Source organism: Marmota marmota, unplaced genomic scaffold (assembly GCF_001458135.2).
Source record: "Marmota marmota marmota unplaced genomic scaffold, marMar, whole genome shotgun sequence".
Lineage (NCBI taxonomy): Eukaryota > Metazoa > Chordata > Mammalia > Rodentia > Sciuridae > Marmota > Marmota marmota.
The window spans coordinates 20395136-20538982 of record NW_026000026.1 but is presented as its reverse complement, the minus strand read 5'-3'; the positions used below and the strand labels follow the sequence as shown (position 1 = coordinate 20538982).

The following is a 143847-nucleotide window of genomic DNA, read 5'->3' as shown; positions in this document are numbered from 1 at the left end:
GCCCTGGGGTGTGGACAGTGACCCCTCCCGACTCTGGCCTCGAATCCTCTGAGCAGAGCTTGAGCCTCTTCCCTGGTGAAGAACTGGGGTGGGAGCCCCCAGGAGAGCCTTTCTGGGGTGGGGTGGCCCGCAGCAGGGCCACTCACAGGACCCTGGGAGACCCGTGGGGTACCCTCCGTGAGGCCCTTCCTGGTCAGCTTCTTTATTCCTGAAGACGCCCCGGCTGCCCTTCCAGGGCGGTGGGATCCAGGGACCTGCCTGATCACATAGCCCCTGGGAGGTCCCCGCTGCCCCAGGGCCCCACAGCAGAGTTTGCACCAGCAGGACCCTGTCCAGGGTCTTCGAGGCTCTTAGGAGCCCCCCTCTGCCAGCCCCCAATGTCCCAGCCCCCTCTTGGATCCTGCCAAGTCTACCCAGGGACCTGGGACTGTTGAGAGCCAAGGGCCCCCCTCCACCAATTCCCTCACCATTCCAGATCAGGGGGACACCCACCCTGGTGAGTTGTAAATATTTCTATTGGGCCCACCACCCCACCCCCACCCCGGGAACTGGCTCAAACCTCTGGCCGCCCCTCAGCTATGGTCGGGGTGTGGAAGAGGCCCAGGGCTTGCCTAGGGGTGAGTGGGTCGCTCTGTACACATGATCCAGTCTGTGACTACCAGCCACCTGAATAAAGCTGTTTAAAACAAATCCAGGCAGCAGCGTCTTCCTGGGAGATTGTCAGATGGAGCAGGGAGGTGACAGACAGCCAGTCCCCACCCAAGCAGCATCTGGCTCTGCTCTGTCCCCATGCAAGCAGGGCCTGGCTTCTTCACAGAGCATAGGAGCTGGCGGGGGCTGGAGGAGAGTTCCAAGGGGAACCCACACTTGTCCAGCTCCAATCCAATTACCCGACACTCGGATTATTATTTGATTCTGAGATACGCATCCAGGAGAGAGCACACAGCATGTTTACACTGTTTTGTGAATAATTATAAAGAAAACACACACGTAGCCACCACTTGTCAAACATATCCCACCAGCCCCTTGTTTCTTCCCAATCATTTCCCCTCCTTCTCAGAGGCAAACACAATACTGACTTTTTTTGTTTTGTTTTTTGGTCCTGAGGGTTGAACCCAGGGGCACTTAACTCTGAGCCACATCCCCAGCCCCTTCTAGTTTGTATTCTGAGTCAGGGCCTCACTAAGTTGCTTAGGGCCCCTCTAAGTTCTGAGGCTGGCTTTGAACTTAGCTCCTGAATCAGCCTACACTATTGACTTAATCACCATCCCAGTATTCTTTTTATAGGTTTAATACCTATGTGTATGTCACTTTAAACAAAATATTTTCTGATTTGTTCATTTTGCCAACTTACTTGTCTGCCCTGCGGTTGACAGGAGTGTGGAGTGTGTGCGCTGGTTGGCCCATTACCACACACACTCTGGCCCATGAGTCCTGTGTCTTGGTGCAAGCCCTGTGCGTCACCACAGCAACCTCCATTGCACCCTGAGTTTTCAGATGAGGACACCGAGGTTCAGAATGGACGGGGGGATGGATGGAGACGCAAGCACACGGCTGGGGACAGGCAGGGCACTGGGCCTGTTGCAGAACACAGATGTCCCAGGGCTGTCTGGCTACTCCTCAGGCCAGTAGCTAGCCTTTATCCAACAAATAGGGTCCCTTCCAGAAATGTCCAAGAGCAAAGCTGGCCCTGGCAGGCCCCGGTTCCTCTGAGAGGGCCTGGGGGGACCTGGCTTGTCTGGAGTGACAACAGCTGTCACCCAGCCCCAGACCGACTCTGCTCCAGGTGAAGGGCTTTCTACCGGAAATGCCAAGATTACCAGGATCCCATCAGAGCTGCCCGTGTCCCCTCTCCAGCCCCTTTCTCCCCTGGAAGGATTTTTTTGCTCCCCTGGGAAGGTGGACCCGGCAGGGTAAAGGGCTGGGTTAGAACCCCGCCCCTGCCCCCCTTGCCGCAGGGCCTCAAGCAGCGCTCCTAACCCCTCTGGGCCTCAGTTCCCTTTCTTGTCGGCTCCCAGGGAAATAAATGCAAGTCCAAATCCAACTGAGCTCACACAGAGCAGCAGGGCTGGGATCACAAAGGCAGTGAGTGCAGGTGAGGACGTGGAGGAGCTGGATCCTTCACCCGCTGCTGGTGGAGACTTGACCCAGCGGCTGCAGACAACCTCAGACAGGTCCTGGGGGTGTCAATCGCAGGGGACTGAAGACAGACTCTGCACAAACCCTGTGAAGGAATATTCAAGCAGCATTATCACGACAGCCCGGGATGGGAAGAACACAAATGTCGGGGCATTGAGAAGTGGCCAAATAAAACATGCTCCATCCAGACAGTGGAGTATTATTTGGCAATAAAAAGAAGAGGTATTCTGAGCCACACTCCATCACAGATGGACCTTGAGAGCATCGTGCTGGATGAAAGCAACCAGACACAAAAGCCGCCATACATGGAGTCATACGAAATGCCCAGAATAGAAAAATCCATAGAGAGGAAAGTCAGGTGGGGGGCATCCCGGATGGAGGCGGAGCGAAGCGCCTACTAAGGCGAACGGGTTTCCTCTGGGGGCGATGCCCGTTTCTAGAGTTGACTGTGGTGGCGGCTGCCCAATGGTGTGAATAGACTGAAAGCCATTGAGCGGATTCCCCAGATGGGCGAGCGGCAGTGGGCTGGGAATTCCATCTCAGTAAAGCTGTCACAAGACACAGGGTGCTCCTCACCGCGGCCTGTGCGCATGTGCCCACACCGGGCGCTTGGCAAACCCCGGCTCCTATGGATACTGCTGTGGTTTTATGTAAAGGCTAGAGCCACGTTGGGCTTGGCCTCAGGGTGCAACTGAAGGTGACCGCTGGCGGGTGGGGAGAGGGTAGAAAAACACAAGGGTGGGGGAGGGGGAGTTCCTGAAGGTGGTACCCAGGCCAGTCCCGAAGGGTCAGGAAAACCTCTGCGCACCGCCAGGGCAGCTGCAGGCCTCTGTCCCCTTGTGCCCCAGCATAAGAATAACCTGGGGAGGACCAGGGGTATGGCTCAGGGGTAGAGGCTCACCCAGCTGCCTAAGGCCCTGGGCTCAAGCCCTAACACTGCAAAACCTGAGGGCCCAGGCGGAGTGGCATGTGCCCATAGTCCCAGCTACTTGGGAAGCATGAGCCTGGGAATTCAGGGCCAGCCTGGGCAACTTAGTGGGGTCCATCCCACAAAGAAAAGAAGAACCCGGGGGCTGGAGTTGTGGCTCAGCGGCAGAGCGCTTGTCTAGCATAGGAGAGGCCCTGGGTTGGGTCCTCAGCACCACATAAAAATCAATAAGTAAAATAAAGGTATTGTGTCCAATTACAACTAAAAAATAAATATTAAAAAAAATAAATAAAGAATAGCCTGAGGCAGGGTGGACTTGCTGTAAAATTCAGTGTTCAGAGCCCCTCTTGGCCTTCAGACTTCCACTTCTATAGACAGCTTGTGACCCCGAGGTAATGATACATCTTGATGACGGCTCCCCATGTTTGTGTGTTTTGTGGTGTTGGGAATTGACTCCTGGGCTTTGTGCAAACTAAGCAAGCACTTTGACACTGAGCTACATCCCCAACCCTTCACATGGGTTTTTAATGGCGGTAGATCATCCCATCAAAGAGGCAAAGCAAGATTTAGCCAGTCCCCAAATGATGAACACTTGGGTTGTTTCCAATTGTGTGCTCTTATAAATAATGTTGCAATGAACTTCCTAGATGATCAATCTTTGCACATACCTGCAAATGCATTTGTAAGATAAATATTATCTAGAAGTTAGAATTTCTGGGTCAAAGGGTTTGTGCATTCTTAATTTTGGCAAATTACTTTCCATGGAAGTTGGACCAATTTACACGCCCACAAACAGTGTGCAAAAATGTGTACCTGGTCCTCCCCCCTCCCCCCCACCTCGACTGCCCCAGAGTCAAGTGTTTTGATCCTGGGTCATCTTCTGAGTAAGCTGTCATCTTACAGTGGTTTTGATTTGCAGGCTTCATTTTTACCCTTTTCCTCCCTTCCCCTCCCTCTCTCCCTCCCTCCCTCCTTTCTCTCCCCTCTCCTTCCTTCCTCCCATTTTCTCTCTTGTGCTGGGGGTGCCCTGGCTATGCTAAGCCTGTGCTCTACCCCTGACCACACCCCCAGCTCCTGTTCTTATGAGACTGGATTTTTTTTTCTTTCCTGCTGGGAATCAATCCCAGGGCCTCAGACATACTTCGAAAGGCTCTGTCCCTGAGCTACATCCCCAGGCCTGCATTTAAAAACAAATTTTTTAAAAGAACCATTTGTACTTCTTTTTCTGGGAACTGACAGCTCAGAATCTTTGTTTCTTTTTCTATTTGCTTGTTGGCTGGCATCTTATTGATTTGGGGCAACTCTGTGAGATGAATTTCAAACATTTGTCTGTCCTTTTTTTTTTTTTGATTTTAACTTGGCTTTTGGTATTTTTTTTCCCAAGTAAAATATTTCTTATTGTTAAGTACTCTATACCTATTTATCTTTTATCATTTCTGAGTTATCTTTCACTTACATAAATGTAAATTTGACCTTTGGGAATTTAAATTATATTATGGTATGACATAGGGTCCTGATTAATTTTGTCTAGGTTTTTAATTTTTTCTATATCATCCCAGTTTCATTTATATTTTTCCCACTGATTTGAAACCCCACCATTATCATACCCCAAACTCCTACCAGAGTTTGGACTGACTGCTTTTCAAAACTTTTTTCTGCTTCCTTCATCTCATCCAAGAGTCAGCACCATACTGTTTTAATTACTACAGTTTTGCAACAAATTTCAATGTATTCTAAGTCCTTCTGTTTAAATTTTGTTTCCAGAATTTGCCTGCATTCCTCCTCACTTTTCTATGTGAACTAAAATCATCTTAAGTAGTTAAAAAAATCCAACAGTTATATTAGTTAGGATTACATTAACTTCATAAATTAACACAGCAAAAACTTGCATATTCGTGGTTTATGTCTCAACATTCCCCTCCCTGGTGGGTCCTCTCACTTTAAGATTTCTCTTTGTGGGCTGGGGTTGTGGCTCAGCAGTAGAGCGCTCGCTTTGCACGTGGGAGACCCTGAGTTCAATCCTCAGAACCACATACAAAAATAAACAAGTGAAATAAAGGTGTTGTGTCCAACTACAACTAAAAAAATAATAATATAAAAAATTAAAAATATTAAAAAAAGATATCTCTTTGTGTGTTTCTTCCAAGAGTATTTTAGGAATAATATGGATGTTTGGATGAAGAGAAGGATGTACAACTGCATAGATGTGTGATAGACATGTGGTTTGGTATAGTGTGTTTGCGAAATAAAAATATGTTAATTGTAGAATCAAGGTGGTAGTTTTATGGGTGTTCTCTGTACCATTATTTCAACTTTATGTTTTATGTTTTAATAATGAGCTTTTGAGGGAAGAGAGAACATTTAGAAGTTTTCTTCCATGCTGAGTGCAGTAGCATATGCCTGTAGTCCCAACTACTGGGGAGGCGGAGGCTTGAGACCCTTTGAGCCCAAGAATTGGAGACCAACCTGGGCAACATAGTAGGGCCTCATCAGAGATAAGTCAGGGAAAGAAATTTTCTTTCTTGAAATTTTTCTTGTTGTTGTCACTGTTGGCTGATGTTCTGTCTTCTAACAGGTTGTTGTTTATATAAATGTGAAGGCATTTGGTTTCTGTATTTTAGTTTTTTTTTTTGTGTGTGTGTGTATGTGTGTGCTAAGGATTGAACTCAGGGCTTCTTGCATGCTAAGCAATGCTCTACCATAGTTTTTGTATTTTAATTTTTGTATGCAGCTACTTTCTTGAGTTTTTATTGTTTGTAATAGATTTTTTTGTTGTTGTTGTTTTTTTGCTAGATTGCCCCCACCTACATCCCAGTCAGGTAAATGATATCTGCAACAAGATTAGCTTCCTCATTTCTTCATGATCTATATACTTTTTATTCCTTTCTCTTGTCTAATTGCATTGGCCAGTAGCGCCAAAACAATATTAAATGACAGAACTGCTAGAGGACATATTTATCTTGCTTTTAATGTTAGTGTGAATGCTTCCTTTCTTTCCAACGCTGGCTTTGAATATGTCTGGAGTCTCCTGTGAATGTTTTAGGAGACTCAAACCTTATTGACGAGGTTCCCAAACACTTCAATGTGAAAGTCCATTTTAAGTTGGCACATCCAATCCAGGTCCCAGGACTATGCCTACACCCCTACCCTAGTCCTCTGCCCAAGGGGGGAAAATTTTGGAGTGATGTTAAGTGCCTTGCATTAGTCACCTTTAGGTACAACTCTGGAAGCTAATGGGTACAATATTTAGAGCATAGGCTTTGGTGTCTGACAGATATAGGTGCAAATCCCAGCTCTGCCACCTCTGAGGTATGTGACATTAGATTCACCCTCTTTCCCTAAACCTCAAAGTTTCCTTTGAGACTTTCCCAGGACACTGTGAGCAGCATCTGTCATAGTGAGGTTGCTCTCTCTCATTTACCAGCATGGGGTGGGGAATCTGCACTGCTAGTGAGCTCCCTAACCTTCTAAGTTCCCAGATTGTTGGATACCCCCTGTGCACACCCAATTGTTTGAAAAGCCAGACCCAAGCTGAGAGCTGTGGTCGTTTCTGAGAAGTGGGAGAGAGGAGATACCTCCTCAGTGGCTGACTATTTGCAAAGGGCAAGTATCACATCTGTACCTTGAAACACATAAATGTTTAGAGAAAACCAATCAGGAAACAAAAGTAAATAGAATGGGGGAAATGAGAGAAAGCCAAGGTGGGCAGGAATCCTAGTATGTGCGCCATCTGTCATCTGAGTCCCCTTGACAACGTCTGTACCTCCCGAGCTGAGAAGCACTCTCCTTCTGAAGGAAGCCCTTGCTGACCTGCTGAGGCAGACCCTGGAGCCCTGTCTGCCCACCCTCCTCCAGCCTCCTCCACCCTCTTCCCACCCCCACTTTTTTTTTTTCCTGCTTCCTTTAGTCTTGATTTAGCTTAGGTTTCTGCATTCCTATCAGACCCCTTGCTTCAGAAAAGACTTGCCTGTCTCAGCGTGTGACTTTTGATTAGTCGAAGCCAGGGGTTCTCAACATGAAGTTCAAGGGCTCCGTGGATGCACTGCATGAGGTTTACAAACTTGGATGTGGGGGGAAGAAAACCCTACATTTTAATTTTCACTAAGCTTTAGCATTTCTTTCTCCTTGAATGTAAGGAACAAGCCACAGTAGCATTAACTTTCTTACCAATAAAATCACAAATATTCTTCGTATCATAAAACAGTTGGTTGCAGGCACCTCAGAACATTGTTTATGCTCATTGCTGCTTTGAAATTATGGTTGTTTTAGATCGGCTGTTAGATTCTATTATTTATTGCCTTAATAAAGAAACACATTTATTCTTGTATTGTACTTTAAAAATATATATTTTGAAAACTGTATTTCAGTATAATTGGTCTCCTTTGTAGTACGCTTCTTTTGTTTTACTTATTTATTTAATTTTAATTTTTTATTTTTTCTGGGCTGGGGATCAAACCTGGGACCCTCGTACAAGCTAGGAAAGTGCTCCACCGCGGAGCCACACCCCCACCCTTGTTTTTTCTCATGTGGTTACAATGATTCTGAGAAGCTTCCCACAGCTTCGCCATTGGCCAGAGGGGTGGCACAGAAGAGGCTGAGGCACCTGACCTAAGCCGATCCTGACAGTTCCACTGTCCTAGCCAAGGACGGCTTAGCAATCGTCATGTGATCTGGTGATGGCCAATGAGGCGTGAACCCTGCTGGGGGAAGGGGAGTCCCTCCTGGAAAGTTCCTTGACTGTTAAAAAGAGACTCTCTTGGTGTCTGAGCAAGGGAGGTCTGGGAATTTCTTCCGCCACTGGGCTTCCATGAGGAGAGCCGTGATCCTTGTAGATGGCAGGGATGACCAACAGGAAAAGCCTGGGACTCTGAGGATGCCGTTGAGCTGGTGGCTGAGCCAGACTCAGAGCCACCCTCCCTTCAGATTCATGCTGTGACCAACACATCTCTTAAAATCCAGGCCATGGTGTCCGTTGTCTGTCACATGCAGCCAAGAGCACCCTTTTGTTGGCTGCAGCCATCTTGGTTGTAAGTGCCTTTGGCTGGCCAGGGGACTCTGGCGTGCATTCCAAACCCTTTTGGGCAAACAAAGCCATGAAGATGGTTGCCTGGGTGCTTAGGCCAGCTGCTGACGCCTGGACTGTTTCTTAACTGTCGTTTGATGTAGTCATTGGTTCTGGGAAGGCCCGGTACATGCAGGTGCCGCAGCCCAACTTTGTCTAGCTCGGCATACAAACCCCTTCCACGTGCGTGCCTTGGGGTGCAGGACCCTCCTGTCTGGTTGCCACACAAGACACGCTTCTGTCTGTGTCCCTCTCTCTTTTTCTGTTTCCCTTTTTTGTACTGGGGTTGAACCCAGGAGTGCTTTACCACTGAGCCATGTCCCCATCCTTTTTTTTTTCTTTAAATTTTGAGACAGGTTCTTGCTAAATTGCCAAGAGTCTCGCTAAGTTCCTGGGGCTGGCCTGTTGTAGGGACAAACAAGGCAAGGCACCGAGGACAGCAGGAAACAGTTTTATTTGGCTGAAGCCAGACTCAGAGGGCACAGCTTTTGCTGTAATCAATCAATCCCCTGAACCCCGAGTTCAGGCAGTTTCAGAGTTTTAAACCCAGCATGTAGCGGGAGGGGCTCAGAAGTTCCCAGTCTGCAGAAGTTCACATAAAAGCAGCTTTTTCTTTCCCTGTTCTGGGCAAGTTAACCCTTCAAGGACAACACCTGAGTAGGGAGAGCTGCTTCTCCCCTTTCTTTCCTCCCCCTGCCAGCTGTTACCATGGAGCCCAGTTGGTAACTTCTCTTAAAAATGTAGACATCTCTGTGAAGCCCAGCTCAAGGCCAGAGGCCTTACACATTTCTACAAACTACTATACTGGACACATGTTTGTGAAAACCTAGTAAGGGGGTGGCCCGCACCTGGAGTGCTGATTTCTTCCCAACCAGTGGCCACGTAAAACAGGGCAACACGAAAATAGGAAGTTCATCTACATTGAACTCTTGTAGAGACTCTTTTGCTGACAGTCCTAAAATCAGCCATGGTGGAGATTTCTGGAGAAGCCCAGTTAAGACTTTTCTGTGGAGAAAGGGGGTGCCACTTCAGGCCTGGAGCCTGCGTTGGCCTCCCCAGTCGCTAGGTTGTAGGCGGGTGCCACCACACCTGACTCCTTAAGCCTTGAATAATTTGCAGTTCTGGATTTCTGTGCCTCTCATTCTGGTCTGTCAACATCTTCTGCCCTCAGTGGCCCTGGTGTTTCCAAACACCCCCAGGCTACTTTTGTCCCCTCCCGTTTTCCGCAGTTGGTCCTAGATATCTCTGGGCGACATGGAGGAACAAGCAGGCTCCTCCTTCTGTTATCTGGGTCGCTCAGGTCCTCTTTTCTCAAGGCTGGGCATGGCCAGGTCCTTCCACTAGGCTCGAGGGACTCAGTCTCCAGGCCTCCACCCCTAACCTGGTGTCCATCTGGGTCAGTGGTTCTGAACTGTAGCACACAGTAGAATCTTGCTAATGGTTGTTACCAGTAGCTTGTTAAAACCCAGACTTCTGGGCCTGACTGCAGAGTTCCTGACTCAGTAGACCTAGAGTGGGGCCCAGTAAGCTGTGTTTCTAACAAATCCCCACACGATCTGCTGCTGGTCTTGACCACGACAGTTTGAGAATCGCTGTTCTAGGGCCCTATGAAAACACAGTTCCCCAAAATGACATTGATACTCAAGGTGAGCAGAGGAGAGCTATCACCTCCCTCCACAGAGACAGCATGTTGCCATTGCCAGACCCCAAGTTGCAAACTGCTTACTGCACTGTTCAGCTCTATCTCCACCCAGACTCTAAAACCCGTTTCAGACACATGGCTCCTGAACTGTCTCACTAGCCTAAAACTGGGAGGTATTGCTTATCGTGTGCTTACTGTGTGCCAAGTGCTTTAATGAGTTATGTCATTTAATCCCTCCAAGTACTTTTGAAATAGGCAATGATCACTTTCTGGAGAAAAAGAAGATAAAAACTCACCAAGCTCATCCTGTCGGTAAATAATTTAAGAAACCAAAGATTTGCTTCTGCACTATAGAACTCCATAATTAAGAACAGTCCTGGGGCTGGGGATGTGGCTCAGCGGTAGAGCGCTCACCTAGCATGTGTGAGACCCTGGGTTCGATCCTCAGCACCACATAAAAATAAATGAGTGAAATAGAGGTATTGTGTCCAACTTAAAAAAAAAAAAAGGAACAGTCCTGCTCAATAGCATCTATCAATCAGTTGCCCTTTGGGGCTCAAGACTAATTTGTCTACTTGTGCCTCATCTAGCTCATTTCTTTCTCTGGCCCACAAGGTCATTCCAAGATTTTTGTCAAATGCTAAGGTTTCTTGAGCCAGCCCCCCTTATCTCCTTCATCTGTCACTCAGCCCTTCCACTGCCCTCACCCCTGACCCCCAGCAGAAGGAGGCAAGACTTGCTAAGTTGCATTTGGAGCCACACAAATTTGGTATCTGAAAGTGTTAACTGTGGGCATTTTAATAGAGACCATTTTCTAAGCTTTATCTACATAAATGTTCCAATTTAATATGCAAATAGACTGCAGATGATTTAGGGTGTGCTGGGCCTTTATTGTTCTGGTTGCAGTTCTGTTGATTTAGCCCTTAGCTTTGTGGTTAATAATTTAGTAAGCAACCTTATTTTTTCATGTCCTTGAGTCCTCATGCCTCATCTTTTTCCACATTAAGGGACTTGGTCCTGCATGAAGTTTTGGTTTAATGAACAATCAATCCTTGAATAAATGTAACTGCAAAAGAACTCCATCCAAATTTTAGGGAAGGCTTTTTGTTGTTACCATTAGATTTGCATTTTTTTTAAGTTAATTGTTTTATTTGTTCCAATTAGTTATACATGATAATAGAATGCATTTTGACATATTGTACACAAATGAAGCACAATTTCTTTTTTTTTTAAAGAGAGAGAGGAGAGAGAGAGAGAGAATTTTTAGTATTTATTTTTTAGTTATTGGCGGACATAACATCTTTGTATGTGGTGCTGAGGATCAAACTCGGGCCGCACGCATGGCAGGCGAGTGCGCTACCGCTTGAGCCACATCCCCAGCCCCGAAGCACAATTTCTTAGGGAAGGCTTTGAGTTCAAGAATTTTACCTTCTTGGGGCTGGGTATGTGGCTCAAGCGGTGGCGCGCTCACCTGGCATGCACGGGGCTCTGGGTTCGATCCTTAGCACCACATACAAATAAAAAGAGTAAAGATGTTGTGTCAACCGAAAACTGAAGGATAAATATAAAAGAAAAAAAAAATTTTACCTTCTTGGTGGGATTTTTGCTTTTATCATAAATACATTGACTATCTTTGGGCTGGGGATGTGGCTCAAGCGGTAGGGTGCTCGCCTGGCATGCGTGCGGCCCAGGTTTGATCCTCAGCACCACATACAAACAAAGATGTTGTGTCCGCCGAAAACTAAAAAATAAATATTAAAATTCTCTCTCTCTCCCTCTCTCTCTCTCTCTTTAAAAAAATACATTGACTATCTTTATCCCCATGGGTGCTTATTGCATTATATTCTACTTTTTAATCTTTTTGTGCTGCTTTCTGAGTAAATGACTCAGGAATATCTTTCAATTCACCAATTGTCTCTTCAACTGTGTCGTCTGAAGACTTCCAACTATTTGAATTTGCTTCAATTATTATTTTTTTTCAGGATTTATCATCATTTCCTTTTCATATGAACAGTTAATTATTTTGTTGGCTATCTTTCTTAGTGTCCATTTTCTTCATGTGCTCAAGCATTTGGGTTTGCAGGCCTATTTTGAGGAGAAATATTTTTGTCCTTTTTCTTCCTCTGCCTTGCCTTGAACCCAGTCCCTCAGGACCCCGGTCCCTCACCAGGCTTACTCTTGGCAGTTCAAGATTCCTATGGAGTCAGGGCAGCTTGGCTCAGGAGCCAATTACCGGACCTGCATCTGCTCCTTCTAGTTACCTAAAATGTGCTTTCAAGCCACAAGTCGGGTACTAGACTTCCAGCTCCAAAGGACTTGTTTGGCCCCTGCTTACTCCACAGGTCTTGAATCCCTGGTCACTGGTGCCTGTTTCCAGATGGTGATCAGCCTGAGTTTACAACCTCTATTTATCTTTGGATTTCTATTTTCTTTTTGTGGCAAAGGAAAGTTTATCTTGTTTATGAGGATGAGCTCCTTTAAATTTAAAAGATAAAAAGTATCTGTTACTATAGTATATAAACAGAGGTCATTTTCTCCATTAATTCACAAACCTCTGTTATTTATTTATTCATTTATTTATTTTTACAGCTCTGGGGATTGAACCCAGGGCCTCATGCATGGTAGGCATGTGCATCTATGACTGAGCTACATCTCCAGCCCTTTTCTTTTTTAATTTTTCCTTTGAGACAGGGTCTGCTAAGTTGCCCAGTCTGACCTTGAACTTGCTATCCTCCTGCTTCAGCCTCCTGAGTAGCTGGGATAATAGGCACGAGCCACTGCACCTGGCTTTTTACTTTTTTTTTTTTTTAATATCCATTTAATTGAAGTATGAATAAAATCACCAATTGAGGTGCATTATTCAAATCATTCAATAAGCTTTGATAAATATCTATAGTCATGTAACCACCATTACAGCCAAGGAAAGAATGTTTTCTTTGCTTCTCAGAACATTCCTTGCTCCCTTCGCAAATAATCTCCTTCTCCAGCTCCAGCCCTAGATAACCACTGATCTACTCTCGATATATTAGTTTGCTTTTCCTAGAATTTCATAGAAATGCAGCCTTACAGGATGTATTCTTTTGTGTGTGGCTTCTTTCACTGAGCACAGTGATTCCGAGCCTCACTCACGTCTTGTGTATACCAACATGTGTTCCTTTTTGAGCAGTATTCTCTTGTGCAGATTCGTCACAATTCTTCTATTGATGGATGTTTGAATTGTTTCCAGTGAGAGGATGCTATGCATCAATCTGCTGAGAACATTTGCATACGAGTCTTTGTGTGGGCCTGCCTTCTCCTGGGTGAATACCTCAGTGTGGGAGTGCTGGGTGGATGGCCAGTGTATGTCTAACTTCCCAGGAAACTTCCAAACTGCTTTCGCAGCGGCTGCACCAGTTTATGTTCTTATCTGCAATGGAGGAGAGTTCCGGAGAGAAGCAGAGCTTACTTTCAAAGCATGAACTCAATGCCATTTTGACTGGAGGTGACTGTGAAAACACTTTGGAATAGAATGCCAGGAATGGTAATGAAGGTTCTTTAGGGCACAGACTCCAAGCGACCTGTTTCCTGCTGCAGCCCCAAGGCCTAGCCCAGGGCCTGGCACCCCAATGAGCCAGCCCATGAACAAGAGGTTTGTCTCTCACAGACATTAGGAGCTTTTAAAGTGCTGGGTCAAAGTTGGGGCCGACTGCATCTCTTCTAATCAAAGGAAGTTTTATGGCCCTTTTTGTCCTTGATCCCCAAAGTTCACAGGATGCTTTGCTTTGAGCCAGTTGGCGTTTCTGCCTGTTATCACAGTCTCTACTGGGTCTGAGTTTCAGCAGCAGGGAGGAGCCACAGTCGAGAGAAGAGCACACAACTTCTCTTTGAGGCTGCTTGCCTGAGGTTGCAAATTATTTTAGTGGGTCCATCATGGCGGAACTTGTGCACCTGCCACATCTAGTGCAAGGGAAACCAGAAGATGTGGCCTTCGTTCTGACCAGGCAGGTGCCTAACTGGCATAAGTACCAGGGTTCTTTTGCTTTGAAGAAGCGGAGAGTAGATACCTCCTGTACCACCTTGAACGGGACTGTGTCTTAAATGGCTCAGAGCTCCCTGAACTCAGTATGCCATGTTACCCAGAAAATGTTCATTCCTCAGCTCGGGGAGAACCCTTTCAGCTCGAAGCACCACAGAACGTCAGGCTGATGGGAACAGGAGGTGTCTCAGTCAGCACCTCCTGTCCCTGCCCCTGACCACTGAGGCGGCCACCCTGACTCCTTCCCCAAGGTCATCTGCACCGGCCACAGGGGCCAAGACAGTTGAAGGATGGAGCATTCAAAGAAGGGGTAATGTTCTTCAGAGGAGCTGCGGGTGGGTGCATACCCCTGGCCTCCCTGGGACGCTAGTGGCTACCCTCTGGATGATCTGTCTCAGGAAGATCTGCTGGGTTCTGTAATGGAGGTGGATGCAGAGAGCTGGGCCCACTGGCTGCCCACAATTCATCAAGCTGAACCTTGGTCTCCAGGAAACTTAGCAGCTACCAGGTATAGGATACGGCCCAGAGCTACATAATCAATACGGTTGCCACTAGTCACACACACCTATTTAAATTTAAATTAATAAAACAAAATATTCATTCCCCAGTTATACAAGCTGTATTTCAAGGGCTCAATGGACACATCTGGCTAGTGACCACCATATTGGATAGCTCAGGTCTAGAACATTCCAATGACTGAAGAAAGTTCTATTGGACAGCACTGCCCCCAGAGGAAAGCCAGCTCAAGTCTCGTTAACAGCAGTAGAAAACCGAGAAAGGGACAGGCCATGGGGCCTACATGCACAGTGTTAGGTGGACCCATCTGGGCCACCACGTCCCATGGACCCAATACTCTGTGAAGGGAGCCAACACGGAGAGGAAAGCATGCAGGCCAAGGGACCAGGATGCACAGGGGACACGGAATATGCCTATGTCCTGTTACAAGGGTGTCTCAGTGTGGCTTCCTGCAGAAACCGACCCTGGGGTAGAGATTTGAAGGCAAGTAGTTTGTTTGGGGGGTAACCCCAGGAGGCACCAGGGGAGTGACTCAGGTAGGGGTGTGGTCAAGCAGGTATGCCACTGTGTGCGGGTGAAGCTCCATACTACGGGGGACTCTGGGAAATAGTAGGGAACATGCGACTTGGGCTGGGGGTGCAGCACAGTGGTTGATCGCTTGCCGAGCATGCACATCCCAGCCCCCCAAAAAAGTCTAGGAATGTGGCTTAGTGGCTGAGTACTTGCCCAGTACGCAGGAGTCCCTGAGTTCCATTCCAGCCTGAAAAAACAAAATCAGTAAAAAACAAAACAATGAAAACAGAAGGCATGCGGCCCGAAGTCACCCTGCGGAGAGAGCCAGAGTTTATAGCTAGAGCCCGTAGACTTCAGCTTCCGTCTGTCACTGCTGAGGGCTGCTCCTGCTTAATCCACCAGGACTTCGGGTGTGCCGAGTGTGCAGGTACAGACAGAAGACCTGCCTCACCTGTAGAAGGTTACCAGGCAACAAAAACATATTAAAATAAACTAAAAAAAAAAGTTACCAGGCAACAAAGTAACACGAGGCAGCTGGCACCTGGGTGAGCATGCTGAAGCAGGAAGCCCCGAGGGATGTGCCGGGGCACTCAGTCCCTTCAGTGACAAAGAATGAAGACCAACACACCCCATCTGCTGCTTTATTACACCCCAACACCCCCACCCCCCTCTGCACAGCTCTCCCACTGGCCTCTTTCTCATTCCTCAGACTCATGATGCTCTCTCCTACAGCAGGACCTTTGCACATGATGTGCTGGATGTCTGAATTTCTCTTCTACTCCTTCCCTTCCCCCTTCATCTAGTTAAATTCTTTTATCAAATGTACCATCCTCTAGACGGGCTTCTCCAAGGGACACCTCATCTCCACCCCAGAACAAGATCAAGTCCCTTCTCCATGTCCTGTAAGTGTGTCACTGTGTGTTTGGGGCTGATGAATGCTCTCTTCCTCATCAGACCATGAGGAAGGGATCTGGCTGGTGTAACACACAGTAGGTGTTCAGGAAATGTCTGTTGAGTGGATAAATGAATAAAAGAATGAATTCTACTCTGATAAATGGAGGGCCCCCAATGGCCAGAGAGAAAATTTACCAGCTAAAGAGCCTAGGAAGAGGAGGAGGCGGCTAATTAGCAATTCATTAGGATCCATTTTCACTGTCTATAGTCAATGCTAATCACTTGTTTGTTTAAAATAGGAAGTTCTGAACTCATTAAACCCATTAGTAAATGAAAATGTTTCTGGGGAAGTCTGGCCTCCCACACTGGACTGTGATCTCAGGGACGGCACCCCTCTTTGGTAGATTTGCCGGGAGTGAGCAAAGCTGTTGCTCACCAGCTGGAAATACCCTGGGCTGGGACCCCAGTGTCCCTCAGCAGGAACTTAGGAACCTGCCCCTCAGACCTTAGGAACCTGCCCCTCCGGCTCTCTGTGCTCAGTTTCTGCTCCTGTAAAATGGACAAAATATTCAATGTCATGGCTGGTCGCAAAGGTCAGAGAGAACTGTGCAGCCAGTATGACCAGCTCAGACCTTGTGGCATCCTCCCTGACAGCCCTAATTTGAGACTAGCTGCCCGGCAGGCCTGACAGTAGTCTGTCCACTCCTTGATCTCTAGCTCATTAGTCGGGCGGCCCCTCTCGCCCCCTGAGCAGCCCACATTTGGGGGGCACACTCAGGCCAGGCTGTGCTCACACTTGCCTGGAAGCTGCTCCTTCATTGGGAAGACAGCGAGGCAGCGAGGCAGCCACGATCGCCCAAGGCTTGGCGCCCGCCCAGGCCTGGCCCCCTCCATGCCCAGCCCCTTCTGGGAAGCTGTGTCGGAAATGGTCCCTTTCCCATGCTGTGCACCCCGGGGTGGGTCTTCCCTCCCCCAGGGCTCCCAGGGACCTGACGCTGCAGGAACAGAACAGCTGTCTTCATCTGAGTGACAAACACTGACCTCAGGGCACAGTTCTTTGCATGTGGTAAACCATGGGTAGCCATTTTATGGGGGTGAGCGTCTGTTATTGCCCCCACTCACAGGTGAGAAAACTGACTTGTCAGAGGTCACAGAGCCGGTAAGTGTGGCAAATGGAAGAACCAGGTCCCAAGTCCTGTCTAACTAGAGCCCTGAAGAAGACACCCCAGGACAGCTGCCCCCGGTGAGTCCACCACCGACTCCCGGGCTCCCAGGGAGCGCCCGGCCCACTGTCCTCCCTCCCGAGCCTCGCCCTGCTCCTCCTCCTCGTCACCTCAACACGGGGAACCTGTTCCTCCCACTGTGCCCTCTGCCCACAGGGGTCCCTCCCTTTATGCCTGATGGGCAAAGGCTGCAGTGCGAGTTCCAGGGCCTCTCCTCCACGAGGCCTCCAGAGTTCTTCCACTTCGACCTCTGGGCTTTCCTTGTGTCTCTGCACATCACCGTGGGGCTGACTCCTCCAGGGCAGCCAGCCCCGGAGGCCAGCTCTGTCCGTCAGGCTCTCAGAGTGCCATGAAGGCACCGTTTTTTACTCTCATTTCATCAAGGCTCAGAGGGGTGGAGACACTTGTTCAAAGTCACACAGCAGGGGCAGGGTTCAGAGTCCTCATTCCAGGCTGCTGCCCATCCTCCTCCCAGTGCAGACTGCCATTGCTGCCTTCTCATCTTCTTTGGTTCTTCTCTGGGTCCTGGGAGGCAATATTTATCTCTTTTGGTCTCAGGGCCTGGCTCATAGGAAGCCTCAAAAAAAAAGGCTTGTCGGGATGAAGTTTCCTATGAGCGGAGTGTGGGTCCTGTTCAGTGAACCCTGATGTAATACTCGGTCAGGTGATGTTGGCAGCTGCAGGTTCGAATCCCACCTCTGCTCTTAATGTCGTGGGTCACTCAGGGGATGCGCAGCCCTGTGTGAAGTCAACTAGAGACAGAGGCATGCCGTGTCCCTGTCCAAGGTGCTGACGATGCAGGCGCGCGTACACCTCCTGCGACCAGAGCGGGGACAGAGGACAGCACGCAGGCCCTAGAGAGCCCAGAGCCCTGCCTTCAGCCTGGGCAGTCAGGGAGCCTCCAAGGCCTGACGTGCCTCCCTCGGGCTCAGATGAGCCAGCGTGGGTGGGAGATCATCTTCCTGCATGCCCACAGGGGCCTTGGTGGCTGCCTGTGTCGCAGGGCACACCCCACCCCCCACCCCTAGAGGCATCCTCTCCAAGACCCCTTTGCTTGTTTAGATCACATATTGTCCCCCAATCCTCAGCCCTCGTTCCTCTTGAGAAATGCAAAGGCCCCTGCCACCAAATGTGAGTTTGAAAAGAATTAGACTCAAATGCTCCTATTCTAATGATAAAATATTTCCTAAGTTACACGTGTATATGGAAAAAAGTCGAGCTTATAAAGGGGACTCTGTGAAAAGACTTCTCACTGTTGATCGGCTCTCCTCCTGGAGGCTGCCACCAGGGGTCCCAAGATTCCCCCCAGGGCCTCCCCTCCAGGGAAACAGCAGCACCTGTCTGCCCACCTTCTCCTCTGGGTCTTGGAGCCCCTCTCCAGGTCGACCCTGTTCTTTGGAAAGGCTGCACGGTTCACTACACCCGTCTAGGGAGCCCTTCCTTAGCCAGTTTTCTCTGGATGGACTTTGAGGTTGTCTGCAATCTTTTTTTTTTATTAATGCAAACAATGTATCACAAGCACCTTATTCATCATCTTGTACAAGGGCAAGTAAATCCCTAAAAGCAGGACTGCTGAGTCCATGTATGTGCATTTAAAACTCTGATAGCTTTCACTGTTTTATTCTTTAAAAGTGCAGTGCAGCAATTTGTTATATGGACGAACCAAACACCATTAAACAGCCCACCCCCGTCCTCCCCACCCCCGTCTTTCCCTTTCCTCTTAATTTTATACTTATGTTTAGAAAATAGTTCCCAGCAACATTTCCTGGCTTTTGATACAATGGCTCCTCAGTACAGCTCAGTGGGATTTCTGGGTTGGAGGGGGAAGAGGAGGGCCATGTCCATCTCTCCTAGATGGATGGTTAAATGCCAGGGTTGGGTTAGTTCCTAAATTTGGCTTCCAGTCTTTGAGATATTAATATAAGGCATTAAGCCTAATGCCCGACACACACAGGACATGCAACATTTGTGTTTTTGTAAATTAAGAACAGGGTCACAGCAAACAGCCTATACGTGTGCTTCTTTGTGTGCATGTGTGAATCCAATTTGGAGTCCAATTGGCCTCCAAAGAGTGTGTGCCATTACACACCTGCCAACACTATTAGCCAACCCCAGATCTTTCAGGAGTCCAAACTTTTCACCTAGCAGACAGGACCACCAAGGCTCCCCGGCAGTGCCCAGGGTCATCTGTGAGCCATGGTACAGTTTGATTCCTATTTTTGGCTCCTCTGGCCTCCTCCGGGGCCCTGGGGCAGGGTTCAGGGTGGAATGAGAGCTTCGGGGTGGGGTTGTGAAGATGGCACCAATGGGGGTGNGGAAGCCCATGTCTTGATTACTAAAATGTCCATCCTACATATTTTTTATGTTTCATTATCATGGTTTTCTTTTTTTGTTGTAAATGGATCTTTTGTTTTATTTCAAGAAAAAACGCCTGACGCTTCTCCACTACTTCTTCTCCCGTCCCCTCCCCCATCTTTTCCCTTGGAAACGGGCCCCAGAGATTCTGAAAGGTGCTCTCCTGACTTCTGAGCCGCCTGTGTGGGAGGGAGCTGGGGACGTGAGGGTCCGATTGAGGGAGCAGGTGGAGACCCAGGAGCTGTTGTGCACAAAGAATGGCAAATGACATAAGGAGGGAAGAGGGAAGGGGGTGGTGGCAGCAGCTATTTTTTTCCCCCAGGGCTTTTTAACCCTTCCCTGCCGCAGCGCGGGCAGCCTGGATGCTGCTGCTGCCAGAGACATTTTCATAAATGGCTGGTGCTGGACGCTTTGGGGCGAGGAGGGCCGGCTCCTGCCTCGTCCTTTGCAGACAGGTTTTGTACTCTGGGCAAAACTGTCGGAAAAGGTAGAACAGCTCCTAATCTAGGAGATGATTCCTGTGGGAAATCAGGCTGCTTTCCAAGCGTAATTTGAAAAGCCGCTGCCTCCAAACTTCAGTGGCGGCGGGGTGGGGGCGGGGCGCGGAGAAGAATGCCATTTATAAAGCAATCAGCGCCCCGACAGCGGCCGCCATCACTCAGAATTATTTTCCGAAATTTGGCCTCTGTTCCTTACTCTGGAGGAAAAGGCAATACCGGCACTTGGCTTCCAATCAAGCCCGATGCCGAGGACTGGGGCGAGCCACACAAAGGGAGAGGGACCCTGCTTTGTTCATCACAGCTGGAGCTGCTCAAAATCCTTTCCAGGGCTCCTGCACGCTCAGGATGGAGCTGGAGGAAGCCTCATCAGAGGTTCCATTCATCTCACTTCTTACTTCTAAACTTTAAAGCACATATTTATGTGCCTCAAGTTGCTCATGAACCACGGCATGTCAAACAGTTTGGGGTTGATGGAAGAGGAACATTTTCTCGTCCTGGGACTTTCGGAAACACAATTTCATGGCCAGTCTCTCTTCCGTCCAATTTCTCCCGTTGGCTGCCACGAGATGAATATTCCTAAAATGCTGCTTTCAGTACATTACTCACCTGTTCAGGAACCTTCCAAGGCTACTTCTCGATCCCTTAAGGCTGGGGCATCAGACTGGCATTCAAGGACTCCCTCCAAATGTGGCCTCAGCTCCTGAAACCCCAATCACACTCTCCCAGACTGCCAGGCCATACATGTCACAGGTCACAGATGTGGGGTGGGGAATGCCTGATGACTTCCCTCTTCCCACGCTGGCATCTCTTTTCCTGGTAACCAAATTCATCCCTTCCTGTTGGGGAAGCCACACCATCCTGACTTTCTCCACAGGTAACCATGTGGACAACTGACCCCCTGCCTCCAGGCCTGTCCCTGAGGAAGCTGGTGAGTGACAGTCCCGGGGAGGAGGGAAGCAAGCCCTTGTCCTATATTCATGAGGCCTTTGAGCTAAGAATGATTTTTACATTTTTAAAAAAGGTTGCAAAAAAGTCAAAGGTGACCCAGAGACCTGGGACAGAGGAGCCTAACTGAGTTCACTACTGGCCCCTTATGGGGCTGTTGGCCCGCTCATGTTACAGATGGACGATGTTTGATCTGGGGCTGGGCAAAGGAATGGCTGAGCTGATAAAAACAAATCCTAGGATTTTAGCTGGGCTCTCAGAAGGAGGCACACACTCTCCTAGTTGTTTTTATTTATTGATCTATTTTTGTGGTACTGGGGGTTGACCCCAGAGACGCTTTACTACTAAACTACCTCCCAGCCCTGTTTATTTTTTGAGATAAAGGTCTTGCTAAGTTGCCCTGGCTGGCCTCACACTTTTCATTCCCATGCGTCAGCTTCCCAAGTAGCTGGGATGACAGGTGTATGGGCTGCCCCTGGCCCCCACTGTGTTGAATAGGACAGAATATAAGCTGGAACTGCTGTTGGTGGCCATCCTTGACACCTGAAGGAGAGAGCTGCTAGACAATGAAGGAGCACCTGGAAAAGTGGAATCAAGACAGGCTGAAGGGGGCAGAGCCAGCTGGCCTTTGGTTCTATGAGCAAGACATTTCTTTTGCTCCAGCCAGTTTGGGTTGAGTCTCCCATCACCTACGGGAGGACAAGTAGGGATACCAGCAGCTGCAGTGCAAGCCTTTGAGCATATTTATTTTCCCTGGCTGGACACTTTCAGTCTCTGACTGCCGAAAAGTCTACCTTTTAGGCTTCCACCTCCTCCTAGAAGATTTCTGGGGCTCCCTTTAGTTCTGGGGTTGTTCATGCTGAAAGATAACCATAAACTCACTCAGCTAAACTGTCTGGAAGGGCATCCTTAATAAAGCCATGGACTATGGGCTAGGAAGCCGGTGGAGAGGGTGGTGGGAGCCCCAGGCACCCGGATGGATGCTCTATGAACGTTACGGCCTTTCTGTCTCCGGATGTAGCTGCCCAAAGAGGCAGAGGCAGCAGGTCCCCTTCAGAGATGAGGAAAATGAAGCTCGGGAATAAGATGACTGGGGCTGGGGTTGTGGTCAGTGGTAGGGCACTTGCCTTGCATGTATGAGGCACTGGGTTTGATCCTGGGCACCACATATAAATAAATAAAAAAAGGTATTGTATCCATCTATAATAAAAAAAATATTACAAAAAAGAAGATGACTTGCCCAAGGTTACACTGTGACTCAGAGGTACTCAGAAATCAAATCCAGTTCTGATGAATTCCCGACTCCTCCCTGGATCCGGCTCTACACTTTCCAGAATCCTCCACGCGTCCTCCTCTGCCTGCAGATTTCAAGGTCTTTCAGGTTCTGCCTGTTCCTACCCAAAGTCCAGCCACAGCTGTGCTGGTGCCCCCTGAAGGGAAGGAGAAGCCCTCACTGCCCCCACAATTTGCAACAGAGGGGAAGGGTCACTTGGTGATGTCCATGTTAACAAGGACTCTACTCTGAGTCAGCTGGACAGGTTCAAAATTAAAGTTGCCTGAATATAATAATAACAGAAGAGGTGCTCTAATTAGTTTTTTTTTTTTTTTTTTTTTTAATCAAGAGCAACAATCTGCCTGCATGAATCAGAAAGCAGCTCAGCTCAGGATATCTTCACTCTTTGAAGAAGAGTGGGATTTTGGAAGACCATGGCAAACCCTCCTACGCTCATGATCTCCCAGAGAGCTTTCCCAGGCAGGGCCCAGGTTTATCCAGATGTGCCTGCACATATGCCCCTGCCTCTGAGAACCACTGTGGCCTGCCACTCCCCGCCACTCTGGAAAGGTAGGCCACTTAAATCTTGCAGGGAGCAGCTATGTGGTGATCGTTTTCTCATCTGCCATTAGAGATTGAGTTAGCTTATTGCTTTGTGTCCCCGGTGGAGTTAGGAGCAGCGCTGAATCCTTTTATGATCCCATCAATTAGAGGGCACTTCTCTTCCTTTCCCAGAGGAAGTCATCCCTGAACTTTAAAGCTGCGACAGAGCTGCACGGCAGTGAGCACTTGTGGGGCTCTTAACATGGGGTCTCTTGAGGGGGGTCACGGTGAAGTCTCTGGAATTGCAAATACAACTGTGAGGTCAGCTAAGAAGTCCCAGCAGATGAGATGGTGCCTGGAGGATGCAGTGTCCTCCAGGGGGTGACGGGGAAGGAGCGGGAGCGTGTTTCTAGGAACTAGGTCCTCAGATTTCATCAGATGCCTGGAGGGGCCCAGACCCAAAAGATTGAGAGCACCACCTGCGGCCCAATCCCTCTACTTTTCCAGCTGGATAACTGAAGCCCAGAGAGGAGGAAACCTCCTGGTTGCTGCCACCTCCCCCTGAGATGGATATGTCACTGCCCTGGTAGGGGAGATGGAAAGCAAATCAGAGCTCCTCTCCAGAAGTGGCTGGGGACCCTGACTCCATGGTGTGCCCATGCCAATCACCTTTTGGGTTTCTGTAGAGCTTGGGGAATTACCTATGTCACTCACGCAAGTCATCTAACTGGTGCATCCCACGCATCTGGTGAGGGAATGCTCATCACCCTTGGGGTCTTCCAACGTGCACACGCCCGTGTGGGGGGGAGATTTTTTATTTCTTTTTTGAGGTACTAGGGCCTGAACCCGGGGCCTCGCACATGCTAGGGAAGTGCTCTACTTCTGAGTTACATTCCCAGCCCTGTTGGGATCTCAATTTACTTAATCTGTAAAATCCCTCAGTTAGGGAAAAAAAAAATCCAGTATTTATCTTCTTAGCCTTTTCTAATAAACAGGAGCTCCAGGTTACCTCACGGTTGAGGAACGAAAGGAAGAAACCAGAACTACGGAAAGAAACGAGATGTTCCAGACCTCCTGATGGCAGTGAGGAAGGCCAGCGCTGGAGGACTAGTCCAGAAAACAAGCCAAGAGGACAACATCAAACCCAGGCAGGAGTCTTGCTCTCCTCCCAACTTACAGGAAACACAGGGGACAGGAAGAGCCCGGCAAAGGACCCTGCCACGCAGTCAGTGAATCCAGATGCGGGGAAAGCTTGGGACAGCTGACCTTGTGTCCTCGCCAGAAAACTTACAAGGAGGAGGAAACAGAAGTGGAGGGGACCAGAGAGCTCTACTAAGGGACACATTGAGAACTGGATGTACAGAACTTATTTTAATCCAGATTCAAATGTGCCGGGAAATTTAGACACTGAGTGAGGAATACTTGACAATATTAAAGAAGTGCTCTTAATTTTTTTATGATAATGGTATTGTGGTTATACATTTCGAAAAGTCTAGACAGCTGGGATTTGCTTGAAAATAACTGAGGGTGTCATGGTGGTGGGTAATTGGGCCGCGATAGATGGAGCAGGACTGGCCATGAGCTGGTAACCAGTGAAGACGCCCGTGGGCGTCTGTCTGTGTACTATCATCCACAGTAAAAAATTAAGTAATGAATCTCTCACTTAACACGCACAGAACTGTCCTGAGTGGTGGCCTTGGGGAGGGAGGGAGGGGACCTTTCTACTGTTTGGCTTTGCACTGCTTGGACTTGACCCCATGGCTCTGTATTAGCCACCCAAGAATATGAACTCTTACCACCCCCCAAAAAAAGCCCCACCCAACTTAAATAGCGAACTTCAAAGAGAGCTCTTGATCACCCTTTCATCCAAGAAATGCCTTTATTTCATTTTCTTCCAAAGAACAGTTTAGGTCCAGCAAACGAGTTCCTTCTCATCATTTGAGGAGGGTGGTGTGTGCAGACGGAGGGGACCCATCCGTGGCAGGGCTGTACTCAGAAGGTCTTAGATGTGTGATCCTGAATGTGGCTCTCGGGGGCTCAGAGGACACGTGCAGTACACTTCAGTGCCAGTGTCCTTAAGTATTTAGGTGTGTGTGTGTGTGGGGGCGGGGACCGGGAGGCAGATGGGGCCACGGAGGCGGTAGGCTGCGGTGCTGCCCTTAGGGCTGCCCAACAGTGTCATCTGAAAACCTGATGTGGGGAACATGAACAACAGCCAGCCACTTTCCTTCAATCCAATTTTTAGGCAGTTATGATCGATCAACTTACAAATCGACTGGCTGTCCACTCCACCTTCATGGCCTTCTCTGCGGCCACCATGGTCGCCTCCAGCAGGGGTGGGTTGGCCCACCTTCTGGCTGGCAGCAGGTCACTGCAGCTCCCGGAGCAGCTGCAGCACGTTGCTGGCGTAGGGGCTCTGCTGCTCAGAGGCCATGCCCAGCAGCACAGGGCGCAGGCTGGTGTGGGGGGGTGTGAACTGCAGAGGGCAGTGGAGCTGGTTCAGGAGGAGCCAGGTGGAGTCCGGGTCCACTTTCATCAGGTGCAGGAAGACGCTGTGGGGAGAGGCAGGAGTGAGGGTGAGTCTGGGAGGGAGCCCGCATGGTGGAGTAGGGTGCTGCCTTCACCCCAGCAGCTGTTCACTGAGCTGAGAACTCGATCATAACAAATGCTCCAACAGCACAAGGAACCCACTTTAGTTCCTAAGACAGGGACATCAGATGGTCCCAAAGCCCAACAGGAATCAAAGTAAACAGTTTCATATCCACTGACACAGAGTAAAATAGTAATTAGGCCGAGCAGACAATGTTGACACTCAACAAGCTCTTGGCAAAGACACGGGCTGAGTTTTGGAGTCTAAAGCTGGCATTTTGAAATGAAGAAAAATGACAGGGCCCACCCCTCATTACAAGCCCTCAAGGGCTCGGGCACGATGGGGGACCACAGAGGAAGCACGTGAGTCAGACCCAGATGGGCTCCTGTCCTAGCCTCTGGTCTTTGTCTCTAGGGTCTTGCTGCTCAGTTGTACAGATGGACCCTCTCTGGCCATGAAGAGTCCTGGATTCTTGGTGGTTCCGACACACGCTTGGGCTCCCTGGAGAGGAGCCCACAGCAATTAGATTCAAAAGATCATGCAGTGCTCCACAGGCTGGCAAAGGGTCCTTTATTTTCCAGGGACAGGACCAGCTGAGGCCTGCCCGTGACTTAGAACAGTGTCCAAGGATGAGATTACAAGGTTACGTGGCCCTTGCCTCTTATCTGGTCAACTCCTACTTCTGAACCATCAGTTGAACCCAGGCCACTATGGCGGGCAGTCCTCATACACCTGGCCGTCAGGCTCCCACAGCAGCTTGGAGTCTGGTTGGTCAATCCCAGGAAGGATAAGGCCCTCCCTGCTGGCCTGCTGCCTTAGCTCGTGCATCCCCTGCTAGTGGGACTGCTGTCCTACTCTGTCCAGGTGGCTGCCCCTTCCCATACATGCTAGCGGCTTGTCTATGACCATTTCCCTTCCTCACAGTGTAAGCTCCTCAAGGGCAAGGGCCTTGGCCATTTTGCTTGCTGCTATTCCTGGCCACCTGGCATGGCCCATGATAAGCATTCAGTAAACATTCAATGATTAAATAGGCCCTCATTTTCATGTGACTTTGGCTTATTTGGTGGCTCACTAATGACTTAAGGTGACATCCTTCTCTGGAATATTTACATCCCGTGAAAGGATATGAAGGAGAAATTAGTTGCTTATCATCAGGAAAGGTATAAGGGGCCAGGCATGGTGGTGCACACCTGTGATCCCAGTGACTCAGGAGGCTGAGGCAGGAGGATCACAAGTTCAAGACCAGCCTGGGCAACTTAGTGAGGCCCTATCTCAAAATAAACAATAAAAAGGGTGGGGTGTAAGTCAGTGGTAAAGCTCCCCTGGGTTCAACCCCCAGTACTATGCAATAATCTATACTTATAGATATATATAAAAGTAAGAAATATTAACAGGGTTCATGCTGTGACATCACTAGCTACGGAGGTGCAGGAAATCACACTTGTCTTGGACTTGGTATCCTCATTTCTTCAAGGTTTCGATGAAGTAGGAAACAGAGATCAAGTCCTAACACGCGAACCCCCCTCACCACTAAAGCTACACTCGGCCCTCTGCACCCGTGCATTCAATCAACCGTGGATTGAAACTACTTGGGAAAAAACACGGTGTCCATGCTGAACAGGTACGGCCTTTCTTCCTTGTCACCATTCCCTAAATGATAGAGTATAGAACTATTCACACAGCACTCACATGGTGCTAGGTGTTGTGAGTCATCAGGAGATGATGTAAGGTAAGGGAGAGAATGTGTGCGGGATTTATGCAGACACTGTGCCACTTTATACAAGGGTCTTGGCATTCTTAGATTTTGGTAAATGTGGCAGGTCCTGGAGCCAACCCCCACGCATACTAAGGGACAACTGTACATAGTACCATTTGATGGATGGTATTTTACTTCCCCCTCCCCATTTATTCTTTTTTTTTTTTTTTAATATTTATTTATTTATTTTTCGGTGGACACAACATCTTTGTTTGTATGTGGTGCTGAGGATCGAACCCGGGCCGCACGCATGCCAGGTGAGCGCGCTACCACTTGAGCCACATCCCCAGCCCCCCCATTTATTCTTGACAGTTACTCTTGGGAGCCCCTAGCATCCTTTTTGAGCATCAAATCAGGAATTAAATGCTGGTCAGCCAAAAGTAAATTTCTGGTTCTAAATTTTATTAATCTGAAAAACCTGTGCCCTTAGGGGATTCGGGTCTTATGAAGCCAGCTTTGCTTCCACCCCTGGGCCTGACAGACAGACGTGAAGGAGGTTACTAAGGGAGGCACGCAGGGAGGCGAGGGGGCACTTCAAACACTTCCCGGGCCTGTTCTGTGCCCCAACAATCTTAGTTTCCTGTGCTTAGGATAATCGTGTGTTTATAACCTGCACACTGTTTGCTGGAGAAGTGATTAGAATATTCTAATTCATTGTTTCCACTTCACCGCAGAAAGGAGATGGGGCCTGCGTGGGAGACAATTTTTGTTTAAAAACAAAAATATCTTTGATAATTAGAGTGGCAAGGGAAATGATGAAAAAAACGCACCCCAAACAAGAGGCAGATTTCTGTTTACACGTGACACAGTAGACGGTTTTCCCTGGTGCCAAAGACTGTTAGAATGCTAATGCTTTCATTTGATTTTTTTTTCCCCTTCAAGAACTGGAACCCCTTCTCCAGCTCTGGGTGGCACCCCCGCTTCCAGGACTGTTTGTATCTGGGCAACACCCAGCAACGCAGCGGCAACAGTGGCAGTGGCAACGCCCGGTGCCACTGCCCAGTTCAGTCATGGTGCCCTCTGACTCATGTGGCATGAAAAGGTGGCAATGTTCACTTTCTGAGCCCTTTTTAAAATGTTAAATGGGATGTTGTATTCTTTGGCAGAAAAGGAAATGGCAAGAAGCCTCTCTCTGCCCTGAGATCTCCAAATAAAATGCTAACAGGAAGCAAAGAAAAAATGTGTGCCAAGTTCACCTTTTTTATTCCTTAAGAGCCCAACTCTTGGAAGAATTGTTTTGGGTCTCATTTCTTTGCTCCAGAACGGCAGGCAACAACTCAAGCTCCTTCCCCCACCTCTGAGGCTTGGAGCAGATTACTTAGCCTTCTGAACCGGCTTCTTCTTCTTCCGAAGGAGGATGGCCACACCCGGCCCACCCTCCCCACAGGTTTATTCTGAGGCTCTGAGGAGAAGTGCGGGGAAACACTTTGAAGTGTATAATGAAAACACCATTCTTTCCAGAGAGAGAGAGAAGACTGTGTGTGTGTCTAAGGAATAATTATCACTACCAACTACAGCAGCACTGCCACGCCACGGGTACCTCTCAGACACTCTGAAAAGGGCAAAGCATTTGTCTTTTGTCTCACTCATAACCCCACCAGGCTGCCTTGGTGGGGGTCCTGATTCTTAGCCAATGGGGTTCTAACTTCACCTATTATTTTCAGGAAGAAACAAATGCAGAACTCTCAGCCCTCCACATGCCTGAGGTGGGGCGCAAACACCGTGCCATGCAGGCAGATGGCTGGCAGGCGCAGCTGCGCTCTTGCTGGGTGAGAGGCGCGTGGCCTGCTGAACTCTAAACACCAACAAATTCTGAACCAGGACCCTGTTTGGCTTTAACTCCTGGGAGCTGAGCCTGAGGACCAAGAGGTCTGGTCTGAGCACTCAGAAGCCAGGCTTTGTCCCAAACTTGGCTCCCATTTTGTTCTGAGGCCAGTTCCTGGCCAGCCTGAGCTGGGAAGAGGGGACTCTCAGAGTGAAGAGCCCAAAGCAAAAGCTGAAGTCCTGGGAGGCCAGTTCTACATAATTGAAAGTCAGAAGACAAAGGCAGGACCTCTGCTTTGAAGTGACTGGGGTAATGACCTGGGAACTGTTCCAATATGTCTCGAGATGTGGCAGAGATGTCTGTTGAACATGCCCAAATGACCAGTTCCATCTTTTTTCAAAGCCAAAGAGAAACACTTTTAAAAAATATATGTACACTATTTAACTGATGAACAAAAATTTCTTTCTCCTTCCCCCAGGCCCAAATGATTGGCTCTGGGGAGCATAGTTATCAAGAGATTACCCGGTCCCCTGAGCACAGGGAGGCGCTCAGCTGAGCCTCATGCCTCCATGTGTCCCGAGGCCAGTGATTATCTCTCAATAACCTGTAGGGCCGTGTAGCTTAAATGATAACTTGACTTTAAAAAATTTAGAACTCACCGTTAGGCAGTTTCTAAGCAACCTCTGTTTCCATGGCAAAGAAGCCTGGTGTTTATACTGATTTTTCACTTAAAATGCGGTTTTATTGAATTTTACTTCATGCAGGCAGCCATTTCCCTGCACTTCAGCCCCGTCTACAATTGACGGGTATCAGTAAGTACCTAATAAACTCCAGATGCCCAAACAACAGAAGCTGCTCATTCCTTCAGGATGGTATTGGGGTGCTCGGAGGGAACAAGCTGGGATGAGGGGCCTGGGGAGGTGGGGAATGTGCTCCTGGAATCCACAGCTGGGTTTGGGTCTTATCTCTTCATGGTTCATCAAATATTTACTAGCACCTGGTCCAGCCCAGGCTCTATGCCAGGGCTTAAGATACAAAGATGGATAGACAGAGGTTCTGGTCTCACAGACCTGTCTGGCTGGGAAGGCAGACGAACCACAGAGGCCCATGTCGCAATATGGCGAGGGCCATCCTAGGAAGCATGTGGGTGGGGCCAGGGAAGGATTCCTGAGGAGGGACAGGGCTCCCCTGTAAAGAGAGGTGTGGATTAGACCACTGCTAAGGTGCTTTCCAGCTCTGAGGGTCCACAGCAGTTCTCCATCATGAGTGCTGGGTTGTACCCCTTCCCACAACATGGCGACACCAAACAGAAATCCCCTTGCTGCAGAAGCACATAGTACAAAGTGTGTCCTCACCATTTCTGTCTAGACAACATCTGCTCAAAAGAAACTCTAGAAAATCACCAGCCAATCAAGGCCCAGCAAGGCTAAATAAACTGTAACTGAAATGTGGGGCTTCCGGCTCTCCCGGGCAGCAGGCTATTCTTTCTCTGTCAATTACTTGCTTGAGGGGTCCGATGTTCCTTGTCTCTTTCTGGATTTATAAAATGCTCTCATGAGCTGTCAGGGTAAATGCCAGTGGTAAAGAACTTGCAGCTCTGTGATCTGTTTATTTATTTATTTGGGGCTTCTAAAGAAGTTACTTAGGGCTGTCTCCTTAGGAACCTGACACAGGCTATCTCTATACCGGCACAAGTAAGTGTGATCAGGAAAGAAACCCACTTGTCGGGAAGCAGGCAAGGCCACAGTGTTACTCGAGCGCGCCTGTCATTCCTGTGCTGGTGGAACAGCCTCCACGCCCTCTTTCTCTGGCCACCTCTTCTCCCATTACTCTGTGCACCCGATGCTGCAAATGAGGCTCTGTGTTGCTATTTAAACAAATGGATGCTCAGGGTGCCGACGTGTCCTAGCCAGCAAGTGGTGGGGCTATGTTTCCACACTCAGTAATTTACTCTAATGGGTCTCGGTTCATTGGTTAACCAGTATTTCAAGCCTGTCCTTTCTTGCTATTCAATTTAGCTATCTTCCCCTGCACGGAGGTCGTTTTTTTGTTTCTAAATGTTGGAAATGGAGGATTATGACTGGAAGCAACGATTTACTTTCCAAATAAATACTACCAATTACCTCTGCAGCTATACATACTCTTTAGACTTAACTATATTTACGTGTTCAAAATCATTCATCTATCGATCTAACTCCAACACGCATACTCACAGAGACCCATATTAAAAATATTTAAATGCAACAAGGACAGGATTTAAAACCACAAACACCAATAGAAGTGTATGATGCTAATTGTGCCCTGAAAGTACCACAAGACAAAGTGTCATAAATGCAGTGGAATGACTCCACTGCCTTGTGCATATTTAAAAGGATATGGCACTGAGAGGCCCAATCTGTTACAGACAATTGACTAAGCCAGAGCCTAGAAGGGTTTAAATCCCACTGGGCTGGATTTAAAAGCAGCCCCTTCCATCTGGTCAGCTCCCCAACCTCCAGGCTTCCCAGCCTGACCCCATGGTGCTGCTGCTGCTGGGCACTGATTTCAAAGCAGCCTCCTGTGCTGACAGACCCGGGCTTGGCACTGGCTGGCTGCGCTCAGGCCACAGTGGCTTCCTGGCCTCCCTGCACACACGGGCGTCCGGGTAGCAGCTCACATATTTTGCCCCCTCCTCTCAGAAACATTTTCCTATCAGCTGGGTTTTGGCGCAAAGTCTTAAGATGCCTTAAGACTTAAGGGCTCTTGGAAGCGCCCTTCTGTATTTACTGCAAGGATGCTGAGGACATTAGTCACAATGGCGCCCTGTGCTCTTCCCAGATGACCATGGAGGCATTTTCTTAAGGTTCAGTAACAAGGACAGCTGTGCTGCTTACTGAGCTTTCTTTTTCTAAGCTCTTCTGCCAGTGTTCACAGGAAGTTGCAAAAGAGATGACATTTCTACCCTCGCTGTCTGTTAGGGATTGCAGAGCCACTTCCAGTTCTGCATTTTACACATCCACCTTGACTCTGGCTTCACCTTGCTTTTGCTCTTCTTGTTTTTCCTTTTAAAAAAGTCCTTTGCTTGTTTCCTTTTTTCTTTACTGCACACATTTAGTTTATAAGATGCCCCAAAGTCATTTTCGGAATTAAGGAGAAAGTTTAAATAATGATTAACAACTACTATTATTGACTTTTCACTCTGTGGCATTATTTCTTGTGTTGAAAAATGAATATACATGACTTTACTGAACCTTATAATAATTGTATTAGATAGAAAACAATAGGTAGGATTACTTCAGTCTTGTAGATGAGAAAGCTGATACTTGGAGTGAACACCAATGTGAGGCCAGCTCAAACTTGGTATTCATCTCTGAAATCTTCAACTCTCAGCACAGTGCTTGGCTCAAAATAAGAGATCCAATAAAAATGGTCTGTCTTGAGCACCTAAGAGGCGGCAGTGACTGCGCAGGCTGTATTTACTGTATGTCTGGCATGCAGCTCAGTGCTAGAGCGCGTGTCTCACACCCTGGGTTCAACCTCAGCACCTCCCACCAATCTTTGAAATAAATGCCCACATAGTAAGATACTTGGGCCATTTCCCTGGCTACTTTGCTTGGTACTGAGATTATCACATTCATGACAGCCTCTTAGGTGTTCAAGACAGACGACAGACGGGCAAAATGGCTACCCTGTGGTCTGCCCAGGCTTTTGATAACTGCAATCCACTTTGCGAAGGCAGCGCAGCTGGTAGGCAAGATCTGCCATCAAGGGCATCCTGTTCCTGACCCAGCACTGCATGTACATCTGCAAATACACCCCACTGGGCGGTCGATTATCAGTCACATGACAACCCGAGGAAGCAGGGACAGGACTGGTAGCATCTGATTGAAGCAGCACCGAGGTCCCTGCCTTCAGATCTGAAACCCAGCAACCCACTTTGTTTGTAATCTGCATGGCAGATGTCTCTTCTCTCTGACACCATGAAATCAGGCCTATATATGCACAGGGAACAGCCTCAGATCTGAGTGTATTTTTAGAACAATGCGCCTTGAAGAGAAAAGCAGGAAGGCCTGTCAAAAGATGGATAATAGGAAAGCCAACTACTTGGGTCTGGATTTGTCAACTATTAATCAAGTGTCAAAAGGAAAAATATTAGAAGTGCCCTCATTTCCATGCTGGGTGCAATCTGAAGGGGAAACAGTTCTGTAGCCCAACCTCAAACAAACTGCCCACACCATTTAAGGGAATAAGCCACTCATTCCAAGCTCGGCTGAGCTAACGGATCACCTCTGTGGCTCCTGATCTATTCAAATATAATAGGCCTATGTGTGGGTGAAGACAGGAGCTGGGTTCTGACGGGGATGAAATGGACGAGCCTGTGCCAGTCTGTGTTTGTCCAGGGTTTGAAGGCACCGCTGGTTCTTTGATGGGCGGGGATCCTACTGTTAGAAAGAGAGCAGGGAAGTCAGTCAGTAAATGAACCTTCCAACCTGTCCCACTCTTGCGCAGAGGGGGTGGTAAGACGTGGCACAATTAACATGAAAAAGACCTTTCTGAGTGAAAACTCCTGCTCAGGTTTCAGTTAAGACTCAGAAGGCGGGCTGGGGATGTGGCTCAAGCGGTAGCGCGCTCGCCTGGCATGTGTGCGGCCTGGGTTCGATCCTCAGCACCACATCCAAACAAAGATGTTGTGTCTGCCGAAAACTAAAAAATAAATACTAAAATTCTTTCTCTCTTAAAAAAAAAAAAAAAAAGACTCAGAAGGCTGGCAAGTGACGCTGCATTCAGGTGGGTGTGTGTGGAATCTACACATAACACGAATTTGATAAATTTATACATATAGCCCGCCCTGTGTGCGCCTGCATGCAAGTACCTTAGAACACAGGCACAGTGAGGCACAGGCTTCGTTCTCTGTTGTCGGTGTCTAAAACAGTGCCTGGAACATACAGCCTCCTCAGTGATACGCAGAATAAGTGAGCACTGAGGGACTTTCCTGGACAGGTCAAAGCACGTGTCCCACACGGAGACCCTATGAAGCGGATGCTACTGTCACCCCCCATCTACAGAGGAAGGAAATGAAATGCAAGGAGACTAAGCCATTCCTTCAAAGGCTGGTAAGATCTGAACCTAGGTCTGTCCAACTCCAAGACTGCTGCCTTTGCTCTCATACACAGTGGCTGGGCAGAGGAAGCAGAGAAGGCAATGCCCCTCCTCCAACACATGGAGGACTACAGCAGCACAGCACCCAGTACCCGCCTGGCCAGCTGGTGCACCTTCTGGCCAGGCGGGTACTGGGCGCTGTGCTGTTGGTGCCCTGCATCCCTAGCTGGGCTCTGGGGTTGGCAGGTGGGAGTAGAACTTGGTAGAGACCAAGCAGTCAAAAGGTTTTGTTCCTCGATCATGAATGTGCTGGGCAGGGACTGAATCTTTTTAAAAATAGGTACTGCCTAGTTTTGTTTCCTTGTAGTCCAGGGTGAGGCTTACTAGATGATGTAAGACCTCACTGCAAGACAGGGAGTTTCAGAGGCTGGCCCAAGGAGTATGGTTCTAATGGAGTTGAGCCTGGCTGAGTGCATGTACTTGCTTAAAAGAAAAACAGAAATTTGGGGTATATTCTTTCATCTCAAATTCCTTTCATGTATGGAAGGGAACAGTTCCCTGGTCAGAAAAGGCACAGAACTGTGGAGACCCACTGCATGCTGGGACATATCCTGAAGGCTTCTGGGGACACCTGGGAATTAAAATCAGTTAAGTATGCCTCTGCACTGGGCTGCGAAGAGGGTGTGTCTGATCCCACTGGTTATTTGTAATGCAATGCTTACCCTTAGGGACTCTGCCTTATTTACAGCTCCCGGTATACTGACCCCTCCTCCCACACCCTAAATATGATTTGCTCGTTATCCATTGAAGTTATTTAACCGGATGAACTTTGGGGAGCTGGTTGTTTTTTGTTTTTATGTTTGGCATCTCCAGTTAACAGTGACACCTGGTGGTAACAAGCAGCAAGGGTATACCCCGCCCCCCACCTCCCCCAAGTTCCAAGATTTATGCCCCCTCCTTACAAGGCACATTCACTAGATAAAAGCATTAAACTAGAATGGCATCTCTGTTCTTAGCGTTTACAGCCTTGGTTATATCAACCACCCCCTGATCAATTTCCATTTCCAGAGTTTACAGCCTGGACTAAAAGCCTGCCACAAAGGCTATATTTAATATGACAAATTAAAAAAGCAAACACAGGCTTGGTCATTCTTTGAAGCCAGGAAAAGCAAACAAGAGGAAGGAGAAACATGGCTGTAATGCATACATCAAGAATTTCCGTGCAGCGGCCAAGTCTGCCTCCACTCCAACATGATGACGGCCTCAGGTCCTAACCCCACCTGCCAGAGGGGCCCAAAGACCACAGTGCTCATCCACCTCCTTGCAGAAGGCAGGAGGCCTCTGAGCAGCACCTGCTCCCACAGGTTCCCTCAGCCTCCGGCAGACAGAGGAGCCGGCTGGGGACTGCACCAGCTCAGAGGGAGCCAGTCATCTCTGGACAGCACTTTGACTGGTTCTTCTCAATACTAAGTGGAGGCTTGGTTTTTTGTAAACCCCAACAACAGGGCTCCCTGCACACAACAGTTCTCTCTTCTTCCAAAAGAGTGGGTGCATATGTCACTGGCGATGTGTAGAGAATACGGAGGAGGGGCAAGAGTAAAGATAGGGGACCGGCACAGAGGCTTCTGTGGTTGTTCAGCTGAGGGGTGATGGTGCCTGGCCCACACTGTGCTTGGAGAAGGAGAGAAGCAGTTTTAAGTGACTTTGCAAGAAGGTAGACAGGCTTCACTCGTGCTAATGTATGTGGAGTGTGAAGGAAAAAGAACTAAGGATAAACTGGCTGGATGGTGGGGACCCCACCTTGCTCAGAGACGCGGCTCATCAGTACCAGCGGGTGTGATTGTCCCCGCACTAATGAGCCCACCATCACCCTCTCTCAGGCAGTAATTCAGCTCACAGACACCAAGTTTCCTATTGTCTCAGGATTCTTCTCCCATTTAGAGAGCTTATTAATTTCTGAATCAAGATGCCAAATCAGCTCTTGATCAAGGACAATACTGATTTTTCCCCTGACTTCAAAATAAGTTTGCAGGCGATGTGTGTGAAGCAATCAAGCCTGCTTCTTCCTCCCCTGCTGCAGAGGGAGGGCCTGAATGGAATGCTGGGGAGCAAGCAGAGCGAGCGCTGCAGTGGTGCCCGGGCTGCTCTCTCCTCCCCAGAGGCGCCAGACGCCACCGAGGGACTCAGCACAGTCTGATCCTGAACCTAACTGCGTTCAGCAGCGGCAAAGAAAATCAGAAATGAAAAAAGAATGAATAATGAATATTAGTTTGTTTAATGGCTCTAAACTTGAAAGATGGGATGTGGTGGGTATAGGAAAGCAGGATGGGCCAGGGAGGTGAGATCAGAGCTGTGTGACTCTTGGTCTTAACAGGCAGCCAAGAAAATTTACTTCACGATAAATTCATTCATCACAGCATTATCAGCTTTGGGGCACTGCCAGAGAAGACTGTGCTAACCCCAAGTCGGTTCTTTAAGGAATAGGGATGCCAGGGATAGGAAGCTCCTTGGGATGCACCCCTGTGCTCCAGAAACTATCACTGGTTCTGGGTCTACGTGATGTGATAGAAAAGGAACAGGAAAAAAAAAAAAAAAGGCTACTGGAGAAATCAATAGCAAAAATTGCAAAGACAATAAATCAATTCAAAAAGATATTCCCGTCACTCCCAGGGAGTACCAAGTTTATGAGGGAGCAAGACGGTTCTCCCCATTCCAGCCAGAGAAGCCTATAAGGGAATGGGATGACTCCCAACTCCTCCCCAAGCAAGGGTTCTCAGGGCACTGTCCCCGGGAGCCCAGGAAGGAGGAGGGACTCTGCTCAGGGACATGAAGCTGGCAGGCCAGATAGTCCAGGCCCAGCAGGCACCAGGGGATACCTCTAAAACACTGCTGCTCCTAAATGAAAGAAGAACTGGGGAAAGGAGGCCAGAATGCACTGACTCTCAAGTCTGGGGATGCTCTCAAGCTGCTGTGCTCAGAGTTTCAGCTTAGGAGAAAAATCTCTTAGTACTCACGGAAGTGGAAATTCTACTAGCTCTTCTATTAGAGGTAACACAGCCCTTCTCTAATAAGAATGGTCAAAACTCTTAGAAATCAGAATCATGTCATCTCAGAATTAGACAAGGCCTGTGCAGTTGTCATTGCTATTGTTTGGGTCTCAGATTCCTGTTAGAACCAGATGGGTGGTGTGGACTGTAGAAACAGCACCCGTGTGCTGCTGGCACACACAGCCAATCCTGCATGCAATTTCCCATCATCCTAGATCCTTGTGGGGCCTGGGAATGGCAGATCAGTAACCTGGAGCTTTTACTTTGAACTGGAGAGAGCTGAGGCATGGACAGGTGCCAGGACCACAGGGTCACCAGGAACAGGGCCTAGAGGTGAATCAGCCTCTAACCAGGAAGGGGGCAGAGCCCCTCCACCACATGGTGGTTCTGCTTTTTGCCCCTTTGAAATTGATGCTGACACTGCAGCAGAGGAAAAGATTACTTGCAAAGAGAAAGGCATCTAGTAAAAATACCATTTTTAGGGTTGGCACAGCTAAAGAAATCATCTTAACCTGGCAAGGAGAGGGAGAAAAGAGCAGAGATGCCTCAACTCTGCTTGCCATTAGCAAATCATCTATAATTTAGAACAAACGTAAAGAGATGCGGGTGATCAAGCAGACGTACCTCCTGGCAGCCTCTTGTAATTTCACGGGCTGTTTGGTGCTGAGGTAAATCAAGCAGGCATCAGCCACTTTATTCAGGTCACCCTCACCTGCAGAGAGGAAAAACAAAACAAAGCATCGACCCTCAGACTTCATTTGGGACAAGCAGCAACCAATGGCTGTCGGGGGGGAGATGGGCACAGGGAGGCAAGGCTCCCTGAGCTCTATATTCCACCCTGTGAATCAGGAAGGCATCAAGGTAAACAGACCGATGAGGCTAAAGTGAGACTGAAGTGGGCACACATGAGGGGAGGCGAGGGAGCATGGCAGGACCAGGCAGAGCATGGGGGGCTGTGGTGGGGAGGTGTCGGGGGGTGTGGGTTGCGGGACACAACACTGCAGTTCTGTGTCCCAGTGACATGTGTTGGTACCTACCTAGGTCCAGTCTCTGGCAGAGGGGGCCCAGGCCCTGTAAGACAGCCAGCTGCAGTTTGAAGGCCAGCGTGTGTGAGTAAACTGGTCCAGCCCTGGCACTGATGGGCGCCTGGGTGACTAAGGAGCCAGTCAGCTTTGGCAAGACATCTTTGCAGAACCGGCTCCGTAGAAAATCACCACACTTGCCTCCCAGTGTCTGTAAAACCTGCAGAAACAGTCCCCAGTCTACTGACTGAAATCGCCACAGCAGCAAGGGGGCTAAAGAATGCCTGGTAATTCAATTCCATCTAGGTCTCTACTTGGGGAAAAAAATAGAATTACTGCTGTTAATTCCTTGCCCATGGTTTGTAATTTTGACAGTTATGAATTTGGAGGTCTTTGCTCCCAAGGCATGGCTGCTTCTACCCATAAATACAGATTACATGGAGAATAATTCAGAGGAATCTTGGGTTGGATGAATAATATGATTAATACCTTGATTTTTCCTCCCTTTCTGTTTAAAAAAAAGAGAGAGAGCTTAAAGCAATTCACGTAGATCATCTCTGGAATCTTTCTAACATCCCTTGAGAAAAGACTTGTGCTTTTAACTCTAGCTAGCTGAGCAGACACAAACACAGAGGCTCGGCTGCTGCCACAGGAAGGCATTGGGAGGGGAGAACCAGGCTGAGGTCCCTGGCTGAGCCAGGGCCAGCTCTGTGGCTGGAGTCGACTCTGCGTTCCTTCTGTTTGGCTACACAATCTCTTATGTACATCACCCTCGTTCTATCTTTCACAACAGGCGGTTTCTTTGCATGTCTCATTTTAAACTTTCTCTAGCAGAACATATTGAAACGTTTTGCCCTGCTGCACAAGGCTGAGTATACAGGAGAAGAGAAATTTCTTTAAAAATTGGCAAGTAAGGCATAACCGGTGCACAGAGCGGCTGCCCACTTTGCAGAGAACATGACACTCATTGCAGGTCCCTCGGCTGGACTGCACAGGCTCTTGCCGGCCTCAGGTGTCATTAATGTGTCTGTGTGCGGAAAGCAGCCTCAGTTTCAGTGCACACAGCGTGATGGTTTTTTCATTTTTCTACACTCGCTGTCATTTCAGATAACCTATTAATTTTCATAAAGGAAAACGGTGCATTTAAATAAGATTTAGTAATACTTCCCCCTCTTTCTCCTTCCCCTTGCCCTCCCTTCCTGTCTTTCTTCCAACAGACTCTGCCGTTTCATTNGCCTCCTGCCTTCTGCAAGGAGGTGGATGAGCACTGTGGTCTTTGGGCCCCTCTGGCAGGTGGGGTTAGGACCTGAGGCCGTCATCATGTTGGAGTGGAGGCAGACTTGGCCGCTGCACGGAAATTCTTGATGTATGCATTCTGCTTTGGAAAAACATGTTAACAATTTTATGTGTTTGAATGTAAACTGGTATTTTGGTCTTACTACTTTTGCCAAGTATATTCAGTGCATTCTCAGCTTCCTTCGTATTCCCACATATTTTTTTCCTTTGTCTCGTTTTGCTCTCCTGCTTCTAATTTATGATAGCTTGCCATGGTAAATGTATCTCTGTAGGATGTCATAAGTGCTTTTTAGAACAAAGAAGGATATAAATATATAAGCTAAAATACATGTGCTCATATAAGCCAAGCTAAGTCAAGGAGAATAATACACTGCATCTACACAGGCTTTCAGCTGGTTAAAACACTCCTTCAGAGTCTCATTTTATCTCTGACAACCTTATGAGAAGGATGGGATAGGTATTCCTAGGCCCCTAAAACGGGTGGTCCTGGGCTTCACCCAAAGTGTTTCAGCTGGGCAGAAGATGCCCATGCTAGCTTCACTAGAAACCTGGAACCCATGTGTAGAGCAAGGAACATGAGCATGAACTCATGGGTCTGAGTCTGTTGCTCACTAGCTGTATGATCTTGAGACACTTCCTTAACTTCTCCGAGCCTGTTTTCTCCTCTGCCAAAAGTGGAGCCCATACACTTACCCTGACGGATCTGAGAGGAGCTCACATGTGGAGAAGTGCCAAGTTCACCACCTGGCACATGGCAGATGCTCAATAAAAAATTGATGGCCTTTTGCTTTACTAGTTCATCCTGATTCAAATTCAAAAGGAAAGTGACTTTTCTTTTCTGTCCTTTTCTTATTTTTCTACACTTTCTTCAAGGTCTGTGACATGCAACCAACAGAAAAGAGAAGAGATGCAAAGACCTTGAGGAGCTCTGGGTTGAGAACCTCCACCCCCTTGATGGACAGTGAGAACCTCAGTGCAGTACCTTGAAGGCCCTGAGCACTGCCAAAGGGCCATCATTTGTGAGTCGGTGCACCAGTGAGGGCCAGGCCCGATGAGCCAAGGGAAGGAGTTGGTTCTTTTGTGACTGCAGAACCATGACACACAAGTTCAGCACATCCAAGACCTGAAAAAAGAGACATGATTTCATTAGATGGTGAAAGTTTGAAACCAGACACCGGGCCTGAGTCACCATTTTAAGAGTAAGGTTGAGAATTATATAGAGTAACTGTTTACTGTAGGCTAGGCTGGGTACCAGGGAGACACACAGGGACAAAACAGACAGGCTTCCCTGCCTTCACAGGGTGTATGGTTAGCTGGGGAAAGACCTTAATTAGGTAACAACCAAATAAAGGGAAGATTACCAATTGTGTCAAGAAGGAAAGTAAAGGGCAGAAGGGAAGAACTAAAGCAGAGACTGCTGGGAAGGCTTCTGAGGAACAGCTCCTAAAACAAGACCTAAGAGTTGAGCAGGCATTAGTCCTGAGCAGGGTGGGTGTGTTCTACAGCTGGCACCACGAGGAAGACCCTGAGCTTGCTGTGCTTAGGAGATGAGGACAGATCCTTTGGCTCATGACTGAGGGGCTGGGCCACAAGAGGGTTACACTAAGAGTCTTTTATTTTGTACTAAGTGCAGTGGAGAGCCATCTAAGTGTTTTGAGCAGGAAAGTGACATAATATGATTCATGTTTTAAGGTCATTCTAGTTGTTGAGTGGAGAAAGGGCTTGAAGGGGACAGAGAAGTGAGGAGGAGGTTGTAGCACAAGTCCACAAAAGGGATGTTTCCATGGAATGGTGGCAGAGGCAGAAAAAAGATCTGAAATCTGTTTTGGAACTGGACGGTTTAACTTGCAGGAAGACTGCACAAAGGGGAGAGGAAGAGGTATCAAATGAAGCTACTTGGGCTCAGGTACAGCAACATGAGAGCAGCAGGTCCACGGAATGCGACAGGGGTGATGGAGGGGGAGTGAGTCGAGGGGCCGTGTGGATTCAAGTGGTGCTACTGCTGCCTGGAGAGCTAGGCTGGCAGAGAGGCCTGGGGCTAACCTAGATGCACCTGACTGTTGACGTTCCTTGAGGACGTGTTTCCTGATCTCTTACTTCTCTGAACACAGACAACCTGCAACAGTGCTGCAGGGCAGCCTTCACAGTGCACTTGAGGTGCGTGTTGAAGCACAGAGACAAGTGAAGTCCACCCTCACTAGGCCTTACTGGGAGCCTACTCTGAGACTGGAACAGAACCAAAAGAGGTCCTGCCCTTGGGATGTGACTGACAAGGAAATCAGAGAGCTCAGCAGTAGAGAGGAGAGCAAAGTACTGTAGCAGAAATGGTTTTGGTATCCTTGACTGGCTCTGAACTGAGTTCTGTCAGTAACTGGAAAAGTTAGATCATATTTTGCTAATTCAAAGATGCACACGTCCCCTCTTTGTCTGAAATGGTCTTCTCCCTGCTTTTGCTCCTTTATATAATGACTCCTCAACCTTTAGAAATGTTACCACTTTAGAGAGGCCTTCCTGGGACCATCTAGTCTAAATCAGAATGTAAGCTCTGTCTTACTCAACAGGGTTTGTTGTAGAGTAGGTTCCCAATTCACATTTGGTTAAGTTACTATTTTCTGTCATAGAACCTGCTTAATACCTTCACACCATTTCTCCTGGACTTGGAGTGTTTGTGTACTGCCCCACAACAGACAAGAAGCTTCATGAAGACAGGGATCATGCCTTTCTATATAGCCTCTGCTTGACCTGCACAAATGCTCAGTTAACCCTTAGTGATGAATGAATGACTGTACGCCCACCTCATATTAATTGTTTTATCTTCACAATCAACCAACCTGTGAAGTAGGTATCCTTGTTTCCATTTTACAAAAACACTAAAAGGCCTGAAATGGTGATTTGACTTCCTTGAGGTCACATAGCTGGTAAGAGGCAACACCAAGAGCTGAACTGAAGTATGTATGTCTGACTGCAACATTGACACCCTTAATTACAGTGTTTATACAGCTGCTACAAAGCCTCCGTGAAAGGAAGATCTGGAAGGATATTCAGGAGTTTGCTGAATGTATCAAACACCTACAATGAAGTTTTATGTGTAACACACACTGGAAAAGCACTTGCTGAATGGAATACAAGGGTGCTAAAAGGAGGTACTAGGGAAGACCAAACAAGTTCTATGAAACTCAGACTCAGGCGTTTCCTACCTGTGAGATCATCTGTGGATCAGGGTTTCCTACCTTTGCCCCCTACCCCAAGCAAGCCAATGTGCTCTCAGCACTAGAGTGAGTCACTAAGCCAGTTGTTTCTGCCCCCAGCTTGCAGGTGGGGAGGAATGTTGCTTTCCTTTGGGTGTATGATCTCTGAAATGATTCTGAAAGCAATGGCCCCCACTAGCACCTCATCCCACTGTCCTGTGATTTATTTCAAGTCTTTGCTGATGGGGTGTTTACTTGGGAAACTGCCAACAAACAAGTGTGTAATGTTACAGAAAGTGTTGGGGCTTTTCCTAGGATGAAAATAGAAACAGAAGCAGAGATAAGGGGCAGGTTTGCAAAAATGACCATTTTAAAGTATTAAAACCCTCATCCAGCATCTAGTCAGCTCAGAAAATGATACCCTTTTAAAGCAATGACTTTCTTTCCTTTGGAGATTCAATGAATCCTCATAACTTTGTGTTTTTTTTTAATGTAGGGGACTCAGTTCCCTCTCGGCATCTGAGCTGACACAGAAAGATGTGAAAATGTCATCCCTCAGATAAATTCCTCTTGATGCCTTCTCTTAGCCACCACACATGGACCAGGAGATAAGGGAAGTTCCTTACTTATCCACATAGTCACTGCCAGCCAGACTACACCTCAGTCCTGCTGCTCTGTGAATGCAGAGAAGGGGCTGCACACTGACCTTCAAGCGGATTTTCAGACTTTTATCTGACAATAAGTGAATGCAGCGCTCCATCACGTCCCTGGCTATTTGGATATGCACTGGCAGTGGCGGCTCCACATCTGGAAGGGTGTCATTCTCGTCCATCTTGGGAGGGTCTGATAACTCCTCTGGAAAAACAGCATGATTGGTGACAGTGGTTTTTGAGAGGTATCCAAATCCAGCTTGATCCTGAGCTTTACACTCAGAAATAACACTTACAGGAAAACATCTAGGAGCAAATCTTAAGGAAACCATCTGAAATTTGGGTCAAGCTGTTCAAGTCAGGATGTTTGCAATAGCATTAACTACCAGCTAAAAACTGGAAAAAACTCTTTTATGGTTTAAATGTGTCCCCTCCAAAGTTCAGGTGTTAAAATTTAATGGCCAATATGATGGTATCAAGAGGTGGGGCATGTAATAGGTAGGTAGGCCACGAGAACTCCTCTTCATGTGAACAGGATCACGCCTCTATTATAAAAGAGGCTTCCTGCAGCTCACCTGTATTTCTGTTTTTTGCCTTTGAGCACAAAGAGTTCTTCCCCTAGGGAGGATGCAAGAAGGCACCATCTTGGAAGCAGAGAGCAGCCTTTATCAGGTAACTGAGCTACCAGCACCTTGATCTTAGACTTTTCAGCCTCAGAACTATAAGAAAGTAAATTTCTCTTCTTTATAAATTTCCCAGTCTCAGGTACCATGTTCCACCAGCACACCATTCTCTGTCCACTCACAGGGGAATGGCTCTGTAAACCCCTGTTCAGCGCAACAGTGGTGAGTTACAATGTCTCTCAGATTTATGTTTATCAGGGTTTTAATGACCAGGGGAAAATGCATGGATTTTAATGACAAATGAAACATACCTTGTTAAAAAGAAAAAGGTATGATATTAAAATGTGCATGAGCACTATGGGAAGGAGCATGACAAAATATCAATAGCAGGGCTGTGAGATATTGGGTGATTTAAATTTTTTTCTATACCTTTGTTCTTCTCTAAATTTCAATTAATAAATATTTAAATAAAAACCTATGAGGCCACAGTTCTAATTTGGAGTGCTGAAGCTGGGTTTTCTCTGCCCTCTTTTTCCTTTGGTCCACCCTTGGCCTAGAGGAGTTTGCACCCATCTTTCCCACCAGCCCGAGCTCTTCCACTGCCGGTATCAAGCCTCACTCATCTTTGTACAAACTGATACCAGGACTGTTTGGTGCGAGAGTACATGGGGTTTGGCCAGAGGGGACTGATGCAAGTTTTGCTTCCACAACCTATCAGCAATTTATCTCATCCTACATTAGCTTACTCAGATAAAAGGGGAAAAGCATATATATCTCATCTACTTGTTGAGACACTTAAATGACACAATGTCACCAATTATTGCCATTCTCTCACTGCCTAAAGTACTGTGTTGCATGAGACAGGTGTAAGTTTATAAGTTAAAACAACACCAGAAAGACTGGGGTTGCATGAAATCTAGGCCAAAATCCATATCCTGAAAAATTTTCCTGTCTACCTACAGCCTCACTCACCCCTGTCCCTAAACCCCTATTACCAACGGTACTCATTTCCGCTGAGCTAAGTACTGCTCCCTTAATTTTTTCCTATTTCAGTTTCCTCTACTGGAAAAACAGAATCTTACAATAGAGGCTGTACCTTTCTCTAAGAGATGCTTAGAGAAAAAAAAAAAGATAAATGAAAATCCATTTGTAGAATGCTAGGATTTCTTGGAGGAAGGGACCTTGGATAGGTGCTTTTATGTGGTTAAAACAAAATGCTCTTGTCAAACCAGCATCAAGCCGAACATTCTTCATAATGCCAAGTATGTGATGTGCACTTGATGAATGGTAATTCTAAGAATGCTACGGCTATGCTTTTTCCCCAGAGCAGGGTTTGTTGTTTGAAATTCACCTACTGCAGAACGTTATTTGAGGGATGTGGATTTTCTGGTTTTGGAAGAGGGTTTGATTCATTCTGTCTGCTCTAGCCAGCATCCACTAGAACCGGAAGAACCTAATCGTGAACGAAGAGCTTCACTGACAATGCTTAAAATTTAAACCAGAATGGTAAATCTGGATTACAAAGGATCAAGATACCTTCCCTTCTTCAGGGCTCCTAGGTTTGGGTAAGGAGTATAGTTCACAAAAAGGATTGGCTGGATCAACAAACAAACCTGAGTAGAAAAAGCCTGTCAGATATCTTTCTAATCAGAAAACTCTGTCCTTGGGGACAGCAATGACTCAACTCTGCATTAATCATTATTTGTGGTCTGTGATGCTTTTCTGTTTAGAAGAAATTTGTTGTAGTTAGTGCATCAAACTCCTGTTATCCTGGAAGTATTGGCTTCAGTTCAACAAAATCTCACAGTTTAGATTGAAGGAGAGGGGAAGATGGAGGGGGGCTGAAAAAGGGTGGGGGGAAGAAAAGAAATCTGCTCAATTTCAACCTAACAAACTAATTTGGGACTCAGTTCAATTTAGGATAGTTCCGAGACCACCAAGCTCATTATGACTTGGCATTTTATATTTGCAGAGGAGAGTCTAATAATTTATTAATCCTTTTGTGACCCGAAGCTCCAGATTGAGTTTGTGAATAAAACAAGAGGCCAGAGCTGCTACTAGCCTGAACTCTCTTTTCTTTTATCATATAAATAGGTAAGAATCTCTTCCTAACAATAAATAAATAGATAAAGCATATGAAGAGACAATGGGCATAAGAGAAAAATGTCACGGAAAGAAGCATATAGAAACATATTCAACTTTACCTATTAATTTAGGAAAAAGCAAAATTGGTAAAAGCCAATGTTGGCTAGGTTAGGGTCAAACTAGTATCAGTCCTGCACTGCTGAAGGAAAGGTATAAATTGATACAACCTTTCTGGAAGGTAATTTGGCAAGCATTAAATAAGGTTCATATCCTTGACCCAGAAATCCCACTTCTGGGAATTTATGAAGAGATATGCAAGAAGGAAAAGATCATGTGCCCAGAATCATCCACTGCAGCTCTATTTATTACAGAGAAAGTGAAGCAACCTCAACTTCCCAAGGGGGAATGGATACTTAGCAGCAGCTATTAAAACATTAATTATGAAAACTCCATAGCAACATGGAGCACTGCATATAACTAGATGCAAAAAGTGTATGCTGCATTTAAACTACGGCTGCAGGGAGCTGAGGGCCTAGCTCGGTGGAAGAGCTTGCCTAGCATGCACCATGCCTTGGGTTCCAACCTTAGCACTGAAAACAAACCAAAACTGTGGCTGCCATCACTTATGAATAGGTTTATAATAAAACAGAATGGAAAAAGATCACACAGAAAAAGAAGAATGGCTATATTAGTATGGTGAGCTTATGAGTGATTATTTTCAAACTTTCTGGAATGACGTTTCATTATTTTTACAATAATTTGTTTCAAAGAGAAAGAACTAGTTAAGGCAAAATAAATAGTAGTTACCTTCTTCATTGTCAAAAGCTGAGACATTTCCCTCTGCCACATCCTTCTCTTTGAGGTAGTTCAGCACAAACTGTTCAATGTCCTCCGCTGTAGTGCTGTACTCAAGAGGTGCTGCTGTTTGGCATGAATGACTTCCCTCCGCCTCTAAACTTTGCTCTTGGAGTTGCCCCATATCTCCTGTGTCTGGGAACCACTGAGCTGTATGTAAATAGTATTGTAATGATTACCTTGATCATTAATAATAATAGGCACTAGTAATTTATAAGTAGAATAAACTCTTTGCCATGGCCTGCATAGCCCCCCACATCTAGGCTTCCCTGCCTGTCTCTACATCATTTTCTACCATTCCGGTTACCTGATAACTACATTCCAGTTCTTCCAATGTATCAAGCATTTTCCTCCATGAGAAACTGTGCATGTCACTGCTGTTCGAAATACTTCATTTCCCCTTTAACCTTACCTCTAATTTGAAATCACTTTTCGTCTCAGTATAATTAGAACTTGCCCAGTAAAGCCATCCCTTCACTCCTCACTGTAACTCAGATCACTTACTCAATCTCTTCCCCAGCACCATGTCTTTCCCTTCCTATCAACTCATCATGGCAGGTAACCATGTGTTTACTTTGTGTGTATTGCCTGGTATCTGACTCTCCCTTAGACACTACTCTAACATGGCTAGCATAGAGGGTGGATGCTCAAAATATATGCTGATTGAAAAAAACATACAAGATTGGAAAACATGTACAAGTGACAAAATTCTGAGTACAGGACATACTGCTCAGTAGTAAAGACAGGCTCCACAGCACCTTGAAAACGGGCAGTCTCACCTGTATTTCCATATCAACTGCCTTGGAAGGCTGGCCATTGTTCTCCAAAGCCTTCCCTTCTTCAGTGATGCTCTAATACCTCTGGTGTATTATCACAGTACCAACCTTAAACATCACTGACTCCAGGGGTTTTCATATCGTACCTTGATGTCCCAGGAATCACAACAGGGAGGACACCATTTTCCCACGTTAAAAGTGGTGGTGGTGGATCCTGGGGTCTCCATTTCTTCTTCAACCAGAGCAACTCTAATTTCATCCATTTTTTAAATATTAAGGTCCCTCAAAGGCTTAATTTCAAAAAAGACATAATACTTAATAAAATAACAAACAAAATCCCATCGCCTGAGAATCTCTGCTGTGGCCCAGGGCCTGCCTTCTGCAGACAGCAGGGAGAGACTAGGACAGCCTTTAGCACCTGCTAATCTCCTTTTTATCAAGGAGCATTTGCACAGGGCCAGAGTGACAGCAGATGGAGATGACAGGCCAAGGAGCACAGAGCAAGAACTTGAAACAAGGGCCTTCGATCCAGTATTTGGAGGTTCCTATCTAGAAGAATCAATTATGACATCTCTTCAATGGCCCATTCCCAGGTATAAATCAGATATTAAGTTCATTCAAAGGGATTGGTTCCTAAATAGTTAAAGCCTGGACCCAGCATTTACATGGCCAGGACAGGACTCGCTGCAAAGATTATTTCTAGATTCTAGGCTAGTGCCAGATGTTAAAATGTCTTGGCTCACTAATGGCTTTTAAACATACGAAAAGAAGCTCAACCTCGCTCTTAATGCAAATTAAAACTACAATAAGGTACCATTTTTCTCCTATTGGATTAGCAGAGATCAAAAGCGTGGTAATATACAGTGTGGGTGAGGGCGTGGCAAAATTGGCACTCTTTTACATCGCTGATGGAGTTTAAATTGGTACAACCTCTTAGGAGAGCAATTTGATACTCTCAATCAAAAATCTAACTGTAATATCCTTTAAACTAGCACTTCTTTCAGGAATTTACCCTACTGATATATTCACCTATAAAGATATCCGCTGCAACATATGTGTGCATGTGTGTGTGGTGGCAAAATATTAGAAACCACCAAACATCTCCTAAGAAAGGGGTGGTTAAATAAAGAATGGTGCAAGGGCTGGGATTGTGGCTCAGCGGTAGAGCACTCCCCTAGCTCGGGCGGTACCCAGGTTCGATCCTTAGCACCACATAAAAATAAAGGCATTGTGTTGTGTCCATCTACACCTAAAAAAAAAAAAAAAGAATGGTGCATCCACACAGCAGGATACAAGGCAGCCGTAAAAAGAACGAGCGGCCCTGTGTGGGTGGATGTGGCACAATCTCCAGGTTCTGGAGTATCTGTCATTAACATTTTCTCATTTTCTAAGCTATTCTGCCTTTTCCTATGATGAATAGTCAGCCCATCATTAGCTGTGGGTAGACAGTGATCTTCGGCTGGCTCTTGCCCTCTCTATGGCACCTACTGCCTTTTAGTCACCGCAGGCACTGCACGGTGTATCATCCTCAGTTTCCTAAAACATGTACTGGGTTCTTTTAAGACATTTCAGAAGTTCTGTGAGAGCACACTGCCACTTTCGTCTTCAAAGAGAGGCCAGCAGTCAGACAACTGAGGACAAATTGCAATGCTAGCACCAAATGCTACTTTGACTGGTGAGTGATGGTACCAACTCCACTACTTACTATTCAAAATTCAAGTGTATTCTTGGCTATTTCAAGACTTGCAGAAATGTTATCTCCAGTTTTGCTTGTTCTCTTACAATGTTCCAGAGCCAGTCTTGATCATCTTCATTTTCCCTTCTGCAGGGGATACCCTCCTTCCTCCACCTCAACTAAAAAAAAAAAAAAAGGCACTACACAAGATTTGACTTTCCTTCTTTAGATATGTCCAAAGACATAAAGCAATCTAAAGCAATTCAATTTTCAAGACCCAAATTGAGAAACCTCTCAGGAGGATATATTTCACAGGCCTGTTTAAACCTCAAACTGAACTGCAGTGTAGTTCCCCAAGGCAGTGAAGCTGGGGTTTATGTGGCCCCGGGAGCTGGTCCCAGTCTGCGGTTGTCCGAGCAGCTTTGCAGCCAGCCAGTCCCAAGAGGCAGCTCCATGAGGGCTGGCCTAGGTGGGCCTCATTCACAGCTGCCTCCCCAGTGATTGTTGCCATCATGTAAGACTGTGAATGACTGCAAAGTCAAGTCCAAATTCCTTCCCTTGGCCTAAGAGGCCTGGAAGAATTTGCCCTCCTTTCCAAACTGCACCTTGTACCTCTCTCTCCACAATGACCTCTTTTCTATTCTCAAATACCCCAATCCTCTTCTTTCCTCTAGGCTTCACACCTGCTGTTCCCTTTGCCTCAATATTCTTACAAATCATATAAACCTCACGACAGCCCTGTATGTACTGATGGGCTCTCCTCATCCTTCAGGTTTAGTGTCATGTCAGTTTTAGTGTCATGCCACTTTGACAGGTCCTCCCTGACCACTCCACCTAAAGCAGCCTGTCTCTGGTACTCTCCTGCATCCAGGAGCTGCTTCCTTCACAGTGCTTATCACAGTCCACAGTGAGCTTGTTTAAGGATTTGTTTATCATCCCCTTGCAGTAGCAGGACGGTGCTGAGTTTATTCATCTTGTCCATAGCTGTATTCTCATTACTTAGCCCAGTATCTGACACTTGGCAAACACTTTTTATTGTTAATAAGAGAACATTTATGCTGTACATAAATGTTCATGAATGAACGAACACTGGAAATAGCATTACCTAGGGGGCAGAGCACAGTCCCTGCCCCAGTTACTTTCCATGAGAAAGTCTCTTACATGGCCTTGGCGTTTTATCCACCAAAATGAGATCAAAGACCTTTCCACTTGCCTCAGAAGCTATCAGCAGTACTGGAATAAATATGCAGATATGCTCTCTGGATAAAAGGCACCGCAGCTCATTGTTTTTTTCCTTCAAAGACTGACTGTCCACTTGAGGGATTCTTTTTCTTGTAGTCCAAAATTTTGCCATTCTAACGGTAGCTAACATTTCCAATAGGCACCCTATAACATCTGTGGGAAGAAAACTGCAAACCAACTCACTCAAAAGGTTAAAAGGGAATTCTTAGGTCTGCTCTGACTATGCGTAGCTATAATTTATTATTTCTGTGGTACAGGTGATGAAACCCACTGAGCTACATCCCCAGCCCTTTTTATTTTTTGAGATAGGGTCTGGCTAAGTGGCTAAGGCTGGCCTCAAACTTGCAATCCTCCTGCCTCAGCTTTCTCAGTCACTGAGATTGTGGGCATGCGCCACCACACCAGCTATGTGTAGTTATTAAACAAAATTAAAAATTCAATTTCCCAGTAGTACTAGCCACGTGTGGCTAGTGGCTATTGTATCAGACAGAAAAGATATAGAGTAGTACCATCATCACAGAAAGTTTTATTGGACAGTATTGTTTTAGCCATTTGTGGACTGAATTATTCATGCTATTTCTGTTCTCCATTAGCACAGATACTGCTAACACTAAATATCAGCAGTAGCAATTTGGTGTACTGGAAAGAATACAATTGTCATAAATCCTGATTTTTATCCCTTATTAGTTGTGTGACCCTAGCTAAATAGGATCTCACTGAGCCTTGGGTTTTTTGTGAAATAAAAATGTTTATATTTAGCTTATAGGGTTTATATCCCTGGCTCAGAGCGGGAGCTCAATAATTGATAGATTATTGAAAGTATAAAAAATAAACACTGGAACCCCATCATAACATGTGGCTCTTTCAAAGAGCTGTCAAAGAGACAACCTTTCAAACATCCTTCATTGCAAAACCATAAACACTGAAACAATAAGACCAGGCAAACTAGGATATTGAGTCCTATCCCCCAAATCAGCATTAAAACGGGCTTTCAATGTACCTAATGCTGCCAGCAAGGCGTGCAGAACGCTGACAAAGGAAGCAGCTCTCTTATCGTAAAATTGGTCCAGGGTGGCCAAGACATCTTGAACCACATCTGCTACCAAAGGAAGCAGGCTAGCATCTGAGTTCCGCAGCATGACTTCCAAGACCTTTGGAGTATGAGGGTGTAGAGCTAGATGGCGCAGATTTAAAGAGATGCCATTCACCAAATAATCTGAATTTTGATTGATCAGGTGCTGCAGGGAGTCATAGCCACAAGCATGGCAAATGTCTACCATGGTACTGGTAGCTACCTGACTAATGAGCAGGGTTTGGTCTCCAGCTTTCTCCAGTACTGGATAGAGGGCTGACATCAAGAGCAAACGAAAGTCTTTTCCTAGTGCGTACGCAAACTGGCCAATCCCTTCCAACTGGATGCATATTTGCCAGATGTTGCTGTTCAAGGAGCAGATAGTGGGACCTGGCTTTGAGAAGGCTGGAGAAGACAGAACTTGGTGGGTGTGTACATTGGATGTGATGGCCTGGAGGCCTGGCTGCTTCATTAGCTCCTCTCCCTCTTCAGTTTCAATACAGGTAACCAAATACCAGTTTTCTTGGCTTGTATATTCTTCAAGTATAGATGTCACAATCCCTCTCAGTTCCTCTGGGCTCATTTCAGTATGTTTTTCATGCAGATCCTCCACCTCCAGTCCAGCAGCCCCTGTAACCAGTTCATTAAGGATCATGGCGGCTTGCTTCCGGTAAACCACAGATTCGTGGTACAGTTCCATAAAGTGATCCACAAGTAAATAAAGGTTCCCATAATAACCAAGAAGCTGACAAACCTGCCGTAAGAGCAAGAACACTCTCTCATCAGTGAAGAATCTGAAGTATCTCCTCTGGACTTGGTTCCATAGTCGCACAGATGAGGCATTTGGGGAAACATTCAGGTCTTCAGCATTCCAACGCCGCTCTTCCACAATTTTGATGTCAGCCACATCTAGTTCTAGAACTTGGATGAGTGCTTTGGCAAGGCGCTGGAGATGGGCCACAGAGTTGAGAACAAAGTTTACTTTTGGGCCCAAGAGTTTCAGATAACCAAGAAACAAGGAGAGAGTGGAGAATTTGCCCTGATCATCTTGGGAGTTCATTAGGCGAGGAAGAGATGTGGCAAGGGAATGTAAACTTTCTGACAAGATGTCAGCAAGGGCTCTGTTGCCCACTACTACTTTCTGATCTGCAAAATGTTTCAGAACTTTACTGCACTTGGATTGGACTTCAGGACTCTCATCATTTACTAGGCCCACTAAAGCCTTCAGGAGGGGACCAGCAGACTCGATCAGTGACTGACTGCACTTCAAAAGAAGGACCTCCACAAGTTCTACCAGTTCCAACCTCACCTTCCAGTGTGGGTGAACTGAAACATACTCGGTTATCTTTTTAATAAGGATTGCCAACTTGTCACCAGTATTTTTTACCCAATCTGCTTCCCTATGAACCATTAGCTCTGCAACTCTGTGCCCCACTGCAGGTTTTGCTGGGATCTTTGAGATTCTCCTGAGTTGTTCATCAGCCATAACGAAGCCCACTGTCTTGTAAAAGATCTTTAGGGAAGATACAACGATGCTGTGGCCTTGTTTAAAGTCTCCTGTAATAACTCTCGTCAGTGCAGTTGAGATTCCAGGTAAAAAAGAAGCAAACAAGTCCCCCAGCTGCTGTTGCTCAGTCTCATCCAAGGACCTTGGATGGTCTTGACAATCACATTGCAAGAGTAGAACTTGTAAACATTTTAAGGAAGCAATTTTAATTTGCTTTGATTTCTCCTGTTCTGCCAAGCCCAACAGCAAAGACACAGCAAATCCTAATCGAGGAAGAATGGAAGGCTCATAAAAAGTCAGAATGATGTCCCCATAAGCCGAGTGCATTAAGGTGCTAAGTCCCTGGATCACAGCCAATTTCAACTCCTCTGACACAGCTGCAGGTTTTTGGGAATTGGGCGAATACAGACAGGCAGAAAGTTCCGAAAAGAGTTCCTGAAGAAGCTCTTGCTCTTTCACGCATGTTGAAGAAAGGACAAATGTGAGGCACTCTACCACGCTCTGGATCAAGCTCTCCCTCTTGGGACCTGGGGTCTTCAGAGTAAATCGCAAGGGGAAGAGGACATACTGTTGAAGTTCCTGTAGGGCACTGTCGCTCACGGCTTGTAATTGTGTCTGCAGATGTTCCACATTTTCCACTGTCTGTGTCTTTGTGAGCTGAACACAAACTGGACGTAAGACACCAAAGGCCTCCTCAGGAGTATCAACAACTGCCATTGTGCGAATCTTCCTCTCACCGAGGGAACATCCTGTAGGCTGGAGGAAGGAATGATTTGACAAAGACGGTCAAGCTCAAAGCAAATATGAAGTGAACTTGTATTCATTCATTCAACAGGCATTTAAGGGAGCCTATGTGTCAGCCACTGCCCAAGACACTAGGGGAGGAAAAAAACTGAAATGAGATAGGGGCTATTTTCAGAAGCCTCCAGTCGAGTGAGGGAAGTAAATACAGTTATGAGAGTCTCTTAAGGATTAGGATAGACTTCAGCGTGGGATCCTCAGGGCGTGTGGAGGAATCATATCCCTGCAAAAGCCAGGATGGGATTCACAGAAAGATGATGCTTGAACACAACTTAGGGCAGGAATGAACAGGAACCCGTGGGCTACTCTAAGGAGTCTGGGTTTTAACTGTGATGGTGACAGAGCATTGAAAGTTTTATCTTGTTAAAGTTGAGGAATACATAGCATGCTGCCTTAATGTAAAGCTCAGTAAATTATGTACAGACCCATGGAAGCACTACCCAAAGCAATTCAGAGAATATTTCTAGCACAAAAAGTTTCCCCCAGGCCCTTGTGCATCAATTCCTATTCCCACCACAATCCTGACTTCTATGACGAGAGAGTCCTTTTGCCTGTTCTTGTCATTGAGAGGTTTTTTAGTGTGGGTGGCTTATATGATCAACTTTATGCAATGAAAAGACCCCCTGGCAGCTGGGAATACAGAATAAGGATCAGGGCTGGGTGAGACTGAAGGCAATGCAAAAACAGATGGGAGTACCTAGAGGGATGGGGAAACCAGGAGGGTACACTATCACAGAAATCCTGGGAGAAGAGATTCCTAAAAAAGGCAGGCAAAGGAGATGAGTTTATAGGTAGAAGCAGAAGCTGAGCAACTTAATACCTGAGAGTCTTTCTTTTGTTTGTGAGGAGAGATTCAAAGTCATGGACTGACCGTGAACAAGAAAGGGGATTAACACAGGGCTTGAGGAGAGAAAAGTCTCCTATTCCCTCTGGGGAAGCAGGGCTTGCTGGGAAGCTTTAATGTGTGGCTCAAGGGTATGGAGGATTGAGCTGAAGCTGTGTATAACCTGTAAGTGTGTATAACCGAAAATGTTGGCCCTGGATGGAGGTTTACAGATCATCTAGTCTGGGGGTCTTTCTCTTTTTTTCTCTGCTTGCTATGGCTTCTGAAAAGATGATGTTAAGAAAGTTGCTGCTGCCGGTCTACCCACAACTCAATAGTGCTCTTGGTCCCAGTGGCTATAGGACTTGCAGGCAGGTGGTGACTGGTGGGTGTGGGCCAAGACCTGCTCAGTGCACAGAAACCTAGAGTTGGGTTTCTTCCTCTCTCCATCAACAGGGATCTCTAGGGCACAAATAAGACTCTTTAAACCCTAGAGAGTCTGGTCCACTGAGCTCCAGGGACCCTTGTGAGGAAGGGCACTGCTGGCCTCTGTGTGGCTTCTTGAGAAGAAATCTCCTGGTCTCTGTGTCCCCGAGAAGTCAGAGAAAGGAAGAAGCTCAAATCCTCCTTATTGCAGGTTAGGAAACTGCCATGTGTGGATGCCACAAAGCTTGGTATGGGCATCAGCTCTCACACTGATGATCCAGAGGCTGCTGTGCCATCTCCCCTGCACAAGGTATCACTGGACTAATGAGTGGGAAAGGATGATAAACTGCTTAATGGGACCCAGCAGTCCAAAGTAGGAAGAGTATTTCAGCACTCCTCTAGGTGGTCAATCTTTGATTAACAGAACCACTAAAAGAGGCAGAGAAGGATTTGATTAAAAAGACCAATTAAAGAAGTTCAATTATGGGACAAATTTCTTAGAATTAAAAACATATGAGTTTCCATACCAAAAGAGTTCAACTGATGAAATAGAAGATGAAGATGGTTAATTGTTGAGACCCACTGAGTGACCTGGAAGATCCAGTAGACCTTTCATAAAACTCTGAGCAGGAATATAAAAAGCTGGGAATTGTGGGACAGATGTGGGAGAAGCAAGTGTAAATAACTGGGAATTTGGAAGGGGAAAAGGAACAGATGGAGGAGCTAAGGCAAACAAACACCTGAAACATTTCCCTTGGTTGTCAAAAGATTTATCTGGATATTGAAAAGCCTGAAGGATACACACCTAGTTGATTTCAAGTAAAATCCCCGAACTCTAAAGATGAAGAGAAAAATCATAAATATGTTCAGGAAGAAACAAATAACTTAGGAAAGAAAAAGAGACTGACTTTGAACTCTTCCTCTACAACCATGGATCCTAGAAGACAGTGGAATAGCACCTGCTGATCATAAATAAAGTGTTGTGGCCTCTAAACCCTATGAACGGCTAAGACATTCACCTGTCAAGGTGGAAGAACAACATGCAAGGATTTAGAGAAAGAATCACCCATATGTTCTACCAGAGAAGATGCCTGAGAATGGGCGCTATTCAAACAAAACAGAGATCCAAGATGGGAAGATGAGTGAAAAAGAAACAATGGTAATTTTTTTTCTTTTATCAAGGAAAAATTTTCTTCAAATAAAATGTTTAAATGGAAACTCAATACATAAAACAAACAAAATCTAAGGGTCTCTTGTCTCTGGTGTGTGGACAATAGCCTGGGGCTCTGTGTCTCTCTTATTCACTTTAAGAGTTTCATGTAGATAACTTGGGGGCCCCAAAGTGGTAGTCCAAACTATGTCCTCAGATGATATGACAAAAACTATAACAGCACTGATGAAATGGGAACACACACTGTCCATAACTGAACTCGTCTGCTTTTTCTATTATATTTCCTTTGTGATTTACGGTCCTCACTCCAACCAGGAACCTTAGAATCTCTGCTTCCTTTTACCTCCCTCTTGATCCCACCACTCCCTCCATTTCGCCACTGATGGTAATTCCACGTGTCACACTGCACTGACTGCAACAGTTTCCTCTCGGGTCCCTTGTCTCCTGTGCCTGCCCTTCTTGAACCCACATTTCAAACTGACACGAGATCTTTCTGATCACTCTTCTCCACGGTTAAAATTTTTCAACTACTTTCCCACAGCCTGATGAGTACAAACACATTTTACCACAGCTTATAGGACCCTCTACCTTTAGGCCCTGCCTATCTCACCAACTTCTTCACTCTTGATTCACCCCCTGAATGCTAAACAATAATCACATAAAATTATACAACTTCTAAAAAGATGGTGCTATTTCATATTTGTCTCCTTTCTCCTACCACTGTATGCACCTCTATTACAGTGACAGGCTGCATTACTTGTGCATGTGTCTTACCTACTTTATACCGGGGCTCTTTGAGGCAGCGGCAATTCTAAACCTAGAAGCAAGAACATGGATAGGTACCTGACAACAACTGTACAAATTCTGCTTTCGAGTAGGATATAGTACAGAGTGGCAGGTCGACACATGTTGAAGACTAACAAAGTCCAATAATTTACAAAAATATTTCTTAAAGTATTCATTACCTGAACTCATAACCTAGCAAGGGGAGAATCAACAATCAGTTGCTTTTTTTTTTTTTTTTGCCCTTGGTGCATTTACTGATCCTGGACATAGACTCAAGATTAGGGTATGGCTATCAATAAGGAAAGAGAATTCACAGTGGTCATGTGAGGCTGAACAGACATAACTACATCCTCGAGGGACCTCAAAATGCAAGGTTTCAGCAGCTGGGGACAAATAATCCAGTAGGTATTTGGGTGTTCTTCAAAGTTAAAGTGACAAAACGGGAGACAACACTTGGCTAGTATCTTCTCAAGATATTTAGCAAATTTTGAATCCACATGAAGCAGCAGGTTAAAGAACTAAGCTGAAAGCCTTGGAAGGGCAGAGCTGACTCCTGACAGTCTTTCAAGTCTAAGGAGACAGACAGCCTTTGAAGTTCTCAACTGAAGCCCTGGGAATCACCCTCTATCAACAAGGATGACAGGGTTGAGCCTTTTCAGGATTGCAGTCCCGAGTGACCCAGCTTAATCCCTTAAATTCAAGTGTTCAGCTCCCTACCTCTCTTAACCGAACAGAGAAGGGTTCCTGTCTGGTGGAAAGTAATATTTCCTAGTTCCACTAAGATTCTTTTCAATGCCTTATGCACAATAAGAATTTTTTGCATATAGACCACAGAACTGATAATCAAGAGGAAAAACAGACAATAAAAGCAGACCCTTAGGCAACCCAAATATTGGAGTTAACAGTCAAGGCCTTTAAAATAAATAAGATTAATATAGTCAAGAAAGAAAGGAACACTGCTTTTTTTTTTTCCTTTTGAAAAAAGATGTTACTTATTGCTATCTTCTTTTACTCCTGTAATATGAAGATATTAAAGATACAAGTTGTAACTAGACAATTTAAAGAATTCAAGGTATGTTTTTCTAACATGAATTCAATTGAACCCATATAATTATACTTAAAAGTTGACTACATAGTTATTAAATTCCAGGATTATAGTTTATTTAAGTAGACTTTTACTTTTAAAACATGTTTAAAATATGTGGTGGTATAAATCTCAATTATTATTATTATTTTTTTAAATAAAATATTCTCTACAAACTATTTTTTTTTTGGAACCTTTTATTTAGGTTTTATCAGGTTTGTCTTCTGCTAAACTGGACTTAGCAGAAAACATGATTGATGATTTGGAACACAGACCAATTTAAAAAAAATAAAAAACAACCTAAACTCAACCAAAGGAAAAATAATAGCAAACACAGGTGATAAAAGGCAGGGGGGATATACCAAAAGGTCCCACTGTGAGTCCCAGAAGACAGAACATAAAGCAGAAGCAATACTAAAATGTCCAAAACAAATGAAAGAGATCAACCCACAGATTCAAGAAATTCAGGGAATCCCAAGTTGAGCAATACAAACAGAGGCACACAGACACATTACAGTCAATCTGTTGAAAATCAAAAACAAAGAGTAAAATCTTAAAAGCAGAGAAACAATAAAACTGACAGCTTACTTTTCAACTGAAATGACAAAATCTAGAAATCAAAAAATACTATAAGAAAATAACCACCAACTATGAATTTATACCCTACAAAAACATTTTTTTAACTGACGGTGGTATAGCCAGGTACGGTGGTGCACACCTGTAATCCCAGTGGCTCTGGAGGCTGAGGCAGGAGAATTACAAGTTCAAAGCCAGCCTCAGCAAAAGTGAGGTGCTATGCAACTTGGTGAGACCCTGTCTCTAAATTAAAAATACAAAATAGGGCTAGGGAGGTGGCTGAGTGCCCCCGAGTTCAATCCCCGGTACCAAAAACAAAATGAAGGTATGACTGGGGACATAGCTCAATGATAGAGCACCTGTTTAGCACTTGTGAGGCTGTAGACTATCCCTCGCAGGGAGGAGGGAAGTAAAATAAAGATGTTTTTAGACAAACAAAAAACAGAGGAAATTCACTGCTATGAGAGCTACACTAAAGGAAAACATAAACTGGTAAAATGAACATAGAAGCACAGCATTGTAGGTAGGAATGAAGGAAATAAAATATGTCAATAAAAAGAATATTAACTGTATAAAGCAACAACTATTATGTCTTTTGTAGTTTAGGTGTACATAAAACTAAAATGCTAGATAATAAAAATGCACCAAATGCAGGGAAGGGGAGGGAGCTGTGTTCTAAGCATCTATATATAGTATCAGGAAATGGTAAAATCTTTTGCGTTAGAGTGTAGCATGTCAAGATGTTGAATACATGTTTAAACCTACAGGATAAACTCTAATATAACTGTAAAGGGATATCTACCTAACAAGTTCATCAGGCAGTAAAAATGGAATAAAAATTTTGATTAATCCAAAGGAAGACAAAAATGAGGAAAAAGCAAAACTGATGAGCCAAACAGAAAACAAACACTAAGAGGGCAGACAGAAGTCTAACTAGAACAGGAGCTACACTAAGTCAGTTTCTCAGCAGTTATACTATTAACATTTTGGGCTGCATAATCATCCGTTGGTGGAAGGCTGTGCTGTGTGCATTGTAGGCTACTTGGCAGCTTCCTTGGCCTTGAGCATTTGGCCATGCATATATCCACAAGATGCCAAAAGCACTCCCCCAGGGGTAACAACCAAAAATGTCTCCAGCCAGGGCCAAGTATCTTGTGGAGCCCAAATACTGCCCCTGGAAAAGAACCATTGGTAAAGTCAAAATAATTTCAAGCAAAACCCCAGCAGGACTTCCGTAACATGATTCTAAAATGTTATGGAAGTGTAAATGACCTAGAGTAGCAAAGATAATCCTGAAGAGGAAAGAAATTAGAAAATTTATACTATTTCATTTCAGAATTGACTGTAAATGTACAATAATTAGTGTGTAATTGGCATAAGGAAAGATAAATGGATTATTGGAGAATAATACAGTCCAGAAATAGAACTACATATAGAACAGAGCTCAAATCTAGGTCAACACATCTGACAAAGGTAACAATGAAATGAAGTGAGAGAAAGAAGAGTCTTTTCATTTAGAGGTGCCACATCATCCAGCTATCCATATGAAAAATACTTAGTAGTCACCAGAGCATACCTAACCTTGTATACACTATGTTTCTTCCTATACATACATGTCTATGATAAAGTTATTAATACACTAGGCATAGTAAGAAATTAGCAACAATAATCATGACACAGAACAATGATAACAATATACTAGAGTAAAAATTATGTGCGTGTGATCTCTCTTTATTAAAGAGTCAAGACTAATAATGTTTTTGGACCATGGATAGCTAGAGGTAACTGAAACCATAAAAACCAAAACTGCAGATAAGGATGACGGTGTGTGTGTGTGTATTTTTGAGTGCATTCATGCGTGTGTCTTTCTCTGTCTAGATTTCATCTCATATCAGATTTAAATGTGAAATGGAAAACAAGAAAGCTTTCCAAAGAAAACAGAGGAGAACATTTTTGTGAGCTTGCAGTAGGCAAAGATTTCTTAAACAGGATATAAAAACAGGATACAGAAAAGGAAAAAAATTGGCCAGGTGTGGTAGGGCACACCACAGGTACTCAAGAGATTGACGGGAAGATTATAAATTTAAGGCCAGACTGCAAAATTTAGTGAGATCATGTCACCAAAGAAAATATAAAAAGGGGTCTAGAGATACAGCTCAAAGATAGAGCACTAGCCTAGTATGCATGAGGCCTTGGGTTTAATCCCCAGCACTGAAAAGAATCAAAAAACTGGATAACAATAAAAATAAGAACTGTTCAGCAAAATACACCATTCTGAGTATGAAAAAGCAACCTACAAAGTCAGGAAGATGTTTGCTGTATATTTAACAAAATGCTCATATCCGAATATATAAAATATTTTAGAAATAAGCCATTAAAAAAAATAACTCAGCAGAACTATGGAGAAGGACTTGCACAGATCTATAACAGCAAAGGATATACAAATGCTAGTACACACAGAAGGCTATTCAACATCATGAGTCAGGAAAATTCAATTCAGAAGGGCTAAATTGAAAAAATAAAGGAAAAAAAAAGGAAAGGAAAATACTAGACATTAGCAAAGATATGAAGCGACTAGAACTCTCAGTACTGGTTGATGCATAAACTGGCATGATTACTTCAGGAATTCTTTTGCGGCACCTGTTAGTCTAAAGGTACATATAGGTGTGCTCTATGATCTAGCCATTCCACTCAATATACCCAACAGAAGATGAATAGTTTCTCAGAAGATGTGTTCTAGAATACACCATCACAATCACCCTTTAGGGAGGATACTCAAATGCCATCTACAGTAGAATGGATATTGTGGTATATTCTCTCAATGGAATGTTAAACAGATGAAGATTTATCACAGAGATCTTCTAAATAATGGGTTAAGGCTCAGAAATATATAAACCAGATTTCTGTAAGAAAGACAGTATAACACATTGCTACTTTCTTATAACTATAAAAGGCAATCATATAGCTTTATGGGATGGCCATGAAATCATACTTGTGTGACAATACGTCAATTACAGAAGGAACTGTCTGAAGATTTAGAGCCTTATGAGTCCTAGATTCTACTCCTATAAAGTGCAACCCTGATTATTTAAAGTGGCACTGCTGTGAAGTGTGATGTTTCTATAGCTAACATCAACAGGGTCTTCTGGCCCAAAAGTGATACTGGGATATGGCCTGCAGAACAAGCTCACTCCAGGTAAATAGAGAAAATGCTTAAGAGTTCAGATAATAACTGAAAAAGCATGAATGCGCAGTTCTAGGCTGTTCCCCCTTTCTAGTTTAATGTACCCGTGTGGTCTTGGGAAGCAGCCACTGCAGGGGTGGCAGAAGAGACCTGCAACTAGAGAGCAGGCAATCCTCTTCCCCTGCTCCCCATCTCTCGGTCTTGTCACCAGATGAGCTATGTAAGATCACAGTGTACAGGTGGTGGAGACAAATGGAACACTCTGTACAGGACAAGGTGTAATACTTTAAAGACATTTAAAGGATAGATGGTGGATCAAAGGTACATATACTATTATCACACAAGCAAGAAATGAAAAGGGTGGGGAAGAAGCGCAAAAGGAGTTTGGAAATAGAATGAACACCAACAGAGAAGCTCTCAGGAGGAAGGAGGATCCCTGCTGGAGTGGGAGGACTATATGCGTGGGGCTGGGCAGAAGGGCTGCTCAAAGCAAAAGGCCTGTCACAAGCACTGCCCAGAAGGGAGAAAACTCACAGCACCTACTGAAGAGACCACAGAGATGCTTCACCCTGGAGTGACATTCTCATGCAAGCGCATGCTGGGAGCTTTGCACTCACTGTTCCTCCCATCTCCCATGGCTTGCTCCTTGCCTCGCACAGTGCTTTGCTCAAAGGTGACTTTCGAGCGAGGCCCACCCTCTCACCTCTCCACCATGACACTCCCTATCTCCTTTCTCTGCCTTTCAAGTTTTTCTTAGTGTCACCTGTCAAACCAGATTATCCACCTGTTGGTTTCCTCTCTCCCTTCACTCAAACATAGGCTCTAGGAGGCAGCGATTCTTTGTTTGACTGGCTTGTTTATTGTTTCTGGCACAGAGCAGTTATTCAATAAATATTTGTTGGACTAGTGGCCATAACCCAAGATCTGGTTCTCTCATTTGTAGGATTTTGATGCCAGCTATGTCTGAACTGCATTCTTCAGCTACTCGCCACATTAGTCTTCTCTTGGGGTCAATTATTCCTGCAGATAACTGATCTCATCAATCAGGGGAGAACCTCAATATATTCATTTTGGAGGGCAATCACAATTCTAGATTTTGGCTGTATGGTAGCTCACTTTTAGGCTGTTTCCAGAACAGGAAACATCATGAGTTCAGAAATCTTTTGATATGATTTCTAGTCTGGACTCTTGCAGTACCTGGTCACATGATTTCCACAAATTTTGGTTCCTTCAACAAAAAATAAACTTGATAGATGATTTACAAAACTTCTAATTCCAAATGATTAGTCTATGAAAAGGAAGACTGGGTTTAGGATCTCAGAGATAGAACTTCAGACATTAGAATTGCCAACACAAGTTCTTGAGTAGGAGGAAGAGAATATATTTTTTGTTTTTGCTGAAAAAGTCCATCATATGCCAGGCATTTGCTAGGTATTTTATGTACATAAATTCTTCATCCAAGAGCTGAGAAGCCCAAGGATCAGAGAAGGTAAGAGATGTACACATGGCAAGCAGGTGTCAGTCAAGGGATTCACCTCAAGCCTGACTGAGTATAAAGACCATGTGTGTTCTTACCACTACCAGAACCTCCTGCTTGCCTGTTTTTTGTTTGTTTGTTTGTTTGTTTTTTGCGGTAGTTGGGTGGTACTGGGGATGGAAGTCAGGGGAATGCTAACACTGAGCGACATCCCCAGTCCTTTTTATTTTATTTTGAGATAGGTTCTCATTATGTTGCCCAAGCTGGCCTCAAACTTGAGATCCTCCTGCATCAGCCTCCCAAGTAGCTGGGATTCCAGTTGAGCACCATGTCACTTGGCTATTATCAGAATCAAGGAGTAACGATTAAGTACAGATTTCTGGGCTGCACACCAAATCTGCTGAATCAAAATCTCTTTTAAGGGGGGCAGGTATACTTGGGAATCTATGATTTTAAAAGTGCACAAGGTCAGTGTGATGAACATCCAGGGGCAGGAATCCTGAAAGGTGTACAGTCGACACAGGCTCTCCATTCTCAAGAACAGGCACCTGGTGATGAAAGGGGGACTTGTCCTTGTTCAGTACTCCACCTGGCAGTAGAGCTGAGTATGCTAGAGGACTATAGTCTTTGGTTATTTCCCCATCTCCCCCAACAAATGGCACATTCTTAGAGCTGCAGCTTTCTGTGCTGTTCCCCTGCCCCCGGTACAGTGTCTGCCAGGCAGTTCCCACCCACTCACTGTCTAGTAAGTAAGTAAAAGAAGTAATAGGAAGAGAAGCCCAAGGATCAGAGAAGTTAAGAGATGTGCACATGGTAAGCAGGTGTCAGACGTTAACCCTTCAGCATTCTCAGGTTTTGTTGCTTCCTACCCAGCCTTCTACCTAGAAATGTTTCTTTAGCATATACTATGTGCCATACACAGTGCTAAGCTCTTGAAGAATGAAGGGAGATGAAGGTTCACCACAGGGATTTGCCCTGCAAAGGGGAGATTTCTGCAGAACACCAAGTACACATACAAGAATGTGGAGGCTCAGCAATCACTCTCGGCTCACTTCGTACTTCATTTACTCCTGTCCTCTGAAGAATACTTATGAAACTGTGCCTTGTGATACATGAACATTACGTGCCCATCCCCTTCACAACACAAGAAGTTCTTTGGCAAGTAATATATTCTACAAAAGTAGTTTTTAACTTAGAAAATAATGTGCATTGAAATATATATGGTAAATCCCCATTCTTCAACCCCCACTTATGCCCTGGCATTAGAAATGGGCATAAACTCTCCAAGTGACTAATAAGTGCACGTGTATGTTTATTTTCTTTATTAACAGTTAAATATTTATATGAATAAAATTCTGTTTATATATATATACACATATACACATGAACACAGATATAGAGAACTTCTGCTTCTGGGGAGATAGAATAGAAACCTACCTTTTCTTAAGCTGAACCAAAAGATATAAAACAAACATAAGACAACTCTGAAAGGCAGAGGCAGGGAAGGAAACCGGTGAGGGTTCTCAGGACCCGAAGAATGACGGGGTACTAAGTAACCTGGGTTTTCTTTCTGCCTACAGATCCTCACCTTGAGCTGAAGAAGCACCAACAAGGGCAGGGACAAAAAGCCCAGCGCAACCTGTGCTCCCGAGCTAAAGGGCTGGAAAGGGCAGCCTGGCAAGACAATAAGATTTTGGACAACACTGTTCCGCTCCAGTCAAACACTAGAGGAAGTACAACGGCTGGCCCCGCTCACCCCAGCAAACGCCGACTGAGGCATCTAGACTTCCACTCCTGTGAGGGTGTGATGAGGTGCTCCCAACACGCCCTCAGGGGTGGTATCTAAGAAGGCCAAGTAGGAGGAGGAATGCCAACCCCACCAGCTCCAGAATGAGCCCTTCCCAGTCCCACATCATCCCGAACAATATACTGTTAGTTGGGCCACACAGGGAGCCTAAATTGCCATACCCACTCAGCAAGAAGGTACCTTTCTTACTCCTTACCAACGACGTGTCAGAAGAGGCCTAGTGACAAGTCAGGACCATCATCATTGCCCAGTGGTGACAAGGCGACCCCACCACAGTGTAAGTGGAGACTAAGTGGGAAGCTGAACACCCACCTCCAACCAGCAGTAACAGGGAGCTCTCCTTGGGTGCTGATGGAGGCTGAGTGAGGAACCTGGACTCTCTATTTCCATTTGGCAGTAATGAAACAGACTACCCTCCTACTGGAGAGGAAAGCTATAAGGGAATTCCAGTCAACAGAAGACTTAAATACAATCTGGAGTCTCAGAACATTATATACAAATGTCCAGGTTCTAGTGGGGAAAAAAAAAATCACCCATCATACCCAAAACAGGAAGAACTCATACTGAATGAAAAGGACAGTCTTAACAACTATCAACACTAAGATGACAAAGATGTTAGATTTGATTAACAGATTAAAGCAACCATGATTAAAATATTTCCATGAAGAATTATGAACATGCTTCAAACAAATGAAAAAATTGAAAACCTCAGCAGAAATATAAGATATAAAGAACAAAGGAAATTTTAATTGAAAATTCATTACAAAGAAAAAGCTCAAGAGAATGAGTTCAACAGTAGAGTGAAAGGGACAGAAGAATGTATCTAAGGGCTAGAAGATTGAATAACAGAATTTCCCAGATTGCTGAGTGTGGCGGCACACATCTGCAGTCCCAGCTACTTGGGGGTCTGAAGTAGGAGGGTCACAAGTTTAACGTCAGCCCGGGCAACTTATCAAGACTCTGTCTCAAAAAACACAAAGGACCACATCCCTGGATGTGGCTCAGTGGCAGACAAACACACAAATGAAATAAACAAATAAAAAACAGAAGCTCAGGGGCCAGTGGGACTATGGCAAAAGTAAGAACCTCAGAAGGGAAGGAGGAAGAAGTCAGGGTGAAGAAGTGCTTAAAACAAATAATCGTTGAAAAATCTATTTGAAATGCTAAGTGAACCCCAAATAATATAAACTTAAAGAAATTTACAAAAAGACACATCATTAGATTTCTGAAAACTAATGACAAAAAAAATCTTGAAAGCAGTCAGAGAAAAATAATATCTTGCTTACTAGGGAAAAATAATTCAAATGATAATAGATTTCTCATGAGAAACCATGTAGGTCAGAAGGAAGTTGCTTAGTAATTTTCAGGTGCTGAAAAGAAAGAGGACTGTCACTGCAGAATCCTAGGGATGGCTAAACCAGTGTGGTGGCACATGCCTGTGATCACAGCTGCACAGGGGGCGGTGGCAGGAGGACCACATGTTTGAGGTCAGTCTGGGCAATTTGGGAAGAACTTTTCTCAAAACAACAACAACAACAACAACACACACACACACACACACAGCTAAGGAAGTTCTCTGAACAGGAAATTTAGAAAAGAAAGGAATCTTGGAACATCAGGAAGGAAAATGGTAAGCAAAAATATGTGTGAATACAACAGGCTTTCCTTACATTCTTGAGTTTTCTAAATTGTATTTAACAGTTAAAGCAAAAATTATAACGATGTCTGATGCAGTTCTAAATATGTATGCATGAGATTTTAAAATTAATTATAAGTGGAGGGAAAAGAGATACAAAGGGAAGGTTTTTATACTTGACTAGAGCTGGTAAAGGCAAGTTACTAGAGACAGAAAGGGGATAAAAGATAGTGGTTAAAGGGTAAATCTAGTAAGAAGACAAAGTAAGACTAAATGGTTAAGCATAAAACAACAGCCACAAAATGTGTGAAATAACCCCACGCCACGAGAGCCTAACATACATTCAAGTGCACGTTGAACATGTACAAAGAGAGACCATATGCTCAGCCATAAAACAAACCTCAACAAATTAAAAAAAATTATACAGAATGTTCTCCAACTTCAAAGGAATCAAGGTTGGCATTACTAACAGAGAGATAACAGGAAAATCTCCTAACATCTAGAAACTAAATAATCTATGGAACAAAAAGGAAGTTTAAGGGAAACAACCAAAAATACATAGAAATGAATGAAAATGAAAATATAACATTTTATCAAAATCTGTGCAAAGAGATACAGCCAAGCTGAGAGATATATTTACAGTATTAAGTCATATATTAGAAAAAGAAAAAGGTCTCAAAACTAAACTCCAAACTTTTACCTCTCAAGAACCTAGAAAAAGAGCAAAATAAACCTAAAGCAAATAGAAGGAAGGGAATAATAAAGATCAGATCAAAAAATTAATGACATTGGGCTGGGGATGTGGCTCAAGCGGTAGCACGCTCGCCTGGCATGCGTGGGACCCGGGCTCGATCCTCAGCACCACATACAAACAAAGATGTTGTGTCCACTGATAACTAAAAAATAAATATTAAAATTCTCTCTCTCTCTCTCCCTCTCTCACTCTTTAAAAAAAATTAATGACATTAACAGAAAATAAAGAACATCAATGAAATAAAAACCTGGTTCTTTGAAAACATCAGTAAAATAGACAAACTTCTAGCAAGATTGGTAGAGAGGGGCTGTGGCTGTGGCTCAGTGGTAGCATACATGCCTGACATGTGTGAGGCACTGGGTTTGAGTCTCAGCACTGTGCATAAATAAATAAAATAAAGGTCTATCAATAACTAAAAAAAAAAATACTTAAAAAAATTGGTGGAGCGGGGAATGAGTTAGAGAGAGAGAAATAGGAATATCATAAATTACTAATATCAGTTAAACATTTAACTAAGATCAGTTAAAAATTTTCAATACGGAATACCACCAATAACTTTTTATTTTTTTGGTACAGGGGATTGAACTCAGAAGCACTCAACCATTGAGCCACATCCCCAGCTCTATTTTGTATTTTATTTAGAGACAGGGTCTCACTGTCTTGCTAAGTTGCTAAGGCTGGCTTTGAACTCACAATTCTCCTGCTTCAGCCTTCTGAGCTACTGGGATTATAGGTGTGTGGCACCACTGCAGGCCCATCAATAACTTTTAACATATATTTGACAACTTAGATTGTATTAGTCTGCTTTTTGTGAATTTTAATGAAATACCTGAGCAAGCTACTTAAAAAAAAAAAAAGAAAGGTTTATTTTGGCTCATAGTTCTGGAAGGTGCAAGGTCTAGGTGTTTCATCAAGTGACAGCCTTCTTGCTGGCAGAGTTCTTGAGGTGGCACAGGGCAAGAGGCAGGGAGTGTATATTTGTGTGTGCTCTTGTCCTCATTTTATGAAGCCACTTCAATTATGGGTCACCTCTCTAATGACCTTAAATAATCCTAATCATTTCTCAAAGGCCTCACCTCTAAATTTCACAGTCAGATTGTCTACCTTCCTAATGCCTCAGAGAGGAATTAAATTTCACATGCAACCTTGAGGAACATTCAGACCATATCTAAGCGGTATCTATTTTGTATAAACAAAATGGCTAAAACACAAACTACCAAAATCTACACATTAATTTGTCATTTAAAACTCCACGTGACAGAGGTGGCAGGAGAAAAAGAATGAATATGAAAATGAATCTCTAGGCCAGACGGTTTCATTGGCAAATTCTACCAAAAATTTAAAGAAGAATTAGCACAAATTCTGCACAATCTCTTTTAGAAAAAGAAGAGGAATAAACACTTTTCAAATCCTTTTATGAAGCTACTACTATTACAGTACCAAAATCAAAGACAATACAAACTTTTTAAACTACAGATCAATTTCCCTCATGAATACGGATGCAAAAATCCTAAACAAATTACCAAGAAATAGAATTCAGAAGTATAAATAAAAAGAATTATACACTATGACAAAGTGAGGTGTGTAAGGATTTCGGGATGCGAGACTGGCTCAAAATCTGAAAATCAACCAGTATAATCAATATTAAAAGGCTTAAGAAGAAAAGTTACATAATCATACCATCTTCATTTTCCAGACTTCTTAATGTTGATAAGTCCTAGGACTCAAGTTTTTTCTGAACTTATTTCTCCTTATGACATCCACATTTTTCTCTCTAGCCCAGAGCTCTCCCTTGCACACCAGAATCATAAACACAATTGCTTCTTAGGCCCCTATGTATACAATCGACTCTCTGTATCCATGGGTTCCACATCCATGGATTCAACCGTAGATCAAAAGCATATAAAGGAAACAAAACCCCAAACATGTAGACTTTCCCATCATTATTCCTAAAAAATACAAAATAATAACTATTTACATAGCACTTACATTGTATTAAGTACTCTAAATTACCCAGAGATGATTTAAACTATACAAGAGGACATGTGTAAGGATATATGCAAATACTGTGCTATTTTATATGAGATTTGTTATCAGAGGAGTTTGGCACCTGCCAGCGGGTGGGGGTGTCCTAGAATCAATGCCCTGAAAATACTGAGATATTGTACTTGGATAAATTTCCAGCTGGATATGTCCAAATCCAAACTCTTGCTTTTACTCCCCAAACCTGCTCTTTATGCAACTCAGTAACTGGGAGCTCCATGCTTATGGTTGCTCAGGCTAACACCCGTAGATGATTTATTAAACTCTTGTCTCTCACCGCACCCCATATCCAGCAAATCCTGTTATGTCTTCCCTAAAATATTCCCAGAATCTGTCCCTTTCTCACCACTTCTATATGGCTTGAGTCATCCTTTTACCTGGGTTATTACAACTGACGACAAACTGATGTTCCCGCCTCTCTTGTACCATGACTATTTTCTCCCTAACAGATACAATGCTCCTCCTTTGTTCCAAACTGTCCAGTAGATTCACCTTTCATTCAGAGTAACATGTAAGTCTTTTATACAAATGTTCCTATCACGTGTGGTTTACTTTTCTGGGCTCATTTCTAACAATTCTTCTGGTTCCAGCCTTACTATCCTTTCTGTTCCTCCAAAAAAAAAAAAAAAAAAAGCAAAATAACAACAACACACAAACAAACAAAACGAACAAACAACCCAACAATTAGTCTAAAAGTTGGGTTTTCCTCTGCTTGGAAGGATAGCTTTTGGCTTGTTCTCTCATTTCTTTCAGGATCTGATCAGTGAGGCCCCTTCTTACAAGCATATACAATAGACTCCTGTCTGCCCACACATATACATTCTTTATCTCCTTTACTCTCCATTTTATTCAATGCCCTTATCATTTCCTGACTCATATATTTATTTTTCTATCTTCCCCAGTAGAAAGCAAGCTTCTAAAGATATGAGTATTTTGCCTGCCTACAAGAGTGCTTGTCTGAAGCACCTAAGTCTTTAGGTGCTCAAAAATTATCTGTTGAATGAACCACTGGCTCAGGAGTGAAGAATTTGGGATCAGACATCAGATAACCTTGATTGACTCTTGGCCCTGCCATTTCCTAGCTGTGCCTAAATAACCTTGGCTAGGTTACTTATCCATGTTTTATGCTTTCTCTTATGTCAAATAGTGATAATAATCCCCACCACACAGGACTGTTGTAGGGGCTAAGTGGAAGAATTTATATAATGCACTGAATACACATAATTTGGTTTAGAAGCATGTAGTATGTGACGATGTTATTTAATATTGAAGGAAGTCTACATATGGACTCAAAAGCTGTACTTGATGATGACTACATATTGACTGTGATTTTAGGTTATTCACCTCTTTATTAACTCAAGTGCTAGAGTTAAAATGATGGCTAAGATGGAGTCTGTTCCCTCAAATCTTAGTTACAGGATCTTGGGTAGGCATGACGTCTCTGAGCCTCATTTGTTATACGGGAGAGAATATAATACCTGCTTCATAGCTTTGTTGTTAGGATTAAATGAGTTACTGTGTGAAAACAGTGTCTAGCACACAGCAACCTCTGGATGTTAGCTCCGAGTATGATGATTCTGGTCTGAAGAAGGGATATAAGCATATAAGCCAAGAACAACAATACCTAAGAAAGCACAAAAACAGAAGCAACTAGAACAATATTTCCTAAATTGGGACCAGCCCTCAACTAGGAAATTCAATGATGATTAGGAAATTTTAAAATTCTGTCTATGAAAACCTTCTACTATCCCTGTAGCAGTGGGGGTAAAAAAATTCTCTGATCTGATAACCGGAATGTAATAAGTAAAAAAAATATATATATATGGTAAGGATTTAAAATCTCCAATACTGTGTCCCCAGCGAGGTCAATGGACGCCCTGGGAGGGCAAGGGAGGGGAGGGTGCACGTAACTCCCTAGTGAAGAAACCAGTTAAGGGCAGAGGGCTCAGAGGGTGTTTGATGGGGCAGTGCGGTCACAGGCCGAACGTCAGGACTGGACATTAAGGGGTCATCTGGAAACTGAGTGGGGGCTCGCCGAGTGAGAAACAGCCAAGGCGTGGAGGCACGTGGGTGTCCTGGAAGACCCAAAGAGCAGCTTTCTGGGGGGCGGCCTGAGAGCTGGACACACACGGAGGTGCGGCCCGGGGCCTGCCACGTGAGAAATAAGCCCCCTTCCCACACCCAGGTTACGGCCTCTCGGCCTCATAGTCCTCTCACGATTCCCTTCCAAGGGCTTCCTTCTGCTGGGCTCCCTCCAGCTCCCGCCACTCTTCCCTTACCTCGTCTTCCAGTCTTTCCCTCACTCTCCCGCCTCTAGAGCCCCGCCGGAAATGACGCGCTAAGTAGCGCGCCGAACGGCGCCAGAAAGGTTCTGAGGAGCGGGAGAAAGGGCTCCGGTGAGACTCACTGCGCCGGCGTACGGGCAGGAGTGCTCAAAGCGCTTTCCGGGGGCTCGGGGAACTGCCCTCTTTCCCGCGGTCTGGCTCCTTCGAAGTGGCCTGAACAAGGCTCAGAGAGGCCGCCGCTTCCAAAGGAACGTTTTTCTACAGCTCCGGCGCTTCTCGGTGCCCGGCTACTCCGGCCCTTGCCCTTTGACCCCGTTCTCGCGGCGGGGGTGAGAGGTCGGGTGGCCATCTTGTGGCGGCGGCGCGGGCGGCTGTTACAGCGGAGGCCCATCCCCTCCCCCGCCTTGGGCCCCTGGCAGTCTGTCAGTCGGCAAGAAGTCCCGCAGTCTGTCCGGTGAGGCCCCAATCGCACGCTAGTCCCGTCACACTGGGCGGCCCAGGCCGCTCCCTGCCGGGCCTCACTGCCTCCACTATGTCCTCCTTCTCGGAGTCGGCGCTGGAGAAGAAGCTCTCGGAGCTGAGCAACTCCCAGCAGAGCGTGCAGACCCTGTCCCTGTGGCTCATCCACCACCGCAAGCACGCAGGACCCATCGTCTCCGTGTGGCACCGTGAGCTCCGCAAAGGTAGACGCCTCCTCCCACCCCGGGCCCGGCGGTGGGTGGTCCTCCGTCCCGCCCGCTCCGCAGACCCTTAGCTTCTCAATCGATCCTTGCTTTTCAGGCTGAGCCTCTGCTCGCGCTTCTGAGATTGGAGACAATGTTACCCCCATTTCTAGGAGAAGGAAACCGAGGCCTAGGAAGGTGTAAGGTACTTGTCTGAGGGACCTGGGACCAGGGCTCAGGCGCTCAGATTTCCATTTTATCAAGTGTTTTCCCTCAGGCTGCTTCTGACACTTGTGACTATTATTCTCTTGGTGGCACGGCACTGGGCACCCATACCGGCCCATCCTGCTGTGTGCCCGGTTCTGTGCTGGGTACTTGGAGTTAGAGCCAGTGGAGTCACACTGCATAGACCGAGTCCTGCACAGCCACTTAGTAACTGAGTGGTACTGAGCGATTTTCTTCATCTCCCAGTGCTTCTCTTTTTTCATCTGTAAAACAGCAAGGATAGCTGCCACTTACAAAGCCTTTATTCCATGCCAGCCACTCTACTTACACCCTCACACTCAGTCCTCAGAACCACCTTGTGAATGGGGTAACCTCATTCACCTGCCATTGATTTCAGGCCCCATTCAGGAACTGACATTCATTGGGCTCAGCCAGTTATGTGCCAGGCACCGTTTTGAACACTATATTTACAGCAGGTTGCCTCTGCCAACTGCCTTGAAGTTAAGCCTGACTTTGCCACTTACTGAACACAGCAACTTAACCTGGCTGCCCCCTAGTTAACTTATCTGCAACATGAAGGTAGCGATAACTGATAGTACTGTGTCTTTATCATGTGCCAGGTGCAGTGCTCATATCTTTACATATATTGTCATTTTTTAAAAACTCTTGGGGCCTTATGAAGTAGGAGCTTTTAGATGAGGGAAAACCTTAGGCTCAGATAAGCAAATTGTAGTGAGAAGTAAACAGGATTATCCAGATGAACATTTAGCATGATGTCAGGCACAGTGTAGCATTCAGTAAATCATGGTGATATGGACTATGGATTACTCAGCGTGAGGCATGGTGTCTTCTATTTATTTATTTATTTTTGTATCAAGGATTGAACTCAAGGGTACTTGATCACTGAGCCACATCCCTAGCCCTGTTTTTTGTATTTTATCTAGAGACAAGGTCTCGTTGAGTTGTTTAGTGCCTTGCGGTTGCTGAGGCTGGCTTTGAATTTCGATCCTCCCATCTCAGGCTCTGGGAGCCACCACATAGGCAAGGCATGGTCTTTGCCTTCAAGTTGCTTGCAGTCTGGTGGGGAAAGATGGGCACCTTCACTGCTGTTTGATACCCTGATGAATTTCGTAACAGGCGGAAGAAATGAATCTATTCTGGACACCCTATAATGCAGTGGACCCTTTGTAGTATAGGAAGTGTTCGTTACTATCTGTTTTCCAGATAGTAAAAATGAAGTGACTAAGTGGTATTTTCAAGTCTTCTGAACTGGTGAGGCTCAGACCCCAAATTCTTGGATTCTTTCAGGAGACCCAGTTCCCCAATTATGATATGATGTAGATCCCCTCTACTGTAGGTAGTAGGGAGGTAGAGCCAAGGGTCCCAGAGTCTGCTTCATGTACCCCACTGTGGCATTCAACACTCTGTTTAAAAAAAAAACTTAATTGCTAGTGGAGAATTCTATCTGAAAGGATCTCTTTGATCATATTAAAATTGTCAGAGTCCATCTCAGATGGCACTTCTCTCATGAAGCCTTCTTGATTCTTCACCTACCCTCTTTGAGTTATTGAAAAGTAACAATTTGGAGAGTGTGTTCTTTGAAGAAGCTCCATTATCCCTAATGTCAAATGATAGAGCCTTAATGTTTTAGGTAGGCCAGCATTACCCCCGTTTTATAGATAAGAAGATAGCATAGAGACTGAGTAGCTTATTCAGGGGCATATAGCTGGGATATGAGCCCAGGGCTCACTGATGTCAAAACTTGACTGTACCCAGTGTCTCAGTCTACTTGATGCATAAAGATGGTCATCTGATTCTGACCAAACCTATCATGTTTTTGTTTAGTAGAATTAATTACATTAATTAGCATTTACCTCATTCTTTTTTGGTTATGCCTTTTTCACTAGGTTGTTTTGAATAAGAAATTTGACCTGATTTTTCTGTCATGCATCGGCATTTAGCATAGGGCCTGTTAGACTGTTAAAACATAGTTTACGAGGGCTGTGGCTGTGGCTTAGTGGTAGAGTGCTTGCCTGGCACATGTGAGGCACTGGCTTTGCCCCTCAGCATCACATAAAAAATAAATAAAGTTATTGTGGCCATCTACAACTAAAAAAAAAGTTTTGGAGTTAAATCTTGGTCTCGATACCATTTTCGTGTTTTAGTAAAGTATCTAAACAGCACTAATAGGGTTTTCTGTGACAGTAGCAGTGTGTTATTTGTGCTTTCCAACAAGGTAGCCACTTGCCACATGTGGCTATTGAGCATTTAAAATGTGTGACTAAGAAACTAAAGTTTTAAATAAATACAATTGAAAATTTATTTCCCAAGCTAGCTACAAGTTGAGTGTTCAGTAGCCATGTGTGATTAGTGGCTACCATATTGGACACTGCAGAGCTATTCTTTATTGAGGTGCTTTCTTCTCTAATACACATGCTTCTTTCATGATTTGAAAATGCCCCCACACTAAAATGGAAAAGGATTCTGTGCCCTTACATTTAAATTAACTAGCCCCATAGGTTCTAGCCTACCTTGAATCTTTAAATTGGATATCTATATCTATGGTGAAGTCATCTTCCCTGAGGTGTTTGTTCACAGACTGAGTTGCCATCAAAAAATTTATGAGATTTACAAAAATTACTTTTTCTCCCTTAAATACTACTTCTATTCCTAGTGTGTTACTTTTTTTTTTTCCATTTTTTTAAGGATTTTTTTTTTTTTTTTTTTTTGGTACTGGGGGCTGAATCTAGAGGTATTTTCTCACTGAGCTACATCCTCAGCCCTTTTTATTTTTTATTTTGTGACAGGGTCTTACTAAGTTGTTGGGTCTGGTCTTGATCCTTTTGCCTCAGCCTCCCAAGTCACTAAGATTATAGACATGTGCCTCGGTTCCGAGCAGGAATTATTCTTAATTCATCCCCTTAGGCTCTGTTCCAAGTAGAACTAAAAACCTTCTTTTTTTTTTTGAGCACAGGGATTGAACTCGAGGGGCACTCAACCATTGAGCCACATCCCGAGCCCTTTTTTGTATTTTATTTAGAGACAGGGTCTCACTGAGTTGCTTAGTACCTCAACATTGTTGAGGCTGGCTTTGAACTCCTGATCCTCCTGCCTCAGCCTCCTGAGCTGCTGGGATTATAGTGCCAACATGCCCATATACTTCTCCTCTTCTTTATGGAATAGTTTGATGTACAGTCTTTTTGGATGAATAATTTTTTCTTTTTTGAAAGAGAGAGAGAATTTTAATATTTATTTTTTAGTTTTTCGGCAGACACAACATCTTTGTTTGTATGTGGTGCTGAGGATCAAACCCGGGCTGCAAGCATGCCAGGCGAGCGTGCTACCGCTTGAGCCACATCCCCAGCCCAAGGATGAATAATTTTTAAAAGTGTTTTTTTTTTATCATGCCTGAATATAGGTAAATAGGCCTTTTTCCCCGAATTACTTAAGACTTTCTTTAGACATCAAAACCAGCCAAACAACTAAAAAGTTTTGATTAGTCATTTGTTTAAACTTTGTTTACAAACTAGTTTTACCAGTTTTGGATGAGCATAACTTTTTGGTGAAAAGTTCTAATTTGTCATATTAGAAATAAATATCTGAAGTTGAGTTATCAACCAGGGTTGGGGTAAAGGGGTGTGTGTGTTGCAATGTATTATTGACTACATGTGTTTTAGTGCTCTAGAGTTCATTCTGTAGCCCCTTTACACATAGGGTGCTCATGTTGACTATTCAGGATGCTGAATGTGGATGTCTACAGTTTTATCCTAAGTAAATTGCCATTGTTAAGTTTGGAGGTGATGAAGAGTAATTGGCATTGTAGATAGCGAAAACCTTGGCTCTTGAACCTCTTGGATATCATGTTTGTAATACTGAAAAATAAGTTAGACCTTGAGTGTTCAAGTGATAGTTTACAATATGGATTCTAGCATTTTTTAAACATAAAGTATAGGGACTTTGTAAATTAGTCAAATTTGCTTTGCTGAAGATCCGTTTTACATCATATCCCCTAACTTTAATAGCATTGTGAACTCGGTAGTTTATTTACTGCAACTTCCCCGAACAAGGTTTGCTTTTTAAAAAAATAGAGGCTTTTGTCCTAGTCATACCTTTGTAACAAGAGTGGGTATTGTAACTGTTGACATTTTGGTCCTGCTTTTGAATAATAACTAGAATAGTTAAAGATAGTTGCAGGTTACCAATATTCTTATCAGTTGACCATCTAAACTGGGTTATTACCAGAAGGTTAATACAGTTCAAGATATCATATTTAATTTTATGAGCATATTAAGGCATTAGTTTAAACTACAGTGTGCTTTAAAATCTTGTTTTTAACTTGGGTTAATTTCCTGTAGTTACGTTTTAAAATGTCAGATTTTATGCCTGCTGTGTCAGAACTTATACATGCTGTGTGCATTTCAAAAGAAACAGAGAAATGGTTTCTGAGAGCAGTAGAGCAAGGACTAGTTATACAGGTGTGTAAAAGTTGACAGAGCTTTCCTGAGGCACTTTAGCATTGGAGAATAAACTTACTTAGTGTTTCAAATTATCTAATTATGTTCATATATTTATTTCTTTTAAAAGAAAACTGGGACCAAAAATGGTAATGATGTAACTTTACAGTTGAGAAGTTATGTGCATAGAAGCTAGGAAATTCAGTAATGTTCCCCCAAGCAACTATAACTCAGACATATTGCATGAGGTTTTTATGGTTTAATATATGATACCAGATAGAGTAATAGAAAATACTACGCTTTGTATATATAGCAGAGAAGAGCTATGGATTTTGTGGGAGCCATAATTTTGCATACCCAGATTTCAGATGTGTGTAAATTTTCAATAACGATATAGCATTTTTGCATATCTGTTTGAGATAAATAGCCATTGATACATCTAGAGATTTATGTGAATTTGTAGAGTTGATAACAGACTATGGTTACTGGAGTACCAAAGAGAAATTCTCAGGTGAGCATAAATTACAAGCATGTATTTTAAAATTAAAACTTAACTTAATCTTTCTTTTTATATTATTTAATAAATTAAGAGTACATTAGAAATATTTATCTTTGTAGTATAATAATTGAAAGCATTGGTTTTAACGTTAATATTGACTGTTTATCCTTTGGGAATTTCCTTTGAGTTGTCTTCATTTTTATTGTCAGTTCATTATCTTTGTTAAAATTATACAGAAATGAAGCTGAACTCCCATTCCCTCCTAAATTATACCTCCAGACCCGTTATGTCGGACCTCCAGGAGTAGATAATGTTTATCTTCCCCCACTCCCCCTCCTGGTATTGGGAGTTGAACTCAGGGGCGCTTTGCCATTGAGCTATATCCCAGCCCTAATTTTTAATTTTGAGACAGGGTCTTGTTAAGTTGCCTAGGCTGGTCTCGAAATCTCAACTAGCTAGGATCATCATGCTGACTGATAATTCTTGTCTTAATGTTCCTTAGAAATAGACTTGTGGCACAAGCATTGTGAATTAAGAATTTCTTTGATGTAAGTTAAATTATCCTTTCTCTTTTTTTCAGCTAAATCAAATAGAAAACTTACATTTCTATACTTGGCGAACGATGTCATCCAAAACAGTAAAAGGAAAGGACCTGAGTTCACTAGAGAATTTGAATCTGTCCTTGTGGATGCTTTTTCTCATGTTGCCAGGTATGTTGTCTGAGTTTTTTTGGTTTTGTTTTGTTTTTAAATGCATTGACTTTCCCACTTTTTCATTCTCTTTTGTGATAGCTTTTGTAAATTGACAGCTTTGTTCTACACAAGGAATGTTGTGGAGGCCAGATTGTAGTTTGTGTTTTGCTGGGCCCCTAAGAACTGAGTCCTGTAAACATTAGGATGCATTAAGGAGATTTTACCTGGTACTAGAAGCACATCTTTTCCCCTGACATATTCATTTATTGAATTTATTTCTTGAGTATGGTGTTTGTTTGTTTTATTTTTTGGTTTTGCTGAGTTGTCTCATTAGCTTATAAGGAAAAAACAAAGCTAAGTACTTTAAGAGTCTTTTAGTAACATATCTTCAATAGCAGAGATTAGTTACTTATGCCTTCTTGTTTACTTCCTTCTGAATGTCTGGATGTCTGTTACTAAAAATAATCATTATCATATCAAAAATAGTAATTATTAGTATGGAAAAGTAGGTGTTTGTTCTGACCAAATTGTATTGAGTCTGCAACTGTTGTGTTTTGTGGGAGAGAGGACTGGAGCCAGAGTACACATATAGTTAATACAGCATACATTGGATTAAAGATTTTATAAATAATCTTTATTTATTTAAAAACAACAACTTTTGTGGGCAAAAGTTGGATTCCCAAGAGGAGCAAAGGAGAACTGGTTTTCAGTGGACTATTATGTTTATAAATAAATATATATAAAAACATAGATCTTTGCAGAAGGAAGTTGGAAAGAGCAAAAAGAGACTAGTGGGTCAAACAGGAATTGTTCTAGGGTCTAAGGTGTCCGTGAAAGGCCTTACATGGGAAATTAAGTTTGGCATTCCTTAAAGGATTTGAAAATTTAAAGGAATAAAATTAAAAAATTTTTTAAATGACGTTTAACTTTCTAGGGATGGAAAAAGATTTTTATTTGTTAACTGCATAGCTAGCTCTTTTGATGAACATGGATACTGAAGTAACAGTGTGTTACCAGTTTCGATTATTGGATTCTTTACAGTAGACGATTATAGATAGCTATCTGAAACTGGAAACAGGAATTTCTTCTTTTGATGAGATTTAGTTCAGTTTCTTAGACACTGGCTGTCCTCAAAAACTGTTTGAGTGACCGTGGGTGTATTACATAACTTTTTTTTTTCCTTTGGTACTGGGGATTGAACTCAGGGGTACTTGATCACTGAACCACATCCCCAGCCCTATTTTATTTAGATACAGGGTCTCACTGAGTTGCTTAGCACCTCACTTTTGCTGAGGTTGGCTTTGAACTCACGATCCTCCTGCCTCGGCCTTCTGAGCTGCGCCACTGTGCCTGGCGTATTACTTAACTTTTGATCCCAAGTTTCCTAATTAGTTAAAAGGAGTTAGAATATCACTTATCTTGTCGGGGTTATTTTGAAGCTGAAGTAATATAATTTGTTGAAAAGTACATAGCACAATGCTTCATCTGCATTCTTTTCCTGTTCACTAGAATGTGCTAAATTATAAGTTTCCTAAAGGAAAGGACCATGTCCTCTTTTTTTGTTGTTCTTTGCCGTATGCCAGGGATCTCCTAAGGGTCTAGCACAAAGCTGTTGGGTTACATAGCTTTAGGGAGTACCATTTATATAACTTGATGAAAATGGTGTCCCAAGATTTGGGCAATTTTGTGATATTTGTTGAATGAGTTAATTAATATTTATTCATTGGGGAAAAGGTTTGGTCTAGGGAATTGGCTGAAATAATCTCCTGTAGAGACAGTAAACACTTACTTATAAATGGATCAATAATCTTTAGCTGCCTTCAAACTTATAATATTATGCTAAGTAGGAAGGAATGGGAGAAGAGGAGTGGGTAATACCAGGATTAAAAATTCCTTTTCTACTTGAGAACAACCTAAAACCTATCTATGCAGGAGGCACTGTGAAAACATCTTGTCAGATTCATCCTGGTCTTTTTCTGTAAAAGCCCCAATTCCTTTCTTTTGCATTCTTCTAGTTCTTTCAAGGTCCTGCTTGGGTCTCTATTTAGGATGCCCGTGTTTTTAGGGTCCTTTTCCCCACTGTATTATTACAACAGAAGTCCAGCCACTACTTCAATCCTGATGCACCTTCTCAACTGACAGTAGCCTTAGCCTAAAATATGTTCTTTGTATGCATTTTCTGTGACCAGGGTAGATTTGACTTAATAGCAGTTTAATTAACCAGATTATATACTTATTATCTACACAAGTGTCTTGTTTTCTTCTCAGTTTGGAATTGTACAGACCGTTTTTTATTCAACATGCATTTGAGTGTCTTCTTGTGTGCCAAATACAGATCCAGACACCATGGGAGCAGCAGGACTAAGGCAGGCAAGGAGGATGGAACGAACATGACACTTTCAGGGAGTGATAATATGAACAGAGCCAAATAGGTGGTGCTCTAGAGTGGGACCTCTTTTTGGCAGTGTGATTAAGGAAAGCCACATTTAGAAAGGAAATGACATTTGAAGCAATCATGCAAAATAGGAACAGCTATTAAAAAGAACCTAAGATAGATATCATCAAGAGAAACAGAACGAAAGCACTGTGCTTCGAACATAGTGAGTAAAGGGAGAATTAAAACCCAAATGACATTAGAGAGGTGGACAGGTAATAGTCATGTAAGCCTTGGGAGAGGATTGTATTCTATAAGATGTCAATTAAGATTTTAAGAGGGGAAATGATATATTCAAACCTACATTTTAAGAAAGATCTTTCACAATAGCTAAGCTATGGAACCAACCTAGGTGTCCTACAACAGATAAATGGATGAAGAAAATGTGGTGTATATATACACAATGGAATATTACTCAACCATAAAAAAGAATGACTTTATGACATTTGGAGAGTATTATGCTAAGTGAAATAAACCAAGGTCGAGTGTTCTCTCTAATAGGTGGTTGTTAACATACAGCAAGTGGGGGTGAAGAAGTTCAGTAGATTAGACAAAGGAGAATGAAGTGGGGGGCAGGTATAAGAAAGATTGATTCTTATATAACTTTCCTGTGCACATATATGAATATACCTCAGTGAATCTCTACATTGTGTACAACCACAGACTGGGATCCTAATTAGAATAAGAGGTATTCCATGTTTGTATAAATAAGTCAAATTATACTCTACTGTTATATATAATTAGAAAGAACAAAAACTAAAATTTTTTAAAAAGAAATTAAGTTAAATCATTTTTAAAAAAAAATTCTTCTTTAAAAATGGTGTGGTGTGGAGAATGGCTCACAGAGACCAAGGAGGCAGAGACCTGGAGTTAGAAGGCTATTGCTGTAGTACAGGCTATGGTGACATTAAGTTGGATTAAAGCAGTGAGAAGATAGCTTCTATTGAGTGATTGATTACTTTGTGGGTGGACTTTTTAAAATTTATTTTTATTTTTTTGGTTGTAGATGGACATAATACCTTTATTTATTTATTTATTTATGTTTATGTGGTGCTGAGGATCGAACCCTGTACGTCATTCATGCAAGGCAAGCGCTCCACCATTGAGCTACAACCTCAGCCCTGCAGGGGTAAAACTAATAGGATGTGTAAGAGTTGAGTGGGAGCTAGTCGCTAGGGAAAAGAGAAATCCCAGATGATCTCTAGGTTTTTGATATAAGTGGACAGGTGAAGGTACTTTTTTTTTTTTTAATATTTATTTTTTAGGTGTAGATGGACACAACACAGTGCCTTTATTTTTTATGTGGTGCTGAGGATTGAACCCAGGTCCCGCCCGAGCTAGGTGAGTGCTCTACCGCTGAGCCACAATCCCGGCCCTGGTGAAGGTACTTTTTACTGAGCTGAAGACTGGGGAAAATATTTGATAGAGGGAAAGAAATTGGTTTGGCCATGTTAACTTTGAGATGGCTGATAGAGAGTCCAAGGGGTGAGGCTGGGGAGGCAGATGGGCAAAATAGGCTGAAACTCAGTAGAGACATGAATTTGGAAGTTATCCCTATACATACACATGATACTTATTTATTGTACTTGTTTATGGGTCTCTAAGACCACACCCAGGTTTGATGACTCCCTGGGAGTACTCACAGCTGTGATTTATTACAGCTAAAGGAGACAAAGCAAAATCAGCAAAGGGAAAAGGTACATGCAGTAAAGACTACAAGACTCCAGGAATAAACTTCCAAGGGTCCTCTCCCAGTGGAGTCACACAGGCTTAATTAATTTCTCCAGCATTAAATTGGGATAGCATGTGTGTAGTGCAGTCTAACCGGGAAGCTCATTGGAGATTCAGCACCCAGACCTTTCCCTGGGCTCAGTCATGTAGAGCACCCTCTGCCATCATTCCAGGCTCCTAGAAAGAAAGCAGTTGTTTCTTTGGAACCATATTGTTTTTATGATTAGTTTAGACACATTAAACCACACTGATCAGTTAGGAAATACTGGGAACACTCCTGAAATCCCAAGGCCCAACTTGTCAGCAGGCCTCTCTGAGGGTAGCGGGTTTCATCATTCTGTGACCTCTTTCTGAACAATTGTGAAGGAGCGTTTCTGCTCCATCTTTCCTGGGGTGCTGTCAGAAATGCTGAGCATGCTGAGTTAGAATTCGTGCCTCTCATAGGCCTACTACAGGCCTGCTGAACCTGGGAAAAACAGGTACACAATTATGGTACTTTTATGCAGGAACTGCAGGAAGAAAAGCCCCTAAAGGCCTCAGGTGTCCAGCTGACACTTCCAAGCTGCAATTTTGTTGAGGGGCGGGGGCAGGCAGGTATATACACATTGTTTACTGTTTTTTTAAAACATTTTTTTAGTTGTAGATGGCCACAATAACTTTATTTTTTTGTGTGGTGCTGAGGATCGAACTCAGTGCCTCACGTGTGTGAGGCAGGTGCTCAACCACTGAGCTACAAACCCAGCCCACATTGTTTACTTTTTGTTGTTATTGTTATTGTTTTGGTACCAGGGATTGAACCCAGGAGCACTTAACCACTGAGGCACATCCCCATCCCTTTTTTTTTTTTGTATATTATTTAGAAGTGGGGTCTTGCTGAGTTGCTTAGGGCCTTGCTAAATTCCTGAGGCTGGCTTTGAACTCGTGATCCTTGTGCCTCAGCCTCCTGAGCCGCTGGGATTACAGGTATGTGCCACCACGCCCAGCCACATTGTTTACTTTTATGGTCAATTTTGCCTTCTGTATAGAAAAAAAATGAGCATTGATTGATTTTATAATTAGTTAGAATTAAAATATACATGAAGTGTTCAACATAAAAAAATTGATGAGACATATGAGCAGGTGCAGTAGCACACACCTATAATCCCAGTGTCTTGGGAGGTTGAGGCAGTAAGATTGTGAATTCAAAGCCAGTCCCAGCAACGGTGAGGCACTAAGCAACTCAGTGAGCCCCTGTTTCTAAATAAAATACAAAATAGGGCTGGGGATGTGGCTCAGTGGTTGAGTGCCCCTGAGTTCAATCCCCAGTACCAAAAATAAAAAAATAAAAAAGAGAGAGAGAGAGAGACATACGAAGTATATAGGTTATTATTTGTCATCTTTCAGTTCATTCATAGATTCATGGCAAAGGGTTTTTTAGTCTTTTTTTTACTTAAAGATTTCTCAATTTAGAATGAAGTTGGTGCAACCTATAAAGATAATGCCCCTTGGGGCTGAGATTGTGGCTCAGCGGTAGAGCACTTGCCTAGCACATGTGAGGCACTGAGTTCGATTCTTAGCGACACATTAATTAAATAAATAAATGAATAAATAAAGGTATTGAGTGTGTCTACAACTAAAAAAAATTTTAAAAAAAGATAATGTCCCTAATTTTGTAAAGTTATTTTGTTGCTTTAGTTGTGTCTGATTCCAGATGCAAAAGTGACTTCAGTTCACTGTAGTTACTTATTGCAAAACCTCATCAGTGAAAAAAAATTTTTTTTTTTTTTGCTTTTTTACCTATAACTTTGAAACCTATCTAATAAAAATCTTGCTTTGCTATACTGCTCAAGGAAATAGCCTATTCTGGCTAGTTAAATTCACTAAGTTTGGACCTCCTTTTTAACGTTAGCCTTTAATAATGAAAGTCCTTGAAAATATTTTGTGGTGGGGTGCGGTAAGTGCATGCCTGTAATCCCAGCAGCTCCGGGGGTTGAGGCAGGAGGATCTTAAGTTCAAAGCCAGCCTCAGCAACTTTACAAGGCCTTAAGTAACATAGCGAGACCCTGTCTCAAAATTAAAAAACAACAACAACAAAAAAAAACCAAAACCGGATTGAGGATGAGGCTCAGTGGTTAAGCATCCCTGTATTCAATCCCTGGTACCAAAAAAAAAAAAAAAAAGAAGAAGGAGGAGGAGGAGGAAAATGAAAATTGGTTTCCATCGTTCCATTGTTAAGTAATATGGCAGAAACTGTACTCAAAACCAGTCTTGTCCTAACTATTCCCAGGAACGGTGGATGGTGGGGCAAGTAGGTATTATGCCCCCTTAACTCAGTTCTCAAGTATTTGTTCTCATGATTAGTATCTCTCTGAAGTGTACAGAGAATTTACAGAGAACAGATTTTTTTTTTTTTATGGTAAAAGTACCAACCACTTAAGATTTGGTTCGGTGCTATGAGATATATATAAACTTGTACATATGATAACATCAGGGACTTCACATCCGCCCCCCCCCCCCCAACTTTAAAAATTTTTTTTAGTTATAGATTTGCCTTTATTTTATTTTTATGTGGTGCTGAGGATCAAACCCAGTGCCTTCCACATGTGAGGCAAGCGTTCTACCACTGAGCTACAACCCCAGCCCAGGACTTCACATTTCTGCTAGGCCACATGCTTAATATGGCATTTGAGCCCTCTCTAATTCCACTCTTGTCTTCCAGATTCTTCTGCTGTTTCCAGCCTGCCTTATATACTTCAGCTAACTGAATTTCTCAACCTCTGCTTTCTTTTTCCTTATTCCATTTTGGGAGTTCCATGCAAAGGAGAGGCAATAGCATGAGCAAAGCTCCGTGCATGAGAAGGAACAAGTTCTGGGTAGAAAATATGTTTAGCTGAGGGCCGCTAGAATGTGAAGCCCCAGATAGGGCATGGAAAGATGAGGCAAAGGATCTGGGGTGCTGCTGGATCAGGCCCTGGAGGTCAAGATCTAAGGCTTTATTTCAAGCATAATATGTAGTAAACTTTCATTGGTTGAGCTAGTGAGTGCTTATTTGATTTCTGATGCAAATTGACCATGTTGTAGAAAGATGATTGTTGGAAGCGAAGTATGGTTACATAAGTTTCTTTCAAAAAAAGATTACAATTCAACAAATAATTATTGTGCTTATTTTAGGGCATCTAGTGGTGATGGGGGAGATCAACACCTGCCTTTGTGGAAATTACTTTCAAACGGAAAGAGTAAACAAATTATAGCATATGAGAAGAAAAGTTGTACTGAGAAAAATTAAGAGGGGCAGGGGCGTCATTGTGGAGGTTAGGGAGGGACTCACTGGAAGGATGGTGTGGGTAGGAGATGAAGCCCCAGAACCAGTGGGCTGGGCTGAAAAGGCCTTGAAGGCTTTATAAGGACTTTCACTTAATAATGAGGGAGAATAGAAAGAAACACGGTCTGCCTTAATAAGCAGCTAGAGTTACATTATTATAACTTGTGAGAAGATTGGAGGAGGACAGGGAGGAAGCAGCAAAACCAGGAGTGAGGCCATGGTAGTAATCCAGTCAGGTGGTGACTGTGGCTGGGTAGGTCCATAGCAGAGGAAGGTGAGAACTCATTTCTAGATACATTTCAAAGGTGACATAAGAAAGTGTTTAATCACAAATATCAGATAAGTAGGTCATATCTTTGAGCTCTATAAATGTAGCAGTTTTTTCTTAACCCTGGTCCCTATCTTGAAAGAAAACATTCAATAAAAAAGGATTCATTTGTATATATTTTAGTTTACACTTTTAATCCCAGTTCAATGAAATCTGTCCCTAATAATTCATAAGTGACACAGTCTGATCAGGCCAGGCTGAAACCTCACCTCACTTTGAATGTTAGCATGAGCTTTACACAAGTGCTGCCAGCACTGAACTTGGTATGGTTTCTTCTTGATGTTCCCATTAAGGGTATGGACTTAGGTCCTAAGATGTTGTGGTGTCCCTTCTTGGTTAAAGTTACTCAGTCCAAGATCATTGACATCCACACAGTCTCACTAGACAGAACCATTGACAAGAACCAGTGCACATGAGGGAATTCTGTTCCCTTTCAAGAAGTCTTTTCTTACTCTTCTGCTTGTTGACATTTTTATGGTGGGTGCCAGATTTAGAGTGCCAGCTGTGTTCTACATCAAGAGTGTAACGTATTTCCTAATTTCTTTCAGATATAACTTACTAAGGACCTCCCTATTCTCAGTGTATTCTAGTCAGTGAGACACCTGTGTGTGAGCTTGAAACACAGACTTAGCCCAGTGTTAAATAATTAGGAAGTAGTTAAAAGTTGAGGTCAGTCTTGACATATGTATGTACACATTGAATTTATGCATGCAGAGGTTTGGTGTGTTGGTGTGGTAAATTTTTCAATGTAAACATTTGTTTTTGTTAATCTTTCTTTTTTTTAATTCTTAAAAGTTTTGGCCAATTTTAATTTCTAGTAGAATGTCTCCCACTACATTCCAGTTAACGTTTTCTTTTAAAAAGCAAACTGTAGAATTGATATGATCAATTTTTGATAATATTTTGTCTGTAAAAATTGGCCATTGGATTCCCCCCCACCCCGCCGCCATTTGCCCCATCTTTCAAAGGAGAAAAAAGATTTCTTCTGTCATATGATTGCTCTCTCTTTCCCACCCACCACAGGAAGAATGTAGTTTCTGGTCAAGTTTTGGGTATCCAAGTAATACAATATGTACTTTACTTTTCCTTCTGTTTTTAATTATGTAAATCATTTAGTCAGTTGTTGATTTTTTTAAAGTAGATCTGTCCTAATTAAAAGCAAAAAATTTAAGCTTATATATATCTTTTCATCTTTTCTGGGCAGAGAGGCAGATGAAGGCTGTAAAAAACCTTTAGAAAGATTGCTGAACATCTGGCAAGAACGAAGTGTGTATGGCGGCGAGTTCATACAGCAGCTGAAGCTGTCTATGGAGGACTCCAAGAGCCCTCCCCCCAAAGGTAGAAACATCACCACATGTTTACAGCTCTTGGTCTTTGCCTACTTTCGAATCAAATATGAAAAGCTGCAATGGGGGTTGCTGTGAACCACGAGCAATTTTATGATTCTTCAGAGAGAGATGATCATGAATGATGGTGAGAATTTACGTAGTGCTCGCAGTGTGCAAGCCTGGTTCTAGTATTCATGCTGTTGATTCTCTCCCTGGCTAACTTCTGCTATGTGTTCTCCTTGGCTCTCTCCTGTCTTTCAGAGACTTTCCTTGCAGAAGCGTAAGGAGCAACAGAGTTGTGGTTAACTAGGAAGTACCTTATACTAAGATTTTGTTCTAGCCTCGCTGTTAACTATTACAGGATCTTGGATAAGTCCCTAAGCCCTCTGAGAACTTGGTTCCTATTAAATATAAATGTGGGTTTGGAATGTACTTTAAGATTGTTTGCTTGTTGTCTAAAATGATGTTTTGTTTTTATTGAGCCCAGGATATCCTTAGGAAGTAAGTACGTGTGTGTGTGTGTGTGTGTGTGTGTGTAAGAGAGAGAGAGAGAAAGAGAGAGAGAAGAGAATAAGAGAATTTTACCAAGTTCTTCAAAAGGGCACATGTTATAAACAGATCAAATGTTATTGGATAATTTGTCTTCTGGTTAAGTTACAGTTTAATTGTAGTTGGCATAACATGTTTCTCAGCTTCAGATCTGATTTTGCATATGTACTCACTGCCTGGAGGATCAAGTCCAAGGTCTAATAGTTTTGAGGACCTTTCTAATCTGAAGTAGCCCACTTTTCTAGATCATTCCCTTTCCATTCTCTCATATATGCCCTATTCTTTGCCTATTCTGAATTACAAGTTTCCCCTCTGGATTCTCTGCTGGCACTCACCTCTTCTTCTGCATCTGCAGTTTACCTCTGCCTGAGATGTCCTTTTGCCCCTTTTACTATGTGAATGTGTTCTCCGAGTGCTTCTCTCACTCTGATGGCTTCCTTGCTTGTCTGGGCACATGTAACCATTCCTTCCTTATTCTCTGCTACCATATACATGCTCTGCTATAGAACCTGCTGGAATTAGCATGCGTGACAGTATCATTCATTCAACAACCCTTAACTATGTACCCTTTATGATCTCTTCCAGGTCTAAAATGATATGCATTTTACAGTAATTTCTAACTTTTCTGTGAAACTAAAGGTTAGAGGCTTTCTAAGATGACATACATGTTTTCAGGCTACAAGTTATTGTTGTTTTACTTGGAGTTGTTAGGAAATAATTCTAGGGTCATTCTGGTGGGAGTTGCTGAAAAGTGAGATGTTTGCTGCTTTGGATTCTGGTAGTGTTGGTATTGTGTCCTTTGGAGGTATTTATTTTGTACAGCTTTGGGGAATTATCCAGCATTATTTTCTATAATCTGCCTTTCAATTCATTTGGTAAACAGTGCTGGTTTTTTAAAGCACTTTTAGGTAAGCAGGAGGGCTCTGGAAAAAGAATGCTTGAAGCCATGTCGAATTTCAGTTCAAGCATTTGGTGGACATGTGCTTTGGGTGAATGGCTAAGCTAAGTGCCATAGGAAGGAACAGGAGAGGAGTGGGAAACAGGGAGCAGTCAAACAAATAGGGGGGATGTGTGGCAGTGGTGGTATGGAAAATCGCTCCGTTGGGTTTCTGATTTTTTTGTTGTTGTTGTTGTTTTTTAGTCTAGACAGACATTAACAATAAATAACAAAGGCAGTAACCATGTGAAAGATAATGCTAATCTAAAGATAATTTCTCTTTTCCTGTTTTTTAAAGAAAAAAAAGCAAGTTGCAGAGGTTTCAGTGTGTGTTGGTCTCAGCCAACTTGCTGTGTGTCCTCTGGACCTGAGTTATCAGAAGGTTTTACAACAACTCTTTCAAAATATTGATAAGTTCTCCAGAAGTTTTCATTTCCAAATTTGAATAGTCCTTTTATATTCTGGCTTTTATTCATGGGTACTTCTTTGTCTTGAGACAACGTTATAGAGTTTTTGAAATAATAAATTTCCTGTGGAACTTTGAGTTCTTACTGCAAAGGAGCATGCATGAGCTTAGGAATTCTGTTTCAAAGCTGTAGATTGAATTTATATAACTGTCTCAACAGGTGCAAAGCCCAGGTGTTCTAAAGTTGCCTCTGTTCTTGGGAATACTCAAGTTGTTGTTTGACTAGACAGAACTTTATTATGTACTTGAATCACATAGTGTCATGCAAATGTGGAAGAATTTAAAAAGGGAAGGTAGACAAAAAGAATGAGCATTTATCAGGTAGCTGAAATGTACTAGTTTATCTTCTGCCTGCCTTGTTATTTTCATCTTTAAAACTACTTCATGAATTTGGTGTTATTTTCATATTTCAGGTGAGGATACTAAAGCTCAAAAATACATGGCAATTTTGTTAAAGGGGATATAGGTAAGAAGTGGCAGCTTTAAACCCAGATCTGTATGATCTTAAGGCTGACCTACTTCATAATGGTTTTTTTTTTTTTCTCCCCCTGAAAGCCCAAGGATCTAGTACACTTGAGTTGTGACATGAGTTCATGAGGAGGTTACCCAACTTGCCTGGACATTAGTGCAGTTTAGGTATTCAGACTTACAGAGTTACGAATCTCAGTTCTCACTGCTAAAGCCTTGTGACCTTGAGCTTAGCATTTGACCTCTGAGCCTCAGTTCCCCACTATCGAGGATGGTTGTTATTAGTTACACTTCATAGGGTTGTGGTGAGGATGAGTTAATACAGGTAAGATACTATCAGTGGAGCAATGAAAATGACTTTTATTTGTCCCTCTCATTCTAATAGTTAATATTCTGAGCACCTGTATATGAGCCAGTAGCTCAAGTAGAAGGAGACTTACGGTATTTTCAGTCCCTTGGATTTTGTGCAAGGCTCAAGGGCATACTCATTAAGAGCAGAGCTCTGGGCTTGCCTGGGTTCCAGACCAGTCTTGGCTGCTCTGTTCAGTGAGATGAGGGGCGAGTGCTTTTTAAAACCATACCTCCAGGGTTAACCCTTTATTTCTTTCAGTTTCTTTCCCACAAGTAATGTCTAATGTGCTTTTTAAAAATTTTCCTTTATTTTTCAAGGAGGAGACAGAATGAAGCAGCTGTTGCCAACAGTATTTCCTGTTTCTTTTCTAAAAGTAATGTAAAGCTTGGTGACATGTTGAGTATGGGTAGTTCCCGCTACGTGGGAGGTTGAGGAGAGAGGGATGCTGAAGTCAACAAGAGTTAGAGACCATCCTGGGCAACATAGTGAAATTTGGTCTCAAACAAAAACAAATAAAAGTAATGTAAAACTGAAGGTGTGTGTGTGTGTGTGTGTGTGTGAGTGTGTGTGTGTGTGCTTTTTTTTAAGAGAGAGAGAGAGAGAGAGAGAGAATTTTTAAAAATATTTATTTATTCATTGTAGTTTTTAGCAGACACAACATCTTTGTTTGTATGTGGTGCTGAGGATCGAACCCGGGCCGCACACATGCCAGGCGAGCGCGCTACCACTTGAGCCACATCCCCAGCCCCATGTGTGTGTTTTAATTGCAGAAAATTTCAGGTGTATCCTTCAGAAAGTCCAGCTTTGCAGGTAGGGAGCTGTGTTTATAAAGTGGTTTGGGAGCCTTCAGGCCAGCTTTTTTGCCTTAAGGTTAGTTTCACAGTCTGCCATAGTATCTGAAATTCTACCAGTAAGGCCTCTCAGAGACGCACTGTCCCCTTAGGTAACCAGGATTACTTGAGGGTTAGTCAAATACAAGGCTTCCTGGAGACATAAAGATGGGTCAGAGGATAGAAGAGAAGGTGCACAGAATGAGGACAGAAGGACATTAGCCTCCCGTAGTGCCATCCTGCCTGTGCGGAGCGGTTGAGTAAAAAAGGGAATGTAAATAAATACCATGGTCAGAAGCTAGATTGATTGTTGAAGGCTTATCTTAACTTCTGATGTAGGAATGCAACGGGCAGATTTGCTGGGTTATTATTAATGGCTGTCTGGCTCAATTGAGAATTCTGGGCATCATAACTGCTAACTTTTTAGCTTTAATAATCATTTCTGGCATAGCACCAGCACTTTCCAAGCTCTGAGACTCCTCCCTTCATGAGGGTATACACTCTGGTCTGTCACCCCTTTTATAGGAGGTGGAGGAATAAGACACTTAGTGTTCTTCTCAGGGAGGAAGGCTTGCCAGCAGTCATAAAACAGCAATGCCAAGTGCTTTTAAAGAGAGGCCCAAGTGCAGTGGGAGTTGGAGGGAGTGCTCACGATGCTGCTGCCATTAGCCACAATGGGTTTGAGCTTAGAAGGACAGTGTGAATCACTAGCAGCCATTCAAGATCTTTGCATAGAGACAAGATAGGGTGAGGGGAAGAGCAATTTAACAATACAGTCTAAGTTGGAAACGGAGCAACTGATGGCAGGGAGACCAGGTGGAACAGTGGTTTCAACAAGGTGTGATGAAGGGAGGATTGCTAATGAGAGGCTGGGCCTGGGAAGGGGTGAGAGTTTTGCCAGACATCCCGCAGGGGTGTGAAATCTTACAGAAGTCAGGACTTTGGGATAGGTTCTGATGGTCTTCAAGGTTTTGTACTTGGAAGATGGGCCCAATGGAAGTCTTCATGATGGAAATAGGTACCTTAGGGGATAGGAGTCAGAGGGGGAAAGGATGGATAATTCATTTCTAGAAATCTTAGGTTTGCAGTACCAGTTGATTCTCCAGCTGAAAATAAAAGTACACTGGAAAAGTAGGCTGGTGATAGTTAGCATCTCCTCTATACCCTCTTCCCTCTTGATGGCAGAAATGACCTTGAAATTATTTTTATCAGTGGAAACTGATAAAAGTCTTGTACTGCTAGAGTGTGGAGGCAGAAGGCTTTGGCTTGTGGACCCAGACTTAGGCTAACAAGCCTCCTGACTTAGCACAAACCATAACCTGTGGGGCTGGATATTCTCAAGAAAATGAAGTGTGGGAAAGCAAAGGCCAATTTAATGCCTTTCATTGCCAAAATTGAGTGATTCAGAGTGTCCTGAGGGTAGTGAATATATGATAGAATCTGTATAAGAGTTTGGAGATTATTTCAAGTTACAATTTTTTATATCTTTAGTGTTTTAACATTTATTGAGGACTCTTAGAAGCAAACAAAACCATATATACTACCCCTTACACATGGCCACTTTGAGGCTATAGAGGCTAAATATCTGTATGTCTGTACCATACATTAATTAAGCAGTGTGTGAGAAGTTCTGTCAGATGTTTCATATTAAATGATATCCTGATAGATTTCCATTTAAAAAATACAGCAGTCCTTGTTTTGCATGATAGTGCAAGACTGAAATGACCATGCAAGCTGAAGTATACAGGGTGAACTTACTAGTCAGTGAGATAATGCTTTTTTTTTTTTTTGAGGAGGAGGAGGTGGTCAAAGCGTTGAAAACTTACTATAGATAAAACAAAAAGGTAAAATAGTAGTTACTTAGTATTTCTTAACTCAAAAATTAGAAACATTGACCCATTTGAATCAAATGTATGATATGTCAAGATCATTGTAATGTTTTGAGCAACTAATAAAAAATTTTAAAAATCAGAAACATTGAGAGTAAAAATGTTTTCTCTGTAATAAAGTTAGCAAGGGTAGTTTGATCAGTGTCTGCCTTCTAGTCTAGTTTGAACAGAGCGGGCATCTTTCCTAGGCCTTGGAGAATAGTTCAGCATTTTGTCCTTTGTGCATTCAGTGTGCTGAAATCTCTTTGAGAGTTCCTCTTGTGTGATGTTTTTGTCAGCATCACTTCAAGGACATTGCCAGCCTTCTGCTGCCACCCCGTTCTTCATTTGCGTTGATTCTGTGACCTTATCAGTTCCTCTGGCTGCGGTCTTGTGTCTTGGTGGTGGTGGTGTCCCGCGGCTAGCCTTTTCTTCTGAGCTCTGTTTACCTGCCATTTGGCTTTAGCTTTGGTTTAGTTTCTTTGCTGCACTTTCATCTCGGTAGCCAATTCCCTGTTTGGATGATTCATTTTTATGAACTGTCATATGGGTTTTATCCCAAAACAAGGAGGCAGCACTACCAGTACGCTGCCTGTGTGTGTGAGCTGAGTACAGATGCGCAGTGACCTGTCACTGGCAGATTTTGAAGAAGTGATGCGATTGGCCACTGATCATGCTTGGGGACTGAAGTATTTAGAGAAATTTTTACTTTATCCAAGTACTCAGAGTGAGCTATTATGATGGTAACTGAACTGTGAGCTCTTGTTGGGGGACTGCCTATATCACAAATGTTGCTGTTTCTTCTTTTACTTCTACTACTTCTTCCTTTGGTAGAAAAAAACAGAATATTAAAAAATACAATTTGTGATATTGACTTGACTTTCACTTCAAACATAGTTAGGTGAGATAATGTGTAAGGTAGAAAACAGGAGCTACTTGCTTGGTCCCAGAAGTGGTTTAATCAAAAAGTGTGTGTTCATTCTGTGTGTAACTCAGAGTTCTGAGGCAGGTGCCCCATGTCTCCTTTTTTTGACAGATGAGAGGGTACTTGTTTTGTGTTTAGTAATTCTAAGTGCAGAAAAAGCTTAGGTTTCAGAGTTATGCCTTTAGATGAGTTTTTGAATCTCCTTGAGCCTTTGTTTTCTCACCGTTAAAGTGGAGACATGGCATCTCAGAGTTACTGGAATGAGTAAATGTAAAGAAGTTATTGTAATGTCTTAGACATATTAGGTGTCCAATATTTCTTTACTTTCTAAACCAGAATTTGTCATTTAGTTTTATTTCCCGCAGTTGTTTGTCATTTATTTTATATTGTCCAATTTGATGCAATAGGAACAATTTTAGAATTAATGCATCTATCATAATAATGTAAAAGCAAACAGTACAGATAATAAAAAATATTACCTGTCAGCCTCAAAAGTGGTTAATCTAAAAATGGTAACTTCAGTAAGTTCTCCCAGTAGTATCAATCATATTTCTCAGAATGATGATGATGTTATTTTTTTTTAAATTTTAAGGTAAAATTAGGTTTGTTCATTTTAAAGGGATGACTTAAAGGGTATTTGTGTTTAGAATTTTTGACAGAGTTTTTTTGTTGAATTTCTCCTATTTTCTGAAATGATCCTGAAAAGGATGAAATACCTCATTTTATATGCAGTAAGTTATCTATAATCCCTTCCACACATTGGTGTACTTTATTATTTTGTCTGATGGGTTTCTTACCATTTTAACTTTTTTCTTAAGATATGAAGTTTTAATTAATACTATAATTTTGATTTATTTTTAGATGCTTGTTTTTGATAGTGTTTTTTTCAAACAGTCAAAATGAGATGACAGATCTTTTTGACTCTTCTCAGTAGTATAAGGAGGCACAGTCAATTAAGAATAATTGACATAAAGAGGCATCTGAAAACAAATGCCCCTTCTGCCCTATTTTTACATGTGGCCCATTGTGCGTAGCATTTGACCCTTGCCCAGAACAGGATATGCAACTCAAATTTGTCACCTTTTGATTTCCTCCAGCAGCAGAAGAAAAGAAATCTCTAAAGCGGACTTTTCAGCAGATACAGGAGGAGGAGGATGATGATTACCCTGGAAGCTACTCTCCCCAAGATCCTTCTGCAGGACCCCTCTTGGTATGTTTGACTCCCCCAAAATAGGGTTCAGTGGCTTAAAGTGACCTCTAGTTAAAGATTATGGCCACAAGGTGGCACTGGTGGCCAATCATATGGAATCACCAGAGGGCAGTTCTGGGCATCTAATACAAGATCTCATCCAGAGAAGCCTGCTGTGACTCTTGACCCGAGTTTATGTTTTTTAAAGTATTTGGATGTGATATTTTACTCCTAGAATTTAAAAATATTATTAAAAAGTAGATTGTTGCGAAAGGGGTAGATAATATGTTTAAAAGACATTCCAAAGTCTGCTGTGGCACGTCTCCAGTCTTCTGTTGTGGTGTTTTGCAAGTAAACAGCTTGTTCATATCTAGAACAGTCTGTGTGCTGAGAGTAAACTTTTATACTATAGCCAATTTAAATGTTAAAACAGGGAGTTTGCCTTTAACCATGTGTTTGCATTATTTGGGCTTTCATAAAACAAGTCAGCTTATGAATTCTTTGGTTGGTTTATTTCATCTATTTTATAGCCCTTGAGAATGAGACTCAAAATGACCGATTTTTAGTAACTTGCCCAGTGTCTTAATTTGAATCCAGGTCTGTCTTGCCCATGCCCCTCTTATTTTGTCTAAATCAGCTTTTATTACACGTAGGTGAATTCAAAGCTTATGTAAATGGGCTTGTGTCTTGTTAAAATGATTAAATGAAATGGCATTAGGTGACATACCTTTGCATCCAAAAACTTTAAAGAGAGCAACCTGAATTATCAGCTTTGTGGTCATTTAGCACTCTGTGCAGAGTAAGCTACTCTTAGGTCATATGGACTGGCTTACCTGTCAGTATTCTCTTTTCTGACAATTTAATAAACTCCTTTTAATACACACAGAATACATATTGGTTTGCTTTTCTTTTTGCCTCTCACCGTTGTTTATAGTTAGTGAGTTTGACTCTTAATTTGGGGAGTGATGATCATTCTGTAAAGCAAACTCAATTTGATTAGTCAACGCACAATTGTTGAACAGTTGATATATATATACCTTCAAGAGTTTTGCAACATTTCATTTGTGTCCTACTAGAGAACTAGAAAAATTAATTTTGTACATTCTTTTAGACTGTCATTGACTTCTGTATAAGCTCTGGAACTAAGACTTACGTTTTCAAAAGACCAGAAATGACCATTTTTAAAATTTGCCTTCACCTAATTTAACTCCAGCTAATTTTCTTTAAAATTCATATGTCTGTACAATATAGTGTTGTTTCTATTTTTATTTTATAGACTGAGGAACTGATCAAAGCTTTGCAGGATCTGGAAAATGCTGCATCAGGGGATGCTACTGTTCGACAGAAAATTGCTTCTTTGCCTCAGGAAGTGCAGGATGTTTCTCTATTGGAAAAAATAACAGGTGAGAAAGTGGAGTGTGGATGAAAGAGGAGAGAAGAGGAACCTATGTGTAGTCCCTCTACAGAGCATCAAACCCTAGGACATGTGTATGTCACTTTCCATGTGATACTGGGTGCTCTGCTACCTTGGGATTTGTGAACAGCTCACATGCTGAACAAAGAAGCTCTTGAAATAGTACTGATTCCAAGAATTATTGCAGAAGTGCTGGCATGCCACACCTGTGGGCACTCTAAATAAGGTACCAAACGGAGGTGCTGTCTGAGGGAAGAAAGTTCCACCACACAAATGGAACAGAGTATGGAAAACCCTCAAGGCCAGATGTGCTTAGAGCACATAGCATAGCGCAGAGGCCTTTGGAGTCACTTGAGAAGCATTTGCACTCCCTCGTTCTGCTTCCCAGCTCCAACAACTCAGCCTTGCTGGGAGGACACATGGTCTGTTGATCCTGCAACTCCTTCTAGCCTTTGAGTCCTCATTGTCTGTACTCAGCTTAGAGTCTTTGTCCTCTCTCACATACACCTTCAGCACCTGTTGTTCTTTCCTCCTTCACTGTAAAATCCCCTAAACTGGTTAACTCCAACTTTTAAAGAATTATTATTCCATGGCCCACCTCATTCTTTTTGTCCCAGTACTGGAGTCACACCCTGCATGTGAGGCAAGTCCTCTATCATGGAGTTGCACTGTTAGCCTATTTTGGTTTTTTAAATATTTATTTATTTTTTTCCTCTACCAGGGATTGAACCCAAGGACACTCTACCACTGAGTTCCATTCCTGGCCTTTTTCATTTAATTTTTATTTTAACTTTTTAAAATTTTTATTTATTTATTTTGATGTCAGGGATTGAACCTGGGGTACTCAACCACTGAGTCAAATCTGTCCCTGTTTTATATTTTATTTTGAGACAAGGTCTCACTAAGTTGCCTAGGGCCTCACTAAGTTGCTAAGGCTGGCTTTGAACTTGTGATCCTTCTGCCTCGGCCTCCTGAGCTTTTGATGCCACCTTGCCCAGCACCCTTATATATTGACAGATCTCATTATTTTGCTAAGAATGGCCTCAAACTTGCAGCCTCCTGAGTCCCTGGGGTGACAGCACCCTTAGCCTGTTAGGATTTTTAATTATGATAAAAATTCATGTAAAAGAATATAGTTTAGTAGAGTTACGTACTTTTACATTTCTGTGCAACCAGTTTCCAGAAATATTTTCATCTTATGAAACTGAAATTCTATACTCATTAAACAATAGCTCCTCATTTTCCCCTTCCCTTACCCACTGGCAGTCACATCCTTAAATCCAGCTCTTTATCTGCTCCATTCCTACACCTGTGCAGCTGAACATAGCTGGGAAAAGTAAATTATACATCTAGGCCAACTTCCTCTTATTTCTCTGGATTAACATCTGTTTTCCAAACCTGCCGCTCCCCCTGTGTGTTAGACCTGCTCCTCCTTACTCACTCAGGGACATTGCGCCACCCATGTTCCCTTTTTCATCTTCATGTCCAACAGGATCATTCTGAATAACATAAAGCCGTTTGTGTGTGGGCGCACTAGGGATTGAACTGAACCCCAGGCTTTCAGTTTGCTAAGTATGCATTCTACCACCAAGCTAGAGCCTCAGCCCCATAACATTTTGTATTTTTCCGCATGGGAAAGTTTTTTTGTTTTTTTTTTTTTTTTTAAATATCTTTATTTTATTTATTTATTTTTATGTGGTGCTGAGGATCGAACCCAGGGCCTCCCATGTGCTAGGCGAGCGCTCTCACGCTGAGCCACAATCCCAGCCCTGACATGGAAAAGTTGTTTTCTTGATCCCATATCTTTCTCTAGTTACTGCCTCATTTCTTTGCTCTTTTCAGCATGACCCCCTGACTGGATTGCTTCTGCTGTCCCCACGTCCTGCCCTCCCATTTTCCCCCGATTCCACTCTGTTGAACCTGCCCTTGTCAGATTTGCGATGCCTGCCTTGTTGCCGTGTTCTGTAGTATATTCCCTGCCCTTACCTTAACTTTCCCCAGTAGCATTCAGCCCAGTACATTGTTTCCTCTTACTGAAAATACTTTTCTTTACTTGGTTTTGTAGATAGACTAATAGTCCTTCCAAAATGTCTGATTCCTAATTCCTAAAACCTGTGAACGTTATCACATGTAGCAAAAAAGACATTGCAGATGGGAAGAGTGTCCTGGGTTATCCAGGTGGGCCCCCATGCAATCACAGGGTGGGAAAGTAGAAGTCAGATGAGGAGATAGAGATTGCAGGAATGTGCTTTAGAGATGGAGGAAGGGGTCCTGGTAATAATTGGTTTTAGCAGCAGTAGTCATTTAGGACCCCACATTCTTCTAGCTTTCCTCCCCTCCCTCTGACCGAGTCTTTTCCCTCCTTGCTTGTTTCTTCCCTTCTCCTTGTTCACCTAGTGTTAAGTACTTAGCCCTCTGCAGTTAGTTTCACTGGCAGTTGTTCACTTAGTCTCATGAATTTAGATAATTTCGTACTGATGTCCCCTAATTTAATCTCCAGTGTTGACCTTCCCTTTGAACTTGAGACCTGTACATACAACCTCCTGCTCAGTTTTAGTAGATGTCTTTATAGGCATTTTAAACTTAACCTGCCCCAAACTGGTCTCTGAAACTTATTTCTCTCATGGTCTTCACATCTCAGTGGGGCCCACTCCTTATTCCCATTGACTGGGACCAAAACCAGTACCTGATATCTTGTCAGCAACTCTGCTGCTACCTGGCACAAGTCACCACCATCCTCACTGGAATTATTGCAGTAGCCTCCTTCCCAGTCTTCTCACTTCTTCCATCCTTGACCTTCATCCCATTCTCAACGTAATAACCAGAATGGTCCTCTTAAACAAAAGTCGAATCCTGTCACCCTCTGCTCAGAAAATCCCAAGGACTCTGCTCATCACTTACAGTAGGAGCCGGAGGCTTTCATTGCCCCACAGTCTGGACCTATTATCTTGTGGACTTTGAGCACTTTCCCTTTGCGCTGTCCTCTGGGCTCCTTCCCAGGTACCCTCCCCTCTCAGAGCCTTTTATTAGCTGTTCTGTGGTGTCCCTTTCCTTCAGGCCTTTGTTTGCATATCACTTTAGTGAAGCTTACCCTGACCACCTTATTGAAAATTGTGTCCCCTGCCCCACCCCAGTGACCCATTCTTTCCCCTCTGCATACAGTATTATGTGTTGTTTCTCTTCCTACCTGGAGGGCAGAGTTTTTGTCCTCTTTGTCACCTGCTATCTCTGAGAACCACTGCACTCAGTAAGAGCTCAGGTATTTGTTCGGCTGGTTGAGAGATTGAACACACAGGATTGATGGGTTTTAAAGCTTGGTTGCAGTAGTGCACACCTGTAATCCCAGCAGTTTGGGAGGCTGAGGCAGAAGGGTTGCAAGTTTAAAGCTGGCCTCTGCTGCTTAGCAAGACCCTGTCCCAAAATACAAAGCAAAAAGGAAGAGGATGTAGTTAAATGATAAGGCACCCCTGGGTTCCATCCACAATACGGGGTGGGGGTGGGGGTCCTGATTGGAGTGGATTTAGTGGTGTAGGAGGAGAGTGGTAGTTACAAGGGGTAGAGACAACCTTTGACTTTTCTGTGAAAGAGGACTGGGGAAATGGGCAGTGGCTGGAGAGTGGCTGGAACACATACTGTCCATTGATATGTTGATAGTAATGCTTCAGAAAGGGGAGAGGAATCCATTAGGCAGGGAAATACAGGACTGTCACACAGTCTTCACATCAGCTTGGGAGGTATGTGGTGTCCATGCACAGGTGGAGGGTGCCCACAGAGGCTCACAAGTGCTCATCTGGCTCGTTAGGGAGGGCAAGGTGCCAGAGCACAGTCACAGGTAAGTCCCCGAAGCTAGATCTTGCTTCTACATTTGGACTACAATTTTTTATGACTCCTTAAACAATAAAAAGTTATTTTTCTGAGTTGCAGTTGTTTGGGCAAATGATTTATTTCCTTTGTGCGGTTCTTGAGGGTGAGAATTGATTTTTTAAAAAATCTTAAATCTTAAAAGTTAGTGATTTCCTTGTCGTTTTCCCCAGGCATTAAGACATCTTAATGAATTAACCACTTAAAAAAAAAAAGTCAGTTAATCAAGCAATGATAAAGCTAAAACTAGCCTGCCTGCTTTCCTCAACAGTTTGTTCCCAGACCATCCTCACTGATGTGGAAGAAGAGTCCTAGTCCTCTCTGCCCTCCATGATGGAGGCCCTTTCTTTGGGCCCTGTTTTGCTCACTCTTTCCCTTCACCCAGAACATCCTTTTGTTCCTTATCCCTGAGGAGGTGGAAGTGTCTGATCTTGGCATCAGGCCCAGTTGGGAACGCCTCACCAGTTCACCTCCCAGTATTCATGTTAAGGAGGCATGTATGCTGTTTGCCAAACAGATATGATGGTACAAATTCTTAAATCTCAGTTACCCGAAGAATGCCAAGGTCTCTCACCTCGGACAGCCTGTGACAGATGTGTATCACCAGGAACTCACTTTTTAGTTGTCTCATGGAACTGTTGGAGTCTGGAGCTTTTTGTTTCAAAGCATTTACCTACTGTTTTGATCTTTAAAGGTCTTTTAAGAATAAGAAGTAACACATTTCAAGTCCTAATCTCACCACACATAATTAATTACAGCAGTTCTTTATAAATACAAATCTTCCTTTTGTTTCTTCTCATTTCCTTGTGTTGAGTCTCTGTTCCACTTCTTACCAAAGATATCCTTTCTTATTGCTCAGGACAGGTTTGTTTCTTCCCCCTCCACAAAGCATGGGTTGGGAGCCATTTATTGGACATGAGTTCTGTCCAGTAGGTAATGACCAACCCTTTTTAAAAAGTGGAGTAGAATGAAAGAACACTTGGCACAAAGTAATTGTAAGTACTGTTTTGTGAAATGTTTATTTTTCTATGTGTTTACATAAAATATATTTCTATGGTGGGTCATGTTCAAAAACATTTGAAAGCCTCTGCTCCTTATCAGAACCTTTATTTTGCTGAATGCAGGAAAAGAGTTCAGGCTTCAGGTTTTCATAGTTGAAGAGGTAGGTTTAGAGATCTGACTTTGAGGCCCAACTCAACTGACCACATTGAACCTCTCAGCTGACCACATATTGAATTCTCGTTGATCATATTTTGTCTGTTTCCACACTGAAACAATGAATGTTTTTTTTTTTTTTAATTTCAGAGGGATATAAAAAGAATATTTAATGAAAAACATAGGCAAAAGCCCTTGAACTTCTCAGATGAGGAAAAAGTATTTCATGGGTGACCTTAATTATATTTTTGCTTGTTTTGTTCAGAGAGCTTTTGCAGGAATGGGCGTTCAAACATCGTTGCCAGATTTCTCCCCTGTACAGTTGCCTCCCTTCAGGTGATTCAGGAATGTCCTGTCTTGTTGACAGAGTCAGACAGAGCCTTTGGGTTTCTTGCCAGCCAGCTCATTGTTTGTCCATAGGTTCTGGCTTATTTTTGGAATCCATAATGGGAGAGAAACTGCAAATCTCCCCTCAGAAATGTTTGCAGTTGTACCTGTGTGATTTCTATTGTTTCTTTTTTTTGGTCTCATTTTTACTCAGACAAAGAGGCAGCTGAACGTCTTTCAAAAACAGTAGATGAAGCATGTCTGTTACTAGCAGAATATAACGGGCGCCTCGCGGCGGAACTGGAAGACAGGCGCCAGCTGGCTCGGATGCTCGTGGAGTATACCCAGAACCAGAAAGACGTGTTGTCAGAAAAGGAGAAAAAGCTGGAAGTGAGTACATTGCAAAGCAGAACCAGGCTGCCTGAGGCTCCCTTCCTGTAGGGAGGGTGTTTTTCTTTTCTTTTTTTTTTTTTTTTAATATCTTAGTTAACATTTTTAGCTTTTAAAAATTTGTAAGATGGCTAGGTGCTGTGGCACATGCCTGTAATCCTAGCTACTTGGAAGACTGAGGTGGGAGGATCACAAGTTCAAGGTTAGCCTGGACAACTTAGCAAGCCCCTGCCTCTAAATAAAAATTAAAAAGGGCTGGGGGTATATATATCCCTAAGATAACCAGGAAAAAAAGATGATGGGAACATCCATTATTTGAGCCTGCTTAAAAATCAAAGTCATGTTTTCATGTGTCCAGGAAAGAACTAATTGGATTATAGAAAACAGTGAACTCTTCATGACAACATTTAGGACCTTAATATTACTTTAGTTTAACCTCATTTAAAAAAAAAAAAAAAGTACAGAAATGGTCAGCAAAATAAAGAATATTTATTTGGTGATATTTAGGAAATGCTTTAATTTTTTTTTTTTTATTTTGGGTCATTTTGGGGTTTATTTCTTATATCTCTGCTAAGGCAAATACATTATCTGCTTCCATGCTCTGTCTATGTCAGTTCTAAAATTTCACAGTAATTTTTTGTTTTGTTTGTTTTTTAGTTTTTATGGTACTAAAGATTGGAACCAGGGGTGCTCTACCACTGAGCTACATCCCCAGACCCTTTTATTTTGAGACAGGGTCTCTAAGTTGCCAAGACTGGTCTCAAACTTGCAATCCTCCTGCCTCAGCCTCCTGTATCACAGGGATTACAGGTGTGCCACAGTAATTACACCAGGCTTCTTTAATGTATCTGGAGCTAGATTCTCAAACTGTCAAAAAGGAACTCATTTCCACCCTGGGCCAAGGGCATAAGTCTGAGTGCCCTCGGGAGCAAGTTGAGAAGTGTTTCCTCACCATGCACTTATTTGGCTTCTTAATTAAGTACACAGTACCTAGTCCCATGGGATAACAGAGTCAGCAGTGTGGACATTTGGGGATTATTTTGTTGCCTTAAGCTGCTAGGCCTCCTTTCTGTTAGGAGTGTCTACTTTTCTCTTTTTAAGATACATAGAAGAGCTGTGGTCAATGGTTCTGTGAAGGGAGGACCGTTCTGATTTGGAAAACCAGTCACATTATATTCTGAGAGCCCACTCAGGAGATGAGGGAAAGGGAAAGCCAGCCCACTCCTTCATGTTCCCTGGCACTCAGGGAGGGGACATGGAACTAGTGCTGACTATGTTTCTTAACCCACAGTCAGCTGGCTTGAGAGGGGAATGAGTGGTGGCACTTTTCACCATATTCTTACCTGCAGTGCTTGTGGGAGCTGAGATGGCCGGTGGTGGTGGGGACTCCATATCCCTAGCCAACCTGAACATGGAAGGTGGGAAACAACTGTAAAAATGTAGAAATTGGCGCTGACCAGAAATCCTAAAGGGAGTTTTGCAGGCAGTACCAGACGGTCATTTATCTGAAATGCTCATCTTTCACTGAGAAAGCATTTTCAGCACTGTGCCCTGGGACTAATCAGAGAGTGTAATTAATGATTCTGGTTGTAAGTCACCATGCCATCTGTTGAACTGCCCCTTGGCGACACATTAAGGGCTTTCTCTGATCTGTCAGACATTGATTATCATGAGCAGCTGTTATTGGGTAGAACGTGGCAAGCTACCATAGAGGACAGAGTCTTTGAGAAGGAGACTGTTGGTAGAGCTAGTTAACTCTTTGTTCTGCCCCCCTGCCCCCACCCCCTACTCTCAACACATAGTTGCACTTTCCTGTCGACTTCTTGGGGAATCATTTTGGTTTCTGTAGAACGAGTGGTTTGATGGGTGTCATGTGAGACACAGAAATGGATCAGAGATTTGGGTCTGTTCTGTAGCCTTTTAGCCCACGTCCCTTTGCTAGTTCATGCTGTGGAATGACATTGGAATCCTGGTCCTTTAACAGAACAGGAAGGTCCCAGCACTGCAGAGCACAGAGTCTGAATTAAGAGTTCTCCTACCAAACTGTCTCTCAGCCACTTGAGCAGAGCCAAAGTAAAAACAGTGAAATGTGCAAATGACTAGCTAAACTACAAGACGGCAAGAGCTGGTGGTTCTTTGTCCATGCTTACCAAAATCATGAACAGCCTGCCCTGCAGAAGCTGAGATTCTCTCTCATGTGTTTGTAATAGACTGGTTTTATTCTATACATCCGTGAAGTGATGGTGAAACCTGACATGCAACTTGAAAGATGCATTAATACTTTGAATTTCTCCAAATCCTCCTAAATTTCTTATTGATGGGGAGAGTACATAAGATATATCTGTTTTTTTTTAACCTTTATTTTTGTAACACAGCCAGTCCTTATTTTAAAACTAATGAATTAAATCTTTTCTTTTTAATCCTTTCATTGCCCTCCGTATGTAAATACATGGAATTCTTTGGAAAAACAATTCATTTGACATGCTTTTTCCCCCAGAAGTTCTAATTTGTTAACACTTGGGCTTGTTTGTGTTTTCTTTTAAGTTTATATCCTGCTTCATGTAATAAGCATCTCTTTTTTGCTTTCACTTGAAAATATTTTGCTAGATATTTAGTGAGTCCTAAACTTCAAAATATTGTGCTAGATATTTAGTGAGTCCCAAACTTCAAGGTAGGGAATATGCTGATTCAGAGCCTAGGATCTAGGAGGGGCAGTTAGGGCTCAAAGGAAGAGATTATGTTTCAAGGAAATCATATTCTGGTATAAACAGCCTAGGTGAATATAAAACCAAAACCAACTGATTATTTGTAGTGAAATTAAGAATACAAGTAACAATTCTGATTGTGGCTGAAGGTAAATTCAGACATCCTGTCAGGCATTAAAACTTTTCTTGTAAAAGGAAATAGCAATTGTTAGAAAGGAATTATATTTATAAAGGGGATCCTCTGGACTGGTCAAGTTAGGTTTGTGAAGAAAGATAAAGACAAGATGAGGGAAGGAGGTGCTGGAGATGCCAGCAGGAACCAGGGTCTCTGTCTTTAAGGGGCTGCATGTGCTTTCATAGAGTCAGCAGCACCTGTTAGTCATGGTGGACAAGCTGTACTCCTCTGCTCAAAGCCCTGTCCCACTAGGGGACACTGCAGCAAACAAGGCCATAACACAGAATATGAGAAGTGTTATAAGGAAGGAGAATATTCTACCTCATTGTGTCTTAATTAAAACAGACCAAGAAAAATGCTAAGAATATTTTAATTTGATGAGATGTTTAGGTGTATTATCAAATGCATGGGCTGCTCCTGAATACCATATGCCTTCAGAAGGCTTCCAAAGTGTGCTAGACTGTATGCTCTTTGCTCTCATAGTGCCAGGAACATATTTGTTGCTCAATAAATACTTGTTCTATGACTGAAATCCATCATTTATTGTGACTTTTCCAATAAAGAAAAAGTTATTTTTAGGTTACATTGAGTGGTTTTAACATATCTGATCTAATTTTTGGTTGTAAAGACGATGTTAGGAAAGAAAAGTGGCTGTTTGATAGAAATTCCTCTGGGTTTTCTTCTTTGTGCTACTTCTTTCCTTTAAGTAGAATCATGGTTCATTTTGAGCTGATAATTTTTTAGACCCTCCTCTCCTGCCTCTGGGCGTCATGGTTGACATTGGCCTACTGCCTTCCCCTTAAATTCTAGGCAAGGTTAGAGGGAAAGCTGAAGGTCTGCAATGCTTTGTCATGAACGTGAGGAAACTTAGAAATGGTGGCACGTGGAAGGAAGTGTGTGTGGCCACCCAGACCTGAGGCTAAGGATGTGAAGCTCTGAAAAAGTGTCCATTAAAAAAGGTAGAGGTCAAAGATGCCAGAAAAACCTCGAAATGTCACTGCTTAGAAGAAGGAAAGGTTTGTTGTTGTCGGGTCTGTTACCACAAGTGACTTCTAAAGCCCACAAGCCTTATTCTGACTAGATTGGAGAGACTTCCTATTGTCTTTTTGGATAAAGTGTGATAAGGGTATATTCATCGGAGCCATCAGAATAAGGAGCTTGTGTATGTGTGTATGAGAAAGAGACCTATTTGTACAAGCATTAAAGATAAAAACAGGTACCTGCAATTTTACCTTCTCAACATCAGTTCTTTGTATTTAGGTCTTGCATCCGTCAGTGGTCTAGAACTGGAAGGGGGCATCCTTTCTGTAGTACACATGCTGCACGGTCAGGCACATAGGTTACGTGCCACACAGGGAAGAGCTTTGGGTAATGTAGCAGCACATTTGTTGGTTGAGATGAAATTTATATGAAATTAGCCATTTTAAAGAATGTTGATTTCATTGGCATTTTGCATGTTTACAATACTGTGCAACTACCAACTGTAAAGTTCCAAAACACTTTTATCACCCCAGATGAAAACCCCATTCCATTAAGCAGTGACTCCTCATGCCTCACTTCTCCCAGCTGCTGGCAACCTCTTTCTGTCTTGATGGATTTGCCTGTCCTGGATATTTTATCTAATTCTGTGTGGCTTCTTTCATTTAGTGTAATGTTTTAATTTTATTCATGGTATAGCATGTATCAGTACTTCATTCCTATTTATGGCTGATTAATAATTATTATTAGAGTAAGAATCAATTGTTACATGTATCTGACACAGTCTATCTTAGACATTTGAATTCCTTCTATTTTTTGGTTATTAGGAATATTGCTGTTGAGACAGTTATATACAAGTTTTTGTATGGATATGTTTTCATTTCTCTTGGGCATGTGTATCTAGTAGTGGAGTCCCTGGATCATATGTTTAACTTTTTGAGGAACCTGTTTTCTACAATAGCTGCACCATTTAATATTACCATCAGCAATGTACAGGGCTACCAATTTCTCCACATCCTCACCAACACCTATTGTCTTTTTATTCTAGCCAATCTAATAAATGTGAAATGGTATCTCATGGTGATTTCGATTTTCATTTCCCTAATTATTAATGGCCCTGAGCATCTTTACATGTGCTTGTTGACCATTTATATCTTCATTGGAGAATATTCAAGTCCTTTGCCCATTTTGAAATTGTTTTTATTTGACTTTTAAGAGTTCTTTAGGTATTCTGGATACTATGTCCTTATCAGAGAGATGGTTTGCACATGTTTTCTCTTGTTCTGTAGTTTTTTTCTTTCTTTCTGCCTGCATGCCTCCCCTCCCCCCACCCAATCTATCCATCCATTCTTATATTGGTGCCTTGCACATGCCAGGTACCTGCTCTGCCACCAGGCTGTATCCTCACCTCCCTTTCTTAATACTGTCCTTTGACATACAAAAGTTTAAGGGTTTTTTTTGGGGGGGGGGGTGAGTTCCAGTATATCTATTTTTTCTTTTGTTGCTCTTGACTTCAGTGTCACATCTAACAAACCCATTGCTAAATCCCAAGTCATGAGGTTTTATTTCTGTATTATTTTTGTCTAGGAGCTTTATTGTTTGAACTCTCACATTTAGATTGTTGATCCATTTTTTAGTTTATTTTGTGTATGTTGTGAGATAGGGGGGCCAACTTCACTTTTTTGCATGTAGTCATCCATCTGCCCCAGTAGGATTTGTTGAAGAGACTATTTTTTTCCTTCAGTAGAATTCTGGGCATCCTTGTCAATAATGAATTGGCCACAGATTTGTAGGTTTGTTTCTGGACTGTTCCATTCTGTACCATTGACCATGTCTCTAGTCCTATGGTACCACAGTCAATCACTATAGCTTTGTAGCAAGTTTTAAATCAAATCTCCACACTTTGTTCTTTTCAGTGTTGTTTTGGCTACTTGGGATCTCTTGTGATTCCATATAAACATGAGCATCAGCTTTTCCATTTTTGAAGAGAACCAAAAGGGCCATTGTAATTTTAATATAGGGATTGTATATTCTAATTACTTTAATATAGGGATTGTATATTTTAATTATTTTAATATAGGGAGTGTATATTTAATTTTAATATAGGAACTATAAATCATTTGGGGAAGTATTGCCCTTTTAACAATCTTAAGTCTTTCAATCCATGAATAAGAGATGTCTTTCCATTTATTTAAGTCTGCTACAGGATTTTCAGAAGCATCCTGGAGTGTCCCTTACTGGTGCATTTGACATATAGGCCTTATCTAGATGCCATAAGTATCAGTGACCACAGATCAAGGGCAGTAGGGTGGCCTTGCAGTAGTCAGTGCTAATTCTCTCCTGGACACAGAGGCCTTGAATAGGAGTGAGAGAAGTTGTTTGCAGAATTATTGGAGTTGTAAGGAACCTGAGAGATCGTGTGCTTGATTTCTGAATTGGTGAAGCAGCTCAGACCCAGAGGAGATGTTAGAATTCAGGCCAGACATCTGGTTACTTTCCATCAGGTTTGTATTGTTTAGTTTTAACTTGACTCAATGAAATAAACAGCAGGAAAATATCCTGCGCAGAGGAGTAGCCAAAGTTGAATCAATTAAGCAATTCCCAAGAATCTTCTTGTAGAGAAATGACATCTTATGTAGGGAGATTAAAATGGCTGTGTGAAAGCATTCCAGAGTGACCTCTGTAAGTGTAAGAGAGTCCACTCTGCTACAGAGGCCTGCCCTCCAGCTGTGCCAGTGACATCTCTTGCTCTGATGTTGGGGGCTGGGTGGGCCTCAGTGAACTTAGGGCTGCTGCTCTTTCTCCCCAGCTTGGCACCTCCCACTTGGCTGTAATGAATACTCAGAGTAGAGTCTTTGCTTCTGACAGAGCAGCTGGGAAGGGGGGAGTGATCTAGAATCCAGCACTGCCTTGTGACTCTTCATATTTTGTTTGCATTGTGGTTATTACAACTTGAGAAATTCTTTGGCTGCAGCTGATGGGGTACTAAACCAAACTGATGGCCGTCTGTTGTTTTTGGCAGCATCCCCCACCTTCCTGCAGGGTGCAGATGGTTAGAAGCATTTGTTTCAATAATGGGACAGGCAGTAGGTGGAGAGAGAGAGCTCCTTTTTGTCAACTTTAGAGTCAGTTCTCTCCCCCATGATGATCAGAGCCACTATCTCATTGTCTCTTAGAGTAGATGCAGATGAAAGCAGGTGGTCTAATCTTCATGTTAGATAAGAAAACTAAGCTCAGGGTTTATGTGAGCTGCTCAAGGTCACAAAGAAAGTCAGCAAGGACCAATACTGGAATCTGCCAACTGCAGTGATCATCCACTGTGTTTCCTGGGGCCTGAGAGGCCCTAGTAGCACCAGCACACTGCCCCTAGGCCTTCACACTACTGTTGTTTAGCACCCAGTGCTCCCTGCTGGACCAACAGCACTTTCAGCATCTGGGCAGCTGTAGGATCAGGTTGATCTGCTCACACCTATCTGGCGATGGTGGGAGGGGCCTGTACTCCACTCCTCTCCCATGCAGCAGGCTGTGGCTTGCTGTCTCTGTCTTTTTATCCCTTACACAGTTGTGGGGGGTCTTTTTTTCCCTCAGACTTCCTTTCAGTGTGTGGGGACTTTTTTGAGTTGGTGCATTGGTTCTGCGATAGGAAGTTTAGCAGCTTCATCTGATCCTTAGATTCCTTCTATTCATTTTGGTCCCTGCTGACCCTCCAGATTTATATCTGAAGGTTTTATGTATCAGGGTGTGTGTGTATGCTTTTTATTACGGTATGAAATTTGGGATATTTCTTTTCACTCCAGGAGTAAGAAAATGTACTTCATATACTTGATGACCTAATGACATGGTTTGCCAGTACTTGAGACTTCACAATGAAAAAGTGACATGGTTTCAAAGCTCTGTTTTCATATCTGTATTGTTTTCATATCTATAGCACAACCCCCCTTTTCTTTTCTTTTTTTTTTTTTTTTTGAGACTGCTAGGGATCAAACCCAGGGCCTTGTGCATGCTTGGCAAGCTGTGTACCTGGAGCTGCACCTCTAGCCCAATGTAGGCAGCATTAATCCCTGCTTCCTGGAACACCTCTTACTGAGTATATTAGTGTATTAGTGCAAAAGTACATATACAAGTAAAACATCTGGGCCCTTGATCATATTCACCTAACACTCAGTTGTTTCATCAAAAGAAAGTTAGCAAATAAATATTTTTTAAAAATCATCATGATTTCTTTCAAAATCTGGTGACTATTTTGGGTGAGGGTGCCAGGGATTGAATTTAGAGGCACTCAGCCACTGAGCCACATCCCCAGCCCTTTTTTTGCATTCTGAGTTGCTTAGTTAGCGCCCAGCTTTTGCTAAGGCTGGCTTTGAACTCACAATCCTCCTGCCTCAGCCTCCCAAGCCACTAGGATTATAGGCGTGTGCCACTGCGCCTAGCTCTATTGACTATTTTTGATATATTTCCTTTATTTTTTCCTCTAAAATTAGAATGTGCAAATAGTTTTCCATTTATTTTACTTAATGTAATTATTTTCCCTTGTTAAGAAAAACTTTGTAAACATATTTAATGGCTGCTTACATGTCTGTGGCTGGATACTCAGTAATCGTTTAGAGCATCTTTGCCTTGAGCTCCTGTCTTTGGGCTAGTCTTCAGGTCATTTCCAGAAGGGGTTGTGTATGTGCAGATGTCTGCTTGTCTTTATGTCCACTGAAGTTTGTGTGCATTTCAGGGTCTTTGCTACCAGTGTGCATTCCTGCCTCAAGAGGGCTCATTCTTTTTCAAAGCATTCTAGGATTTCATCAAGCTTTCATATATAGCTCTTTCCAAGTTAAGTCTTTGTTTTATGAAGGAGTAAATATTGAATAGTTAATTACACAAATGGGGCTTTCTTCTGGCTTTTAAATGATCTTGTTTACATTTGAGACAGCTGTGGGAAAATAGCAGATACTTATTATAACATTGACTTGAGTGAGCATAATTTTGAGAGGAGGGTTCAGATTACAGAAATTTGAACTCCAGTAGCTAACTGTCTGTTTGACCCAGTGTTATTTTGAGCAAAGACCTTTATGAATGTTCCTCCTATGATTAAGGTGGGTCTCCTGCCACTTCAAGTAGGGATTTTGGAGAAAGTGAAATTGATGGACGGGATCCTTTGCAATCTTGGAAGTTACATCTCTTTTTCTGTATATAAAAATGTAGGACTTGAAATAAGATCAGAAACATCTTTTTCTGTGATTAGGGCAGAAATGTCCTTTATTATCAGAAGTCAAAACGAAACCTGTACAGTCAAAATCCATGAGCCCCCAAAACTGTGGAAAGCTTCATGTAAAAAGGATGGTACCAGCCAGAGACAGTAGCACAATCCTATAATCCCAATGACTCGGGAGGCTGAGGCAGGAGGATCACAAATTTAAGGCCAGCCTCAGCAATTTAGTGAGACCCTGTCTTAAAAAAAATAAAAAGGGCTGAAACTGGGAAATGTGGCTTAGTGGTAAACTCCCCTGAGTTCATTCCCAGGTACCAAAAAGAAGGAAAAGATGGCACCAGTCAACTGCTGCTATAGTTTTGCCTACCTCCTTATTTATTCTATTCCTTATTTAGGTTCTTTATCTTTAAACATCGTGATGAAAAAGGGTGCTCAACTCTCTGCTTAATTCAGTCGTTAGCTGCTTTGAGAATTTCAAGCACAATAACTTTGCAAATTTCAGCTCAACATAATTTACCAGCAGTCTTCTGAACCTTTTTGGGACTTGGACAGTGGTTATGGATGATACACCCACTTCTCCACGATGCCTGGAGTGAGGTGTCAGGTGCTCTCCAAGGCCTTTTATTTTGTTCACAGCTTTTCTCTTCTGTGGGGCAGAGACTTACTAGAAGTCGTTTGCATAAAGAAGCTGCTGACCCGATGGTAGTTCCGTAATGAGACCCTTGGTGCCTATGCCAGGCCTTTCCTGGATTTCTCCACTGGTGCCTGTTGGTCCCTGTGGCCTTTTATCATTGATGTGATTTTTTTTTCTTTTTATAAAATATCAACTTTACTTTCATGTTGGGCAACAGCTTCCCGTACCCTCACCTGAAATTCTTAATTTCCACCTGTCCTTGGCATGCAGGACCTTTAGGGCCAGTTGACTTTCTTATTTGTGGAAAAAGCCTCCAGCAGGCTGCTTGAGGGTGTCCTTGGCACGCAGTCTGCCTTGCCACTCTAATGTTGAAAAGATGAGCACATCTTCTACTCTACTGTCCCTTTCCAACTACACCATGTCCCTTTGCCCTTGTGCGTCACAGCTTGGCGTGCGTATCTTCAGTCCTCTGAAGCAGCATGGGCAGCCCCCCATCCAGCAGTCTAATCTCAAAACCCCAAAGACATTCTCAGTCTCTGTCTTCTGTTCTCTCTCATTTTGGCCCCCCTCAGTAGCATTTAATACTGTGTGGAGTTTTTGTTTGTTTGTTTTTGTTTTTTTAACACCTTCCCGTTTTCCTTCTCTAGTCTCTGTAGACCTGTTGCTGTTCTGGTCGACTTGTTTTATGCTTCAGGAAGCTTTTCTCTTCTCAGTCCTGCACACGTATGCCCTTCACCTTTTTCTCATGCTGGACCTTTTCCTTGAGTGATCACACTTACAGTGGATTCAGTTACCACCTATGAGCTGATGACTTCACTAGCCCAGACACTTCCAGTTGTATGGCCAAGACAGACCATTGTCTTCCGGTCCTTTCCTCTTCTTAACCTCACTCAGAGAGTGGCATTGCTAGTCATCAGAACCAGACCCTAGACCCCACCCAGTGTTCCTCCCTAATTGTTCCCACTCTGATCCATCGTGTCAGCCTCCTCTTGTTCCAGCCCCCTCAGTTCCTCTGCTGCACCTGTGCCAGATTGCCCTCCCATCCTTGTCTTCCACAGCTGGTTAGTCACCAGGCCATTGCAATTTTTCTCCGCTTGGTTTTTCTTGACTCTGTCTCCACTTCTACCTGGAGGTTAGTTCAAACTCACGCATCCCCGCCCCTCCCTTGCGTGTTTCCGCCTGGCCTCATTATTGATCCATCTGTTTGCTCTTAGGCCCCACGATGCCTTCCCATGGCACCCCGGTGATGACTTGAGAATACAGCTTAGAACTTGTCATTCCCCTGCTTATACATTTAAATGGCTTCTCTTTGCTCCTAAAATATGAACCCAACTCCTTGCCCCTCTCCCGTCCCTACCCCTGCCTGGCCCCTGGCAGCTCCTCAGCAGGGTCTCTTGCTGTGTCCTGTGGTGTTGTCCATGTTGCTGCTTCAGTCTTGGGCTTTATGGATGCCTTTCTCTCTACCTGTCTTGAGTGCTCCTCCCGTTTATCTTTACCTAGTTAATTTCTGTTCATCTTTTATATCTTAAGTCACACAATATTTGCAAAGGGAAGTCTTCCCACAGACCCCTACCCCTTACAGCCTGTATGCCCGCCCCTCACATGTGCTGTCTCAGCTCTCTTCCTCAGCCCCACACAGTCTGTGATCCGCTTCTGGGTGGTTTGATTGTCCCCCTGCATGTGTCTGTCTGCGTAGTCACTCTTGTGTGCCCAGTCCTCTCCTGATACTTAGCCCAGCACTCTGGTTTCGGGGTGGCAGGCACAGTGGCAGCTCGGTTCATCTCTGGGCGAGGCCATAGTATACTTCAATGGGGACTCCTTCCACTTTGGGGGTGTTCCCATTGAGATCTGGACTTGCTCTGCAGACAAATTCCTTTCTCTCTGGGCCTATAGCTGGATGGATTTGGACTATGATGCCACCTAGTTTAAAAATTCTGGGACTTATTTTCTGGCCTTGACACTTGACCTTTAAAGAAGAAAGGTGCCAAAGGACCTTTCTCTCCTTAAGGAAGCTTGTAGTTAATGTCTAAATTTTAAGGACATACTCAGATGTTTGGTTGAAAGGATTTTGCATTTCACTAACAATACTTTTTTATTCTATTCTGCATATCTCATCTTAATCTATAAATGAGGAAGATAAAGTGTTGCTCATGAAATACTAGGATATGAGCAGGCCAATCGTTCTCTCCCCCTTAGGTCTGTTAATTCACACTGAACACCTAGCAGGTGCTGGCCTCAGCCCAGCCTGGGGCCCACCCTGAAGCATAGGCATCGTTCCCATTCTCGTCTCATCCCAGGTCACACCACAGGCAGTGACAGAATACGACTCAGACTTGGGTTTTCTGACTCACCAGAGTTTTTTCTATTTTGCCACAGCCACCTCCCTCCAGTGGGAGGGATGTGATGTACTCAGGCTTTTGGAGGTGGGAAACATGGATTTTCCTTCTTTTTTAGTTTGCTGATGGAAGGGAATTGGTCTTTTTATTGCTTATGGAGAGAGTTATATCCAAATGCAGAGGAGTAAACTCTAGACTGCTTGGGTAGACCCGCCAGCAAGTAGAGTCACAGTGAGCATCAGAGAAGGTGATTTTGTGTGAAAAGTTTTTCATTTCTACTCTGTTCTCAACTGCTCTTCAGGATTTTTGACTCCCAGTATTCAGCCCAAAGGGAGAGATGGTGTGAATGGTCTGTGCCTTTGATGTTTGCACAGCATCAATAACCAGCTCTCCATTAAAATGATCCCTGAGAAAGCCAGTTTATGGAGGATCTTGAACAAACCATACCTTTTTGATGGTTAATTTTAGAGGAAAAAACTTATAGATTGTCTTTAGCATTTTGGTTTTATCTAATGAGAGACCCCACTGAGTAATTTGTAAGTAAGCCTTGTTGTTCTTTGTAGATAAGTATTTTTAAGTCATTTTATAGATGTCTGTGGCATTGTATGTATTTAGGTTTATGATTACATTAATGCTTGAAAAATTGCCTGGCCCTAAAATTGCTTTTACTTAGTTTGTTTCATTTGTGTTAGTCTGTGTGTGGAAATATAACTTTTTATTCCTCCCTTGCTTTTGCCAATCCCTGTCATATTGGGGTTTTTGTTATGACAGTCAAATCTGTCTTAATTGCCTCTGATGTAGAGGGGCCTCTGGGAGGGAAGAAGTACCTGAAAACACTTTGTGGTGCTGTTCCGAGTTGAGAAAGTCCATTTGCATCGACTCTGATGGATGGTTGGAGTGCTCTGAGAATGTTCCTCTAATTCTAGCTATTTTGTCATTTTTTCCTTTTGGGAAATTCTTGGTGTGTTTTGGTCATGGAGCTGAGAGGCCACAATTTCTTCTTTTCCTTGTATCTTCCACAGTGTCTTATTCAGCAGCTCTAAGCCTGCTGTGACATCCCAGAATGTATCAGTTTGAAATGTCACAGCTGCCACTAAGTCATGGGAGCATGGAGCTGGCTGAGAGAGGTTGCCAGGTCAGTGTTGGGTTTTGTTCCCACATTGATCTCTGAAGAAAATGGTAGCATTCTTATTACCAATCCAAATACAATTTATATGTTGTATTTTCTAAAGAGTAAGTGAATGAATGAATGAATGAATGAACAAATGAAATTGTTTAAGTAGAGACCAAGATCTGTAAGTGTGGTCCTGTGGACCTTCGTGGCACTGGGTAAGCTCCAGGCCAGCTGGAGGGTTACTCCAATGACCATCAGCTTCTTTGGCTGACTCTCAAGCTCCATGCAATGAAGCACTTCTTCTACTCAGATTCAGCATAGCAGGTCACCTTTATTCAGGGCCTTCATAAACTGCTTCGTGCATAATAACCCTTTATGACTGTTAATTGGGGGTAGCCGAGCAGGGGGTGATTTTTATATACCATATGTCCAACAGCACAACAGGGCACCATAAAGGGAAATACAAGTCTTGATTCTGGATGCTGGAGAGTGGTTTCCAAGTTAAACCCCATCCATGATGTTATTATTAATGTGTTTTTTCTAATGTAAATACTTCCTAGCAAGGAAGAGAATAAGTTTGATAGTATTTACATTTTGATCAGTATTTCTTACATGAATTGCTTGAGGAAATATTTATGATATTGCGTGTTTTGAAAGTGAAATTCCTGTAGAGAGTTCATTGCCCTGTCAGCCCCTGTCATTTCTAACCCTCTTATCTCAGAGCTCATCTGCAGTGTGTTGGTCTGGCTTACTGCTCTGACCATAAAAGGCAAAGAATGTGTAAGCTTTGTTCCCTCAGTGAGCTGTCTCGGTGCTCCATGATGATCAGTTCACCGTGTCAGCTGGATCCACAGGAAGCAGAGGGATGTCCAGACACATCTTCTCCTACAAGTTCAGAAAATCTGTGAAGTGAAAATTCTAAAGCTTTGCCAGGAGCTAAATCCTAGGCATTATCTCAGAACTACACATTGGGCCTTACATTCTACATTTTAAACATCTCTTGACAGACAGATAAACCTGGGCAGTTCATCACAGGTGCCTGTCCCGAGCTTGGGGATCCTGCAGCAGGGCAGTAGCAGCAGGTCTGATGTGACTCTTCCCTGTTTCCTGGCTCCTTAGGGCAGGTCCGTGGTGAGCAGGGTACACTCAGCCCTCGCCTCTTCGTCTGGGTTATGTGTGAGCAAGAAAGGAAAGGCAGAGGGCTCCTGGGTTTGCCGTGTCTGCTCTTAACTGGAAAACAAGTGTCTGAAGATGAGGGTGCGGGGTGGAGCTGTGCAAACCGTGGCTGGGGTGCACTGAGTGCAGGGAGAAGCAGCCAGGCAGGAGCCCGGCACCGCCATCCTGCACCAGGCAGCGTGTCGTGAGTGTTAGATTACAGGCTTAGTCCAACATTATAAATAAGCATAAGGCCTCCTAAACAAGGAACTTTGATCGCCTTGCCATCATTTCTCTACAGGAGTGGCACTTGGTGTGCCAAAGAGGCTGTGGGACAAAGCACGCTGTAGGGAGGTAGAAGGCTCCAAATGGCCTCATCATACGAAGTTGGTTTTAGCGGCATCTTGGGAAGAGGTCTGGATTTCTTCTGAAAAAGTACGAGTTGCTGAGGGCACCATTTGGAGTCTTGTAGCAACAGCTCACAGACCACACTTTGCTAGAAGGCAAGAGAATCTTGGATTTTCCTGAGCTCTATCTCCTTTACCTGTTTATAACTGAAGAGAATAACCTAGAAAGGCAGCGAGCAAGGGAGTGCCTGACCCAACTCAGGGAGCATAAGGAGGAGGAGTAAAGGCCAAGGTTGTATTTGGAGGATAGTTTTGCTTGAATTCACTCTTGCGTTTTGGAAGTCTGGCAATATTTATAGCTGACTTTATTTGGAAAGCCTAAATCTATTTAAAAAATAAAAGGGTGGGAGATCACAGATTAGTCACTACTGAGTCTATTTAGGGCTTACAGAATCCCTGTAGCTACAGCCTGACCTGCTCAGGGCTTGCCATGAATTTTAACCTGCCCTTCTTTCCTAGGGACGTTAAGCTAGGCCTTTCGATCATCTCTGGTGGGCAGGTACATGTTCTAAAGGCTGTCTCTACCTGTGTTTAGCTATTCAGTATATGTACCAAGTCACCCTTGCTGAGGTGCTTAAGCCTCCTGGTCTGTGAATCTTTTTGGGTTGTTTTTACGGTCTTGATGGATTCCATGGTTGTCAGTGAGGCCACACTCACTCCTTCTCTGGGAAACCTTCCTTCTGAGCCTGGGTGCTTGTTCTTAAATTATTCCTCCTATAAAAAGAGGAACGTGTGGCAAGAGGAGGTGTGGGCAGGATCCATCTGCTTTGAGAGTGGCCTAAGAGAAGGCTTTCTTGTGGAATATATTTCCTTTAATTTAAGTAGAATTTCTTTGGCAATGTCTAGGATATACTATTGGCCCAAGCATGACAGGGTACCCCCCATACACACACACACTCTCTCCTTCCAAACAGGAGCAGGTGGGATTTTTGTTTTTAATGCCTACATGAATCTTAAGGTGGTGTCTGATCAGTCATCTGCCTTTGCTTTCAACCTGATGAGCTTGGTAAGTTTTTAGTTTGATGATCCCCCAGGGGTAAAACGCCTTGGTTTCTGATCCCTCAGCTCATAAGAAACTTGGTGATTTTCAAACGGTTGTTGGTGAGCTCTTTCCAGTGAAGTCTCTTTGGTTGTCATGAGTGGATGACTCTGAGTCGAGGTGGCTTTCATTTCTCATTTCGGGCAGAGAATTTGAGGTGAGGCGAGTGTTATGGTACCTATTACCCTTTTTTGCTTCGGCATTCAGGAGAGGTTTATTAAATGAATCCATGTTGGGAAAGAGATCCTTGGTCTTCATGCTTTAGATTAACCTCACATGAATGTTCATGTGAAGAGACAAGGGAACCTCATGTTCGAAGTCAGCTTTCAGTGTCAAGAATGAAAGGCGACTGTGACCCAAGTCTAGGAATGTTGTGCTTATGCATAATGTTTGTTTCATGTATTAGTCATTCATTTGGCAAATGTGCCAGACACCTGCAGTTTAATTGGCCCTGCAGGGCACATGGTGAGTGCTGGGTGGAGCAGGTGGGTCTTGTCCTGACCTACAAGAGTTTACTAGTTTGATGGGGGAGTCATTAATGATTTACACAAACCCTCAAACCCTCTGCCTCCTCCAGTGTGTGGAAGGAGTCTGGCATCAGGGAGTTTAGAACTTAAAGTCCATTGTGTGGTGTGCTCAGTTCCCTCCCTTTCAGACAGGGAGAGGAGGGGACCACGTCCCTGGTCTCACAGCAGGTCAGAGGCAGAGCCAACCCAAACACTGCCAGGTCTTTGAGTCTCAGCCTGTGCTTTGGGTTACTTTAATGCAGGAGAGGTTTTACACAGCCCGAGTCCGGCCCTGAGAACCTCCTTAGCCTTGCAGAAACACCTAGAAGGGAAAAAGACAAGCCCCAAGGGGTCCCTAAGACACAGATCTCACATGGCCCAGTTTTCTGTACAGATGATATATACCTTTGCTGGGAGCTGAGGAAAGAAAGAAAAATCTAGCCTCTTCCTATCAGGAGAGCCATGCCCTAGAGGAATGTGGAAATTGGCTGTTTCTGGGGAGAGCCCAGAGCGCCTGCTAGGGATTCGAGGGAAAGCGGGGAGTGGGAGCAGCTGGGATCCGGACCTGGCTCCCAGATGAGGGAAAGAATTTTCCCAGGCAAGTAGACAGGGGTGGAGGCAGGGCTTCACCAGCATTGGGAGAAAGTGCACCTCTAAGCTTAAGGTCTGTCCTGGACAAGCGCCTGTGTGGGCGGTGGCCTGGGCACAGGAGTGGAGGTGGGAAGGAGTGAGGAGTGAGTTTGGGCAGCAGCAGTTTTCAGAAGGCCTTGAGTTTGTCACAGAGATAGCAAGGGCCTGCTTCACCTCGGAGCATTGGCTTTGTGATGCTGAGCCTTTGGAAGGTAAGTCCGGCTGCATGTCTAGAGGAACTAGGGGCAGGGACCTCACAGGCCTAGTCAGGGCCTTACTGTGGTTACCCAGCATGGAACAAGGCCATCCTGGACACAGGCCGTGGCAGGGGGAGTGTTCTGATCTTAAGTGGTGCTTGTTTGTGAAAAATGATAAATCTGGGTTTATCGCTAAGCACTGCCATAGAAAATACAGCTTTGGAATGATTTTGCTAACCGTGGCTAGATGGAGCCTTCAGAATAGTTATAAAATTTGAGCCTCTGTTTTATAAGCTTTTAAAAACTATTGAGAACCAATTAAAAAAGAAAGCAAATATTAAGTGTCACTGCCTCTCCTCCCAGAGCGCAAGTGCTCACCTGAATACCCCTGAACCCAGCCTGGCTAGCATGGCATTCTGCTTTGCTCTTTGAGAACTTGAGAACCCTATGATGGCCGAGGCTGAGCGGGGCAGTGGGTTCTGGGAGATCGGGAGGGTGAGTGCTGCGCAGAGGCTCATGCGGTGTCTTCTCTGTCTCCCTAGGAATACAAGCAGAAGCTCGCGCGAGTCACCCAGGTCCGCAAGGAGCTGAAGTCCCATATTCAGAGCTTGCCAGACCTCTCGCTGCTGCCCAACGTCACAGGTGGCTTGGCCCCTCTGCCCTCTGCTGGTGACCTCTTTTCAACTGACTAGGACAGGTGTCATGCCCCAGATTCCCATCTGTGCCAGAGAGAGGAGGGCAAGTCATGGTTGGAAATGATCTTCTGGTCCTGGTTCTAGCTCTTCTTCCACCTGATCCCTCCGCCTCAAGAAAGAACCGTGGCCTCTGATTTCCGACTCTCCTCTGCAACCTCTCACCCTGAACACAGGTCAGAGCGTGAGTGGAGTTCAGTTTAGATTCGTGTTTGTAAAGAACACAGACACTTTCTCCCATTTCATGTTTTCTGCCCCTATTGCTTTTCCATTCTTAGCTCGCTCTCTCCCAAAAAGTTAGGAAAATCATGTGTACTTCTGGAACCTTTCAAAAGAACCTGTCTTTGTGATAGCATGTGTCATGGAAGCAGCACCTCCTTTCTGAGCTGGGCTTGTCCAGGTGAGGTACAGGCTTCCACTGCAGGGCTCTCTCTGCTGATGTTAGCTTTCATGTCTACCATCTTTCCCCCAATGGTTGGTGGCACAACAGACGGGCAGCTTTGTCATAAAGAGTTGCCAAATTGCTCAACCTCCCCCTCTCCTCCATTACTTCTTCTAGTGCTGTGTAGTCAAGGTTAGGTGCATTCATTTTGTAACCAAACCAGAGAATCTAGCAATAAGATTCAGAGCTGATCTGGGACATAAAGTCATAGTTTGGAGACAGTAACAGGGATCATAGAGCAAGTTGCGTGCTTGGTTCCTTAGAACCTTCCCAGGCCGCACTTCTCAAGGGTTCCATGTTCCTAAAAACAGGACCCTGCTGACCCCTATTGGCTGTGAAGGTAGGTGGTAGGGATGGCACTGGTGGGCCCCAAAGATGAAGGCTCCACATGGAGGCATGCTGAGTCTGGGCTCTGCAGGGGTACGGCTCTGACCCTTTTGGGAGTAGGGCACCGATGATCATTTAATCCACTGTGTGGGTGTTGTCCACAGTATGGTGACTAAACTTGAACATCTCCCCTGCCAATAGGACACTGAGCATGTCCATCTGCCAATCACTTCACACCACTGCGCATGTCCGTGTCCCCATGTGAGGAGGAGGAGGAGCGTTTGCATCAGATGTTATTGAACAGCTCATCTCGGCAGGGGAGGGGAAAGTTGGGTATATTGATTTGGTTTTTAATTCCATTATCATGCCAGCTGACACTATGACTAAATAATGTGGTTAGAGAGGCTTTTTATCTTGTATCATAAAGATCAGTCCTGCAAACCAAAATCATTCAAATTTGGCAGGCCTGTTTTTGACATTGGAAAGGGCAGAAGACAGTTTGCCCCAATAGTGTAATAGGAATATGGTCCCTAGGCTGGATCCAAGACCTGTACGAAGGAATTCAGTGCAGGGGGCTTGAGAGTCTCCATCGTTTTGAGTTGCTGTTTTTAGAATCACCAAAAGTCTATGTCATTTTACATGTTAAACATAGCCTGTGTTTTACACAGAATGACAGGCCTCCCTTCCAGAAGCTCCCCTGCACATGAGCACCATGACGTGACAACAAGGAAAAGTCGAGCCGGGTGCCTGGTTTGGCTCTGGAGAACCTGGTGGTGCTGGTGCCGTTTCTCAGGTGTGGGTGCAGCTGTGTGGGGCTGGCTTCCTGGCACTGCCTATTGTCCTGTCATTGTTAAACTAATGAGTCCAGAAGGTTTTTCTCCCAGAGGCCACAGGGCAGTAGGTGACTTCACTGAACTTGCAAGATAAATTGTAGTCTCTGCTGTTGGTGCGCACCCTCCTGCCGTGCTGCTCCAGCGTCGTGCAGGAGCTGGTTCTGAACAGACCTGCTTCGGATGCTCTGCTTTCACCAAGGAGGCAAAATTTTACCACCTACAAACCAGGCAAAAGACTGTATTTGCTCTGATCAGCTAAGTGAAAATACGACAGCATGAGGGATTCAGCCCACTGCTTTGTTTTATCCACCTGAGTTAATTATTATCCACCGATTGGTGCGTAATTATTATAGCAAGAGCAAGAAATGAACCTGTAGCAATTATGTAAATGAATGTGTTGGCCTCTTAACACCTGTTACTAGTGGACTTCCTGTGAGGAAGTTAGTTTTGTTTTAATGAAATGCTTTTTTAAATCTTTATTCTCTTTCCCTCACCTCTCAAAGTGTGCTTACTTCATTTAATTTAAGTGAACCTTTCTCCTTGTCTGTAAGAGGTGGTCTGTGGGGTGGGGTGGGTGGTTTTGGTTTGTGTTGTTTCTTTACTTAGGGCATCCGTAGGCCTCAAGGGACCTTTCCTTTAGGTCATATTCCTCAGAAAGTCTTTAATCTTCCTTTGCTTTTGTTTTGTTTTTCTTAAAGAATATTTTTAAAGCTTAAATTTGTATATTAATTTAGGACTTTATTTAGAAGTATAGGCTGCCATTGGTGGCAGCAGTATATTCTGAAATGTCTCATAGATATATATTTTTGAATAAAGATGGTGTTGTTGAACAACTCTGTGTGATGCTTCTTTTCCTTGCCCTTTTCTGGAAAACGCAGTGCTTTCTTTGTAAGCAGTGGCTGATTAGTAATCACCAATGGAGAGTGTGCTGTCTGCATAGAATCTTGTCCCTGAGGAATTTTTGCGACTGTTAGTGGCACATAAATACTCAGCACTTACATAGTATTTTCTGTTTCTTTCCAGGGTCTTCATTAGCTTTAATTAGCCAATCCACACAGTACCCAGGAGAGGCGCCGCCATGGTTTATCCTCATTGTGCAGAGGTTGGAACTGATGGCGAGGGGTTAAATTTCGCCTCCCGGGTATGCACAGCCAGTCTCTGACATGGAAACTTGGAAGTTCCTCGCTTTCAGCACTTTTGTCAACACCACCAGGCCTCCTGAGAGCCGTTTGGTTTTGGCAATATAGGGAGAGCCACTCTGACCAGCAGAGGAAGCAAAACGGGAGCTACCTGCAGACCCAGCCGCGTGCCTTTTAAAAGCGTTTCTGCAGGCTTCCTTTCTCCTTTTTCCCTTTTACATTCAGTGAAAGCATATTGACTTGTTATTATTGGTTAAAACTCCTAAAATAATAGAAAAAAAGGTCTGAAATAGGTCCTTTGAAGCTGTTGATAGGTTCAAAAGGATTGATTTGACCTTACCCACTGAGTGAGGGCAGCATTTGCCAGAAGTGGGGTTACTTGTGGGTCTTCATGAGGCAAACACCTTCGTCACCGCTGTGCTCCATCAAGACTACCCTGGCCCAGCCTTAGGAAAGTTGAGCTATGCATTACCCATGTTCTGTCTTAAAATACAAAAGTTGAATGTAATATGTGAATCTCAGAGGACAAGATCTCCTCCTGTGTCCCCACGAATCATGGCCTAGTTAATTCCACTACCTATAAATAGTAAATCCATAATTCCTCTGGTTTAATTAGCACTTCAGGCTACAGAATGACTCTGAGGTCTCAGAGCTGAGGATGGAGCTACCCAAGAGTTCATGAATCTGTCAAAACGCTTCATTTTTGTGATTAGAGCCATTAACTCTCTGTGTGACCTTCTTGGACTGGGTACTTTGCTCCCCAGGCCTCAGTTTTGTTTTGTATATGAAATGTGGTGTCGGACTGTTATTTCTGGGCTGGCTCCATCCCAACCTCAAAAGCTTATGATTGTTGTATTGTATAGAGTCTTTGCGACCTCTGGATGACACGTCCTGGCTTCCCAATAATAATTGTCAGATAATGAGTAGTGTCCTAGTGCTGCTGTACACATTTTCATGAAACCCAGGAGACCAGGGTCCATAAGGACCCCGGAACAACAGACGGTGGCAAGATCAGGAAGGTGGGGGCAAATATAGCAGTTCACCAGTACAAACCAGCTGCATTGGTCTATTTGGGATCTGTAAGACAAAGCCATTTTCTAGTCTTGTTTTGCTCTCTTACTTTGTCCTGGAATAATTCATCTAGCAAAGCTCATTTCTCACCACCACCTCTGTAGAGTTTTCCATTTAAAAATTGCTCTTCCACCCTGAGGCACAGATCCAATTAAGAATCCATTATTCTCCTGCACAGTAGGTTAGGATTCATACAGCTTTATGTAGTGTTGAAAGCCCAGTTTGCTCAGTTTTTCAGATGAAATAGTTATTTTGCATCAAAAATTCATCTTTACCACTGGTTTGATAAATATTAAAATTACCAGTATAAATCAATTTATCTAATATTTTTTTACAAGCAAAAGGAACTGCAAGAAGTGATAACTATCTTCTGATCTCTCACTCTGATGACCTTGGGCAAGTCATGCAGCCACCTGGGACTTCAGCTGCTGCTTAAAGCAAATGAGTAGGGTTGACCAACCTCTGAGTTCTTTCCCAGGTCTGAAATTCTGGGAAAGACAGCTACTGGAGTTGTTTCTTCCTAGTGAGAATCTTATTCGTAAACTCACTACCTGCATAATTTCTTCCATAGATTTTAAAAAAAATATTTATATTATTTTAGTTATAGGTGGACTCAATCAATACCTTTGTTTTATTTTTATGTGCTATTGAGGATTGAACCCAGTGCCTTACGCATGCTAGCCGAGTGCTCTACCACTCAGCCCCAGCCCCAGCCCCTTCCGTGGATTTTGAAATGCCAGTTAACCTTTGTGAATTCTTAGTTTTGAGGGAGACACAGCAGCTATAAGCATACCTATTAATAACTTTAAGTGACATATTTGTGAAAAGGGTCTCATGCCATGTCTGCGACAAATTAGGAACAAACTTGTACTTGTAGAACAAGAAGTTAAAATTGATGCACGCATACAGGTAGTACTGGATCCCACGAACGAAACCCTGCAACCCTTTTAGTGCCTCCACCTAAGGTAAGGAGTTAGAGGGGAAGGAAGAGAATTTGGGGGAAAAATTGCTCTAGAAAGCCATTGGTATGTTTGATTCCCTACCAATCCCTTCCTTGGATGTTAGAGAAAAGACCTCACTGGAGCTCAGAAGGTATCCCTGTCGGCCTAGATGGATCCCTGCCTGGGAAAATCCAGAGGATGAGATGCCAGTGGCTAGCTAGATGCTTGGGTGAGGGAGCTGGGGAAAGGGGGCGGAGCTGGGTGCAGGTGAGAGCAGTGACCTGCATACTGAGTAGTTCTCAGCCATCAGGAGGCCAGGGGTCCCTTAAGGAGGCAAACTTCAGATGGGCCATGCTGAGGAAGAAGCAGAGAACACAGCCAGTTGATCCATATTATATATATGATTGCCAGATCTAAGGTTGTCAAGATGTGTGTTTTCTTCTAAGTACCTTTGTGTCGTTGCACAACCCTCACCATCCACTAGTTCCAGAATATTCTCATCCCCCTCTCGGAAACCCCACATCCACGAGCAGCCACTCCTCATATATCCCTCACTCCCAGCACCTGGTCATCCCATGTGCCACCTGGCAACCACTCACCTGACCACTTTTGTGTCCGGCTTCTTTCCTGATGTTGGTTTAGGCACAGCACAGCATGTATCAGAATTTCGGGGCTTTTTACGGTTGAATGGCATCCTATTGTGCGGACATGCCACAGATTGTTAATCCCGAGGAATATTTGGGTGGTTTCTACTCCTTGGCCCCAGTCAGTAGTGCTGCCGTGAATATTCTCAGACAAGTTTGGGTTTGAACAAGTCTTGAGTTCTCTTGGGGTGTATACCTCAGAGTGGAATCCCTAGGTCATGTGGTCATTTTGTTCCACTTTTGGAAGAGCCATCAAATAGTGTTCCACAGTGGCTATACTGTTTTACATTTCCACCAGCATCCTATAAGGGTTCCAATTGATCCATATTATATATATGATTGCCATATCATCTAAGGTCATCAAGATGTGTGTTTTCTTCTAAGATGTTATACTTTCAGCTCATGTGTATTTGAGAATGATCTTTCAGGAATTGGGATTGGCTCACACCACACAGCGGAGTTCAGGGTCTGCTGGAGTAGTCTGGCAGCTGTTAGACTCAGTCTTCGTAGAATTCCTTCTCCGCTTTTGTCATATTAATATCTTCAACTAATTGAAAGAGGTTCCCATGAATTATGGAAGGTAAACCTGTCTATTCAGAGTCCACTGACTTTACTTTTAATCTCATCGAAAAAACACATTCACAGAACCATTGTGAATGTTCGACCAAATAGCTGGGCACTGTGGCCAAGCCTAGCTGGCACATAAAATTGACCATTGTACTCACTGACACTTGCTATTTTCCATTATTAAAATTAGAGCTATATTAACGTCCTAGGGCTCCATTAGAAAGTACCACACGCTGGGTGGCTTAACGTAATAGATATTTCTGGCAACTGGAAATCAGATCGAGATGTTTGCAGAGCCATGTTCCCACTGAAGCCTCTAGGGAAGGGTCTTTCCTTGCCTCCCACCTCCTGCCACCCCAGACGTGCCTCAGTTTGTGGGCACAGAACTGTGACCTCCACTCCATCATCGCACATAGCCACCCTCCCATTGTGTCTGTGTCCAGACTTCCTTCTTATAAGGACATCAGTCATATTGGATCAAGGCCATCCTTAATGACCTCATCTTAACATGACTAAACCTGCAAAGACCCTATTTCCAAATAAGGTCACATTCATGATGCTGGACACTAGGACATCCACGATTCCACCTGTAACTGCGGCCAGCCTAGCGGATGTGAAGTGATACCTCATGGTTTTGATTAGCATTTCCTTGCTAAGTACTGGCTGAGCATCTTTGCTTGTGCTGGTTGCGTGTCTTCTTTGGAGGAAATGTCTGCTTAAGTCCTTTCCTTACCTTGTGAATTACCTTTTGGGCTGGTGAGTTGTAAAAGTTTTTTATATATTCTAGATACTAGGCCATTATCGAATTTATGATTTTCAAATATTTCAAATATTTTACCATCTTTTTACTCTCTTAATAGAATTCTTTGATTCACATACATTTTTAATTTTGATGAATGCTAATGTACCTGTTTTTTCTTTTGCTTGTGCCGAGATTGTATTCAAATAAGCATTGCAAAATCTGAGGCCACAAAGATTTACTTCTGCTTCTTTCTAAGATTTTGTACTTTTCAGCTCATGTATTTAGATCTTTAATCCCCTTTGAGTTAATTTTTGTATCTAATATAAAGTTAGAATCTGACTTTGTTCTTTTGCATATAGATATCAGTTGTGCCAGCACCATTTTTTATTTTTAATTGACACAAAATAATTGTACATATTTACGGGGTACAGTGTGATATTTTGACACGTGAATACTACGTGTAATGATTAAGTCAGGGTAATTAGCATAACCATCATCTCAAACATTTATCATTTCTTTGTATAGGGAATATTCAAAATAGAGAAGTCTACTAGTTATTTTGAAATACTCAATGAAAATAAATGTCAACCATGGTCATCCCACTGTGCCATAGAACATTAGAAGTTACTCCTCTTATCCAATTTTACCCCGATGCCCATCCACTGTCCATCCCTCTCTGCCTCATTCTTTCCGGGCTCTAGTAACCATGTATTCTGCTTCCACAAGATCCAGTTATTTAGCTTCTTCCTATGAATGGGCATGCAGTATTTATTTTTTCATGCCTGAATTATTTCACTTATCACAATGTGTTACAAGTTCATATATGTTGCCACAGATTGCAGGATTTTATTCTTTTTAATGGCAGACTAATATTTCATTGTGTGTGTTCACCTGTGTGTATATATGTGTGTTGATGGGAGGGGTGTGAAAGGATAAGGCCTACTCTGGCCCTCAGTTTCTGAGGTTTCAGTCCACGGTCAGCTGGCTCCCTTTCTTTTGGACCTGTGGTGAGGCAGAAGGAAATCATGGCTGGGAGCCATGGTGGAGCAAAGGGGCTCAGCTCAGGGACAAAATATTCCCTTCCCTGGCACACACCCCCAGGGGCCTTCCAGGTAGGCCCCACCTCCTAAGTTTCCACCACCACTGCCACCAGCTGGGGATCCAGCCCTCAAGGCATGAGACTTTGGGTGACCTTGCAGATCCAAAGTATAGCACCACATCTGTCCATTCATCCATGGACAAACACCTAGGTTTTTCTTGGTGTGTTTGCCAGCTTTCTGTCACTGTGACCAAATACCCAAGAAAACAAAGGAGGGAAAGATTTATTTTGGCTCATGGTTTCTGAGGTCACTTGGCCCCATGCCTGTGAGCCTGGGACAAGGCAGAACATCATGGCCCTTGGGAGAGTGGGGTGGAACCAAACTGCTCACCTCTTTGCAGCTGGGAAGCAGAGAGTGAGAGGAAGGGCCTGGGGTCAAAATATACCCTTCAAGGACACAGCCCTAATGGCCTGCTTCCTCCAACTAGACCTGAATCCTGAAGTTTCCATGACCCCGATCTCGTAATAGCCCATCAAGGTGTGAATCCATCAGTGGGTTAACCCGTTGATGATCTTAGAGCCCTCCTGGGGCCATCACCTCCCCAAGGGCCCACCTCTGAACTCTGCTGCTCTGGGGACCAAGCCTTCAACACATGAGCTTTGGGGAGCACTTCAAGTCAAACCCTACACTTGGCTGGTCTGCTTGGTGCCACAATAAACATGGTGGCCCAGGTCACTCTCTGACACGCCGATTTCCTTTCCTTAGGGTGTAGGCGTCCCCTAGTGGGATTGCTGGATCATGAGCTCGCTGTGCTTTCAGTTTCTCGAGAAACCTCCGTATTGGTTCCCATATGGGTTACTAATTTTATATTCCAAGCAGTCCATAGAAGTTCTCCTTTCTCTACATCCTTGCCAGCATTTAGTTTTTTTTTTTTTTTTTTTTGCCTTTTATAACAACCATTTTAACTGGGGTGAGATAGTATCTCATTGTGGTTTTCATTTAATTTCCCTGGTGATTAATGATGTCGAGCGTTTTTTCATATACTTGTTCATTTGTATGTCTTTTTTTTGAGAAATATCTATTCATATCACTTCCAAATTTTTTAATTGCATTTTTTTTCTTTTTCTTCATCTTATTTTTTTTCTCTTGATTTGAGTTCCTTTATATAATCTGTATAATAATCCCTTGTTGGGTGAATAGTTTGCAAATGCCTTCTCCCATTGTGTCTTTATTCTGTTGATTGTTTCCTTTGCAATGCAGAGGGATTTTTTAGTTTGGTATAATCCAATTTGTCTATTTTTGTTTGTTTGTTTCCTGGTGCCCTGGCATCATCTATTGATGGGAATATTATTGTTTTTTCCCCTTGAATGGTCTTGGAACTCTTCTCAAAATCTTGAACACTTTAAAATGTGAATTTTAAAAGTTCATTGAAAGGGCTGGAGGTGGAGCTCCGTGGTTGAGCACTTGCCTAGCGTGCACAAGGCCATGGCCGGGGTTAATCCCCTAGTGCCACAAAAAAAAAAAAAAAGTTTATTTAAATAATGGGCTATGACTTAATGAATTCAGCTGGACTTTGAAGATCTCTTCCTAGTTCAACATTTCACGAAAATGTAGACAGAGCCTGGCTTCCTGGTAGAATTATAAAACTCAAGAATATTCATGAACTAACTTCAAACACAATTTTAAAAAAATATTTCTACTAACCCTCCGTGAAGTCATCATATATTTGTTAAATGGCATTTTAAAGTATAAACCAATAATGATAACAACTGGGTTAGAGATTTTCAAATCCACCCAGGAAAGATTAAGTGCTATGGGAACTGCCCTTTACCGTAAACAACTAGAAAAGCAAACAAAATACATAAAACAAATGCTTTCAGATATTGGGCAACAGGAAGCACAGGACTATGAATCCCCGAGAGGGAAGAGCTCTGTGATCATCCCACCTTATTTATTTAGGGAATTTCCATGCTGCAGCACAGAGGGAGGGAACCAGAGGCCCACTGTATTACTGAATTGAGGAGACAAAAGTCGGAGTTCAGAAAGACCGAGGTGGCTAGACTTTGCAGGGAGAAATAATGTATAAAAAGAAGTTTCACAGAGGCAGACCTCAGGAGGTCTGCAGAAGGTTCTCTTGACCCTTAGGTGAGTTCTAGTCAGTATCAGTGTCGGGTGAAACACCACAAGATCAAACAATAAGCAATAGATTGAAGAATTCCCAGAGCTCAAACAGCTGAGAAGAGTTGAGGTTTCCACTAAGTAGAGCAAAGAGACCTTATAATACACAGAGCCCTGGGTCCAGTGCACTGGAACATCATGCCTCTGTAGTGGAGCTAACTCGTCTCTGAGTGAAGGCTGTGCTCGCCAGACTGTAATAAAGAAAAGGTTGATAGCATGCCTCAAACTGATCCGGAAGTAACTTGGCTGCATATCAGAACTGCCGCAGTCTGGCTGGGCACAAATCACCGAGCCGCCACAAAGCACTTGTACGTTCAAACGGGAAACTTTATTGCCTGAACTCCAACAGCACTCCATGCACACTCCCCGGGAACTCTCCCAAACGCCACCCACGCGGCCCCCAGGAACACCACACACCAACGGGAACTCCCCCCCCCAACTCTCCCGGAACACCACCGGGCTGCACAGGCTGCGGGCCCGCGCGCTCACTCTCAGAACCTCGCGAGAACTCAACGGGAACTCCAAAGCAGCGGGCGCCCGAGGCAGCAAGAGCCGTCCTATTACCAGACAGTAAAGGTCTAATATACAATTGAATCAATCCAGCATCATCTTCATGGCTCTCCTCTCAACCATTACTTCTGGCAAAATGCCAGGGGTCATTCCAACTCGGCTGTGGCTCTCAACAAGAACAAAGTCTAAAACTGTTTAAATAAATATGAGAAACCCAGCACTCAACAGTATAATATTTGCCAAGCCTGGTATTCAACAAAAAATCACTAGCCATACAGAGAAATAGAAAAGATATGACCCAGAACCAGGAGAAAAATGAATCAATAGGCCCCGAGTAAACAGATGATAGAATCAGCTAAGAAAGGCCTTAAGACAGCAGTTATCAATATTACAAAAACTTAAAGATCTATGGGAAACATGAGCATATGGAAGAAAGACATGGGAGAGATAGATGTAAAGATGTAGAGCTATTTTTTAGAGGTGAAGAATGTAATATCCAAATTAAAGTGGTAACAACAATTTGGACACTGCAGAAGAAAAAATCAGTGAAATAAAGACAAAGAAATGGAAATTACTTAAAATGAAGCATAGCGAGGACAGACTGAAAAACGAATAAACAGCTCATGGGATAACTTCAGGTGTCAAAAATACAAACCAGAAGAAGAAGAAAGAGAAAACACATTTGAAGAAATAATTGCCTTTCCCCAAAGTTGACGGAAATTATAGATCAAAGAAGCTCAGTAAACCTCAAGAAGAATAAAAACTACAATAAGAAGACACATCATAGTCCAGTTGCTGAACCATAGTAATGAATAAAAAGAAGGCTTCTGTGCAAATGAACAAAGAATGAAACCAAACTTCTCATTAAAAAAAAAAAAAAAAAAAAAACACTGTTAGCCAGGAACTAATTACATGGCATCATTAAAGTGCTAGAGGGAAAAAAATTGTCAACCTAGAATTCTATATTTATCAAAAAAGTTTTTTTTTTTTTTTTTTAATGAAGGTGAAATAGGGGCTGGAGGTGGAGCTCACTAGCAAAGCACTTGCCTGGCACGTGTGAGGCACTGGTTTCAATTCTCAGCACCACATAAAAATAAAGGCATGCTGTCCATCTACAACTACAAAAAATTTTTTTTAAAAGTATATAAAAAAGATGAGGGTGAAATAAAGACTTTTTCATAGCAATAAAATCTGAAAGAATTCATCACCACTGGACTGGAAAAATAAAAGATGTTAAAGGAAATTTTCCAGACAGAAGAAAAATGATACCAAATGGGAAATCTAGATCTACACAAAGGAACAAAGAACCCTGAAAATTACAACTGTATGGGGAAATATGTAATGTTTTCTTATTTAATATTTATTTTTTAGTATTTGGCGGACACAACATCTTTGTATGTGGTGCTGAGGATCGGACCTGGGCCTCACGCATGCCAGGCGAGCGCGCTACCGCTTGAGCCACATCCCCAGGCCATGTTTTCTTATTTAAATCTCTTTAAAAGATAATCAAATTGACCTTTAAACAAAAATAAGAACAGTGTCTTTGGTGTTTATAACAAAAAAAAAAAAAGTGAAATGTGTGATAACTAGACAAAAGGGAAGAAGTGGAAGTGTACTGTTCTAAGGCTCTTAGGGAATTTTTGAAGTGTTATGTTACATGAAGTGAGAATGTGATAAAGAAGTAACTGAAAGCTCTAAACCACTAAAATATCAAAACAAAGAATTGCAGCTAAAAAAACAAAGGAGATGCAATGAAATTGTAAAAATTATTCGATTATTCCTGATGATAGATAGATAAAGGGGAAAATTAAGTAAAGAGCAGAGGAGAAAAATAATGGATAACAAGATGGTAAATTAAAACCTGATAATATCAGTAATCACACTAAATATAAATAGTTTAAACATCTCAACTAAAAGGCAGAGACAGGTTGGATTAAGAAAAATAAAGCAAGACTCAACTATATGTTGCCTACAGGAAACAAACTTTTAATATAAATACACAAATAGGTTAAAAGTAAAATAAAAAAATAAATGCATAGTGCTCACACTGGACAAAAGAAAGCTGGATAATAGTATAGGACAAATGAGATTTCAGAGAAAAGAGTATTATCAGTGATAAAGAAGATTATTTCATAATGATAAAGGGGTCAATTAATAAAGAGTACATAATTTAAACATTTAATAACAGCTTTAAAATACAAAATGCAAAATCTGGTAGAACTATAAATAAAATAGACATATACACAACTGTAAAAATAGACATATACACAATTGTAGTGGAGATTTCAATACCCTTCTCTCAATAAGACCCAATAACACTAAGGACTAAGTATTTGCACCTCCCCCCACACACAAGTCATGTTAAAAGGCTAATTCCCAATGTGATCATATCTGGGAGGTAATTAGCTCGTGAAAATGTAGCCCTCACGATGGGGATTGGAGCCTTTAGAGAAAGAGACACAAGGGAGTTTACCTCCTCGCTTCCATCCATGTAAGGGCACGGCACGGTGTCTGTCTCCAAGACAGTGAGCCCTCACCAGAACCCCATCTTGCTGGCACCCTGATCTCCCAACAGCTTACTGACATCACAACAAGCCCATTTTACAGATAAGAGATAGAGACGTCATGACTTGCCCAAGGTGTGATGGAACTGGGATTCAGCTCCAAGGCCCTCTTGTCTCCAGAGAGCTTTCTTTTCATCGCCCAGCCTTGCCTTTGAAGGATGCTAGGTGTAGAAAACCCACAGCCTTGTTTGACACAAGGGGGAAACTGAGGTCCCAATAAAGGAAGTCTTCTCCACAGTTCTGCAGCTGCCTCCTGCCTCCTGATTTATGGCTCTCGGTGATGGCCAGTGAGGGGACCTAGGCTATGAAGTCTGTCCCTCCCTCTTTTCTGGTGTAGAGTTGGCATAAACAGTGGGCTCTTAAAAAAATAAAGGTGTCACTCTTAGCCACGTCAAGGAAGGAATGCTGAGCAATACAAAGGACGTTCAGTTCCATAAGGTGGCAGATGTGTGGTGAGATTTGACTGCTACTTTTTTTTTGGTAAATGTTTTGTGGTGTTGGGGACCGACCCTAGGGCCTCACACATGCTAGGCAAGTGCTCTGCCATTGAGCTACGCCCCCAGCCCAGCTGATGGTTATTAGCCAATTCTGGGATGTGTCTGAAGGCTCACCATGTTCCAGTGTGCAGCCTGCTCTCGGCCTGCTTCTGTAAAAACTCCCGTAAAGTTGTGCTGGAACACAGCCCTGCTGTATGTTCGCGTGTCGTCGGACGCTGCTGCCACCCTCAAGTGGTGGAGTCGAGTGGTGGAGTCAGAGGCTACATGACCCACAAAGTCTAAACTTTCTGTCAAGGGCATGGTGCCTGTTGCCCACCTCCAGGAGGAGTCCCGATGTTTGGAGGAAAGCAAAGAGCATAGTAATGGCCGAGTATGGTGACACACGCCTGTAATCCCAGAAGCTGGGGAGGCCAAGGCAGGAGGATGGCAAGTTCAAAGTCAGCCTCAGCAACTTAGTGAAACCCTGTCTCTAAATAAATAAGGTCTGGGGATGTGTCAGTGACTAATTACCTCTGGGTTCAATCCCCAGTACCGGAAAGAGAGAGAGAGAGAGGGAGAGAATGGTAATACCTGTCACTAGGAGCAGCAGTCTGGGATGGGACACGCTGCAGGTGCTGGTGTTGCCGAGAATGACAGGACTCGTGTGCACTGAAGGAGCAGGGATTTACTCACAGGGAGAAGAGACAGAGCATGATCAGCTTTAGGAGTGAGCCCCTGTCCTCCAGGGAGACCCCTGGCTCCAGGGGACAGATGCTCACTACTGAGCCATCGTGCCATCACAGCACCCTTGACAAGGCCATTTATGAGCAGTGTGTGTCTAAGTGTGATACACACTTCACATCACCAGAGACCAGGAGGGCTCGAGTTGCCAGCCTGTTCGTGAATGAGGTCTCCACATCTCTCCTACTGTCTCTTCAGGTTGGTTAGTTCTCCTCTCCCTGGCCCAGGGACCTCCCGGGTGCCAGTGGCCTGTCAGATACGTATCCAGGCCCCAAGCCAGGTTAGAACGCATTCCGCTGCCCTGGCTAGGATCTCTGTGACATTGCCACCCTGCAGGATTTATTTCCACTTCAGTTAAATCAGATTAGTCCACTCAGCAAGCTCTAGGCTAAAAGCAAAGAGCCCTGAGTTTGGAATCCAGTTGAAGTTCCAACACTATCACTGCAGAACTAGTGACACTGGACAAATGGCATCTGGACCTGGGGCTGACTTATCAGGAAGTGTTTCCAGGTCTCCCCGGGAGCCTTCTCCCGAGGTTAACATCAACAACAGCAGGTAGAAGCAGCTCAGGTGGTCATGCGTTTCTGCTTCAGACCCATGATTTGCATTTAGGTCCCAACCACACCACTTAACTGGCATTTTGGCCAAGGGACTTCACTTTTTTGGGTCTTGGTTTCATCATCTGTACACTGGGAATGATGATCATAAATTATCTCAGAGGATCATGTGGACTTGAATTAATATTGCTCAAGTAAACAGAGCTACGTGTTAAGGAAATAAAAACCAGTCTGTGTGTAAACTCTGGGAAGAGGAAGCCTGCGGCGTGGTATAGCTGCAACACAGCCTCTCCTCCCTGGAGGGCCCTGAGCAAGAACTGTGTCCTGTTAAGGTCACAGCTGTTGTGAGAAGATGCTGAAGAGGGTCACGGGCCAATTGCAGGAAGGTGGCCAGGTGCAGCCTGCAGATGAGAGAAAATCGAGCACGGTGTGCCCCGTGGCTGCAGGCGTAAATGGGGGATAAAAATGGTTCCTACATTGTAGATGAAACTGGGGCAGAGCTAGAAGTTTCCATGGGGAAAGCTTCTGACCCATTATCGGGAAGAGCTGTTCCCAAGTCTGGCTGACCCTTCTCGGCTAGGAGGCTGTAGGTAGCTTCTCAAGGTAGAGAAATGTCCAAGTTCCCTCCCAGATCCAGTAATCCAGACTCTCGTATTTCAGTTGGCTTTGAGATCGGATGACCGATAAGTGTGGTGGGAACAAAGCCATTGCTATTTTAAAGTTCCAAAGTTGGACATTTGCAAGAAACTTATGAAGAGCATCTGCTCAGATTTCCCAGGCTGCCTCTTGATGAAGTGCTCAGCACCCTGACATTGCTGTGAGACCCCCCACTCCCACTTTCCCCCCATGGATTATGAGACGTGTTTGACAGCACCCGGCAAGGTCGGGAGTCAGCTCCCCCGGCCGGCATGTCATGAAAGGTGATTTGTCTGAGAGCTGTCACTGCCCGAGAATCCCAGGTAGGACCTCCAAACTCTCTTGGTATTTTCTCTGGCGGCCTGTGAAACTTCAGAAGGGCCATCTAGATATGGTCCCTAGTTTGCCCAGAATACAACAAGGTCTGGACTTCATCACCAAGGCCTGGAAGTCTGTGAAGTCATTCCCAGTGGTGGCTCTCTTATCTGCCTTGGCCCAAACAAGCACAGAGCGCTTTGGTTATGAGGCAATTAAAGATGATGAGGCTCCGGGATTACACTATACCAGGACCTGTCATGCACAGCTTCAGATAAGACCAGGTTCAGACTGAGCTCTCCCTCACCCCGCTGTCCGCTTGACCAGCAGTGGAACCTCCCGGTCCCTGGAGGCATCAACGAAGCCTGTGTGAACACTCCTGGGAGTAGGTTTCAGATCCAGTCGGAGAGCAGCTTCAGACCAAGGGCAGCAAGGGCCAGGGAGGCCGTCGAAGGGGGAGTCTGGCCTGAGGGGACCGGGAGAGCATGTCTGCCTGAACAGCCACACTCAGTTCAGCCAAGTGTCGGCAAGCCGGCTTGTATTGCCAGATGATCTGTTTTCTCGAAGAGAATCTGGAAATCTGAAATTTGCGTGTAAAAAAATCTCTCAAAGTTTAAATGTTGGCAACCAATGTGAAGATTTTTGAAATACCAGCGCGCCACTTTCGTAAAGGGAGGTCTGCTTTCTGTTGAGTGTTGGCCTTGGAGCAGCGCAGAGCCCACATGGACCTTCAAGCTAATCCCAACCTGTGGCTGCAGCCTGGAGTAGAGGCCGGAGCCCAGGGTAGGGACATCCAAGCACTGGTCCCAGCCTGGCTACCGACTCCCTGTGGGACTTTAGGAAGGTCCCTGTCCCACTCTGGCCTCAGTTGCACCTTCTGGAATAGGTTACGACATCTCAGGCCACAGCCATCTCATTGGTCTTGATTTGGGGTGAAATGGGTCTTCTCTGGACGGATGGTGCATCTTCAGGTTGTTCCAAAACTAAGAAAAGAATTGACAAGCAGGGCGACTTTGCCAGCAGCTTCCAGAGTCTTCCTGCTGAAGTCTTGGGGCTGAGAGTGGTCTGTTAGCATTCGTCAGATACCCGTGGTGGAGGCTAGGTGATGACAGGCAGGTGGGCTGTGACAGATGGATACCGGCAGGTGAGGGGTCGCACCTGCAGCCCGGCCTCTCCTCTCTGGCCTCCCTGACTCTGCAGCCCGGATGGTCCTTCCCTGTCTCTGAGTCTCAGTTTCCTCTTCTGAACAGGAGAAAGTTGTCTGGTTTCTGAGCCCCCTTTGAGCCCCAGAGTTCTGAATGAATTCATGTTTTTTAAGTTGTTGCTTTATCCTTTGAACAACAACCAAAAAAAAAATTTTTTTTAAATTCAACACCCATGTTTCTTGAGCACCAACTGGTGTCAGACACTATGGATGCAGCTGGCAAAACTGAATCCAGCCTCTGCCCACATGGCGCGTGCATTCTAACAGACACGGTGACTGGTCCCCAAAAGGGAAGAGTGTTCAGGAAAAGGGCACTGACGGGAGGAACAGGTTTTCAGCTGGTGACTCCAACCTAATCAGGGCTGATCAGGGACCACTCCTTTGAGGATGTGACTTCTTAGCTGTGATTAGGGGTCCAGCAGGTGAGGAGGACAAGGAAAGGGCCCCCTGAAGAGGCAGGCCTGGGCAAAGCCCGTGTCCAGAGGACACAAGATGTGTCCAGAGCACAGAAAGGAGACCATGATGTGTGAGAGAAGCCAGGTGTGAGGGGAGGCCAGCAAGGTCCAGGCTGAGCTGACCCTGCAGAATTGTGTGGTCCACAGAGCAAACTTGGGGGGGTGTTGGTGGACAAGCACCCCACCACTGCGCTACACCCCCATCCCAGACTTGGGTCTTGATGCTGAGAATCCTAGGAAGTGTCTGAGTGATTTCAGGCCAGGAAAGACAGGATCAGACCTGTGTTTTGAAGATTCCCCTGAATACGGAAGACAGGTGATGGTGGGAAGGTGCAGAGTGGGTACAGGGGGCAGAACAGACGCAGCAGGTCCAGTGAGGAAGCTGGTGATGGCATCCCGTCTAGACACGGTGAGTGCTGGCCAGCGTGGTGGCACTCAGCAAGTATGAGTGGTCCTATTGGAGAGCTGTTTAGGGCTGAGAGGCGTCTGTGGTGTTGGGGATAAGTGGAACCAGCCAGCTGCTGTGGCCAGTGCCTGGCGCTCTGGTAGGTTCCCTGAAGGAGAATCGGCCTTTATGTGTATATGTTCACAGGTGTCAGGTGCCAGGCACAGCCCCCTATGCCCAGAAACCTGTAAGACACCCCCCCAGTGATCCCCACTTCCTGATTTTCACGCACTTTTACAATCCTTTCCTCGTGTGTGGGGTCAGCTTATCAACTTGAATCTAGCAAAGGGAATACTCACTACAGAAGTTAGGTAATAAAAGGGCTGCGGTGGCCTTCCCGGCTGCCTTCTTCTGCTCTGTCTTGATCACGAGTGCCGGGGTAAGCCAACCGCTGTGATGTGTAGCAGCCTTGTGGAAAGCCCACATGACAGAGCCTGGAAACGGGTTCCCTGAGGTCAGCCAACAGCTGCATGAGTGAATTTGGAACTGACTCCTCCCCTAGTCTAGCCTAGAGATGACTGCTACTAAGGCCAAGGCCTTGGTTGCTGGCTTATGGAAGCTCTTGGGTCATAACCACCCAGGTAGGCCACTTTCAGAGTCCAGATACCCCAGAAACCAAGAAAGAATCATTTCCTGTTTCCAGTTGCTAAGTCCTGCGATGCTTTGTTCGCAGCAATAGGTAACCACACAGCCTGTTCCCCCAAGAGCTGTGCTCTCAGCAGCATCCCTGGGGCTGGGAGGGGAAGGGTTAACCTGGGCCCAGGTTTCCCTGTGGGCAGCAAGATGAATGCTCCAGCTTGAGGGGTACTCATTACAGCGTTATCTAGTGACTTGGGCAACTTGGGTCTGCTGCCAGCTGGGCCTCAGCCTCCTGTGGTGCCTGTCAGCGGGGACCTTGGTGGGGGGCATCCTGGACACTGACAGATTTATGGACGGCCTCACCACGCTGCATCTGTTCATGTTATGCCAGTTCCTGGTAGAGCTGGTGAAGCTGCTCAGCCCATGTCCCCAGGCCTAAGTCTGCTGTCTTGGGGTCAGAGGTAGGGCCAAGGGGCTACTCCTAATAACCAGGCCCTCTGGTGAGGAACACCTGGGTGTGAACCTTGCATTTGCTGTCCCCTGTAGTCCTCACATGACCCTGCTGAGGTAGGAATACCTACCAGCCTATTTTGCAAGTGAGGAAACCAAGCCTAAGGTCTGACTCCAAAGCCTGTGTGCTAATCTGCGCTGGCTCTTTGGTGCCTCCATGGTGAGGATTATGGATCTGGTGCGTTTGTGGTTTGGGCACTGCTCTGGGATAAGGTGGGAGAGCCGAAGGGTCTGGACTCCTGCTCCCTGGGCCTGTTTTAGTGAAAGCAGCTCTAGTGTTCATTGTGTCATCAAGAGCCCATGGGCGACTCTATTTGGAAAACAGAATTACAAAACCAAATGGCAAAACAGGTAGCATGGTGTTTCAGAATGTGTGGTCTGAACTGAGAATGTTCCAGACCCAAGTCCCCATGTACCATGTGACGTGGGAGCTAACAGTGGCCTCCACCTTATAGGGATTTATGGCGGGGATTCTTGGAAGCTAAACACGTAGAGCCCATAGCATACAGCTAGGCACATAGTAAATGCCCAGTGTGTTGTTGTGTTTTCAAGGAAGGGTTTGCTTTCGGAAAAGGGGGCTGTGGTGCTGGAAAGACATTGCTCCAGACAGTTGCTTTTGAAGGCTTAAGTTCATGTTGGTGGAGAGGTCTCCAGCCCAACACCCCCACACTCGGGGCATGGCGTGTTCTGTCAGACAACTTGAACTAAGAAAACAAGCCTGGTGGGGTTGGGGAGAGGGAGGAGAAATAACTGTGTGGGTTTTCCCCATAGCAGAGTTTGAATGGACAGGCGATAAAGGTTAGAGATTGCTGCAACAATTTCCCGGAGCCATAAATTCTAGCTCATTCTACCGGTAGTACCAGAAGGATTAAGTTGACTTTGAGAGGGGCCAAAAGAAAGCAGAGAAGCCGCCTCCCCTGGTTGATGCCAAGAACTGAGCCTCTGCTTGTGCCTCAGCCCTCTCTCTGAGTCCAGAGTCTCCCTCCAGCACCTCTGGAGGCAGCCCATCCTGTCCCTGCTTGAACTGTCCCAGGAGCCAGTTGCTCATTCACATGTGGAGCAGCTGTCCCTCCAGGTTCATCTCCCAGGGTTCACAGGCACTTCCTGTCCTTCCTGTACAAATGTCGCCCCAACAACTTCATTCAGTAATCCTGCGAGTCTCTGAGCTCTTAACATGTGCCAGGCCTCTCAGGAGGAGGGAAGAACTCAGCACTGAGCAAGATGAAGTCCCTACTCTCAGGGAGCTCAGGTGCCAGGGGAAGACTAATATAATGCAGCTACTGATAGTCTTCAACCCACGATGGCTCAACTTTTTTTTTTTTTTTTGGTACTGAAGATTGAACCCAGGGGCACTTAACCTCTGAGCCACATCCTCAGCCCTTCTAAATATTTTTTTTTAAGAGAGAGAGAGAGAGAGAATTTCAATATTTATTTTTCAGTTTTCGGCAGACACAACATCTTTGTTGGTATGTGGTGCTGAGGATCGAACCCGGGCCGCACGCATGCCAGGCGAGCGCGCTACCGCTTGAGCCACATCCCCAGCCCCTAAATATTTTTATTTAGAGACAGGGTCTCGCTGAGTTGCTTAGGGCCTCCTTAAGTTGCTGAGGCTGCCTTTGAATTTGCAATCTTCCTTGCCTCAGCCTCCCAAGCTGCTGGAATACAGGCATGTGCCACTGAGCTCAGCTCAACTTATTTTTTTACTTTATTGTGGTGCAAAGATAGTACACATTCGGTAAAAACCATACTTCAAATTTCGAATCTGATCTTTTCTGAATCAGGTGATATGTGGTCCGATTCTCTGAGGATCCTGGGCAGCTACAGCTTCTAGTCAACCATGCAGTCACTCAGGAAGCGACTGATATTGCTAAGCTACAAGGCTCGGTAGGTTAGGTACATTCAATGTGTTTTTTAAATTTATGGTACTTTCAGCTTAAATCTATCTGGACTCAACTTCATCATAAGTCGAGGAGGATCTATATATCAGATAATGGCCAGTTGATAATCATTGTTAGGACAAAATTTAGAATATGACATAGGTGTGACATTGACTGAATACCTTGGACAGGAAAGGCCTCCCTGAGACATTTCAGAGCAGGGATGAATGACAAGAAGAAATTAGCCGTGGCCGGGCTCTCTGACACCCGCCTGTAATTCCAGATCCTTGAGAGGCTGAGGCAGGAGAATCACAAGTTTGAAGCCAGCCTCAGCAACTTAGTGAAACCCTGTCTCAAAATAAAAAATAAAAAGGGCTAGAGGGCTGGGAATGTGGCTCAGGGGTCAAGCACACCTGGGCTAAATCCCACCCAGTACCCTCCCAAAAGAAAATAAAGAGAAGAGAGGAGAGAGACAGGAAGGAAGGAAAGAAGGAAGGAAGGGAGGGAGGGAGGGCAAGAAATTAGCTGTGGGAGATTGTATTTTCCCAAAGATGGCTGCGGCCTGTCTCCATGCCACTAGACCTTCTGCATGTCACTCTGCACTCCCTCATCAGGACAGGAGTTGTTACTCTACCTTTTGGCTCTAGTTGGGACCTGTGACATCTTTGGCCAATAGAATATGGCAGACGTGATGCTGTGTCATTTCTGGAAGTCACCAGGAGTCTCTCAGGAAGCTTTTGCTTTTGGTCCCGTGGGACTCCGTTTCTAGGCCACGGTCTCTCTCAGAACCCAGCTGTCCTGCTGTGCGAAGCCAGAGTTCCATGGTGTGTCCCTGTGTCCCTGTGTGGGCATTCCAGGAACAGCTCCGGCTGGGCTCCCAGCTGACATCCAGGGTCAACTTCCGGTCACAGGAGTGAGCTGTCTTGAGCACCCAGCAGCTAAGTGGCGCCTCAGAGGACCACAGCTGCCCCCACCCCACTGCACCAGCACCAGGACCCTCGGGCTGAATGCGGTCAGCCCCAGGAACCACAATAACTATCGTCTTGAGTCACCAACTTCTGGGACGCCTTGTTATACATAAGAAGTCCTTGGAACACCAGCCTCCAAGACAGGGCAACCATGTGCCTGGAACCTCAGAGGGGAAAGGCTTTGGATATTTGAAAAATCAAAATAGCCGACTTTGGTTAGAGTATGGTGGCCACCAGGAGCGACAGAGAGGCGTGGGAAATGCCAGGCTGAAGGGGGTATGCAATGGTTTAGGCAAGGACATGCAACCATTGCTCTTCAAAAGACCCCTGAGAGGAGAGCGACTGCAGGTGGAGCAGCAAAGAGACTCCTGAGGGGGCTGCCCTCCCCAATCAGAGATTCTGGGGATGGGACCTTCTTAGAGAGCTTCACAGCCTGAGTCTGTGCCCAGGAGGCCAAGTCAGCAGGACTGGAGGGATCCGGCTGAAATAGGGAAAATAGGGTTGGTTGAGAATAATTAGTAGGTTTGTGTCTTGAACAGCTGAACACATGATGGTGCCACTTACTAAGATGGTGCAGGTCCCAGAGGGAGCAGGTTAGAAAAGAGAATCAAGGTGCTCTTTCATCCATGCGAGTCAGGGGTTCTGGGGGACCTCCAAGTGACAGGTGCAACTGGTGTGCCCATCTGGTGTTCAGCGGAGAGGTCTGGGAGGGATCCTCACTATGTTGATGGCATCGAAGTCAGAAACTAGGTGAGTCCACCAAGGGTGTGTGTGTGTGTGTGTGTGTGTGTAAGGAAGAGAAGCATCTGAGGCTTGAGTCCCGCAGGGGCTGGGAAGAGGGGAAGGAGCCATCAAGGAGGCTGGGAAGAAGTGGCCCGTAACGGAGGACAACCAGGAGAGCACAGCGCCTGGCAGCTGAGTGAAAAATCACTGTCAAGGAAGAGGACAGTGTCACCTTTGTCCCGTGCTGCTGCTGCTGCGTTCAGCAAGAGGATGGTGCAAAGTGACCACAGGACTTGGCAACCTCAAGGCTGGGGCTGGGGCTCAGTGGTAGAGCGCTTGCCCCTCACATGTGAGGCCCTGGGTTCAGCACCACATAAAAATAAATAAATAAAATAAATGTATTATGTCCAACTCTAACTAAATATTTTTAAAAATACATAGAAAATGCAGGCAACCTGCAGCGCATATTAATACAAGGAAGAAAGAAACCTTTGTTGCTTTAAATCGCCGGGATTTTGAGGGTTTTTTTTCTGCTACGTAACGTGTATCCCTCAGCTACATAGTGCACAGTTGGTCTGTTTAGTGTCTCCGTCTAAGTGGAACCAATTCTCTTGTGTCTTCCTTTGCTGGGTATTGTTAAGAATCGCCTCTTCAGCATGTGGCTGTAGTTCATCCACTTTCATTATTGAAAAAATGCATTTTGATTCACTGTTCCACTGTGTTGTTGGATGATATGGGGCTGTTATGAACAGTGTTGCTGTTGTCACCAGATGGAGTCCAAGGAGTTCCCCAGAAGAGAAAAGGGGACCTCAACTCAGCCTTGGCAGGCTCCTGACCCAGAAAGGAATTCCAGAGTGTATCCGGAGAGGCATAGGTGAAGATTTATTTGGGAAAGCAAAGAGGTTTGCTCAGAGCAGACACCCACTCACAGCCAGGGGAAGTGGGTGCTGGAGAGCCACCTGCACCTTTGGGGGTCTCAGGTTTCTTTAGAAGGAAGCCGTAAATGACCATGTCAGAAGTACGTGGGCTGTCCAGGGAGCTGGAATCTCACCATCATGAGCACCGAGCAGGTCAGAGGGGTCTGGCTCCTCTCGGGATCTTTAGGTTGACATTATCTAGTTAATAGCACGTGCACGGTACCCATACCCTGGGTCTCTGAAACAGTCTCTCTCCAGGCTTCTTTTAATCACGCCACAAACTAACAAAGTGTCCAGGTGCTAACTAGATTTACAGTTCTCTAGATTTATTGGAATCTTTAAGAACTTGGGCCTGGAGGAAACAGGACAGAGTGAGGGTGAGGGTGTGCAGGGAGCTTCTGGATTTAAAGCCGGGCCCTCTTCCTTCCTATGTTCCCTTATTCTTTACCCCTGTCCCATGTGGATGCTCTTGACCATGCATCATGGTGCACATCTCCATGGCTCTCGGGTATGAGAGCAGGATCCCTGGGTCTTGCAGTATTCGTGACCTCAGTTTTAAGCTAGTGTAAGATGGTTTTCCTAAATTGTGCCATTGTATGCTCCCACCAACTCCCGAGAGGTCCTATTGCTCCTTATCCTTAACAACCGTGGGTAGGCCATCTTT

The 143847-nt window shown here is 44.0% G+C and overlaps 2 protein-coding genes across 5 annotated transcripts; one reads left to right on the top strand and one right to left on the bottom strand.

Moving 5' to 3' along the window:
- Positions 1-24408: 24408 nt before the first annotated feature.
- Positions 24409-71716, bottom strand: Tti1 (TELO2 interacting protein 1). Of its 3 annotated transcripts, XM_015480778.2 has the most exons (8): positions 71624-71716; positions 51198-53532; positions 46457-46654; positions 42998-43146; positions 40086-40226; positions 37823-38027; positions 37410-37497; positions 24409-25100 (listed from the first exon to the last, which is right to left on the bottom strand). In XM_015480778.2, exons 2-8 carry the CDS (start codon positions 53491-53493, stop codon positions 24917-24919), a joined length of 3261 nt encoding a protein of 1086 aa, XP_015336264.1. In that variant the 5' UTR covers positions 53494-53532; positions 71624-71716; the 3' UTR covers positions 24409-24916. The 3 variants fall into 3 exon arrangements, 2 of the variants coding, with proteins under 2 accessions (XP_015336264.1, XP_048666919.1); XR_007350459.1 differs by lacking the exon at positions 37823-38027 and having other exon boundaries at positions 24574-25100; positions 71624-71715; XM_048810962.1 differs by lacking the exons at positions 24409-25100; positions 37410-37497; positions 37823-38027 and adding an exon at positions 39179-39978 and having other exon boundaries at positions 71624-71715.
- A 30-nt stretch (positions 71717-71746) lies between these two features.
- Rprd1b (regulation of nuclear pre-mRNA domain containing 1B) lies at positions 71747-122217 on the top strand. 2 transcript variants are annotated; one of them, XM_015480796.2, is made up of 7 exons: positions 71747-72312; positions 78050-78179; positions 87160-87293; positions 94779-94888; positions 96144-96270; positions 101839-102014; positions 119633-122217. In XM_015480796.2, the coding sequence occupies exons 1-7, from the start codon at positions 72162-72164 to the stop codon at positions 119780-119782; spliced, it is 978 nt and encodes a 325-aa protein (XP_015336282.1). In that variant the 5' UTR covers positions 71747-72161; the 3' UTR covers positions 119783-122217. The 2 variants fall into 2 exon arrangements, with proteins under 2 accessions (XP_015336282.1, XP_015336273.1); XM_015480787.2 differs by having other exon boundaries at positions 94776-94888.
- Positions 122218-143847: the final 21630 nt, after the last annotated feature.

What these genes read in the sequence shown, in the direction of transcription:
- Tti1 (XM_015480778.2), bottom strand. Translation starts at nt 53,493, where the DNA reads ATGGCAGTTGTTGATACTCCTGAGGAGGCCTTTGGTGTCTTACGTCCA. An exon ending in CAGTGCTCAGGGCCTTCAAG is followed by an intron (nt 38,028 to 40,085) that starts GTACTGCACTGA and finishes CTGTTTCTGCAG; the next exon opens with GTTTTACAGACACTGGGAGG. An exon ending in TTACAAGAGGCTGCCAGGAG is followed by an intron (nt 25,101 to 37,409) that starts GTACGTCTGCTT and finishes CTCTCCCCACAG; the next exon opens with CGTCTTCCTGCACCTGATGA.
- Rprd1b (XM_015480787.2), top strand. Translation starts at nt 72,162, where the DNA reads ATGTCCTCCTTCTCGGAGTCGGCGCTGGAGAAGAAGCTCTCGGAGCTG. An exon ending in CTTCTGCAGGACCCCTCTTG is followed by an intron (nt 94,889 to 96,143) that starts GTATGTTTGACT and finishes TTTATTTTATAG; the next exon opens with ACTGAGGAACTGATCAAAGC. An exon ending in TCTATTGGAAAAAATAACAG is followed by an intron (nt 96,271 to 101,838) that starts GTGAGAAAGTGG and finishes ATTTTTACTCAG; the next exon opens with ACAAAGAGGCAGCTGAACGT.